At 55.5% G+C, this 139,084-nt stretch overlaps 4 protein-coding genes across 10 annotated transcripts in view; 2 read left to right on the top strand and 2 right to left on the bottom strand.

The window, feature by feature from the left end:
• Positions 1-28,461: 28,461 nt before the first annotated feature.
• FADS2 (fatty acid desaturase 2) lies at positions 28,462-60,385 on the top strand. Its single transcript, XM_004599325.4, has 12 exons — positions 28,462-28,805; positions 40,570-40,680; positions 42,092-42,289; positions 42,376-42,477; positions 48,938-49,063; positions 56,198-56,258; positions 56,573-56,649; positions 57,787-57,884; positions 58,083-58,179; positions 58,478-58,557; positions 59,007-59,132; positions 59,384-60,385. Exons 1-12 carry the CDS (start codon positions 28,599-28,601, stop codon positions 59,433-59,435), a joined length of 1,335 nt encoding a protein of 444 aa, XP_004599382.2. The 5' UTR covers positions 28,462-28,598; the 3' UTR covers positions 59,436-60,385.
• A 4,204-nt stretch (positions 60,386-64,589) lies between these two features.
• On the bottom strand, positions 64,590-80,994 carry FADS3 (fatty acid desaturase 3). Of its 2 annotated transcripts, none has more exons than XM_058662936.1 (12): positions 80,527-80,994; positions 70,979-71,089; positions 70,022-70,219; positions 68,604-68,705; positions 68,401-68,523; positions 68,103-68,163; positions 67,606-67,682; positions 66,899-66,996; positions 66,371-66,467; positions 66,153-66,232; positions 65,918-66,067; positions 64,590-64,932 (listed from the first exon to the last, which is right to left on the bottom strand). In XM_058662936.1, exons 1-12 carry the CDS (start codon positions 80,749-80,751, stop codon positions 64,881-64,883), a joined length of 1,374 nt encoding a protein of 457 aa, XP_058518919.1. In that variant the 5' UTR covers positions 80,752-80,994; the 3' UTR covers positions 64,590-64,880. The 2 variants fall into 2 exon arrangements, with proteins under 2 accessions (XP_058518919.1, XP_004599383.2); XM_004599326.2 differs by having other exon boundaries at positions 64,591-64,932; positions 65,918-66,043; positions 80,527-80,981.
• Positions 80,995-86,527: 5,533 nt separating this feature from the next.
• Positions 86,528-125,389, bottom strand: RAB3IL1 (RAB3A interacting protein like 1). Of its 6 annotated transcripts, none has more exons than XM_058662940.1 (11): positions 124,870-125,389; positions 124,211-124,354; positions 95,138-95,390; positions 94,134-94,229; positions 93,971-94,048; positions 93,142-93,360; positions 91,772-91,900; positions 91,556-91,668; positions 90,034-90,133; positions 88,276-88,342; positions 87,126-87,537 (listed from the first exon to the last, which is right to left on the bottom strand). In XM_058662940.1, the coding sequence occupies exons 2-11, from the start codon at positions 124,345-124,347 to the stop codon at positions 87,455-87,457; spliced, it is 1,275 nt and encodes a 424-aa protein (XP_058518923.1). In that variant the 5' UTR covers positions 124,348-124,354; positions 124,870-125,389; the 3' UTR covers positions 87,126-87,454. The 6 variants fall into 6 exon arrangements, with proteins under 6 accessions (XP_058518922.1, XP_058518923.1, XP_036349872.2 ...); XM_036493979.2 differs by lacking the exons at positions 124,211-124,354; positions 124,870-125,389 and adding exons at positions 92,279-92,425; positions 103,572-103,712; XM_058662939.1 differs by lacking the exons at positions 87,126-87,537; positions 124,211-124,354; positions 124,870-125,389 and adding exons at positions 86,528-87,117; positions 105,945-106,159.
• A 3,829-nt stretch (positions 125,390-129,218) lies between these two features.
• The window catches only part of BEST1 (bestrophin 1), a 12,460-nt gene continuing 2,594 nt past the window's right edge, over positions 129,219-139,084 (top strand). Inside the window, exons 1-8 of the mRNA XM_004599341.2 lie at positions 129,219-129,404; positions 131,259-131,353; positions 131,775-132,008; positions 132,252-132,406; positions 132,790-132,867; positions 133,166-133,318; positions 134,712-134,792; positions 138,486-138,637. Coding sequence (XP_004599398.2) covers positions 129,253-129,404; positions 131,259-131,353; positions 131,775-132,008; positions 132,252-132,406; positions 132,790-132,867; positions 133,166-133,318; positions 134,712-134,792; positions 138,486-138,637 — 1,100 coding nt within the window. The 5' untranslated portion in view covers positions 129,219-129,252. The remainder of the gene's footprint in view (positions 129,405-131,258; positions 131,354-131,774; positions 132,009-132,251; positions 132,407-132,789; positions 132,868-133,165; positions 133,319-134,711; positions 134,793-138,485; positions 138,638-139,084) is intronic.

The raw sequence follows: 139,084 nt of genomic DNA, 5'->3' as shown, positions 1-139,084 counted from the left end.
AGACGCGGCTGCCGCACAGAGGTCAATGTGGGTGCACTGCTGTGGAGCTGCCAGGTCTAAAGGCCCTTGCCACCCCCAGCACTCCTGTACAGCCCTCTGAAGTCAGTCGGAAGCTCCTGGAGGCGGGGGGTGGGGGGGGCAGTGTTCTTAACAGCCCAGGCTGAGGTGTTCAGGTCCCAACCTGCCCAGTGACGGGGTGGGTGATTGTGTCAGTCCGTGCACTCTGAACCAAAGCGTGACTGCTAGCACGATGAGGCCAGCCCTCACTGGCCTCAGAGGCCTGCGGTCACCTGGGAAAATATTACATCAGGGCCTCAGCTGTTTGTGGTCACAAGGAGGTAAGGATTATCCGAGTGGCCAGGTGACTCTGAGGCCTCATTGCCACCTGCCCCAAGTAGGGGCAAATGGCTGTTGCACAGCTGAAGCAAGCTAGGGTGGCTGTGGGTAAGGGTGGGGGCGGGGGGCCTGGCACGCTCATGGAGTGGGGTGTTGGTGCTGGAAAGCAGGCCCCCTCCAGAGACAGTGAGTCCTCAACTTCATGATTAACCTTAACTTCAACTACAGTGGAAAACACAAGTTGTGTGGAGGCCAGCACATAACCTGCACCTTACTGCAGGCCGTGGCACTGCAGCTCAGCCCCTGCTCTGCTCTTGCAGCGCCACCTCCCTCCTCCACCTCTCCATCGGCCCTGAGGGAGGCTGACTCCTGGCAGGAGACCTGCCAGGCTTTGGGAGTGAGGTGAGATCCCTGGGCCACTGTCCTCTGCAGGCTGGGCCAGCTAACTTCCTGTTCCAGCCCCGGGTCACACTGCAGTCAACCGCTAACCTGGACCTGTTTTCCAAGCCAGTCTGCCTTCTCAGCCTTCCAGGTCCTTCTCAAGTGCTGCCACCTCCAACAAGTCTCCCCCAATCACCTCCCTTTTCAATGTGTTACTGAGATTTTGCTTTATTTTGCTTGCTAAACAAAGACATGGGGGCCAGCACTGTGGCGTAGCACATGAAGCCGTCACCAACATCTTACATGTTGCTGAATCCCAGCTGCTCCGCTTCCCATCCAGCCGGCTGCTTGTGGCCTGGGAAAACAGTGAAAATGATTTCCCTTAAACCTTAAAATAAAACCTAAGTCAACCTTGAAAAAAAAATGAAAGACATGGTTGGAGGTTTACTTACCTCTTTAATGAGGGAATCAGCAGGGAGAAGTTGAAGAACAGAGTTGTAATAGGGTGTGTCAGTGTTCTGTTACTATGAGGAAATGCCCGAGGCAGGCTAAGTTGATCATGAAGGGAGGTTCATTTTGGAGGTGCAAGGTCTAGGGGCCTCCTCCGGCAGTGGCCTTCTTGGCTGAGGACTGACAGCCCAGGCCATGACACGGCAGGAAACAGAGAGCATGTATGTCCAGCTGCTCTTTCTCCCTGTCCTTGCACAGACATTGGAAGAGTGGGAGGTGGACATTGTGGCAAGCGTTGAGTTCAGGGGACCTCATTAGGTGCAAGTTTGAATGAGACTGGAAGGTTGAGTGGCAGCTGTCATCCTTGCGATGCCCTCTTTCATGGGTGCTTAATCCTCTGCGCTATGCCTGGGGGAGGACGAGAGGCTGGCGTGGAGTGGCAACAGACGCGGGAGACTCCATTAGGCATCACTGGAAAGTCAGACACAGACTCCAGAGTTGAAGATCGGGGCTTGGCAAACCGCAGCCCCCAAGGCAGAGTTGGCCCTCCATTGTTTTCTGTCTATGAGGTCTCGTTGGCCTGCAGCCGGGCTTGTTTGTGTATGGTCTATGGGTGCTTTCAAGAGGCCAAGTGGAATAGCTGTGTGCTTGAGACAGAGGCTGCAAAGTTGAAAATACTTAAGCATTGCGGGGAAAAGCTTGCTGACCCCTGTCCTCCCGCAGGTGTTTTTCTTTGTCCTTCTTCCTCTCTCCATCCCTTCTCCCTTCTTCCCTCCTTTCCTCACTCCTTCCCTCTGTTTCTCCCTTCTACCCATCCTCGCTCTCCTCCTTCCTCCCCTCTTTTCTTTCAGATAAGGACAATTTCCTTATCTCAGGTTTTGTACCTGCTACTCACTCTACCTCTTCCCAACATTCTGCCCACTGGATACCTGTGAACCCAACTGCAGACAAGGTCAGACCCTCAGCTGCAGACACTCCTCTCCGCCTTCCCTGCAATGCTCGGGCCACTGAAGTCCCAAAGCTCACACCATACAGGAGGCGCAGAAGATCCCAAGGAGTAGGAACGAGCTGGAACTGGGGGTGACTGGGAGCACTTTGGAGGCCCCTGACAGCAACTGGTGCAGTCACTTGGCTAGAGGCAGGGAGGACTGATATTTGAGGAGTAGGTTTGCAGGGAGGATGAGGAGTCCTTGAACAGAGATTCTCTCTGGGTAGTAATGGCTTGAGCCAAGCCGGGGATGCACTGGGAAGTTCTTAAAGTCAGCATTTGTGTGCAGGGCCACGGACGGAAGCCTGGAAGGGTGGCCTGAAGCCTGACTGGCGTGGGCAATTGGAAGGGCCAGTGATGGGGTGGGTAGTAGTTGGAGCCCACAGTTCAAGCCCTTTGCCCCTCCTGATCCCCAGCAGTCCCTGCCCACTGCTGAGTCATTTCATCTGATTTCCACAACCTCAAAACCAGCAGTATCTTTGTGTGCCTCATTTTCCCCAGTCTGGTGGTCACAGCAGACTCCCTCTGCGTTCTGTATCACCCTCCCCTGCACACCATGTGTCCCAGAGCTGTCTCAAAAACACAGCTCTTCGGCTCGTGTTGTGGCACAGCGCGCTAAGCCACTCCCTGTGACACCCATGCAGGAGACTGGGGAGAAGTACTGGTGTGTCTGGGAAAGTAGCAGAAGATGGTCCAAATCCTTGGGTCCCTGCCACCCACATAGGAAACCTGGATGGAGCTCCTGGCTCCTGGATTCACCCTGGCCCAGCCCCAGCTGCTGTAGACATCTGGCGAGTGAAGCAGCAGATGGAAGATCTCTCTGCCTCTCTGCAAAGAGAGAGAGAGGAAAGGAAGCAAGCAAGCAAGCATGGCTCTGACCCCACAATGCCTCCTCAAGGCAGGTCAGTGCAAAGATCAGCCCACTCCGGGGTCCTAGCCACGGCTCCAGCCGACCCTCTCTGTGTCAAGTCCTCTGGACATGCCCATGTTCTGGGCCCGCATGCACTGTGGCCTTTCTGGACCAGCATCTGGCTGTCTCTTCCCATGCTGCAAGTCTTCCTTCTCTCCCTTTTGTCACGGCAACCCCAAGCTTGACATGGGAAGAAGGAGCAGGCATAGTAATGAGAAAATCTTTGTTTGATCTGATCTGTCCTCCCAGACTGCTTTTTGTCTTAGACAAATAACTCCACCTCTCAGAGGGACACAGAGAGAGAGAGGAGAGAGAGCAGAGAGATCTACCATTTGCTCGTTCATTCCCCCAAATGGCCATAATGGCCCGGGCTGGACCAGGCTGAAGCCAGGAGCCAGCAACCCCATCCAGATAGCCCATGTGGGTGACAGAGGCCCATCCACTCGGGCCAACGTCTGCTGCCTTCCCAGCCACATAACCAGGGAGCTAAACCTGATATGAGACTTGAATCTGCACTTTGCTAAGAGAGGTTGGCATTGCAAGCAGCAGCTTAACGCACTGCACCACACTGCCAGCCCTGCATTGGGGCTCCATTGTCCCCAGGTTGAGAAAGAAGAAATTGGGCCAGGTCTTCTGGAAGTTTCCATCTCTAGATAAAATTCCATGATCCTCAGATACTTGTTTTCCCCTCATTTTCCCTGCCAGACTGGATGTCTCTCAGCTGGAGACAGACTTACCCTTGGCTCAGCGCCTGCTCTGCCCCCACTGCCGGCAATGACATAGAGCTGCTGTGATTCCTGAGGGGCAAAATAATTGCCTGTGTTTTCCCTCTGTCAGGCTGTTGTCCAAGGGCAGATCTGGGGTCTCACAGCCTTTCTGTATCCTGCACATGGCATCCCCTGCGTCTAACACTGCTGGGGTTTGACTCTGTCCCCTGCGCTGTTGGAAGCTTTAATCCCCAATCTGTGTAGGTGCCTAATGGTGAGGTCTAGGGGAGCTAGCTCAGGTTGGATGAGGGCGGCACGTGGGAATGCCGACTTCCTGAGAAGAGGAAGTGAGGATCTGAGCTGACATTGAGCTGACCCTGGCTGGACTCTGGGACTTCCCATCCTGCTGTGCTGCAAACCAAATACACTGATATGCTTCCTAATCCACCTGGTCTCAGGTGTCCTGTTAGGACCCTGGAAGCCAAGCCAAGCCAAACACGGTCCCTTCCCTACCTTTTTAAGATTTGTTTATTTGAAAGGTAGAGTTACACAGAGATGGAGAAAGACAAAGAGAGGTTTTCTATCCACGAATTCACTCCCCAATTGGCCAAAATGGTTGGAGCAGGGCCTGTCTGAAACGAAGAGTCAGAAACTTCTTCCGAGTCTCCCACATGGACCCAAGTACTTAGGCCATCTTCTGCTGCTTTCTCATGCCGTTTACAAAGAGCTGGGAAGGAAGTGGAACAACTAGGACTAATGCCCACATGGGATTCCAACATGGAAGGCAGCTGCTTTACTTGCTATGCCACAGCCCTGAACCCCTTTCTTCTGCACCTGCCTTGCTGACAAATGTCTGCTTTTACTCCAGGAGCCAGGCTGACTATTATCCCTGTGACATGCCTGCTCGTGAGCTCTGGCACACACTGCGGGCATCCACGGCATTCATCTTCCCCCTTGGACTGTGTGCCCCATAGGGGCACCATCATCCCTTCCTTGTCACCCAGAGGTTCCAGAGTGCTCTCCAAGGCAGCATTGTGCCCGATGGACATGTGGACCTAACGTGACATTCACCCCTCGCTTCCCATTTCCTCTCTTCCATCCCCTGGACACATCTGGGAGGGGGGCAACCATGACTCCTGGTTGATGCCATGGCTTCCAGGAGCCCCTTCACAGCCCTGGGGAGTGTGGTGCCTGCTCTTGCTGGCTTTGTGCCCTCACAGGGACAGGCGCCAGGCCAGGGAGATGACTGAGAGCTGGCCTGGCCACAGAGTTCTGCAGGGTGAGCTGGAACCAAAGTGGAATCTGATTTCCTCTTCCCCTACAAAGGTCCTCTCTGTCCCAGCATGGCCTTCCCTCCCCATTCTGGGCACTGGGAGTGCCATGAGAATGCCCACACTGCACAGCCAGGCTTACTGGCCACATAGCACACACCTATCCCAGATAGCCCCCGGGTATCAGGCATGGGTGGAGCCGAGAGGGTCAGGGCAGTAGGGCATGCACCACAGGCAGCTGTGCAAATTGGGGCAGTGCTGTGGGAGGGAAGTAGGTGTGTGGCAAATGGCAGCAGTGCCCAAGACCTTGTGGGCATCATGGATACCCAGAAACCTTTGTTCCAGGTTATGTGTGGGGTGTCTGTTCTTGTTGGTGACTAGCTCAAGCTTCTCTGCTTTTGGAGCCATTAGTTAAGTGGAGATGGAGCAAGCTGCCAGCCAACAGCAAGAAGCCTCAATGATGTCCAGGAGGGGCAGGTTCATCAGGGTACCCAAGGCCCAGGAGAGCTCAAAGTATGCATCTGTGCTCAGCACCCAGGGGCAGCAACTGCAGAACACGGTTCAGGGAAGAGGACCCTCACCTCCAGGTGCATGGTTTCACCTGGTGAGGAAAGACAAGGGCTTTGCACTGGGACCCAGCATGTACATGGAAACTCTGTTGTTCATGGCCAAGGCTGAGAGACAAGGGAAGTCCTAGGAACCAGGTTCCGAGTTATCGCCCCAAGGCAGCAGAGGAGAGATGTCTTTGCTTGGGATCTACTGCAGCCAGGCATGCCCGTGAACCAGTGTCACAGGAAACAACTGATGCCAGTGTATCCGGCATAGAACCAAGTACAGGTGTTGGTGGCCAGGGGCATAGACGGGCAGCACTCATGTGGCCTTGGTTCTGTCACGTCCTGAGGGAAACCTGGGCTGCTTCTTCATCTGACCAGGATAGAGATAATGCCTCTCCCAAGACCATGCAGTTGCAGGCTACCATGCATTGTAGATAAGCCCCTGGCCCTGTGGGGACCAGCATTGTGGCACTGTGTGCTAAGCTGCCACCTGCCATGCCAGTATTCCATATCAGCATGCCGGCTTGAGTCCTGCTATTGCTCCTAGGAAGGCAAGGGAGGATTGTCTCAAGGACGTGGGTCCCTGCCACACACATAGAAGATCCAGGTGGAGATCTAGGTTCCTGGCTTCAGCGTGGGCTAATCTCGGCCATCACAGCCATTAGGGACATGGACCAACAGATTTCTTGCTGTGCCACTCTACCTTTCAAATAGATCAGTAAACAAATCTCAGTAAACACAGCACCTGGTCTGTGGGTGCAGCAGCTGTTGACCCCACTGCGTATGCTGATCATTAAGCCTCCAGACCAGGCAGGTGTGTGTCTGTGACTTGTGAGTGGGAACACTGAGAGAGGGTTGGGGGTGGTGGAATAGGTGGTCCAAGCCTAAGCCGAGTGTGGGCACACTCAGATGAAGATGACCAAGCCCACCTGGGGTACCCTCTGCCCTGTCCAGATCCCAGGGAATGTGGCTCATTCTCTACTACAAGAAGAAAAGCAGGAGTGTGACCACCCAAGTGGTGAATTTCAGGGGCAGAGGGCCTTGGGGACCTCGCTGCTCTGGGGAAGGGACAGCAACTAAGGAGGGAAGGGGCACCCTCATGGTCTCAATCCATGCCTGCTGGAGAGCCTTCACCTCCCCTCCAGACTTGAGGCCACTGCAGGGAGAGCACCAAGTCAGGGAGGATGGCCACTCTGCCACACAGCAGTGGACAGGTGGGCATTGCGACTGGGGAATTAGACTTGTGACCTCTCCCCTCTGACCCCTACAATGCAATGAGATCAATTTGCAGGCTGACCAGACAGGTCAACAGTGACACTTCCAGGTTGGCACTTTTGGTGCCAGCAAAGGGCTAGGGGCAAAGGCCCAGTTGTAGGGCCCACCTCAGGGGATCCAAAGTTAGCTAGCAGGGCTACTTCAGGTCAAGGACAGTATCTGGTCCCACTCTGCTGCTGCTGCGCTTGGCTTTGACCTTCCAGACCCCATCGATGTTGAGAGGGTCCTTGTGTTCTGGGCTCCACCTGTAGCTTAGCAGCCACAGTGACGGTTTGGTTCTCTACAGTCAACCTGGGGCCTCTCTTTTTTTCCCAAGGCCGAGGATGGCCTTGCTCACATGGGATACTCCCATGACCCTGCCACCACCTCTTTCTGTGGCATTCATGGGAAATGTTCTTAGAGAGCAATCAGTTTTTTGGTTTTCCTGAAGGAGACGGGGGCCTCCCCAGGAGACGTGAAGAATAGGCAACAGCTCTGAACTTTGTGTGTGTGTGTGTGTGTGTGTGTGTGTGGTGTGAGGGGCAGTGACCTTGAAGGAAGTCTGTCTCTGGGGCTCATCGTGTGCTAGGAGGAGGGGCGGGCCCAGCTGACCCATGGGTGCTTGTGCAAATCTAATGAGAACTCAGTGCAAACACTTTTGCAAGCACACAACACCATGCAGGTGGCAGGGAACCCCACAGCCCTGAAACCAGCCTGTGGCCCATCACTGTCCATCTCTGTCCTTGTCTTCTCCCAAGACCAGCAGGCAAAACTATGCATTCCCAGGAAGGTTCTGCTGCCTGAGTGTTGCCCAAACCTGGTGTGTCAGAGCTGAACTTGCCCTTCGCTCTCCAACTCCTGGGCTTCTCCAGCTCTGTCCTTCCCAGCTCCATGTAGTTTCTGCACAGTTAGGTCCCTGGCCATCCAGTCTGGCAGTGTCAGAGCCCAGGGCTTACACGGAGGGAGTGAGTGGGGGGCTGCTGAGCTTGCAGGGCCCTCAGCTGCGACTTCAGGGCTCTGGTGCTCACAGAGCAAGAGTACAAGGGCATCCAAAGGCCACGGAGTCAGGGAAAGGGAGAGGCCTGTCTATGGGAAGAGGGGAGTTAAGGAAGCAGGAGGAACGCACTCTGAGGTTCAGGCAGGAATGAACAAAGGAACCAGGTTGGGGGAAGGGGGAGTATGCTCCCTTCCCAGCTGCCCATGCACGCTCCCTCTGCCGCCACTGTGCACTGGGGAACAGTGACCTGCGCACTCCTGTGTTTCATGTGAGAGGGGGGCGGACCGATAGGTGGAGAGAAACAGACCAGGCGCCCTCCCCAGTGGGCACAGGACCACAAGAGACAAGTCAGAGAGGGGAAGAGCCAAGTCTGAGGTACCCTGTTCCACACTGGTGGGATTGGCCCGCAGGGCTGGAGATGAATGGATTCAGGCACCATGGTGGGTGGTCTCCAGCTCCACCCCAGCCTGCCTCTGCCCACCCCCTCGCTTGTCCAGAGCATGTGGCAGGGCAAGGAGTGTGTGTGTGTGTCTCTGTGTGTGTACTTTCCTACTCTTTGCCCCTCCAGCCCTGGCATCTGCTAGCTCTGCCTAGCCCTGGAGCACGCAGATCCCCACACCTGACATGATAAGATCCTTCCTTGGCAGCAGGTCTCAGCTTTCCTAGCTCTTCTAAGCACCCCAAGGTACCAGACCCATGTTCTCCATATTTCTTTACCAAAGCCTCCTGATTGTCCTTTATAACATGCTCACAATGTGCGTTACTTTACACTTACTTATTTACTGTTGTAGAGCAATAAACATGCTACAATAAACATTACAATAAACATTCCTACAACATGCAGGTACCCATTCCAAGTGCACCATTTAGGGTCAGTTGGTAGGCAATTTTGTGCAACCATCACCTCTCTGGCTCCAGACTGGCTTCACCACAACCCAGGGAACCCCATACTTGTCACTCACCATCCCCCAGGGAACCTCACAACTGTCATTTACCATTCCATATGGAACCTCACACCTGTTACCATCCCACAGGGAACCTCACACCCCCTATCACTCACCATCCCACAGTGAACCCCACACCCCATCACACCCTTCTCCCTTGAACCCTCCAACCTGTTGACCCCCAGGCCACTTCCTGTCTCTGTGGGTTTGTCTCTACAGAGCACATGGTACTGCAGCTCCTGTTTGTGGTGGCATGGACCAGCAACCATCATGTGTTGTGTCACACTCCCTGGCCTATTCACTGACACTTTGCTTGTTTCTGCCTTTTCTGCTGTGAATATTTGTGTGCAAGTTTTTGTCTGAAAACTTGTTTTCGCTTTGGGGAGCTAGACCCAGAAAAGAATCGTTAAACCATAGAGTAATTTGTGTTTACATTTATTAAATTGAAGATTCATTAATTTCACAGAAAGATAATAGAGAGGGGCAGCAAGTGAGACAGAGAGATCTTGCATCCACTGGTTTAGTCCACCAAATGGACACAACAGCCTGGGCTGGACCAGGCTAAAGTCAAGAGCCGGGAACTTCATGCAGGTCTTCCTGCACGGTGCAAGCACCCAAGCATAAGGGCCATCCTCTGCTGCTTTTCAAAGAGCTTTAGCAAGGATCTGGTTTGGAAGCAGAGCTGCCAGGATGTGAACTCTGTCCAATGTGAGATGACAGTACTGTAGATAGTGGCTTAACTAGCTGTGTCCTGTGCCATGATGCTGGAGTCTGTGTTTAAGCTTTTTCACAGTTGAGATACATTCTGAGAAATGTGTGATCAGTGTGTTGTGTTGCTGTGTGAACAAGCAGCATTCTTACACAAATCAAGATTGATTAGCCTACTACATACAGTCTATTATTTCTCAGCCACAAACCTGTACAAATGTCACTGTACTGATACTGCAGGCAAGTGTTGTACAATAGGATGTGTATATCTACGCATATTTAAATATAGCCACAGTATATAAAAATGCCAGGTAATGGGAATTTTCCAGGACTGTCACAACCCTATGTGACCCCTTCACCTGTGAGGCCCATTGTTGCCCGGTCTTTGATCTGTGGCACGGGGTTGTATTTGATGTCTCCCCAACCCACTAGCTGTTTAAGCCTGGGGCATGAAATGTCATCATCGTCAACGCATGTGCGTTTCTAGATCTCAGATAGTTGTAACGGAATAAAATGGGCCAATGATGCAGACCTTCATCAGCTCAGTTACAGTGCTCAGCAGCCATTTGTGATTGGTGGCTGTCCTATTTCCATCTCACTCCTTGTGCTGCCTAACAGCATTGGTCTTCCCCATGGGTTGTAATACCACCCAATGCCCAGCACAATGCCTGGTGCATCGAATGGATGTGTTAGGAAAGGAGAAGGAGGGAGGGAGGCAGGATTACATCCATAGTCACTCCTTCCATTGATCTTCTCAATCAATCTGTAGGGGACGCAGGGTAAGAACGACTTCCCTATCGTGGGGAGGTAGCCACCAGTGGTCTGTAGCTTTGAGCAGACACAGAGCAAGGATCTAGACACCACTCTACTGCCCACCTCTCAGACCTTTGATGACTCCCAAGATGTCCTGGGCACAATAGAGAAGAGGAAGCCTTGTGACTGGGAAACAAGAACCAGCTGGAAAATGCAGGCTGGCTGCGGTGGCCTTGGGGAATTTTTCCACCTAAAGGGACTTTGGACAGGAAATTATTCACTTTCCATTTTTTTTTCAATAGAGCAAGGACAGAGTTATCAGAAATCATGTGTCCAAGAGCTTATTTAAGAGGCAAAGGGGCTGGGCTGGGACCAGAACTGGGAAGGGTGTAGAGATCAGGGTCATGGCATACAGGAGTCACTGAGGGTTTAGAACAGAGGCAACAGGTCTATGTCTCTCAGACCACTCTGGCAGCCTCCTCAAGCTGAGCCAGCACTGAGGCTGAGTGAAAGGCAGCAGGAAAGGCATTACCATGTGAACCAGGCTGATGACAGCAGGAAAAAGAGGCAGGGATCCAGGGAGCCAGTAAAGTTGGAACAACAGGAAAGAATGCTGAGTTGAGTGTGTTGCATGCACGTGTGTGTGTGTGAGCAAGATGGAGCAGGTTTGTGTCTTGGAGCCACGGAGCATGCTAATGTTGGTCAGAGAAGAATTTTAGGTGTCGGTATTGTGGCATAACAGGTAAAGCTGCCACCTGTGGTGCCAGCGTCCCATGAGGGTGCCAGTTAGAGTCCCAGCTGTTCCACTTCCTATCCAGATCCCTGCTTATAGCCTGGGAAAGCAGCAGGGGATGGCTGGGAAAGTAGCAGAAGATGGTCCAAGTTCTTGGACCCCCACACCCACACAGGAGACCTGGAAGAAGCTTCTGACTTCTGTCTTCGGGTCAGACCAGTTCTGGCCACTGTGACCATTTGGGGAGTGAGCCAGTAGATGGAAGATTTTTGTCTCTCTTTGTCTCTGTAACTCTGCCTTTCAAATAAAAACAAAATAAATACTCAAAAAATATGAAGTGATGCATGATCTACTCAGAACATTTGAGCTAGAAAGGATTTTATGAGTGTTATGTAGTTCAATCTCTTGTATCAATGAAAAAACTGGATGCCATTGAAATCCCTCATAATCTGATATTACCCCTGACCAAGACCTCCCCACATTCGCTGGTTGGCTGAGAAACAGATGTTGACTTTATTCGCATTAAATCCCATCTGATGAAAACTATCTTAATCATGGGTTACGTAATGGATGTCCAAATTTAATTCAACTACACATCTTTCATCACAGTTCCATATGGTCTAAAAACATGAGCTGTTCCACTGGAGAACTCTTAATGGATTTTCAGTTAACACCCCCATGGGTTTGGATAAATTATTTGTCATTTGAGTTCATGCAACATGTTATGAAAAGTGGAAAGAACCAAACCTACTCCATAGGTCATGAGTCATCCAGAGAGGATGTATATAGAAACACTTGCGCAGTTGGAAGAAATACCAGATATCTGGCACTCTTTCTATTTCTTATTCAGGGCATAGCGTGGGTGATAAGGTGGCTGGGTGAGGAAGATGGAGGAAGTGGAAATTCCTTGAAAATAAAAATCCACGAGCAGCAAATCCACATCGTGGGTGCTTTACTTCTGACAGCCCTCTGCTTAGGACCCGGGAAAGCTGCAGAGGATGGCCCAGGGCTTTGGGACCTTGCACCCGAATGGGAGACCTGGAAGAAGCTCCTGGCTTCAGCCTTTGGACCAGCCAAGCCCTGGCCATAGAGGCTATTTGGGAAATGAACCAGTAGATTAAAGGACCAATCTCTCCGTAATTTTGACTTCAAGTAAAATTTTTAAAATTCTTTTAAAGAAAGAGAGAACGAAAGAAAGAAAAGAAAGAAAGAAGGAAAGCAACAAAAGAAAAACCCTCTGGTGTTACTAACAGCACCCTGAGATAGTGAGGCTGGGTCTTGGCAGGGATGTATGCTTTTCATGGAGATCATGTAGAAGCCAACCCAGTGCTTTTCAAGTAACTAGCTTGGAAAGGCCTTGGTGTTGCCGCCTTTGCCACTGTGGGAGCCTTGGGCCTCCTCGGCCCTCCTGGCCAGCCTCAGGAACACATCCCTGGAGCAGCAGAGCTGAGCTGCCCCTCTCCACCAGCTCCCAGAGCAGCTCCACCTGCAGATATCAGCAGTGCCAAGTCCCCTAGAGCCACTTGCAGCCCATTCCCCACAGACTATTGGGCCATACCCTCTCTAATTTCATCTGTTTCCTGTCACCTGCCTGTGTGGATCATGAATAACAGTCCCAGGGCAGGAGGCCTGGGATGGTGGTGGTGGGGCGACCATCTTCTGGTTCTTTGACCTGGATATTATTCGGAAGACACAGAGAAGGGGAGACAGACAGAAGAAATTTTCTGTCTGGCTATCTGGTGGTTCACTCTCCAATTGGCTGCAGTGGCCAGGGCTGGGCCAGGCTGAAGCCAGGAGCTTAGAACTCCATATGGTTCATGCCAGTGAGTGGCAGGAGCCCAAACTCTTGGGCCATCTTCCACTACCTTCCCAGGCATATTAGGGAGCCGGATCAGAAGTGGAGCAACCGGGACTTGAACCAGAGTTGATAGGGTAATGCCGGCCTGCCAACTGCCTATTACTTCTCACAGCACAGTATTCTCTCAGGCACACAATCCCTTGTTCAAAACGTAACTACTGAATGTCTGTGGCACATATCGCAGTGGTTGGCAAGCTGGCCCTGATTCTAACCCTCAGGAAATGAGCAATCCAGAGGAGGAAAGACACTATGCAGCAAAAAAGCCATTACCAAGGGTGGCAGCTATGTGCCACGAGCTCGGGAGCAGTTAGGGAAGACTGTGGAGCCAGGTACAGGGCTGAGGGGGAGAAGGATCATTACCGGCGGTGTTTGGGCAAAGACCGGGAAACAAGATCTGACTTGACCTTTCCAGACTGGCACACACAGCTGCCTCTCCCTCTCTCCTTTCAAAAGGCACCACCTCCCGGCTCTCTCTCAGGAGGTACTTTCCCCTTCCCTTTTTCTCTGCTCACCTGGTCATTTTGCTAAGAAAACTTCTCTGGAAACAAAGACTGGCACCCAGTCCACTCTGTGTTTGCAGACGGCTCAGCCTAAAAGGAGGAGGGCAAGAGTAAGAGTGGGGAGTCAGCCAGGATGAAGCGTGCAGGCTCAGGCCGGGCGGACCCCTCGGGGGAAGTGTGCAGGTTGTGTGTGATGCAGCAGCTGCCTGAGGCACTGCTCTGGAAGCTGGCAGAAGAGCAGGGCTGTGCACCTTGGGCCTCACCACAGTCTGTACCAGCTTTCCTGGGCTGTCTCCCGTGCCCCCTGGGGTGAGCCGGAGCATCCCCAGAGCTGACACATGAGGATAGATCAGGGTCCTGGAGGAGCCCAGCCTGCTTCGGGTGAGGGGCGGGCCTGGGTAAAGGGCTGCAGATTCCAGGATATCCCTGCAGGGTGGGGAGTGCGAGGGGCTTGGGATTCGTTGCTCCGAGTCCCCCGTTCTTATCATCTTGGGGTGCAGGTGAGCTTATGGTGGCTCCTGTGATCCTGGGTAGCTCACCCAGCCACAGGGCAGGGCTTGAGCCCTCCTGGCTGGTGGTTCATCTGTCCGCTTCTTCGTGGTTGTGTTCCTAAGGAGCACTTTCAGATGTTTCTCTTCCTAATGATAAGCCCCTCCCCCCAGGCCTACCATATACAGTAGCTCCAATCCCTGTGCACTGCTGCTTTTCCAAAGATTTATCTGTTTGAAAACCAGAGTGACAGAGAGGGAGGGTGGGAGAGAGAGAGAGAGATCGTCTACCTACTGGCTTCATTCCTTAAATGGCCACAGTGGCTAGGGGTAGGCCAGGCTGAAGCCAGGAGCCCAGCACTCCGTTTGGGTCTCTCAGGTGGGTGACAGGAACTCAAGCACTTGGGCCATCTTTCACTGCTTCTATTGCTACTTAGGAGTCGGACAGGGTGTGAAACAGCTGGGACTTGAAGCAGCGCCGATAGGGGATGCTAGCATCACAGGCAGTGCCCTTAGCCTGTGGCACAGTATCAGCCCCTGTAGACTGTGTTTTGAAATCTATGCATACAAATACTCTTCCAAAAGTTCAAGAAAAACGAAATTTTTCATAGCATGAGAAAAATTAAGCATGGATTTCAACAAAATGTTTTGTACTAAAATAAATTTATCTTTTCCTTGCATGTTTCAGAACAAAGTTTCTGAAGTACCTCTGGCAGGACACAGTCCCTACAGGTAAGCGCAAGAAGCACAACAGGAAAAGGCCAGAACAGGCAATGGAAATTATCCCACTGGCATACACATGGCATGGATTGGGGGCAGACCAGGCTGAATCAGTTCACATCACCCCCTGGCGAATCCGAGCACCAGAACAGAGTGTGGGTCGAGCCAGGTTCGGTTGCAACACATACCAGTACACATTAAGGAATGCCAAGGTGAGATGAGCCATACCAGATGTGGTTGCAGTGCCCTAACAGCACATGTGATAATCAGGGGGAGGAGGCAGAGCCAACAGGGGAATGTGGGCTCCCCTGCTGGACAACTACTTCCATTGGAAAGCGTGAGTCAGGATAGGGGTAGATCAGACTAGGCAGGGCTATAACACCTGTGGGCCTCATGTGAGCTAGGTAAGGGAAGGGCCACGGTGGGCTGGCTATTCTGACTGGTGCAAGCAAAAATTAGAGTGGGTGAGGGTTGGTTGGGCTTAGCATCAGCATTAGCTGGCAGAGGCTGGCACTGGGAGCTAATTCTGTCAAGTCAAATGCCAGAACCACCTGGAGAGTGCATAATCTGGGAGTGGGTGTGGCCTAGAAGGGTAATGATGGGCACCTCCCTCTTGGGTTACCACGCTTATTGGACAGCACAAAAACCAGGACAGGGGCAGGGGTGGCTAGACAGAAAGGCACCTGCCAGTAGGTGTATGGGCTAGATAGTAAGTTGGTTGGGTTGAACTAGGCTTCAATGCCCATTGACATGTGCGAGAGCTAAATGGGATGTGGGACAGACTGGACAAGCCTGCAGTACATACTGGCATGCATGGGAACCAGGGTAGGGGGCAGAACTGGTGGGGGTTATGGGGAGTCGCCCCAACTAGGCTGCAGCTCCAACTGGTTTGCCAGAGGACCGAGTATGAAATGGGCAGGATCAAGCTGGACTACAACACCCGTTGGTTCACGAGGAAGACAGGGCTGGAAGCAGAATGAACCCAGCAATTCCAATGACCAGCATGTGCATAAACTGATTGGTGTGACGGTGTTGGACTCTGTACTAGCAAACTCGCGCCAGAATCAGGCCTGGGATCATCTCAGATGAAGTTTCTTTGGAGATCCCTCCAACTGAACTCCTGATCTTAGAATCCCAACCATGAAGAGACTGTCAGCCAATGCACTCTGAATAGGTTTCATTGCGATTGGAACGGCAAGATTGGCGGCAATCCAGAACTGATGAACTATCAAAACTGTTTGAGCAGGACCCTCGGAGCGCGCCTCCCGTTGGGCATCTGGGATGGGTGGGAGGTTGGGTGGGGCTTTTCCCTTTGTTACTCTCCTAACCCCAGATACAGGGAAAAATGATAATATTAGTGTGGAAACAATGGTATTACCCACTTTCACCCTGTAGCCCTTGACCCTTTGTACCCTAATCAACTAAATAAGATGCTTAAAAATTAATTTAAAAAATAAAATAAAAATTAAAAAAAACAAAGTTTCCGAAGTACCCTTGAATATGCTCTATGCAAAGTACAGTAAGAGGGGCCCGGCAGCGTGGCCTAGTGGCTAAAGTCCTCGCCTTGAAAGCCCCGGGAACCCATATGGTCACCAGTTCTAATCCCGACAGCTCCACTTCCCATCCAGCTCCCTGCTTGTGGCCTGGGAAAGCAGTTGAGGACGGCCCAAGGCTTTGGGACCCTGCACCCACGTGGGAGACCCGGAAGAGGTTCCTGGTTCCCGGCTTCGGATCGGCGCGCACCGGCCCGTTGCGGCTTACTTGGGGAGTGAATCATCGGACGCAAGATCTTCCTCTCTGTCTCTCCTCCTCTGTGTATATCTGGCTGTAATAAAATGAATAAATCTTTTTTTAAAAAAGTACAGTAAGAGATGAACAACGATATCGTAATAAAACATAATTATAACTATAATAACTTGTATACTGTAATAGCATCATTAAATTTTTATGAGCTGTTTATATCTGGAATTTTTTTGTTCATAGTAGACTTCAAATAACAGAGACCTCAGAAAGAAAAATCTCAGATAAGGTGGATGGCACCAGCGTTGTGGCACAACAGGTGAAAGTGCCATCCCACATGGATGTCAGGTCAAGTCCTGGCTGCTCCACTTTAAATTCAGCTCTCCACTAATGCACCTGGGAAAGCAACAGAAAGTGGTGCTTGGGTCCTGGCCCTTCATGGGGAAGGCCAGGATAAAGTTCTTGGCTCCTGGTGTTGACTTAGCCATCCTCATCCATAGCAGCCATTTGGGGAGGGAACCAACAAATGGAAGATCTTTCTCTGTCCCTCTCTCTGTATACTCCGCCTTTCCAATAAATCTTAAGAGAGAGAAGGGAGGCTACTCTGTTTGCATACCTTATGTATGTCTATGTTTTACATGTGAAGAGTTTGTGTTTTGGGGGTGTCCCACTGAGAAACCTCACTGTCTTCTGAAGTCTCCTCAGCTATCACAGAGCCCACAGAGTGTCTCATCGGAGCTCCACAGTTGAGAAATTTTGTATTTGTAGCCGGCTTTGCATTGTAGCAGGTTAAGCCACTACAATGACAGCATCCCACAGGGTTGATAGTTCACATCTCAGCTGCTCCACTTCTGAACCACCTTCCTGTTAATGCCCTGGAAAAACGGAGGAACATGACCCAAGGGCCTGGGTCCCTGTTGCCCACATAGGAATCCCAGAAGAAGCACTTTCTGGTTCTGCCAGTGCTCCATTGTACAGATGAGAAGACTGAGGTCTGAGGCAGTCTGGACTCTGAACCAGGTCACAGGGTGAGGGCTGCTTGGCCCAGTTGCTTTGACAGATACCTGAAGAGAAGGGAAAAGAGAAAGGATGCCACTCAGCGGTGCCTCCCCATGGAGCGAGGGTGAGACTCCTCTGGTCTGTCTGTTCTGAGTAGGTCCATGGGGAATGTGGCCCACACACCAGCACCTGCCCACGAATTGCTGGTTAACAATCTGTGATGAGGTAGGTGCAGGAACCTAGAATAAGCACTTAGGAATGTTTCTTGCAATTTGATGGAGCAATTTGAAGCCCATAAAATCTAATGAAAACATCTCAGCTGGGAGTGTGTCTTTGTGTATGTGACATTTTGCTTTTCTAATGATTCACTTTTACTGTATTTTGTGAAAGTGTCAATCTGTGGCAGACGGGAAAATTACAAAAATAAGCTGTCCCTCTGGTGCTGACAGTTTACAAAGCATGGTATCATGCCCCCCAGCGCATGCCTCCCACGCGCTATTGCAGACCAGGGAAAGTCTTTGACCTGGGGATTGACAAGGAGAAAAAACCCTGCGATGTTTGGCTACTCTGCCTGGTGGTCAGTGCCCAGGCAGGCAGCCATGAGGTCATGGAGGCCCAGCTCATGTCCCACCATGGGCCGCATCTTGCTCACTGTACTGGCCAGGGGGCCAGACAAGGGGCCAGTCCCAAGACCCAGCAGGGCTTCACTGGGCAGACAGAACGCTGGAGAGAGTGCCATGATCTGGAGTAGAGGGAAGGGGGCAGAATTAGTACAGCGCCCAGACCTCTCTTGCTGGTGGGAGCTGCTGAGTGATCTAGAAGTAGATGATGTGGTTCTCTGTAGTCAGAGGGTGGGAAAGGGAGGAAGGATGGACAGGGGGCAGGGAAGACTCAGGAAAGATCTGGAACACTGTGCTCATTTCTCGCTGCCTGTGATCTTGGTGATGTGGGCGGTCCCAGGGCCACCTGGAAATCTCACAGCTCTGGCTCAGGAGCTGGAGGATCTGGTGGTTCAGGGGCTGCCCCAGGCCAACCAGGTTGAGCCAGTCACACAGTGGCACATATGTGAGGTGACCTCCCCAGTGCCCTGCACAACCGACAGAGCGTGACAGAACGACCTGACCTCACCCTGCCTTCCACACTTTGCACACATTTCTCTGGCGGCCAGCTTTCATCAGGACCCTCTTGGAAGTGGCATTCTGGAGAATGTAGCTTGGGTTAGCTAAGGCAGTCACAAAGGCTCTCCATAGACACAAATCACTCCATAGGCTCTCTCTTTTTTTCAAGATTTATTTATTTATTTTTTAATTGCAAAGTCAGATACACAGAGAGAAGGAGAGAGAGGAAGATCTTCTGTCCAACGATTCACTCCCCAAGTGACCACAATGGCCAGTGCTGTGTTGATCTGAAGCCAGGAGCCAAGATCTTCCTCCGGGTCTCCCACATGGGTGCAGAATCCCAAGGCTTTGGGCCGTCCTCGACTGCCTTCCCAGGCCACAAGCAGGGAGCTGGACAGGAAGCAGGGCTGCCAGGATTAGAATTGGTGCCCATATGGGATCCTGTCATGTCCAAAGCAAGGACTTTAGCCACTAGGCCACCACGCCAGGCCCACTCCATAGTCTCTTAACCACTAAAGGGATGGGTGAATGAATGAACAGGGCATGCCACAGACAGCTGAGAGGCAAAGCTGAGGCGTGGACTGTGGTCTTCCAACATCAGGGCATGGCTTTCTAGAACACCACACATTCCGAGAGAGCCTGGGGTTGTTCAGCTCAGCCCCAGAGTCACTAGGCAGGACCCCCTCAGGCCCTGGTGGGAGTCTGTGGCTCACATGGTTCTCCCAGAGGGCCCTGTGGACTCCACAAACGTTTGACAAGTGTGCACCCCATGCTGAGGATGGAACCCTAAGTCAGACTGAGCCTTATTCCACAGGGAACTCACAGGTTGGGTGGTGGCAATGGACAGAGAAAACATTTTGATGTTACACACTGTAGGACTGCTTTGAGAGCCCAGGGTAAGGAACATCTCCTACCCAAGGACTAAGCAGGCTTAACCCTGCTCAATTCCTGGGATCACGTGAGACCAGGGGAGCACTCAGCCTTGGCTGTGAATGGGACGAGAAGGGAACTCACAACTGTTACAAAGTGGTGGCAACTCAGCAGGTAAATCCCAAGATGGAGTAGGAGCTGCTGGTATGCAAGGTAAGGACCAGCACTCAGCCCAGGAGAATGAGCTGGAATGCCAAGAGACCTGGGAGGTCAAGCTCATGCTGCAACTTGCACAACATGAGCCATTCCACATGGCTGGAGGGTAGGGCAACTGGAGGAGAGAACAGAGTCTGGAAGTGAAGTGGGCACCAAACCAGGAAAGCATGCAGGGGGCTGGAAGATGCAGAAGGCAGGCCTGCAGCAGCAGCACCTGGGGCACAGGGAGGGGCTCTTGGAGGGTGTGGAAGGGTGTGGTTTTGAATCGGGAGCTCAGCATAATGACAAAGGGGGTGAGGGAATCTCTCCTCCCAGCCATGCCAGGTGTCTGGGTCTGGGACGGAGAGGCAAGGCTAGAAGCCTCTTTTCCTGGGAGGAAGACTTTCCTACAGGCGGGAAGGCTGTCCATTTGCCAGTCTGCCAGTACTGGTCCAGACAAGATGCCCAGATGACTCAGACAACTGGCAGGCAATTCCTCCCAGCAACTAGCATTAGTGATGGGCTCATTCTTGGGTACACTCACTACCTCCCCTCGGGGAAGTGGTACCTTGAACCTGAAGCACTCTGCCACCTTTGGCCCCAGCAGAATCATGAGTGAGAAGGGTATTTCAATTATCTGTCCAAAACCAAAGAAAGGTAAGAGCCCAGAAGGGCAAGGTGAAGGCATTGAACCTGGGCCTGCCCGTGGGATGACCTTCGCACTCCCCTGCCCTAATTGTCTGTTGTCCCTTGCCTCACTTGGCCTCTGGCTGTGCATAACTGAGGGCATGGAAAGGTGATGTCAGGAAAGTGTTGTCTTACTTGTGAGTAAACATGACGGGAAAGTGAGAGGGTGGCTCAGTCAGGATAGAAATAGGTCATTCACCATCTTCGTAAGTCTTGCATGGCTGAGGCAGCTGGATTCTGCCCCTTTTATTTTTTTTTTTTAGAGATTTATTTTATTTTTATTGCAAAATCAGATATATGTTACGGGGTGTGAGCGAGATCAACCAGACATGTTTAAGGTTTATAAAGGAGTCTTTATTGACCAAGCTTGGCGATAATAGAGCACACTAGAAATAACAAATTATAAGTACCAATCACAATCCAACCAAACATAACCCCAAGAGGAACAAATGGTCATTACCCTTAACTCCATCCGTTAAGCTGAAGACCTATGTCCCTATTGTCCCCAACATGTAAGTTATCCTAAGAGACATGGAACGAATGACCTGGACACACTTACAAAGCTGCAGACATTCACCTTTCCCTGGCTTCTCTGCCCACATTCCATCACTGCTAGGCCTCACCTCTCCTGGAACTCCTGATAGTACATAAACCAGAAACAACTTGCTATAACCATTGTTCCATTTAAGCAGTACTCAGGGACCATGCTCAGCGATTACGTGTCCTGAGTCAGCTGAGAGTCGAGGTGCCAGAGCAATGGAAGCACCTCACCAGAAAAAGCGAGCCCCTGCTTCATAGGCCTCTCAAAGGGGCTTGTGAGGGGAGTGGTTACACAATGCAATACCATCCCCCTCTCAGTTGATAGGTGAGTCACAGGTGGGCAGGAGCAAATACCTAAGTGATGTTGAGGGGGGGTTGAGGATGGAATTAACATGCCATCGCAGTTAGGACCCACCTTCAGGACAGAGGGTGAGGGACACTGCCACATTTTACTTGCCCACTGTCAATGGATCTATCACTGGCTCCACCCCATAGCAATATACAGAGAGGAGGAGAGACATCAAGAGGAAGATCTTCTATCCACTGATTGACTCTCCAAGTGGCTGCAACAGCCAGAGCTCAGCTGATCTGAAGCCAGGAGCTTCTTCTATGTCTCCCACATGGGTTCAAGGTCCAAAGGCCATCCTCAACTGCCTTCCCAGGACACAAGCAGGGAACTGGAGGGGAAGTGGGACTGCCAGGATCAGAACCAGCACCCATACGGGATCCCAGTGTGTTCAAGGCGAGAACTTTAGCCACTAGGCCACTGCACTGGGCCCGGATTCTGCCTCCTTTGACAGCTCCTTTCACTGTGTTCAGGAGTTCTGTGTGTTTTCAGTGAGCGGTGACATCTGGAGGCCTAGACCAGGGTATTCTTAGAACCTGGAAAGTTCTCAGATTTCAGAACTCCTGGATCTCAAGTTGGCCTGCCCAAAATGTAATATCAAACACCAGGCTGCCTTCCACCCCAATTTGTTGCCCGCTCGCCACCATGCCATGGCTAGGCCTGTGGCTTGGGACATGTTCTCTGTGGACTTCAGTCCCTCTGTCTGTGGCCACACTGCATTCCTGCTTCAGTTCTGCTCCTGGGGTGACCCAAGGCTACTTTTCCTGGGTGGGACTTCCTTGGATCATTTGGGCCTTCTAAAAGTTGGTCAGGCATCACCTGGCCTCAGAGGACATCTGTACCACTCTCTGGCGTTGGTGGGTGGGGAGCCACGGAAGCGTAGCAGTATTATTTCTGCCCAACTCTGCAGACTGTGGAAGGTCCCTTGGGAAAAAGAGCCCTGGAATAGAGCCCAGAAGACCTAGCCCCTAGTCCTGCCTCTGAGACCAGTTTTGTGTTTGGTCACATCAGGAGATTAGATCAGAGGTGACTCTGATTCCAGCCCCAACATGCAAACCAGGTGGAAAGATTGTATCTAGATCTCTCTGGGTGAGGGTTCTTTAACCAGCTTCTGAAACTATTTCCAAAGCCTGTTTTTTTCTTGCGCTATATTGAATGGTTTGCATGGTGGCTGTTCGAGGCAAAGTGGCCCAAGTAGGGCTCTCTTGTTTACAAATGAGAAAAGAGCATCCACAGGGCTCTGATTTCCTGGAGTCATGCTGCTTTGGAAAGAAATTTTGTGCCTGTGAGTCAAGTGTGAACACTGAATCCTAATTATGACCATCCCTTCATTTCACCAAGATTAGATCTCCCCAGCTGTGGACTGGGGATTACATGGGATGTCTCCTCATTGAGGTCACATCTTGTTCTGGTCCCAGCAGTAAGAGTTGGCTGTGCGGAGAACTGAGAGCCGAGTGTGGAGGCTGCAGTGTCCCCCTGCAAAGGCCCACACCGAGAGCCAAACAGAGCTTTCTATCCCGAGGTGTCTCTGCAGGCGTGCACGGAGGAGAGAACAAGAGGAAGCCGGCAGGGTCTCAGGGTCCCAGAACCACCAAGATCCGGAGACCAGGCATCCCTTCCAACACGTGTGTTTGTGGTGTTGGAGCAGGTCTTGCCATCTGTGTATGTCTTGGCTGTTGTCAATAAAAACTGACCTTTGATTCAGAAGATTTGTGAATCAGAGACTTGCTCAGCCACTCCCTTGCTATGTGGCTGTGGTCAAGTCCCCCATCCTCTCTGGGCCTTTGTTATCTTTTGGTTCTATAAAAACACAGCATTACAAAATGCACAAATGCATTTGAATGTAATAAACTTGCCTACAGAAGCCAAGGTCTCCAGCATAGCTTAGCATTCTGGTTTACTCCCTGTTTATAGTGTGTCTGGCATTAGTGGGTACTTAATAAATATTTGTTACATACATGAGTGAGTGGGTTTAGGTTTAACCATGTACTCTATAGACACAGCTGTCATTGAGTGGAAAGGGAGTGAGATACAGCTTGGACCAATTCTATCTTTGCTTAAAAGTCGTGGGACCCTAGGAAAGGTACTTAGCCTCTCTAAGGTATAGTGTCATTGTTGGTATGGTAGGAATAGTGAATTCTGCTTGAGAATTGTTATAAGGATGGGTTGAAAGCATTTGGCACAGTGCTTGGTGTCAGGGGCAGGTGTTCAAGTGGTTAAGCCACAACTTGGGGTGTATGTATCCCATATAGGAATACATGATTTGAGTCCTCGCTATTCTGTTCTTGATCCAGCTTCCGGCCAAGGCACATCCTGAGAGGCAGCAAATGGTAACTCAGTACTTGGATCCCTGCCACCCTGTGGGGAGACCTGGATTGAGTTCTGGGCTGCTGGCTTTGACTTGGCACATCCCCAACTGTTGGTGGCATTTGAGGAGTGAAACAGCAGATGGAATATCTTTTTCTCCATCTCTCTATTTCTGCCTGTCAAATAAAAGTATGTAAGTAATAATAATAAAGGAATTATGATGGAAGCAAGTCATACCTTTATTAAGAAGATACCATGATAGCCAAATAAAAACAAAGACTAAACTTGGTAGCAGTGCCCGGGCCCTGCCACTACAGGTAGAGTAACAGTCATGGCAAAGATGATTGAGTAGTTAGATTCCGTGGGGCCATTCAGGTACTTTTAGCTGTCATTGTGCTGGTCTGATTTCTAAGGTGAGGAAGGCATCATTTCCATTTTATGGATGAGTAAACTGAGGCTAGCCTGGTCAATAGAAAGTCAAACCAGCAGGAGCCAGCGCTTAGTTTTCCTGAAATCACTGGTGTCTAGGGTCGGGAACTATAGACTCTCGTGTCAGGGTCTGTCCCTCATAGGGTCACAAAGGGACATGTTGGAGAACTGCATGATGGGATCAGTGCAGTGGCTCAACTGGATAATACTCCATCTGCAAATGCCAGCATCCCATATGGAGGCTTGTTTGTGTCCTGGCCACTCCACTTCCCATCCAGCTCCCTGCTTGTGGCCTGGGAAAGCAGTGGAGCATGGCCCAATTCCTTGGGACCTGGAACCCATGTGGGAGACACAGAAGAAGCTCCTGGCTCCTGGTTTCAGATCAGTCCAACTCTAGCTACTGCAATCAACTGGGGAGTGAACCAGTGAGTAAAAGATCTGTCTCTCCTTTTCTCTCCAAGAAAAATAAATAAATCTTAAAAATAAGTGTGTGATGGTTCTGACATGAGCTTCCAAGGCTGGACACAGGTTGCCTGGCCTGGCTTCCCCAGTGTGCTGGTGTGGTTGTCCTGGCTGCTATGCTTGGTGTTCTTCCCCAGATGAGACAAGGCTTTTAGATGCTGGTGTGCTTGTTCGTTGCTAATCTCCAGGGTTCAAGGAAGCTGTTGGGATCGGAGTCTTGTAGGAAGAACCATTCTTTATTATTATTCCCTTTAACCTTCAGATTACCCAGAAGCACCCTTTTGCAATGAGACACTCCTGTTCTTAGCCACCAGCTGGTTCTGCTTGATCAGGCCTATCTGGGCTGCTGCAACCACAAGTTTGCATAAGCAGCCACTGTCCAGAATCTTCTCTGTGGACATACTTGTGAGTAGCTGTTGTTATTATTGTTGTTGTTATTATTATTGTTGTTGTTGTTACTTCACTGTTTGGGCTAGTAGTGCGGGCAAACCCAATGTCTTTGAGGAACATTCTTAATAGTCGTATGTTTCCCTTCCTCATCCCGTCCCCCCATCCCCGCTTAATTGATTAAGCAATGAAGAACCATTGACCATCTGGGGGCTGGGGAAGTGACAGTGAGCGATGGGCTTGGTGTGTTGCATGGTTGGTTGTTGGGGGGACCTCATTCAGGGCAGTAGCAGAGACAATGGGATAAGAGGCCAGGGTGGAAACTATTGGATCTATTGAACACGACAGAAGCCAAGGACGTTCTGGAATTCTGGGACTGAGTGTCATTAGCATTTGAGGAAGCTGGAGGGATGGGCAGTGACAATGACAGATTCAGATGTGCAGGGGAAATGGTAGTGATCAACATGGCTGGGCCCACAGAACACGCACGGTATCTCCCTGCGTGCGTCAGGGAGGGCATGCTGAGCCTGAGTCACTAGCCTGCCCTTTACGTGCATGTGCTGACCTGCGTGGAAACGTGTTGAGGCCCTGGGGCAGAGAGGCTCTGGGTGCAGATGCATCCCATGGGCAAGTCCTGAGCCAACGCCTTGAGGAGGAGGCGGAGGAGACCAGAACTGCAGTGTTCCCCAGGAAAACTGGGGTGTGGATGATCAGAACATCCAGGTGTCAAGGCATTTGGGTGCGCTGGCCTGCCAGACAGCTCTCACAAGTCTGAAAAGAGATGCTGGACTTGCTGGTGACTTTTCAGAGATTGTCCCAAGGTGCTGGATAGCTGTTGCCATAAGAGTTGCCTTCCAGCCCTCCTTATCTGGGACTTTATCTGCTGAGGTGGAGTAGTAACAGCTCCCCTAACCCTGCTTCAGTAAACATAAGAACTTCCGTCTACCGATGGCTCACCCTGGGTCCAATGTTGCACAGGTGCTTGGGCCCATGCAAGATGAAGGGAAGTATTGCTAGTATCGCTGGTATTGCGGTGAGGATTGGAGAGGGATGTGGGGAGCTGAGGAGTGAAGGGGCCAGGAAGTGGAACAGGAAGTGGAGCATCTTTGCTCTCACACCTGCCGGTCCCCCAGCAAATATGTGGCTCCCAGCGGGGAGAACACTGGGAAGCCTGCCTCCTCCCTTCATGGACAGGTGGCAGGGCTGCCTCCCTGCAGGCCTCAACTTTTGCAGCCCCTCCCCACTCGCTCGGCCTTTCACCCACTTGGCTGGCTGGGAATCTGGGCTGCAAGCCACCCAGGCTCGTCTCTTTTTGTCCCTGATAAAGTACACTGGTGACAACCACCTCCTGGCAGGCGTGTTGCTTGGGGATGGAAGAAGGGATCTGCCCGGCCGGGCCGAGGAAAAAGTCATGGGAACCTCGTCCCTCTCTGAGCCTGGGTGGCTCTGTCGTTGCCTGGATACTGCAGGTTCTTTTTCAGCGCACAGCTGCTTCTTGCCATCTGAGTGAGTGGAGGGACAGGAAAAGAATGGAGTGGCCAGAGTGGAGCTGGCTTCCTAAAATCCTCCCTCCGTTCAGGTTGCCTCTACTCTTCTCACCCTTTGCCCGTAGCCCACCCTACCCCCAGCCTAGACCATACATCTGCTTGGAGCACAGGGGTGGTTTTCCAAGTCTCCCCACCTCGCCTCTGGGCTAAACTGCGCCATCCTGGTTCTTCCTAAGGCTTTTCCCATTTGAACAACGCCAAGCATGCCTCACCGTTGACTCTTTCGTTCATGTCTTTTGTCAGGGCCTATCCCATTAGTGCTGTGTTGGCACCTGCTCAAAGCCCCAGGCCCCATCCCACCTTCACGGGCTGCCCCGCCATGCCCTCCTTGGGTCTCCCTTTCAGAAGCTACTCACTCCTGAGTGCTTACAGTCCTGTAAAAGGTTGCATGGAAGCTTTCTGTGCCGTGTGTTCGTCCACATTTTGAAAAAAAAAAAACATGGTTAAAAAAAAAAAACCAAGAAAAATTAATGTGGTTAGAACTATGGTGCACCGGGTTAAGCCTCTGCCGTGCTGCTGGCTTCTCTTGTTGGGTGTTTCAGTCCCAGCTACTTCACTTCTGATCCAGCTCCCTACTGGTGATCCAGGAAAGCAGCAGAGGATGCCTTATGATCTTGGGACCCTGCATGCACGTGGGAGACCCAGAAGGAGCTCCAGGCTCCTGGCTATGCACTGGTCCAGCTCTGGCCTTTGCAGCTATTTGGAGAGTGAACTGACGGATGAAGATCTCTCCTCTCTCTGTCAATTTGCCTTTTCAAATAAAAATGTATATATCTTTTTCAAAGGTGGCATACTTAGTGTCATTGCAACAGGCAGACTCTCCTGGGGTACCTTCCTCATCTCCCCTTATCTTCTCCTGCTTCTCCTTCTCATAGCCAGAGGCACTGCCCTTCCAAAGCTTGGGGTTTCTACAGGGGTGGTAAGGTAGTAAATGAAGCAGGTTCTGGCCTGAAGCCAGCAGGCATAATCAGGCAGAAAGGCCTACAGGTCAGGGACAGTGGCCATTTGACCCTGGGGCCACATTGAACTTTCATTCTCCCTTGCATCAAATTGGATCCTTGCCAGTGGCTACCCACAGTCATCAGCAGCCTCCCAGCCTGCAGCTCAGAAGGGCCCACCTGCTGACCAGGCGTCTTTGCCTCCCTCTTGCCCCAAGACTCCAGGGAAAGCAGTGAGAGTGTCAGTGAGGGGAGTGCTGGCTAACCCCCTGAGGCCATCTTTGCTTCCCCACTGGCTGTCTGCTCCCCCGGAGTCTTCCAGATCAAACTCACTTCTCCAGCACTCTGGGCCAGCCATCTTTCCTAGGCTCCAGCCTTTATCTTCTCCAGTACAAACTGCACTTCCCAGCCGATCCGAAATTGTTCCCACATTTCTCAACGAGCCTGTGGGCGTCCCAAGGACAGTTGGGCTCATGCTGGCAACCCTTGTCTCCCAACCCCAGGTGTTCATTACGCTCCCCCCCCACCCGATTCCCACGCCCCCTAACCAGGCGCTCAGCTTTAGCTCAGCAGAGGTTCCACAAACCAATTCCTCCCCAACACTGTCTAATGAGAGGTTTCTAAGGCCTGCAAGAGCTTGTGGCCAAAAGAGCTACGGGAGGGCGCCAGACAATGTGAGACACCCAAGTCTTCACCACGGCGGCCGGCCTAGGAAGGGCGCAACCTCGATCAACCACCCCGGAGGGCGTCTCCTGCCCGCACGGAGGCCCGTGCGCGGCTCATCCCTCTGAGCAGGCATCAGGTGCAACCCCCGGCAGGGCGCGCGCGAGCCCAGGAGCACTCAGAGCCCAGTCGCGGCCCCTTCGGAATCTCAGCGGGCGCCCGGGCCCGCAGCGAGGGAGGGGGGAGGTCGGACACGTAGCGGGGCCTCGCAGGAGCGGGGCCTCCACGCCGCGGGGCGGGGGAGACGGGGACCCGCTGCTCCAGCCCGCTGGCCTTCGAAAGATCCTCCTGGGCCAATGGCAGGCGGGGCGACGCGCCCTGATTGGTGCAGGCGCTCTGCTGATCACTGTGGAAACCCGGGCGGCGGGGAACGCGGGAGGATGCGGAGCCCCGGGCAAGGGGGAGGGGTGGGGTGGGGAGAGGGGGCTGGAGGGGCGGGCGGAGGAGGCGTCGTCGGGGCCCTGAGCTATCCGGGAGTTTTTGCCGGAGGCAAAAGTCTGTAGCGGGCGGGGCGGAGGAAGGGGACCGCTGGGGGGCACTGGGTAGCCAGGGTTACGCGCCGAGGGAAGGCAGGGATACTTCCCGAGCGCTGGCGAGGAGGAGCGAGAGCGAGGGGAGGGGGCGCGGTGGGAGGAGGAGTAGAAGACAAAAGCCGAACGCGAGAACGCACCGCGACCGGGAGGGAGCCGTCTGTCTGGCCAGCGAGCAGCGGGCGCGAGGAGGCCGCGCTGCACGGGGCACCCGAGTGGACAGGCAGCATGGGGAAGGGGGGCAACCAGGGCGAGGGGGCCCCCGAGCGGGAGGCGACCATGCCCACCTTCAGCTGGGAGGAGATTCAGAAGCACAACTTGCGCACCGACAAGTGGCTTGTCATCGACCGCAAGGTCTACAACGTCACGAAGTGGTCCCAGCGGCACCCGGGGGGCCACCGGGTCATCGGGCACTACGCGGGAGAAGATGCTACGGTAGGTACTGGAGGCTGTCGGGTCACCTTTGGGTTGCTACAGGCAGAGTCAGGAACTGGGGGCGCTGGGCGCCAAACAGCTCCTCGGGCGCTGGATGGCGCGTGGGACGTCCAGGAGGCAGGCAAAGTGTGTCGACACCCGCGCTTCTCCCGGGAGTCCTGCTTTGGGTCAGCTGGGTCTCCTCGGGACCCGCGTCGGACTTGGCACGGCCGGAAAGGCGACCCCTCAGGGAGGTCTCAGAGCTAGGAAGCCGTGCACTATCTGTCCCGCGCTGGAACCCACGCTTCCCGCGGCTTTCGCCGGGAGCCAGGGACTCCCCCAAAGAGGGCGCTCTGACCCTAGGGCTTGCTCTCCCTCAGCGCGGAAGATGGCCGGCCACCCTTGGGCGCGGGACGAGGAGGCGGAGGGAGGACGCGGGAGCAGCCCCGTGTGGGACTCCGCGCGCGCGTCCCGCGTTTTCCAGCCAGCCCCGGCGGGCGGAGAGGGAAAGCGGCTCCCTGACCCGCGCCGTTAGGAATCAGCTCCAAGGAGGTCCGCAATGGCTGCTCCGAGAGACCGCCCGGGAGCTCGGGTTCCCACGCTCCCACCTCAACGGCCGGCCTGCTGGGAGCCGGGGTGGTGGGGGGACCTGGAGTCTGACGAGCTCTGGTCGGGACCAAAGGCTTCAGCCGCACCAGGCTGGTTGGGCAACAGGTCGTCGGCACCCGGGGTTACTCGCGGACATTCAACTCAATGGCCCTCTGTTTTTAAAGGCACCCGGGACCGCCTGTCTCTCCTGCACTCCGTGGGCCGTGGGGCCTCTCCCGAGGGGCCCTCCCTGGCACCCGGTACATGGCTGAGCAGTTTCACAGCCTTCCCCACCAAGTTTGAGGGGGCGCGGAGGGGAGGACATTCAGCAGCTGGACTCAGACCAGGAGGAGATGGGGAGGGAAGAAAGGGGCTTCTCCTGGTGGTCGTGAGTGGTGGTGAGTTGAGAAATACGTCTGGTGGTTCTGGACCTTTGGGAACAGGGATAGAGGAGAGGCAGGTGGGTTCCTGACCTTTCACTGGCCAAGCCCTGCACAGCCCAGATCCTGAGTCCCTCACCTCTTTCCAGCTCAGTGAGACAGGCCTAGGAAGCCAGACCAGGCAGCCGTGCTCTGAGCTGCTGAAGGGGGCTGGATTGAGGCGTGTCCCAGGTTGGACTGCACTGGTGGCCTGCCGCTCCTGGCTGTTTCATGTGCCTGTGGGCGCTGGGGCTGCTCACCAGGACTTAGAGCCATCAATCATTCAGGCACCTTCAAGTCATCGTCTCTGGTGCCAGACCCAGTGAGGAGCTTCAGGAAAAACGATTTCCAAATAAGATACCTGCTGGCGCCTGGTTAGGATCTGGCCGTTACTCTGTGGTGCTGGGCTTGCCAGGTCCCCATCTCCTAGGGATAAACAGCTTCCTAGAAGGAAAAGTTGACTGTGGTAATGGCTTTGGTCTGAGTTTTTCATGTTGTCAAGTAGACAAGATTGGCGAGCACCTTGAACTTCTAAGCAGAAGACCTGAGGTTTACTGCAGCATTGTTCTGGAGTCCCCAGTGCTTCCCTGAACGGAGCAGGGAGTTTCCTCAGAAATCAGTCCCCGGATGCATCTCCTGCCCCGTTCTGTCTCAGAACAGGGTCCGAGTCACCATGTTTCTGGCCCTGCACTGGTGTGCTTTCGTGCACTGTAAATCTGGCACGTTGTATGTCAGTTCCCCGTTACAAGAAAGTTTGGGTGTGAGCCAGAGTGAGCCACAAACAGCCCTGGAATTCCCCCATAAAAAAAGGCATGATGGCTGGGTTCATCTGCTCTATGCCGTGGTGTGGCTGAGAGCCCTGCCCCACGCCCACAAAGTACACCTGTCTGCCATTTCCATATGTTCCGTTCTCAGCAGTGTGGGCTGTCACATGCTAGCACCTGAGGAACGCCACAGGGCACCGTCAGACTGACGACAGGGGAGCCGGAATGCAAAGTATGTGAAGAAAAGCTACACATCTAGGCTGGTTTTACTTAACAGAGGATGGTACAGCAGTAGTTCCTCTTCCAGGAGCTTCTGCCTTGCAAAATAAGACCTGTGGGGCCTGAGATGCTGGGACCTGGGAGTCCATGAATGGCAACTTGACCTCTTGGGATGCCTTTCTTTTTTCTTTTTTTTTTTATGACTGTAAAGGATCATGGTGGAAAAAGGCCTTGGGCAGTTGGGGCTGGTATGAGCAAGAGCCCTAAAAAGGGGGGAGGGAACAGGTTGCAGGAGCTGAGGGGCTGTGGAGCAAGTGGCTTTGTTCCTCCTTCTTCAGAGCCTGGAGGCAGTGAATGTTCAAAGCGAAGGCACGGCCAGGGCAGGTCAGGACAGAGAGACGCCACGGCCAGGTCCCGCAGCCCACAGCAGCCACAGAGGCCCTTCGTTGGTGATGCTGTGGTTGTGCTCAAAGCAACCCTGTGGATTGCTCACTGCTCCGAGGGTTCAGGGGCTTGCTCAAGAGGTGTCACCTCCCTGGGCTCAAGATGCAGAGCCCGCCTTGCCCTGCTCCCTAGTTGCACTTCTCGCCTCTGTTCCGCTGGGTCTCCTGTCCTTTTCTTGGCTGGGAGCCCGAAGAACGCCTCCCACCCCCATGCCTGTGTCCGCTCCGTTTCAGGGCGTTCCTCCTGGGGACTCTGTGTCTTCTGCAACAATTAATCAAACATTCATTGGGTGTCTCCTGGCCTCTGAGTCGAGCCCAGGCGTAAGGATGAATAATTCACGGATGGTGGCCCGAATCCAGCGCTTCCCTCCTCTCTATCTCAGGCCGAGTGGTGCTCTGGGCACTTGGTCCCCAGATGCCAGTCCCCCCCGCCCCCCAGCCTGCTGGCCTCAGCAGTTGCCCTGCTCTGTGTTGGGGCCCTTGGGAATCAAGGGAAGGTGAGAAGCATCAGAGATTAACATTCCGTCTTGCTGTTTTCCTGGCAAGGGAACGGGAGGAAAATGGAGCATGGTTCCTCCTTTAAGACAGGACCTTGGACTTTGATATTTATTTACTTATTTAAGATTGATTGATTGCTTTAAAGGGTAGAGCATTGGGAGGGCTGCGGGAGAGGACGTCTAGCTCGGATCCCGAACCCAGTCCGCCATGTGCCCATGGCTCATGGCGGGCTGGGCCCGGACATGCCCGGGTGCGGGGCCTGCTTCCTTCTGGGGTGAGTACACCGAGGGGGGAGGCCTCCGTGACTGGGCATGTCCGGGGCCCACCCGCCACCCTCATTGGGTGGTGAACGGGATTGGGGAGGGGCGCAACCTCGGGCCCGCGGGATTACACCTCCGGCTGCCAGAGGCGAGCTGAGGGCTGCGGGAGAGGACGTCTAGCTCGGATCCCGAACCCAGTCCGCCATGTGCCCATGGCTCATGGCGGGCTGGGCCCGGACATGCCCGGGTGCGGGGCCTGCTTCCTTCTGGGGTGAGTACACCGAGGGGGGAGGCCTCCGTGACTGGGCATGTCCGGGGCCCACCCGCCACCCTCATTGGGTGGTGAACGGGATTGGGGAGGGGCGCAACCTCGGGCCTGCGGGATTACACCTCCGGCTGCCAGAGGCGAGCCGAGGGCTGCGGGAGAGGACGTCTAGCTCGGATCCCGAACCCAGTCCGCCATGTGCCCATGGCTCATGGCGGGCTGGGCCCGGACATGCCCGGGTGCGGGGCCTGCTTCCTTCTGGGGTGAGTACACCGAGGGGGGAGGCCTCCGTGACTGGGCATGTCCGGGGCCCACCCGCCACCCTCATTGGGTGGTGAACGGGATTGGGGAGGGGCGCAACCTCGGGCCTGCGGGATTACACCTCCGGCTGCCAGAGGCGAGCCGAGGGCTGCGGGAGAGGACGTCTAGCTCGGATCCCGAACCCAGTCCGCCATGTGCCCATGGCTCATGGCGGGCTGGGCCCGGACATGCCCGGGTGCGGGGCCTGCTTCCTTCTGGGGTGAGTACACCGAGGGGGGAGGCCTCCGTGACTGGGCATGTCCGGGGCCCACCCGCCACCCTCATTGGGTGGTGAACGGGATTGGGGAGGGGCGCAACCTCGGGCCTGCGGGATTACACCTCCGGCTGCCAGAGGCGAGCCGAGGGCTGCGGGAGAGGACGTCTAGCTCGGATCCCGAACCCAGTCCGCCATGTGCCCATGGCTCATGGCGGGCTGGGCCCGGACATGCCCGGGTGCGGGGCCTGCTTCCTTCTGGGGTGAGTACACCGAGGGGGGAGGCCTCCGTGACTGGGCATGTCCGGGGCCCACCCGCCACCCTCATTGGGTGGTGAACGGGATTGGGGAGGGGCGCAACCTCGGGCCTGCGGGATTACACCTCCGGCTGCCAGAGGCGAGCCGAGGGCTGCGGGAGAGGACGTCTAGCTCGGATCCCGAACCCAGTCCGCCATGTGCCCATGGCTCATGGCGGGCTGGGCCCGGACATGCCCGGGTGCGGGGCCTGCTTCCTTCTGGGGTGAGTACACCGAGGGGGGAGGCCTCCGTGACTGGGCATGTCCGGGGCCCACCCGCCACCCTCATTGGGTGGTGAACGGGATTGGGGAGGGGCGCAACCTCGGGCCTGCGGGATTACACCTCCGGCTGCCAGAGGCGAGCCGAGGGCTGCGGGAGAGGACGTCTAGCTCGGATCCCGAACCCAGTCCGCCATGTGCCCATGGCTCATGGCGGGCTGGGCCCGGACATGCCCGGGTGCGGGGCCTGCTTCCTTCTGGGGTGAGTACACCGAGGGGGGAGGCCTCCGTGACTGGGCATGTCCGGGGCCCACCCGCCACCCTCATTGGGTGGTGAACGGGATTGGGGAGGGGCGCAACCTCGGGCCTGCGGGATTACACCTCCGGCTGCCAGAGGCGAGCCGAGGGCTGCGGGAGAGGACGTCTAGCTCGGATCCCGAACCCAGTCCGCCATGTGCCCATGGCTCATGGCGGGCTGGGCCCGGGCGGCCAGTGCGCCATTTGGCGCCAGGCTGAGCCTGCTGGCCGCCCGGCCGGGGAGCTCTGGGGTATGGGACGTCTGAATCGCTGCTGAGATAGCTCTAGAGTGACCCCACTGTTTCTGGGATCTGAGTCAATCCTAAAGATTCCCAATACCAGCAACTCTTCCTTTGAAGAACTTCCAATCCCTTAATAATGCTGAGCTTTGAACACCTATCAAGTAAAAGATAAGCTCCGGCTTGTCTAGCAGGCTGGCACCTAATGGTCCTTGGAGCAACCACGTGCAGGTGCGTGATTTATGGCTAGGAACGGTCCCAATCTGGGATGCCACAGCTGGGATGAGGTTCCCACCAAGGGGTGTATGTGCTGGAATGGGGGCTGCGTTCTATCTAGAAAACAGTTGCAGTCACCCGAGGCACTAGTGTGGGCTGGGATTGGATGCACCAGGCCGGTTTAGATCCCAGCACCATCTGGTGTTATGGAGAAACAGGGTAGATGTGGGACTGACTAGGCTGGGTCTCAATCCCCTTCTGAGCCATGTGTGAGCTGTATGTGGGTATGGACGAGCCATGGCTGGGCTGAAACATCCAACAACAAGAGTCAGAATGGGGTGAAAGCCAGCCAGGAAAAGCCACTGTTCCTGCTAGGACAGGAGGTGAACTGAGTAGGGTTGGCTCAAGAACCCCCTGGCAAGCGCAAAATCTGGCATTGGGAGGGGTTCTGATGGAGGAGCCTGGGCAACTCCTCTGGCAGGACACAGTCCCTGCAGGTAAGCGCGAGAAGCATGATTGGAAACAGCCCAGAATAGGCCATGGAAAGTTTCCCACTGGCATGCATTCGGCATGGGTCAGGAGCAGACCAGGCTGAATCAGTTCATGTCATCCTCTGGCAAATCCGATCACCAGAACTGAGTGTGGAATGGGCCGGGTTCGGTTGCGACAAAACCAGTACACATTATGGAACGCCAGGGCGTGGCTGCCTGTACTGGATATGAATGCAGCACCCATCCAGCACACGTGAGATCCAGGATGGGAGGGGCAAAGCTGGCGGGGGGTTAAGGGGCTGGCCCCCTCGCTGGACAGCCACTCCCACTGGAGAGCGTGGGATGAGATAGAGACAGACACGACTAAGCAAGGCTATAACACCTGTGCGCTGCATGTGGACTAGATCAGGGCCACAGCTTCAGCTGGCAGAAGCTGGCACTGGGGACTAATTCTGTCGAGTCAAATCACAGGACCACCTAAAGAGTGCATAAACCGGGACAGAGAGACCTGGGAGGGAAAAAGTGGGTTCCCCCTTCTTGGGTCACTATTCCCGTGGGAGGGCATGAAAACTAGGACGGGGGCTGGGATGGCTAGATAGAGAGGTACTCAACAATATCTGTGAGGGCTGGATGGTTGAGTTGGTTAGATAAAACTAAGCTTTAATACCCATTGACAAGTACCAGAGCCAAATGGGATGGGGGACAGATTGGTCTTCTGCTACACATACTGGCAAACCAGGATAGGGGGCGGTCTGGTGGGGGTTATTGTGGGTCGCCCCAACTAGGCTGCAGCTCCCACTGGTTGATGTAAGGGCCGAACCAGACTGGACTGCAACACCCATTGGTTCCAGTGCAACTCGGGACTGAAAACAGAACCAACCCAGCAATTGCAACCACCAGCTGATCAGGGTGATGGACTGTGCCGGGCCCTGTGCTTGCTAGAACACACAAGAAACTAATCTGGGAATACCTCAAAGTATCTTTGGAGATCTCCCCACTTGAACTGCTGGACTCAGAATTCTAACCAAGAAAAGACAGAAGACAGAATAGGACAATCATTCAACCCAGCTACATGTTGGCAGCGAAATATGGGACAAATGGAGACTTCATGATGGACCATATCAATCAGTGGACCACCTCATCGAGCGAAACTGGCAGTGACTCATAACTGGAGAACTATTAACTCCACTTGAGCACATATCTCAGAGCATGCCCCACATCCGGGACTCGGGGTACCAGGTGGGGCTTCTCCCTCAATATCCCCCTTTACCTCAGATACATGATGGAAACAATATGGACAAAATAGCATTGCCCACCTCCCTATCCCCCTGAACCTTTTTTTTTCTTTTTCTTGTTTTTCCTTCAACTATAGTTAACTATGTAAAGATTGTCAACAACAATACAATAAAATGGATAAAAAAAAAAAAAAAAAAAAAAGGGTAGAGCATTGGAGGAAAGAGAAAGCTTCCATCTGTTGGCTTACACCCTAACTGGCCACAATGGCACGGCTGGGCCAAGAGTCAGGAACTCCATCTGGCTCTCCCACATGAGTGGTAGGGGTCCGGATACTTGAGAGCTGTCATCTGCTGCCTTCCCAGGCGTGTTGGCAGGGAGCTGGATTAGAAGCAGAGCATCTGGTACTAAGGCAAGAAAGGCCAGCGCTGCAAGTGGTGGCTTAACGGACTGTGCCACAATGCTAGCCTCCGCCATGGTGTTTGGGAACAGAGGGTCTGGATTATGAATTCCTAGCTACGATCTGGGTGGGAACAGATGAATGTCTGACAGCTACAGCACAGCAGCCTAACCAGAGGGGCAGTCCAGGCAAGCCCTGGGAATGCTTCCAAAAAGAGAATAGCCAAGGCATTCATTCTTTAGGCAGGAGCCTCTTCTGGTACAGCCCTCTGTCCTCAGGGAATTTAGCGTCCTACCCCCTCCAATGCTCTTGCCACTGGGCACACTGCCCCCACCAGCCTCCCTGGAGACGTGGCACAGGGCTTCCCACCCTGCCAGCATCTGCCCACTGTGGGAAGGGAGTCAGTATCTCTTTTGATCACTAGCTCTCTGGTAATCCCACTATGGGCACAGGGTTTGGCTCATCCTGTGCTGACCGAGTCCTTGGCCAAGTGGCTGGATCTGCAGAGCTGGATTAGAGACCAGCCTTCGTCTGGGGGGGGGGGGCGTGGGCACAGCCAGGGACGAGACCTGGCACCAGGCGCTTGTTGTGCTGGGTGGGGGTGGTGAATGTCAGCTCCTGCTGGAGTTGGGCAAGGGCGAAGGCATTTGGAGCTTGTGGAGAGCAAAGCAGGCATCAGCAAAGGCCCAAAGGCAGCCTGGGCAAGCTAGGTGTGCTGACCCTGCCTCTCCCTGCTGACCGCTCTGTGCCCAACACGCAGCTGCCCTGGGGACTGATTCAGTTCTGCCCTCCGCACCTGCTTGCCCTCCTTGCTCTTCTTTCATACACTGGAGCTTCTTCCTGGAAGGATTTTGGCACCTTGTCCCTGTCTGCCGAGGATGGAGTCTTGTTTCTGTTCTCTTTCCAAAATCAATGTTTGGCTTGGCCCCAGCCTGCCCTGCCACACAACCTGTCTTGTACTAAACAGATACTCCTGCCATGAAACAGCTATTGGGAGCTTTGGGCCAGTATTCCCTGCCATGAAACAGCTGTTGGGAGCTTTGGGCCAGTATTCCCTGCCATGAAACAGTTGTTGGGAGCCTTGGGCCAGTGTTGGGCCCATCTGTATGCTTGGAAAAAGCCGACCCCAGAGCTGTGGACTCTCAGGCAGGAGGAAGCTCGTTCTGATTGGTGGAAGACTAGAGTTGGGCAGGTGACATGGTTTGCATATTGATAAAAGAGTCTCTCTCTCTCTCTCTCTCTCTCTCTCACACACACACACACACACACACACACACACACGCATCTTCTGTCTTCTGGTTCATCCCCCAAATGCCCGTAACAGCTGGGCTGGGCCAGGCTGAAGCCAGGAACTGAACTTCAGCCAGGTCCCTGGTGTAGGTGGCAAGAACCGAAGGACTTGGGCTGTCGTCAGAAGTATGGGGCAGCCAGGACTCAAACCAGGCACCACCAAATGGGACATAGGCCTCCCTGGTGCCTTGACTCTTAAGTTGGCAGTACCAAGAGGGTGAAAGTGAAGCCAACTAGGGCATCTGGAAGTCTTTGGGATTGGGTTGGGTCGGGTCATGAATGTGGAGCTCCACGGTTGCATCTTGGTCATTTCACAAGAGACCACAGAGGCAGACACCTGAATTCCCTCGTGCTGAATGGTGCCGCCTCGGGACTCTGGCAACAAGAACACCTTCACTCAGTGCCCAGCGAACGGGATCACCTAGTGCTGGGCTGGGAGCTGGAGCAAGCCCTGCCTCTCCCGGAGCTGCCTATCTTAGGTATTTCTCTGTAGTGACCAAAGCCAGTTGAATACAGCATGGCTGATACAACTGCAGAATTCCTTCATTGTGGCCAGGGGGCAGGTGTCTTTGCCAAGCTCTGTTCACATCTCTGCAGCAGCACCTGCTTTGCAGGGCTTGGTAGCCGTTCGTGGTTGATGCACACAGACCACTAGGGAGCTCTGAGGCCAGCCTACGTGACCTCAGTAGGCGGTGTGTCTGCCATCTGCCCACGTGTGGCTGCTCCTGTTCCAGAAGGGCCCACAGGCTATAGCGTGTGTGAGCCTGCCATTGAGGTCACCATGTTGACCATTGTGAAGATAAAGCAGGGTAGTGTTCCATGACTGCGGGAGGGGTGTTTCAGGTGGGTGGCTGGGGACAATGGCTCTGAAGGGACCATCCCTAGTGTATTCAAGGGCAGGCCACACCAGGCCTTCTGCGTAGGCTGCCAGCTCAGCCGCGACATTAGCCGGTCCATTGGAGCACTCGGTGTTCTGAGATTGCAGGAAGTGCTTGGGAGAGAGCTGCCTTCGGAGGCAGGTGGACTTGGCCCGGGGCCCAGCACTGCCACCTGGAGCAAGGACTTCATTTCTTGTACGTCAGTGTCTGCAAACAGAGCTTGGAGGCTTAAAGGAGGAGCCATAAAGGTGCCGCTTGGCACCCTGCCTGGCACGTGGCTGGCGCAGGGAGGTGAGGCTGTGAGGGCTTGTGGACCAGGGAGGGGTTGAAGGGAGCAGCTGATCAGGGCTGTGGGCTGTCATCTGCTCCTGGCTGGGCCTTGGGGCAGGGTCCTTCCCCCTGTGCCCTGGTATTGGGCAGGTGGCACGGGCTGAGATGGACATGCTTTGCCTGCTGCTGAATTCTACATCCCTGTGAGCTGTGGTAAGGATTCGTGTGGCCCTCGGGCCCTCTGTGGCTCTGCAGGAAGCTGCCTTGCCCGGGACTTCCTGTCTGTGTCTCCAGAGCCCTGGTCTGGTGTGTGAAGAGCCCGGAAAGGGGCTTTCTCGGCCTCCAGCGTGGCGCTGCCTTCAGCAGCGCAGCTGTGTCTTTCCCAGGGCCTTCCTCACATTGCAGAGGTGACAGAGCCCGGGTGGTGGGAGAGAAAGGGCAGCTGGTCTGGCGCTGGCCCTGAGGCCCCTTGCTGTGTGCCCGGGGTCCCTGCAGGGTCTCTGTGTTTCTGAAATGTCTTCAGGCTAAGCTGTCCCTTTTGGAAGCCCTTGGGCTGGTTTTGCCTGCATGACGTGTCACTTAGTAAGCCTGTTCTAGATGCACGTGGAACAGAGATCCAAAGAAGACCCGTGTAAGGGATGCAGTGAGCAGGCAGAAGGTCTGCTCTTGGTCTGAGGGCGATTACCCCTTGGGGTTGGGGAGGACATTTTACTTTGTCAGCTTTTCCCCACCTGCCCTTTTGTTCCTTTTTCCCCCCTTAAAGATTGCTTTTCCTTTATGGGAAAGGCACACTCCTCGAATGGCAGCATCAGGGGCTGGGCCTGGGCCAGGTGGGAGCCAGGAGCCTTAACCTGTCTTCTGCTGCTTTTGCAGGCACGTTAGCAGGGTGTTGGACCCGAACGAGCTTCTGGCACCATGGGTCATGCTGACACATACAGCTCATTGTTTTTAAAGGTTTATTTTATTTGTTTACTTATTTTATTTGAAAGACGCAGTCAAACAGAGAGGAGAACCAAAGAAAGAAAAAGATCTTCAATCCACTGGTTCACTCTCCAAATGACTGCAATGGCCAGAGCTGAGCTGACCTAAAACTGGGAGCCAGGAGCTTCTTCCAGGTCTCCCATCTGGATGCAAACGCTTGGGCCATCCTCTGCAGCTCTCCCAGGTGCATTTGCAAAGAAGCTGAGCCGGAAGTGGAGCAGCTGGGACATGAACCAGTGCTCATATGGGATGTTGGTGTCACAGGCAGAGGCTTAACATACAGTGGCTCTGGTCCTACAAAGCTCATTAAAAAAAAAAAATCTTCAAGTTCCTCAAACATGCAGACACATTGGAAGAGTAAGTGAACAGTGTTGTGCCTTCACCCAGATTCACTCATTGTTCTCTGCTGTGCTGGAGGAGCAGGGAGAGGCTGGTGGAATCAGAGCCAGCACCCATACAGGATGCTGCTGAGGCAGCAGGCGGAGGCTTAAGCAGCTACACCACAGTACCAGCCCCTCATCACACTGTTTTTAATGTGTATGGAAATAGTTTATCTCCCTCCAGGTTTCTTTCAGGAAGTCTTTTCACACAGTTCCGTGTTTACTTCTTGTTTAACATGACCTCCTCGGTGCATTTTCAGCCTTGCTTCTCACTGGCAGCTAGGAACACTGGGCCAGGAGCTACTGTGGGGTGGTGCCATTCACACACCACACAAAGCGTAAATTCAGCCCCAGGTCAGCGGTCAGGGCCTCCCTCAGCTCTGATCCCCCACCCAACTCCTTGGTGCACCTGCCCAGAGGAGCATCTTCTTCTGGCTTGTTGAGGCCACCCACAAGTCCCTGATGGGCTCGCGTGCCCAGCCAGCACAAAGTCCCAGGACAGGTGTTGCTGCTGTAGGCCAGAGAGGGTTCTGGGGCCAGATGATCATGGGAAACCCGGGGGGCTGCTGCCGCTGTGTGCTCACTTTCCTCCCTTCCTCACCCCTGCCCCGCCTCTGTTACCCAGGATGCTTTCCGGGCCTTCCACCCCAACCTGGATGTTGTGGGCAAGTTCCTGAAGCCCCTGTTGATTGGCGAGCTGGCCCCAGAGGAACCCAGTCTTGACCGTGACAAGAATGTGAGTAGGGCTTGCCTGCTTGGGCGGGGGCTTGAGGAGGTGGGCTTGGAGAAGGTCCCTGCATCCTGGGGACCAGGGGGACTTGAGATCCGTCCTGGCTTGGTGGCAGCCCCTGCTATCCCCTCTCTCCTGCCACTCTAACCATGCCCTGTCCTGCCTGAGTAATCCCTTCCCAGTTCTGTCCCCATCTTTCAGCTGCACTCAGAGTGCTGGCCCATGTCCTCCAGAGTCTGCTGGACTTGGCCTCATCCCAGGCAGCGCGCGTACATCTGCATGAGGCCTTCCCAGGACCTCAGGGCTGGGGTAGTGCCGAGGAAATCCTGCATTCCTGTCTGTGCCAGGCAGGGCTCTGCAGGCTGTGGGAGGCGCTGATGCTTGCAGGTGGCTGGGCTGACTTACTCTCACAGGTCTCAGGGCCATCACAGTCCTGCTTGGCATATGGGGCTGGCTGCTTCTGAGCCTTCTCTCACTCCCTATGGAAGCTGACTCCTGGCCCAGGGAGCCCTTCCTCTTGCCCTCTGGGGTTTGTGCCAGCCACTCAACCTTGGCATGGAGCCCGGCAGGACACAAGGTCTTTCCTGGTATGGGCTGCTGGCCTTCCTGAGGAGACACTCCATCTGGGCCTCCAGGGCTCACGAGATTTCCTCCCCATGCTGCTGCTGATGCCGGCTTGCCCCTCGTTATCTCCTTCACACGTGGCTCCCTCTCCCACCTCCACCACCCTCTGTAGCCCTCCATGGCCGGCAGCTTCTTCTCTGTACCCGGCAGCTCCACTGCCTGGCCTAGCTTCTCCAACTGCACATGCTTCTCCCTTTTCTGCTATGGATTCTGCCTCTTCTCTAGGGCCTTCCCACCTCTGGCTCCTTCCACCCACCATCTCCAAGACCCCCCCCTAAGGTGTACCTGCTTGTGTCCAGGCACACCCCTGGCCTCCTGCTGCCCAAGAACTTCTTCTGGGTCTCCCACATGGGTACAGGTGCCCAAGAACTTGAGCCATCCTCTGCTGCTTTCCCAGGCCGTAAGCAGAGAGCTGGATGGAAGTGGAGCAACCAAGATATGAGTTGGTGCCCATAGGGGCTGTTGGCACTATAGGCAGACACTTAGTGTACTGTACCGTGGTGCTGGGCTCTGTTTATTATTTTGTCCACTCATTTACTTGTCAAGGACACTCAGGTTGTTTCTGCCTTTTGCCTGTTGTGTGTGGTAATGCTGTGAACAGTGGTGTACAAAAGACAAGGTTTTGAGTCGAATCCTTGCTCTGCCACTTAATCACCTCTGGACAAGTAGTGGTCCCCAGGGCTGTGCTAGGCACATGGCAGGGGTGTGTGGTCGGCAGTCACTGTGGTGTGTACATCTCCGGGATGTACGGTGCCCAGCTTCCTCCCTCCTCTCCCGTGTTCCTGGTTGACAGTCTCAGATCACGGAGGACTTCCGTACCCTGAAGAAGACGGCTGAAGACATGAACCTGTTCCAGGCCAACCACCTGTTCTTCCTGCTCCTGCTGGCCCACATCATCGTCATGGAGAGCATCGCCTGGTTCATTGTCTTCTACTTTGGCAATGGCTGGATCCCCACGGTCATCACAGCCTTTGTGCTGGCTACCTCTCAGGTGAGCCATGGTACCCTCCCCTGCCCCTCAGAGGCCTGATGCCCGCTGGCTGATGCCCTAAAAGCACCTATGGCCCTCTGTCCTAGGCCCAGGCTGGATGGCTCCAACATGACTACGGCCACCTTTCTGTCTACAAGAAGTCCACCTGGAACCACATTGTCCACAAGTTCATCATTGGCCACTTGAAGGTAAGCGCCAGCAGCCCTGGACGTCTGTCTTTTTGGTTAGCAGGTGGCTCGGGGTCATCTCGCTTCACGCGGTAACCAGGACCCCTTCTGTGGTCAGTGTCCTGAGGCTGCAGGGTGATTGGTAGGTCTCCCAGTGAGCAGGGCCTTCTCTTGGGATGGCCATGATACAGGACATCGCCCTGATTTCCCGAGATCCTGCGTTGTGTTAATGATAAAAACAGATGTGTATTTCTGGAGTCTCTTGGCTCTGTGATGTTGTTGCTGTGCCATGGGCTTAAGTAATAAATTCCTTGTAATTGGAGGCCAGTGAAGAAACGGCATGCGCGATGAGCTGGTCCCCCCTCCCTGGGAATCTGAGCTATTTAGTACATTGTGTTCCTCCCCCTCTTCCCTCCAGCGCCAGGAAGTGCACAGCAACACGTAAAACGGCCCTTACCCTCCGTCTGTGTTGCCCTGCACTTTTCCTGCCGTTTCTCCTAGGGTGTTGACGCTTTTGTCTTTATCTGTGGCTCTAGGGGAGTCCAGGTCTGGAGAGTACATACAGGGATTTCAATTTTTAAATTTTTTTCCCAAGATTTATTTTTATTGCAAAGTCAGATATACAGAGAGGAGAGACAGAGAGGAAGATCTTCCAACCGATGATTCATTCCCCAAGTGAGCACAATGGCTGGAGCTAAGCCGATCCGAAGACTGGAGCCAGGAGCTTCCTCCGGGTCTCCCATGCAGAGCAGTTTTCCAAGGTCTTGGGTTGTCCTCGACTGCTTTCCCAGGCCATAAGCAGGCAGCTGGATGGGAAACAGGGCTGCCGGGATTAGAATTAGTGCCCGTAAGGGATCCTGGCACGTTCAAAGCGAGGACTTTAGGCACTAGACTATGGCACCGGGCCCCCCAAATGAACCTACTTTCCAATTCCATCTTTCCATGAATTTTGGGGGGTATCCAGGTGTTAAGCCCTTAGAGAAGTACCATGAGCCATGTCATGATGGACTAAGCTGAGAGTCAGGCCCTGTTTAGAATGAGGGGTGAGGGAGACCTGCATCAGGACGACAGCTCAGCTCTTTGTTGCCCGCTAGCCCCTTGCCAGTGACGTTGCACTGAGGTGAGAGGTGTGACCACCCTGGTGTGTGAGATACATCCTGCCTGGCCTTGCCAGCAGTGTCTAACAGTGTCTGGAAAAAGCTGGGCCCTCTGTCCTGCCCACCATGGCGAGGGAGGAGTCCCACGTTCAGGTTAAAGCTCTCCAGACCACGCCAGCAGGCCCTTGGTTCTCCGTGTACCGGTTGGGGTTGAGGGGTGACCGGGGCCGAGCTCCTTCCTCTTGTTCCGCTGCAGGGAGCTTGCCTGGCTCAGGGCCTGAAAAGGTCTGAGAATCCACTGTTTGTCCAACTCAGGGACGCGGGGAGGGGGTGCCCACAGCACATTGCTCCGTTTCATCTTGCGTCTTTCTCTGCCCGATAAAACCCTCCCTGGTGGCAGAAAGTTCCTTCCCTGACCCGGGTTGGCCTCCAAGTGAGCCGTGTCCTAGTTTCAGACTGTGGGCCGGGGCCAAGGGCAGTCTTCCTGCCTGATAGCCCCACGGAGCACAGTTCTTGCATCAGATGCAAGATGAGGCCTGGACTCCATGCAGAGTGTTTGCCAATGACACTGGGATTCTGGGAGAATAGAAAGCCAGGGCCTTGAGCTGTGGGACGTGGGATCTGCCTCTGCTGGTTGTGTCCTTGCTGCTGTGTTGCATAATCAGGCCAGCCGGAGAGCTTATGCAGGCGTGCCCCAGGGCAAGGAGCTCACAGCTGGCCTGGAGTCCAGCCCTGGTACTTCTGGGCACATCATCCTGGCAGGCAAGTCCTGCAGGTTCCTCTGTGCCTCTGGTCGTTTTAGTGGATAAAGAGGGTCTGGCTACAGACAGGTCCTTGAGGGCCCTGCCAGCTTGGATGCTCCAGCACAAGTCAGTGAGGCCTGCGGCCAGGTGCTGGAGGGCCTCCCGGGGCTGAGACCTGCTTCTCACTGTGCCATTGTGGGATGTCAGGACTTCTCAGCAACCCTTTCTCCTCCTACAGTGCCACGTCTGGTGGATATTGCCCCCAGAGATGTGGAATTCCAGGAAATGGTCTTTTACAATGACAGTAAGAGGCCATCACCTCCCTGCTTCAAATCCTGACCTTGTCTGACCTTGCACTTGGGATAAAATGCTGACCTCATCTGCGATGGATACCTGCTGGTCTTCTGCAGATGGACACGTCTCTGGCCAGAAAGACTGGGATTGGGGTGGGCCAGGGGAGGCCCTTGGCTATGGTGCAAAATTTCAGGGGAAACAAAGCAAATTGTAGATAAATAACCTTATAATGCACTTTTAAAAAAATCAAAATTAATACAAAAAGGACCCTCCAAATATAACAAAATATCAACATTAAGGCAAAAAGGAAAACGTGTGCCCTGATTATGTGTTGATGCCATTAAAAAATCTTTATTTGAAAGATTGAAATTTTTTTGAAAAAAATTATTTAATTTTGTTGGAAAGACAGAGTCAGAGAGAGAGAGAGAGAGAGAGAAAGAGAGAGAGAGATCTTCCATCTGCTGGTGGAAGTTCCCAAATGGTTCAACAAGCTGGGGTTGGGTCAGGCTGGAGTCAGCAGCCTGGAACTCCATCTGGGTCTCCCCTGTGCTTGTCATCAACCCATGTACTTGGACCATGGTCCGCTGATTTCCAAGCTGCGTTAGCAGAGAGCTGGATTGGGAGCAAAGCATCTGGGACTGAACTGGCACACCAAAGTGGGTTGCAGGTGTCGCTTAGCCCACCAAGACACATGCTAGCCCTGAAAGCATGGTTTTCAAGGCTGATTTCTTTCCTCCTAGAGCATTAAATCTGCTGTGAGATGTTTAAAGTTTGAGCACCCAGTGTATGGAAAGCCACATGATTTTAATTTCAACTGTTGTGTTTATACCAAGTCAAACTCCAATTACACTTTTATTTCAGCTGATAGCAATTAAAAAGCATTTAAACAGATGTCATCAGCCTAGAGTTTATTTCTTATTTGAAAGAGTTAGAGTCTCCATCAATTGGTTTACTCACAGCAGTTGTAGCTGGACTGGTCTAAAGCCAGAAGTCAAGAGCTTCCTCCCACATGGGTTGCAGGGACCCAAGCACTTGGGCCACCTTGTGCTGCTTTTGCAGGCACACTAACAGGGAGCTGGATTGGGGTGGGGCAGCCAGAGCTTGAACTACCACCTGCAGGGGAGCTGATGCCACAGCTACAGCACGGCATCAGCCCCCAAAAAGCAAATTCTAAGGGGGCTGTGGGTGGATTTGGTTCTTTTAAAGCCAGGAGTACTAGTTTTCCTTGTGCTTCCGGCTTTGCCAAACCCCTGCCTAGGGGCTTTCCTTCTGCTTCTGGAACATTCCCAGGGCAGTCTGTTAGGAAAACCCCTTGCTGTGGTTGACCACTAGCAGGAGGCTGGTGGCAGTGGATGGCTCCCTGAGGGTGGGGATTTGGCAGCCCTGGCTGTTCCATCTCCCATCCAGCGCCCTGCTAATGCATCAGAAGCAGCGGAAGGTGGTTCAAGTACTTAGACCCCTGTTGCCCACGTGCGAGACTCTGACGTGGTCCATGACTCTGCTTTACCCTGGCTCAGTCTTAGCCATTGTGGCCATTTAAGGGAGTGAACCAATGGATGGAAGATCTCTCTCCTTCCTTCTCTGTATCATTCTGCCTTCCAAATAAATACTTATGATAGGCAGAAATAGACAGAGCGAGCTCTGGGCCCATAGGCCGAAAACCAGCTGGGGAAGGGCAGCCAGGCCAAGGCCCAGAGCTGAGCAGCAGGAGACTTATCTGGGCCACCCTCGTGGGTGGCAGGCATCCAGTCACTCAAGCCATTGCCTCCCAGGGTCTGCCTTGGTGGGCACCGGGAAGTGCAGGCATCTTGACCGGTATGCTGAGACTCCAGCCTGCCACACTGCAGGCTGGCCCAGCTGTTCCTGCGTGGGGGCATCTCAGCTTCCAGGCCTCGCACCTCCGTGTGTCTCTGTGTGTCTTCCATTCAGCTCTCCCAGGAATTCTCTGGGCTCACACTCGCTGACATCTCTCTGTTCAGCTGGGTTGGAGTCCTGCCTGCCTCCAAGGGCCACATCTGTTCTGGCCCTCCGCTCCCACGCTGTTGGTGTCCTGAGACAAGGCACGTGCCAAAAGCATCTTTCCAAGTCAATGTTTGTTTTTAGCAAATAGGCCTCTTCACAGATGGCCAGATCCTTCACCAAAGCATCGATTGGGTCACAGCTCCCAAGTCGAGTGCTGACACGGGGGAATCAGTGGAGTGTCCCTGGCTGACTTTACTGGGGGGAACCACCACTATATAATGTTTTACAAGATTGAGTCAGAGACGGCCATCTGTGGTCTGCAAATAAGTACCCTTGTCTCATGGGATCACCAGTTTATGGAATTGTCAGAACCGGTGTCACCTTCTGAGTGGGATAGGAGTCAGGGCACTTGCCACTCAGCACAGTGGCTTCTTGTGCAATTTATTTTCTTCTTTTCGTTTTTAATAATTTAATCTTTGTTAAGATCTATTTATTTTTATTACAAAGTCAGATATATAGAGAGGAGGAGAGACAGACAGGAAGATCTTCCTTCCAATGATTCATTCCCCAAGTGGCTGCAATGGCTGGAGCTGAGCCAATCCCAAGCCAGGATCCAAGAGCTGCTTCTGGGTCTCCCATGTGGGTGCAGGATCTGAAGGCTTTGTGCCATCCTCGACTGCTTTCCCAGGCCACAAACAAGGAGCTGGATGGAAAGTGGGGCAGCTGGGATTAGAACCGTCACCCATATGGGATCCTGGTGTATGCAATGTGAAGACTTGAGCCGCTAGGCCACCGTGCTGGACCCACAATTCTTTTTTAATTAATTAATTTTTTGTAAAGCCTTACTGGGGCAGACGTTTACCCAGCAGTTAAGGCATTGCTTGGGAGGTTGGCTCTGCTTATGCCTCCGTCAGCTTCCTGCTGAAGTGCACCCACGGAGGGAGCAGACGATGGCTCAAGTAGTTGGGCCTCTGATACCCACGTGGGAGACCCTGATGGAGTTCCTGGCTTCTGGCTTTGGCCTGGGCCCACCCTGGCACAGTTGAGAACAGTTGGAGAGGAACCAGCAGATGGTTCTCTGGCTTTAAAAAAAGGAAAAAAATTAAAAATACTTTATGAACATGTAATTCATAGTCCACACAGTTCATCTACTCTTTTAAAAAAAAATTTGTTGTTGTTCTTGTTGGACAGTCAGATACACAGAGAGAAGGAGAGACAGAGAGGAAGATCTTCCGTCTGCTGAGTCACTCCCCAAGCGGCTGCAACGGCAGGTACTGAACCAAAACGAAGCCATGGGCCTCTACTGGGTCCCCCACGCGGGTGTAAGGTCCCAAGGCTTTGTGCCATTCTCCACTGCTTTCCCAGGCCATAAGCAGGGAGCTGGATGGGAAGTGGGACCATTGGAATTAGAACTGGCGCCCACATGGGATCCTGGCATATGCAAGGCAAGGACTTCAGTCGCTAGTCTACTGCGCCGGACCCAGTTAATCTACTCTTGAAGGCATCCATGTTTATGACTTTGAATATAACCCCGGATTTCTGCCATCATCATCATCATCATCAAATGAGAGCATCTTCATCACCTGAAAGTGAACAGCCTCCCCTCTCAGCCCACACACCCATCCCCCATAGGGCCTCCAGCCCAAGTCCAGGCAGCTGCCTCTCTCTCAGTGTCTGCCAGGCTCCCTTTCTTGGCGTATCTCAGCAGTGTAACATGGCATCCTTTAGCAACTCGCCCCTTTCGCCTGCCCTAGCCTCTCCTGGGTTCTAACGTGGCCCAGAGAACATCCCACGCTCCCTTTCCCCAAGCTCCTGTTTGTGGGCACTTCTGGTTTCACCATGCAGTTCTTTCGAAGGAGGCTACTATAGACAAGCGAGTGCAGTGTTTTTGCTTGTTGGTTTGTTTCTCTTTTTAATCCTTGTGTACTGCTTTGTGTGTGACAAGCTTCCATCCCTCTTGGGCATCCACAGGAGAGAAATTGCTGGATTTCCTAGTAGGGAACACATTCGTCGTCCTTGAAACCCCTCCCCTGGCGTGACACTGGCCGCCAGAAGTGGGTGCAGGAGGCATACCTGCTGTAGTGCTCACCCTGGGGTCCCTCAGAAGCGCTTCTCACCCACCATCACCATCTTAGGATAGGGCACATGGTACTGGAGCAGCGAAGTGACAAGGCTGGGGCCAGCAGGTGCTCCTGCTCCGTGGGGCCGGGGTCGTCTTCCAGTTTTCAGGTTCTGCAGTGCTGTCCCGAGTGTCATGGAGTCAGCCCCGAGTGCTGGAGGTGCCAGGAGCTGACTGTGGGTTTTAAGGATGGTACCAACGCAGACATGCTCAGGTGCCCAGTGGACTGCGTTGCTCACCTCACGCTTCTCCCCCCTCACACGCAGGGTGCCTCGGCCAACTGGTGGAACCATCGCCACTTCCAGCATCACGCCAAGCCCAACGTCTTCCACAAGGACCCGGATGTGAAGATGCTGCATGTGTTTGTCCTGGGCGAGTGGCAGCCTGTCGAGGTACAACCTCAGGAGGGCAGGAAGCAGGGAGGGGTCGGCTCCGTCAGGTACACCCATTTGAGCCATTTGGAAATCATACCTGGGTGCCCCTGGTGATCGCTGCGGGGGAATGTACGTGGAAGGGCATCTGAGGTGAACAGGGGACGCAGCTCCTTAGAGGAGGAGAGGATGTAGGGAAATGGCACTCCAAGGAGGCCTGCTGCTAGGGCCCCCAGCCTGGTTAACCAATAGCCAGCCCGTGTCAGGAAGCCTTGCTTGGAGAAACCGTATCCTCTGCATTGGGTCACTGTGTCTTCAGCATGGCCGCACCTGGCCCACTCTACCACATGGAAAACCATGGGCTGGGGGTTTGGTGCAGTGTTGGGAGGCACCACTTGGGACACCTCAGAGGGCCTGGGTTCGAGGCCTGAATCTTCCCCCTAGGCAGTGATGGCTCAGGTCTCTGCTGCCCACATGGGGAATCTGGACTGGATTCTGAGCTCCTGGCTGTGGCCTGGCCCAGCCTTAACTGTCCTCTCTGTGTACCCCTGTGACGTTCTGTCTTTCAAATAAATAAAAAAGGAAGTAGCATTTATCATGAGGTACAAGAAAGTAAGGTCCAGTGAGGGGATGAGATGGAGCCAGGCTCACACACAACCCACAGTGGTCGATCCACGAGGGACTGCTCTACTACCCCGTCTGATTGTTATAGTAGCTAATTTCTATAGGTGTAGAACATATGGGGTGTAAGTATTTATATAGGTTAGAAATACACACAATCAAGGAGCGAGTCCCTCCCCTACAACCCCTGTGAGCATGCCTATGTCTGCTTCATTAGAAACACAAAGAGTTTTCTGATACAGATAAATAAATCACTTTAAAAAATAAAAAGGAAAGAAATACAAAGCATGGCGCCTCCTCTTCTCCTTCAGACTTGCTGTTTCCACCAGCATGAACCCCACCCTGGGAGCTCCAGGGGCCTGGAGGAATGAAGGCGTGCCTATTCAGTTATGTCTGCACTCTGGCATACCCACAGTTTGATGATATGGTGTTGATAATCTCATTTGAAAGAGGAAATCTTCATTTCCTCTTAATAAAAACACTCCATGCATGTATTTAGTGAATTGAAGAGCCACCTCGACGTTAGGGAGAGAGAAGATAACACACACTTGGCTCTTGGGCAATGCGTTGAGGACCTAGAGCAGAACGGAGGGGAGCCTGGAAGCCGACAGGGCTGGGCACAGGAGGGAGGACCGCCCCCGTTCTGTCGTGTGAAACCAAGGCCCCCTTGCCCTGGGGTAGGGCGCCTTGCTTAAGTGCTCCTCCTAGCAGCTGGTGCTCCTGGGTGCCGAGGCCCAGAACAAGGCCAGGACAGAGCCCCAGTTCTACACGTGGGTCCCTTGGTCTCATGTGTTTCTTGTGGAGAGAAACAGTCTGAGCTGGGACATGAGGCTAAGGTGACAATGCCGCTTACAAGGAAAGAGGTCCCAACTCAGGCCCTGCGGCAGCACCCAGCCACTGCCACCTGGCAGGTGTTTCGTTCTCCACCCAAGTACAAGCTTTTGTTTTCCTTCTAGGAAACAGTATGCTCACTTTGATAGTAGACTGATGAACCCGGGGCCTTTGCTCTCTGAGGACAAAGGCTTGCCTGAGCTGCCAGGCCCTGGCAGGAGTGCCCTTGGCTACCGTTGTAGATGCCCTCGAGCTCCCGACATGTCGAGGCCGGCAGCTTTGCCCTTGGCACCTCCTCAGCCCACACCCTTCTCCAGCTGGCTTTGGAGCATGGCCCAGGAAGAAGGCTATGGGGCATGATCTTACACTCGCCTCTACCAGGGTACTTGAGAAAGTGCATGGAAAAATGCATAATATTTAAAAATATTCCAACATTTTCTTAACTACTCATCTCACGTTTTCTCAAGTTATTAATTTTTAAAATTTATTTGAAAGACACACAGAGAAAGAGTTCTTCCATCTGCTGGTTCACACTCCAAATGATTTCCAAGACTGGGACTAGGCCAGGCTGAAGCCAGGAGCCTGGAACTCCATCTGATTCTCCCCTGTGAGTGGCAGGGACCCATGCACTTGGGCCATAAGGTGCATTAACAGGGAACTGGATCCGAAGTGGAGTAGTTGGTCTCCAGCCAGGGCTCCAGTAGGGGATAGAGGCATTGCAGACAGTGGCTTCACCAACCACAACAAAGTGCTAACGTCTCAACATTTCTGTTGAAGATTTATTTTATTTATTTGAAAGGCAGAATTGCAGAGAATGAGGCACATATACGTGGACACAGAGAAATGTTTCCATCTGTTGGTTTACTTTCCAAGTGGCTACAGTGGAGGGGTTGAGCCATACTGACCAGGAACCTGGACCTCTCTCTCTAGCTCCCTCCTGTGGATGGCAGAGGCCCAAGCTCCTGCCCCACTGCCCTGGAGGAGACTCACTGAAGTGAGTGATGGTTGTGGATGCAAGCCCCATATCACCATGGCGTCCCCGCCTGGTCTCGGGATGGCCCAGTCTGGCAGCCAGGACACCTGCCAGAGTTTTTCTCCCTGGCATGGAGGAGTAAAGCAGCCAGCAGGGTCCGCCAAGCCTGCCTGGTGAGCATCTGTGTGCACAGCCCTTCTGCCAGCCACACCCCTTCCCAGTTTGTGCTCAGCCGCTGGGTTAGGCCAGTGGCTTCCGATAGGATGTTTTGACTTATTTTTGTTTTTGTTAACAAAATATTCTCCCCATCAAGCTTCCTTTTGTTGCTGTTAGGCTTAGAAGCTCTTGGCAGGGAAGATTTTCAGTTCCCTGTGCTGACAGTGACGCCTGCCCATGGGCAGGGGATGTGGGTACGATGAAGTTCCGCCTCCACTGGTCTCCCGAGGCAGCCAGTCCCTGACCCCTACAGGTCCTGTGCCCCCTCCTGTCACCCCAGTGTCTGGGTGCCTTGGGGTGGTGCTCATTGTCGGCTTGTCGTGGAGCCTTCTTCCGCTTCTGGAACACACTTCACTTCATTGGCTTTGCATCTTTATCTGCCTGGATGTGGCTGTATTTGTTTATTTGAAGTTTGTCTGAAAGCCAGCCAGAGATCCTCCACCTGCAGGTCTGCTCATTAAATGCCCACAGTAGCTGCGGCTGGGCCAGGCTGCAGCTGGGAGCCTAGCACTCAGCCAGGGTCTCCCATGGGGGTGGCAGGGGCCCAGGCACATGAGCAGGAAGCTGCAAAGCCAGGATTCAAACCCAGGCACTCTGATATGGAATGCCAGTGTTCCAAGCAGCATCTTTGCCACCGTGCCAGACACCCGCACTAGGACGTGGATGTCTCATGGGAGTTCTTATTAAAATTAATTCATATCTGTTCTATCTTTTTGTTGTTACACTTGGGGCTGAGAAAGTAATCAGCAAAGTGGTTGATATTTACCTAAGTGGTCTTACATCTGGCTCCTGTCTGTGTGAGTCTGGGTTACTTTTGGGTCACTCTTGAGTTTCCTAAATAGAATAATCACATCCTTGGAGATAATGAAAGTTTCATCTCTTTCTTTCTAATTGCTTCATCCTATTTTTCTAAGTTATTATTATTTAGCAGTTATTTGAAAAGGAGAGAGACACAGAGCAATATTATCCATCTGTTGGTTCGTTCCCCAAAAGCCTTGCAATAGTCAAGGCTGGACCTGGCAGAAGCCAGAAACCAGCACTCAGAGTCTCCCATGTGGGTGCTAGGAACCCAAATACCTGCACTGTCATTACCTTCTGCTCCCCAAGGGGCATGCTAGCAGGAAGCTGGAGTTGGGACTTGAATCAGGCACTTCTATAGGATGTAGTGTTCCAAGTTCCATGACAAAGGCCCTCCTCCACTCTCTTCTTCTTCTTCTTCTTCTTTTTTGTTCAAATATTTATTTTGGAGCTAATGTTGTAGTATAATGAATAGGCTCTCTCTACCTGCAGTGCATCCCACATAGGTGCCAGTGCAAGTCCCAGTGGCCTCACTTCTGATCCAGCTCACTGCTCATGTACCTGGGAGAGCAGTGGAGAATGACCCAAGTGTTTGGGTTCCTGTATGCACAAGGGAGACCCAAAGAAGCTCCTGGCTTCGGACTGGCACCTCTTGAGCTATTGCAGTCATTTGGGGAGTGAGCCAGTGCATGGAAGATCTGAATTCCAGAGAGAGATCATCTCCTGGTTCACTCCTCAGATATTTGTAATAGTCTGCGCCAGGTTGAAGCCAGGAGCCAGGAACTCCATCTGGGTCTTCTGTACCCGTGGCTGGGGCCCAACCACTTGGATCATCTTTGGTTGCTTTCCCAGGAGCATCAGCAGAGCGACAGATCAAAAGTGCGGCAGCAAGCACTGGAACGAGTGTTCCAATATGGGATGTCAGTTCATTTCCGCGGTGGCTGCACCTTCCCCCACCCCCTGCCCAGGTTCTTTGTGCCTTGGGCTTAACTGGCTTGATGAACACTTTCAGAGTGCCATTCCAACAGCGGTGAGAGCTCCAGGGCAGCCTCGCTTTGCTCGTTTCATATTCATTTCTTGCATGGGGTTGAGGGGAGCCATGAGACAGGTGTCTGTGCTGTGCTGACAGTGGACACTCAGAAGCTGGGGGTTGCACCTTCGCACCCACCCCTCCTGCAGCCCAGCCGCACCCCTGTCCCTCTGCCTGCCTGCCACTGCCCCTCCGATGCTTCCTACAGAGCCTCAGGAAGTGGCCAGACCTCTGCCTGCTGGCCCCGACACGGCCTTGGTGCTGCCTTGAGGGACATGCTCTGGCTGCCACACTCGCTGCTCGTTTGTGTGAATTCTCTGCCTCCCCAAAGCTGTGGCTGAGCTTGGCAGCTTACCCCCCCATACACACATACACACCCACACCCCGGTCCTGCCTGCACAAGGAAGGCCCTTGTCACTCCTCTGACATTTTGTTCCAAGGATGAAATGTACCCCACACATGGCCCTGGCACCTTCTCCAGCCCTCAGCCAAGCCCGGCCTCACGGTCCTTGGGCAGGCTGGGAATAGGAGGCTGGTGCCAGAGCTGGCTCTGCCCCTGGCCCGCATCCCCAGTTGTCAGCCTCAGACTTGGAACATGCTGTCCCTGCTCAAGGCCAGCTGCTGTGTGTGCCACTGTCTCCTCCTTGGGTCTGGCCGCAACGAACCACCCACACTCTTGCCTGCAGCCTCTGCTGGGCTCTCGCTGTGTGTGACAAGGACCCCTGTGTGGGATGGGAGCTGTGAGGGCCCCTCCACAGGAGAGGGGCTGAAGGCCAGACAGAGCCTGGCAGAGCACTGCCCCATTGGAGGCCACCACGATGGGCACAGACGTGCGGCTGCATGGGCCTGTGTCGAGCACCGTCCCTGGGGCTTTCGAATGCACTTTGTCCGCTGCACATCTCCACTGTGCATGTGGCAGCAACCCGGAGCCAGGTGGGGTACCACAGCTCAGTGAACTGTGTACCACCCCGGGGCCAGTACCCTGGGCTCCTGCAGGTCAGCCAGGGGCACAGAAGAGCCAGGAACAGTGAGGGGGACAGCTCCTTAATCTCTGGCATCCACAGGGTCACCAGAAGCCATGAAAATGCTGGGCTTATGCGGGCATTTGGTACAGTGGTTAAGATGCAAGCTGCGGTGCCCACATGCCACGTGGAAGGGCCTGGGCTGGAGGCTTGAGTTTGCTTCTGACTCACAGCAGGGCACAACTCAGGCACCTGGGTCCCTGTCACATTCATGTGGGAGATCCCGATGACATGCTGGGCTCCTGCCTTCACCTGGCCCAGCCCAGGCTGTTGTGGTGTCTGGGGAGTGACCCAGAGTACGGTAGAGCTCTCTGCCTTTCAAGCAAATGAAAATAAATGAATAGAGCAGTACACTTGCTATGTCAACACAGAAGTGCCTGCCACCCTGGCATTCTGGGCAGCCCTAAGTCCCTCCCCTCTCTGTCCAGGCCTTCCCATGGGGCTCTGTCCCTAGGATGGATATGGTCAACTGTGGACTCAGATGTGGTGGGGAAGACAGCGGGCAGGGCTAGGGTAAGCCACAGTGGAGGGTAAGCCTGGAGACCTGTTTCCTGCCCCTGGTAGATTAAAGCAGAAGCCAGGGGCAGCCTGGACCCCTGCAAGTCCAGGGCTGGCGTGCTCCCCTGAGGCTGGCCACCTTGGCAGCATCCTCTGCTGTGCCTTTCTCCCTGTCTCCCGGATCCTCACCCCTCCCTGCTCTGGGAGCTGGTCGGTCAGTGGCTCACTCTGAGTCCTCTGGCTCGGCCTCCACCCTGACTTTAATGAGAACCTTCATGAAGAGGGACATACTTTCTGGGAAGGAGTAAGAGCTTTCCCAGGGCCTGAGAGACACAGCGACCCTTTCTGGTGATGCTTCAGCTGGGTGCCGGTCCAGGCGACAGGTGGGGTGTTGATCCTCCCCGTGTCCAGAGTCCATAGGCTCTGTCACAACCCCAAAGGCACCTCCCTTTGTTTTTACCTGCAGAATGGGGGCAGTTCTGCCGTCTGCAACTCACATTCTTCTCCCTGTTGCACTAAGTTAGGAGGGGACACCATGTGGGGGGGTGGCTCTGGCTGTTGACCCACAGGGGGGTCAGTTGTCGGCATTTAGGTCCCGTTTTCATTGGCTGCACCTGGCAGTTGGTGACATGGGTGCCAGCAGGGCTCCTGGAGGCTGTGAGGCATTTGTGCTGGGATGGACTCAGGGCAGCGTCTACTCATGTTCAAGTCTGCTGGCTCTAAGACCTGGCTCCCCGCGTGGTCCCTGGCACTGCAGGCAAGAGGAGCAGGTGCGCCCTGATGCCCAGCCCAGGACACAAGGGGCAGGGTGGGCTAGGTGCTGGGGAGCCAGGTGTGGCTGCCAGAGCCTTTGTCTGCATTCCTCAGGGCTGGCCTTGGGGAGGCAAGGGAGAGGGACGGGTGGTGTCTGCTGACCTCTGTGTCCAGTCCTGGCTTTTCTCAGCCACTCTTGTGGGTGCCCTGCCCAGGGTGAGGTGTGTATTACCCAGAAGGCCATTTGCCCTTCTTATATTGCTTCTGGTGGGGATTGGCCCATGAACCTGAGCTTCAGGAGCCCAATATTCACGCCGGGAAGGGAAAGGGACAGAAGCCTGTCCGCTAGCAGGGAAGGTGGGGAGGGTGGACAGTGAGAGGCCCAGTGCTCAGGCCCTGCCTTCTCCCCTCAGTATGGCAAGAAGAAGCTCAAGTATCTTCCCTACAACCACCAGCATGAATACTTCTTCCTGAGTGAGTGTGGGCACACCCCGCCCCGCCCGGGAGGCCTCTGGCCTCCTCCCATTGGCATCCTTCGCAGAACCAGAGCGGGACCCCAGGCCTGTCAGACACACTCAGGGGCCCTCTGCACCAGCTCCCAGTCCTCCAGGGCCACGAGACTCCCTGCTGGGCTGCAGATCCTGTCTCCCAGCTCAGCATCCCAGCAGCTCCCCATCTCCCAGTGCTGGTGGTGTGGGGTGGGACCTGGGCAGGGGCAGGGCCAGGGGTGTGGCTCGAGTGGAGCCTGAAAGGAAACATCTGGAGTACCTCTGCCCTCTCTCGCACAGTTGGGCCGCCGCTGCTCATCCCCATGTACTTCCAGTATCAAATCATCATGACCATGATCGTCCACAAACACTGGGTGGTAAGTCTCCTGGGGGGCCTGCCCTCCTCACTGGGTGCTTGAGAGGGCAGGGTGGGGGTGGGTCGCTGCTTTCTTTTCCGAAGGGACTTCCTGTGTGGCCAGCAGGAATCAGGGAGGTTGTGGTCAGGGTCCTCCCAGACATAGCCACAGGGCCCTCTGCTGGGGCAGCCACTGTCCGGGCAGACCCCCCAGAAGAGCTGGAGGGGAGACCCTCTTTTCCAGCCCCTCCTCCTTTGCTGTCTCATGACGGCTGAGCCATGTATTATAACCAGGCTATCACCAAACACGGCCCTGGTGGCCCGCAAGGAAGCCGTCATCTCAGCTGTGCCATGGCCCCGGGACCAGCCTGTTGTCACCTCTTCCTCTGTCCAGTTAGTGGGGGACACCAGTATGATCATTCTCCCTCATCGTTGTCCCCAAGAGATGGCCTGCAGTCTCAGCGTCGCCTCACCCCATGCACGTTACTGCGCAGGAGCCTGGGGGTGGTTGCCTGAGCATCCCGGGCTCAGTCTGTGAAAGCCCTGAAGTGTGGATGCCCTGGACTGGGGTGACTTCTGAGAGGCATTAGCAGGGCAGGGATCTGCAGGAAGAAAGGTCACTGTGGTTGCTGTGGCTGCCTGAGGGCCAGCTGGTAGTCAAGGAGAGGCCACTGCTGAGGTCTGGTGAGACAAGGGGGGCTTGGGTGGGAGAGGAAGCGTGTCTGCAGGTGCACCTGTGGAGGGGAGCACAGCTCCTGCAGAGGTGCCGGCCAGGAAGTGAAGAAGACACCCCAGCAAGGGTGTGGGAGGGCCATGTCCGCTGCCCTTTGCCCCCCCTCCCTGACTCACTGAAGCCAGCAGAGCTGAGGAAGCAGATGGAGAGGCCAGGGAGCTGAGGACAGCCGGTGGCTGCTTGTCTAGGGCTGTACTCACCGTCCAAGTCCCCCTTGGTCCTTCCGCATGGCTGCCCCTGGGTTGGCATCCCTTGTGACCCATCCCTGCCTAGCTCCCAAAGCACGGAGCAGTCACCTTCTTGCCGCAGAAGCAAGAAAACAGGCTGTTAGCAAGCCCCATGCATGCAGGCGGCCGTAGCAGGTGCTGCCTGTCTGTCTCTTTGACACTGTTGCCTCCTGGCCACTGATGGCATTCTTTCCTGCAGGACCTGGCCTGGGCCATCAGCTACTACATCCGGTTCTTCTTCACCTACATCCCTTTCTACGGCGTCCTAGGAGCCATCCTTTTCCTCAACTTCATCAGGTGCCTGAGCTTTGCCGGTTAACCCGCCCTGGGCCCCGGAGCACCAGCACTGATGGGGGCTTGGGCAGAAGCCCTGGAGGAAGGGCCCATGCTGCACCCACCTGCTTTGGGCAGGGTGGAGCGTAGGTCTGCTGGCACGTGACCGGGCCCCACGGGGAACCCCTGAGAGTCCTCACACTGAGTTGTGCTCTCTTTCAGGTTCCTGGAGAGCCATTGGTTTGTGTGGGTCACTCAGATGAACCACATCGTCATGGAGATTGAGCTTGAATCGTACCGTGACTGGTTCAGCAGCCAGGTGAGGGGAAGCCAAGAGCCATTGTCCATGGCCTGCTCCAGAACTGGCTAGATTGGTGGATTTGGGGCTGTGCAGTGCCACCTGTGCCCTGCTGGTGGCCTCAGGGCCAAGGAGAAAATGTGGCAGGAATCCTCTGCAGGGATATGAGGGGAGATCTGGGCAGACCAAGGCCACCGGCCGGGCACTGTGACACAGAGCATTGGCTCTGAGACCTCAGGCAGGGCTGGGCCTCATGGGACTGAAGCCAGGTGTCCGACCTTCCTTCTGTCCCTGGCTACTCATCCCGTCTCTTCCGCAGCTGGCAGCCACCTGCAACGTGGAACAATCCTTCTTCAACGACTGGTTCACTGGGCACCTCAACTTTCAGATTGAGCACCAGTGAGTGTGACCCAAGGGCTGGGGATGGCAGGAGGACAGTGGGAGGGAGAGGTGTGTAGAGGGCGGCTTGGAGCTGTGGTTCTCCTGGCTCCGCAGCCAGCTCATGGCGGTCAGGAGAGGTGCTCTCCAAGTGTGGTGGGAGACGAGGGACTTTCTTTGCAGCTTGTTCTTGGCTGCCGTTCGTTTTCCTCTTGTTCCTTACCGTCCATGACATTTTTGTCTCTGCCCACACAGTGTCTTGTAGCTCCCTAGAGCACACACCCACCCCCACCGGCCAGTGGCCCCGGCTTCCCCACCACATGACCTGGGAAGCCCCTCAGGCTTGCAGGAGGAGCTGTGCACATGCAGTCTGGTCCCCTTAGGACCGGGGCCTCCCCAGAGTCACAGCAGCTGCTGGGGAGCAGCCTGGTTCCGAGGTGTCCTCACACTCCTCTCCCATGACTCCCCAGCCTCTTTCCTACCATGCCCCGGCATAATTTGCACAAGATCGCCCCGTTGGTGAAGTCCCTGTGTGCCAAGCATGGCATCGAGTACCAGGAGAAGCCCCTGCCCAGGGCCTTGTTGGACATCATCAGGTTAGGCAGGGAGTCGGGAGGGGGCAGGGTGGGGAGTGGTGAGTGCACCTGTCCCGGGCGGTGGTGGGGAGAACCCACCCTTTGTCCTTTGCATGGGAGTCTCCGTGCTGAGCCCAGAGCCTAGCCCCGAACTCATGGCTACTGCCTGTGCCAGTTAGCAACCCTGGCTGAGTTGAGACCACGCCCCTCTCCAGAGTGCCCTTCCCTTCCAGGCCCCTGAGCCCTGTTCCCTTGTCCCTCTCTCTCTGCAGGTCCCTGAAGAAATCCGGGCAGCTGTGGCTGGACGCCTACCTCCACAAATGAGGCCGCAGCCCTCGGGGCACCCACGGGGACGGGGACAGGGCCCAGGTGGGGGGTGACGGCTACATGGAGGGGTGGGCTTCTGTTCTTAGGGTGCCTATGAGGCTGGGTCACATGCCACCCCATGTATCCTGGGCTTGGTGTTTTCTCCCTTTTTCTTCTTTGCCTTCTCTGCTCCCCCATCCCTGCCCTCCGTCCGCTGCCTCCCAGTCCCTTCTCAGGAGTGCAGGGAGAGGTGGTCGCAGGAGGTGGCTCTGTCCCTCCCTCTCTCCCTCCAGCCTCTGCCTCTGGAGACCTATAGGGGCCCAGGAAGGGTCACCCCTCTCATAACCAGCCACCAGGGTCACACTCCCCACTTTTGCCCCGCAGACCCCCAGGTCCGTGGGGTAGGGTGCTAGCCGGGCAAGGCTCCCTGGCCACTGTCTTCTTCTCTGACCCCGCCAGTGGTGTGCCCATCATAAGCTGTGCCTTGTGTCCTGGGACTCCCTCCTGGGGTCTCCCCTGAGCCTGCAGTGCAGCTCACCCAGCCCTAGAGGCCCCGGGACAACATCCGCTGCAGTGCCCACAGGGTAGCCTGGCCTCGGGGCTTGTGCAGGCACTGTGGCTCTGCCCTCCCCACCCCAGGGCCTTTGGCCTCAGGACCCCAGGGCCTAATGCCCACCTCCAGCCCACCTGCCATGGGCACAGCAGAGGCCTTCCATGCCCAGCAGGGACCTCTGTCATCATGGGGTGGCCTAAGATTCCAGAGCCCTCAGACCTCCAAAATGCTCCGTCAGCCTCTGGGCAGTGCCAGCCACCTGCCAGAGGCCATCACGGCCTCGAGGTCTTGCCACAGGTTGATTGTGCTGTCTGTCCCGTCACTGCCGTGACTACATCTTGACCTTATGCTGGGGCAGTGTGCTGTAAGGAGGGTGGCAGCGGGGCTGGGCTTGGGAAACATCTCACAGGGCATCCTGGCATCCCAGGGTGTGGAGATAGGGACACTCGCTGGACCATGGGGACTGTGAGGGGAGGGGGGGGGATCTGAGGAAGTGACCCTGAGGTGACAAGGGAATGTAGGGTCCAATGAGGACCTCACAGGAGCCAAGAAGAGGGAAGGAGGCCAGGGCAGCTGAGAGGAAGGAAGGGCCCAAGCTGCTGCTTTTTGCGATCTAACCCACTAACCGATGACTCTTAGATTTAGGGGAGGGGCAGGGCCGGAACAGCCACATGTGGGGACCTCTGGAGCAGGCCTGTGGAGGTGGCAGTGTGTTTCTGTCAGAGGGGGAGAAAGGGTGGACAAGCTTCCAGCTTGCCGTGACAACAGTGGCCCCACCTGGGCCCAGCCAACATCTGCCTGCTGCCCCTAGAGGTGGAACAACTCCGCAGGGAACTGGTCTTAATGTCTACAATGTTGCTTCTACACCTTTATGATTTTTTGGAAATAAAAGAAATAATTTTATTCTCATTTTCTAGTAGCTCATTGGGCTCCGTGGATGGCTTTGTGTGCTAGGAGTGGGCGTGGTATTGGGGAGGGGCTTTGTGGTGGGGCCTGGGCATGTTGTCCTCTGTACCGTCCTCTCCCCACTACCCTGCTGGCCTCCCAACCTCCATGTCCCTACTGTGCAAAGGTTTGGGGGAAACAACCCCAAAACAGGGGTGTGCCTTTTTCCCCCTGGGGCCCCTTCTCAGCAGCTGGCTTCCATCAGGTTTTAAGCCCTTAGACTGTCCAATGGCTGGAAGACCATGGGGAGGGTTGACTGGGAGGGGCCGTCCCCCACTTGCCACCTGAGCCTGCCCCCTGACAGCCCTGTCTCCCAGGATGTTGCAGGCCAGTACTGCTGACCAGCTGTGCCCCAGCAACTGCAGGTCCAGGGCCTCATCACCTCTGATGGCTAGGAACTAGGGGAAGGCTGGGGAGGACACTGTGGCCATGAGGGTACCAGGTAAAACACGTCTTACATCCTCCAGCTATTACAGCGTGGTGTCTAATTGCCCCAGCAGCTCCCTTGCCCTTGAGCCCAGCCCTGGGCACACTTGCCTGCTCACTGCTGAGCTGTTCTTCCTGTGCCTGCCAAAGCGGAGGATCAAATCCTGATGCCTCCTTTGACCAGAGGGAGAAAGGATAGGCCAGGATGGCACACAGAGCAGTCTGCTAGGTCCGCTGACCCCAATTCGCCACGCAGAAGAGGCTGTCACGTTAAATAACTCCACATGGGTCAGGCTGACCACAAGTGGAGGAGGGCAGTTTGGGTGGCTCCTGAGATGAAAGGGTCAGCTTGGTGGGTGGGTAGTGGGCATCCAGCTGGACATTCAGGAGCCCTCCAGGCCCATGGTGAGGAGCGATGAGGTGTGTGATGGAAGTGGCAGCTGGTAGCTGCCAGTGGGACTGAGCTGCCACCTGCAGAAACAGGTCCCCCTGGGCAAGGCCCACCCCAGGTCCCACACGCCAAACCACATCACACATGAAAGCATAGGGCCATCCGGCATGCTCGAGCCTGCCTGGCAGTCCAGGCCAAACTGTCCAATGTGATTTGTGGACTTGGTTCTGCAAACTCATTTGTATTTTTAAAAGATTTATTTATTTTTATTAGAAAGGCAAATCAGATTTGCAAAGAGAAGGAGAGACAAAGATCTACCACCCGGTGGCTCACTCCCCAAATGGCTGCAATGGCCAGAGTTGAGCCCATCTGAAGCCAGGAGCCAGGAACTTCTTCCGGGTCTCCCACATGGGTACAGGCTCCCAAGACTTTGGGCCGTCCTCTACTGCTTTCCCAGGCCACAAGCAGAGGGCTGGAGGAACGTGGAGAGGCTGGGGCATGAGCAAGCACCCATACTGGACGCTGGTGCTTGCAAGGTGAGGATTTAGCCATTGAGCCATCGTGCCGGCCCGGGTTCTGTGAATTCTGAAAGGATGTGGGCTTCTCTGCCGGATCACCTGTTTCTAGAGCCAGTTTCCAAGAGAAACAGGAACCAGGAACATGGAGAGGGCCGAGCCTGGAGCTGGCAGTATGGGAGGACCAGTACCTACTGCATCTGCCCAGCCCCGCCCCAGGCATATCCCATCTCCCTCTTTCCTGTGAGGGACTTTCTGGGACTGGAAAGGAAACCCACAGGGAAGGAGGGGAAGCTGAGCTCAGGAGTGGGGCAAGGGCAAAGATGGCCTCCAGTTCTAGCCTCCTGCAGGAAAAAAGGAGAGGTTGGGGACAAAGCAGGACGCCCGTTTTGACAAGGGTGCCTTAAACAGGGGTGCACTCCTCGCAGCCACCACCAGGGGCAGCACGGAGCACAGCTCTTCTGCAAGGCTGCGCTCTAGCCCTGGTAACCCCTAGGTGGCGCTGCAGACCCAGCGGTCCCTTATTGCAAAGTCCTTGGTGTTATCACTGGTCTAATGGGCTTATCAGAGCCTCTGCAGGAACTCCCGCCTGCCAGGGCCCGGACTGAGCGAGCAGAACAGGAAAGGGGAGTTTCCAGCTGTGGGAACAGCCTGATCAGAGACTTTGGGCAAAGGGGCCATGCTCTGGGCATAAGCCAGTGCCATCCACAGGATGGAACTGAGGCTGAGAAGGCAGAAGCCTGAAGACTGAGTACTGACCCCAGGCACTGGACAGTACGTGTAAAGTTTGTAAACAAACTGAAGAGCACTGTTGCCGTTCCATCATTGTAGAAGTTGGTTTCACAGCTCAGAGAGGTCCACTAACTTCCCCCAAGGTCACACAGCATGGGGCCCTGGCAAAGGACAAGGATTTGGCCCTCCACTCCTTATGCCCCATCCCCTCCTGAGTCCACTTGACTCCATCAGGGTGGGCCCTGGAGGAGGGCAAGCCCCTTGCTGTGACCAAGCCACCTTCTGCTTCCCTGGCTCCGCCCAGGGCTGGGAGGCTAGGGGGAGAGTGTGAGCTGGGGAGAGCGCTCCCTCCCTGGTTTTCTGACCCAGGGAAAGGAAGGCGGGGTGGCCAGCACCGGCTCCCTGTTGTCCCCTGGAGGAACACAATCTATGTCCAGCGACAGTGAGTTGATAATCCAAGGGCCATCACACGGGAACCCCTGTCTCCGGCTGGGTAGGGGAGGGACTCTGAGCAAGAGGGGAAGTGGCAGCACAGCCAGGGCCCCAGGTCCTTCTCCGAGGATGGGGGGAGGTTCTGCGAGGAGCTGTTCCTTTTTGCTCTACTGAGGGGAAGCTGGTGCAGAGCTGTGGGAGCCTTGATGAAGAACAAGGCTGCTCGCCAGGGGGCCTCGGGGCGCCCCCAGCAAGGCCCTCCCTCAGTCTCCTGGGGGCGCTGTTGCTGTCTCAGCTACCTACCAGGATGTCTTCCTGCAGAACCTGCAGCCCGGCATGGAGTCACTGAGCCGTGGATGCTGCTGGGGCAGGGGGCCGGGCAGCCGGCCTTCCCCTCTTCCACCCAGCAAGTAACGGGAAGCCCTCCCCAACCCCCCAAACCTCAGAGATTCCATCTAACTGCACTGTGAGCCAGATGAGGCGCCTGAGGTCTGGTCAAGGTTAGTATATACCCTGGTAAAGGTTCAAGGTCAGCTGGGGCAGGTCCCCAGACTCTAGGCACTGAGCAATGGATCAGCCACACTTTGGGGGATGTCCATTCACACAGATGCACAAGTGTTTGGCCTGCCTCTGTGGGTCGCCCGTGTCATGCTGAGCGTGGCGTTGAGATGGGCAGGTATCCTGGGAGGCCCTTTGGCAGAGGGCCGTGGAGGGAGGTTCCTGCGGAGTAGGGGCCAGACCCAGAACCCAGCCTCCTTCCCACAGGCCAGGCCATGGTTGTCCCTGCTCAGAGCTTGTCCCCAGAATGCCAGCAGGGCTATCCTGCGTCTTGCCTCAAGGCCTCCCACAGAGCCCTGCCCCCATCAGGCACCCTGTGGCTACCTGCCCCAGCTGGGCAGGGCCTGCGGAGGTGACCCTCAGCCCTGTCCATCATCTGCTGGGCTCGTCCCTGGGGAGGCCCAGCGTGACAAGCCCTGCCCAGCTGGCCAGGCCATCAGGAAGACCGAGTCCGGACAGCTGCTGGCTGCTCACCCACAGCCCTGCCCCTGGCCCCCCCATGTGGGGTGGGGGAGGTCCTTAGCTGCACCCCTCCCCCCACAGCAGCCCTGTGTCCCTAGTGTCTCTGCGGAGTCCCAGGCAGGCCCCAGTTCCAAAATGCACTCAGTCAATCCACATTTCCATCACATTGCTGGCTTTTTTTTTTATAGAAAAATAACAGTTTTCCCCCAATTCTTGCTCTAGGAAAACATGCCATGCTCACCCTCCCTCTCCCCCTGGTCCTGCTGGGCCTGGCACCCCGGCCTGGCCTGGCCTGGGGCCTGGGAAAGCCAAGCAGACAGTTGGGGAACTTGGGGGTGTTGAGGGGAAGCAGACAGGAGTGCAGGCGGGGTGCCCCCAGGCTGGGGTGGGGGTGGGGCTGTGGGACCTGGTGGCTGCTGGGCCCTTCTCTGCCCGCCTGGCTGCTGCCTTCACTGGTGGAGGTAGGCATCCAGCCAGATGTCGCCGGACTTCTTCAGGGACCTGGGAGGCAGGTGAGGGTTAGGAACTTACTCCACTGCAGGAGCCCAGCCCTCCTCCTGCACCCCCTCAGTGGGCATGCAGGGGCACCCCCTCATTCCCCTAATGGTCCCCAACCTAGGGGCAGGCAGCTGGGAGGGACTGGGGGGTATGCTGGGGCCAAGGAGGCCAAGCGCTCACTGGCCCCAGGGGAGAGCAGGACCAGGGTGGCAGTGAAGGAAGGCAGTGGGAGGGGCAGCTGAGGCCATGCGAGGACAGGAGCCTGGGTAAGACGCCCCTCCCTTCACACGTTCTCCCCAGTGCCTCCTCCAGCTGAGCCCTGAGACCCTGAGAACGCAACGACCTGCCCACCAGGAGCCAGTTCAGGCAGAGGAGCCCCGGGCAGGGATGTGGTGCCAAGTGCTCTGCCAGGCACTGGGCCTGTGCTCAGGGCCCAGGAGTTGCAGCATAAATATGGAAGGTAAGGCAGCTGACGAAGGGGCCAGACCTGAACCCGGCCTGCTTCCCACGGGTCAGTTCGTTCCTGCTCAGAACACATTCCCAGAATGCCAGCAGGGCTGTCCTGCATCTTGCCATCCTGCCTCCCGCACAGCTCTGCCCCCATCAGGCACCCTGTGACCAGACCCCGCTCTGGCTCCCCATCCCTGCTCTCAGGTCTGTTTCTGGATCCTTCCTGCCCAGCCTGCCAGCTTCTTAGCCAAGGCACCCTCACCCTTTTTGGTTAACACGGGTCTTGTAGTTTCTACAATATATATATATTTTTAAATTGTCTTCTGTTTCTTTGGCTAGAATGTCAGTGGGGACTCGGACCCATTCTGCTCACTGCCAGTGCTCCCTCCCTTCTCGCTGCATGGAGAGACGCTGGAGAGGAGGGTCTAGGGGTTGAGGACAGACTGCAGCCCACCTGGGGGGAGGGCCATGAATGCCTGCTCCTAGCTAGGAAGCCCCGTGGGGCCCCGGGAGCCACACACATTGGGCACAGCCTTACCCAACGATGTCCACCAGGGCAGTGATGAAGGGCTTCACCTCGTAGTGGAGGCCGTGCTTGGCACACAGCGCCTTGACCAGCGGGGCCACCCTGCTGTAGTTGTGCCTTGGCATAGTGGGGAAGAGGCTGGCGAGAGGGGGCGGCAGGAGCCTGAAGTGGAGCCTCCTCCACCACTCCTCCTCTCCCAGGCTCCTCGGTCCTGCCTTTCCCAGACCCTCAGTAGCACAACACTCACTGATGCTCAATCTGGAAGTTGAGGTGTCCGCTGAACCAATCGTTGAAGGCTGAGGGCTCCACGTTGCAGGTGGCGGCCAGCTGCAGGGGGTCGGTGGGGGGCAGGTCAGGGAGGTTGGCACGAATGCTGACCCTCAGCACACACCCGGGGGGGGGTACAGCTGGCTCCCTGCTGGAGCTCTGCCACCAGGACACCCTTCCCCAAGGCCCGCCACCCACCTGAGAGCTGGCCCAGTCCCGGTGCTTCTCGTGGCCAATCTCCTTGGGGATATGGTTCATCTGTGTGATCCACACGAACCAGTGGCTCTCCAGGACCCTGTGGCAGGGGCGCAGGCAGTGCCCCATGTCCAGTTCACTGCACAAGCCTGAGCCTGGAGTGCGGATGTCACTGCCCCCAGACCCGGGCCTCGGCTTTCTCATGAGTGCAGGACTGCGGAACTGCTCCGTCACCATGGCTGAAGGCAGCTGAATGGAGCAGTGTCCACAGGGAGGCCAACCCCCTCTAGAGCAGCCCTGCTCATGAGGGCAGCGCGCGCACACACACACACACACACACACATGGCCAATTGCAAGTCAGGCTGCCCGCCCCAGGCTCCTGCCACGCCCCTGGTTATAATTACCCCAACAGCCACTGCCCCCAGCATGCACTTGGTGGGAGATGGAGGCTCCAGGAGCGGACTGTGGGCAGGGAACCCACTGCAGTGTGACCACCCCCCTACTCTGACCCACCCCCCATGCTGGCCATACCTGACAGCGACAAAGAGGAGAAGGGCCCCAGGGATGCCGTAGAAGGGGGCATAGCACAACAAGAAGCGCGAGTAGAAGCTGGCAGCCCAGAGCAGGTCCTACGGAGTACAGGCAGGGCTGAATGGCTCAGGCAGCCAGGAGCTGGGGCTGGGGAGGTGGGAGGGCAGCTGGGAGCACCCACCCTGCCCTGGCTGCCTCTGCCTCAGAGCCAGGGACAGCCCCCATGCCCCTTGCCGGGCCTCAGCCTCCTCAGCTGAGTAACAGGACAGGACCCAGCTCTGCCAGCTCCTGGTATGGGCACAGAGGGAACGGGGCCTTGTAGGGTGTGTGTGTGGTGGGGGCTGGAACACAGCAGCGAGGAAAAGCTGGCACATGTCCAACAGGGAGGACAACCTAATGAAGAGATTCCTGCAGGCTCACCGACTGCACACAACACCCTGCCCTGTGCAAACCTACACGCATACCTGTCGTGCTCCACCCACTCATGGGCACACCTGCCCTGCTCCACACACCTGTGCATACCTGTCCTCCCCTATGCACACTTACAGAACAGGCTGCACATTCCGTCTTCCTGCACATGCATGTGAATAGCACCACTGAATGCATACATAGATGCGCCCCTATTTGCTCATGCATGAACTGTGCTCCCATGCCCTCCTCCTGCCATCCCCGCTGCCCGTCCAGGGTCCTGAGCAGCCCCTACTCACCGACCACTGCATGCACACCAGCATGTATGCCAGATTTTCCACTTCAAAGTTCACCAGGGTGAGCAGCGGAGGACCAACTGCAAGAAGGAGTGGCATGGAGCACAGGGGCTGGGCTGGGGCACCCGGGTTGGGTGGGCAGCTCAGGGGGTAGAGGGTTCTAGTCCTCCCCTGCCTGCTGGTGCTGGTGCTGTATGCTGCCTTCACTCAGCTGCTCCCACCTCCCATGCTGCTACTCCTGTGCTTCAGGGGCCACCATCACCCTGTCCACCCCAATGACTGCCCACAAGCTCCAAGGCTCAAAGCCACCCTGATGTGAGGGCAGGGAGGCTGCTGACATGGGAGAGCTCAGGCAGGAGGCCTGGTGTGTGACAGGCTCAGCCAGCATGGCCCTGGCCCTGGGGGTAGCCTGGGAGCTGTCTAGGACAGCGGGGAGGTCAATGTGGACTCGGGCACGGCCCCACCAAGCCCCGTCCCCGGGAGGCCCAAAGGACACTCACTCAGGAAGAAGTACAGGTGCTGGTGGTTGTAGGGCAGGTATCTGCGCTTCTTCTTGCCATACTGTGGAGACAGGTGGTGACTGGGGGAGCAGGTTGCCCTGCCTCCTTCTCCAAGGCTAGGTCAGAGGGCTGGCCAAAGGCCAGGGTCAATGGCCAAGTCTAGATTCTAGCACCTGGGTGCCCTGGTGGCCAGCTGTCTGGGATATGGGCGAGGGCAGGGCACTGCAGCGTGCAGGTTGGGGGACTTCCTTTTGGCCAGTCCTATTGGCCAAGGGTACCCATGTCCCTCTCCACCCACCTCGACAGAAGACTCTCCCAGGAGGAAGACGGGAGCCACAGTTACATCCGGGTCTTTGTGGAAGATGTTGGGCTTGGCATGGTGTTGGAAATGGCGGAAGTTCCACCAGTGGGCAGAGAAGCCCTGGAGAAGACAGAGGTATAAGCTGGGAGGGCCAGGTCAACCCTGACTCTGCTGGCCATCCACTGTGTGCCCCACCTCACCTTCAGCTGCCCCATCACGAACTGCTGTGCTACGTGGTTCCAGCGCGACTTCCTGAAGATGGAGGCATGGCCCAGGTCATGCTGCAGACACCAGCACTGAGCCTGGGGACCGAGGCAGGGTCACCTGGGGCAGAGGCCAAACTACCAGGGCCTGACTCTGAGCAGAGGAGGCCTCAGAGGTCCAGGCCCCCAGCCCTAGCATTCCCCAGGAGTGTTCAAGCTCCCCCAGTCCCCAGCCTCCAACCCACTTGCTAAAGCTCCCTTTCCAGATTAACAGGCAGTCATATTTCAGGGAGATGGAGGTGGCATTCTACAAGTACTGGGTCTAGAAAACAAAACGCAAGGTAGAGTCGGCATCACACCATGTCTTGCAATGCTGGATCCCATATGGGAGTGCCGGTTGATTCCAGTGCAGCTCCTGCTAACGCACGTGGGGAGGCAGTGGAGGATGGACCGAGTGCTTGGGCCCCTGCTACCCTCGTGGGACACCCTGCAGGAGCTCCTGGTTCTTGTCCTGGGCTTGGCACAGCCCCAACCATTGTGGCCATTTGGGGAATGATCCAGTGGAGAAACAGACAGAAAATCTCTTTCTGTCATTCTGCCTCTCAAATAAATAAGTCAGTCTTTGAAAAAAAAAAGGAACAAACACCCAAGGTGTAAGTTTTTCTAGAAGCCAGGTTTCTCCCTGACCCAATTCCCGTCATCCCCACCAAGGCAAGCCCTAGAAGCCAGCCTTTCTGTGCCCACCATGTGGGGCTTCCAACCAGAACACCTGGCGCCCCCTCTGCCAGCCACGGAGTCTCTTACAGCTCTCAGGGTCCCTTTCTATCGGACCACAAGGAGACTCTGTCCTCCCTGCCTGAGAGATCACCAGACCCCCGCTAGGGAAAGGTCCCGCTCTGAGGTCCCAGAGGGTGAATAATGGGCTGAGAGGGACAAGGGAGAGTTGCAGTGGACAGTGCCACCCGCCACCACGTGTGCCACCCTCCACGTCCACCTCACGTCCACTCGGCTGACACCACTTCAGGGAAGCCCAGCATGAGAACAGAGCCCTCACCCTGCCTGTGTCTCTAGGTCTCCTTTTCTGAAGGCTCCGTGGGAAGGGAACTATGAGCAAATGCATCAGTTATGCTCTCTGGTTAGTCTGGTTTCTGTCACATGGCTGCCAGCACCGCCAGACAGAGAAGGACCCACCCCCTTCTCTTGTCCTGCACAATTGGGCAATGGAACCATCGGACAGCAATCTCTGCTCGCTCAGGAGCTACCAAAGCTCCTTCCCAGCCCATTTCACACACCGGACATGCCTTACAGGCCCCCTGGCTGCTACTGACTCATTAATTCATTGGTTCATTCACTCAGCTAATCTGCCCCCACTGCCAATGTGTGCTGGGCTGTTTGTTGAGCATGGCCAGGATCACCTGGGAGACAGCCAGGATGAGGGCAGCAAGGATGCTGGGCACCCAGCCAGGGCCCAGGAGGTAGACGATGAGCCAGGCCAGCACCTCCATGGCCAGGATGTGGCCCAGCAGGAGTGCAAAGAAGGCGGGGTCAGCTTCAAACAGCTTCATGTCCTCAGCTGCCTGGCGCAGGGCTCGGAAGTCCTCAATCAGCTGGGCCTGCCACGGTGCAATGGCCGGTCAGTCACAAAGTTGAGATCCTCCCCGCTCCCGCGCTGTCCCAGGAGGCCTCTCACAGCTGGCCAAGCTCCAGCCACTCCTCCCAGTGCCAGGCCCAGAGGATACGACCAAGGCAAGGATGAAGGGCCAAGAGAAAGCCCCGGGGACCAGCTCACCATGATGTTTGCTGTGGATGGGGACACAAGACCCAGATCCCACAAGGGGCTCATCCGAGGACCCCGAGAAGAGCCCTGGACTCCTGGGATCTCACCCCTACAGATGCCCATGTGAGCAATCGCCCCAGGCCCCTGCCCTGCAGCCTGGTGGGCGTGGCCTAAAGCTTACCCCCCCCCTATGGAGGGAGGAACAGCTTCCAGGCCTACATGTGGAATGTGACCTCCAACAAGGCTAGAAGGTCAAGGGGAATACATGTAGAACATGACCTCTGACAGTGTCTTTGGTGGACAGGGCAGAGGGGGGTTGCCAGAAGACGCCCTCCTGTCCTCCTTTAGACATTCCTCACCAGTCTGTCTCCAGTGCTCCAAAGAATACCGTTGCCTCACCCGTGGTGGCCTCGGGGCCTGGTGACAGGCCTAACCTCGGAGAGGGCCACTCGGGCAGCAGAAAGCCCAGCCTTGGTCCCACAACCCCAGGGGGACGCAGTGCAGCTCTTGCTGGTGTTCTGGCCATGGCACCGACTTGCCCCATGCCCAGTGCCCGTCCTTCAGGGGTTGAGACTCTGTCAGGATGCCCACTCACATTCTGGGGTCCGTCCTGGCTGGGTTCCTCCGGGGCCAGCTCTCCAATCAGCAGGGGCTGCAGGAACTTGCGCACAAAGTTGAGATCCTGGTGGAAGGCGTGGAAGGCATCCTGAAGGAGAAAGGCGGGTCACGTGGATAGACAGCGCTCCGAGGTATCGAGAGGCTGCCGGCGGACAGGGCCAGGGGACTGCTGATGGACAGGCAGAACTGACCACTGTTCAGTATTCAGAGAGGGTCAAGTGGCCAGTCTTGTCTGCAGCCACCCCTGGCCTGCTCCAGGCCCCAAGAGCCCTGCTCAGTATCCCTACCCCGGACTGTTGGACCTTTTCCCCTGGGCTCAGAAATGCCACTGAGTGCATAAAACCTAGACTTACAGAAAGACCCTGACCCCTGGGACCAGTGTGGTAGCAAGGCAAGTTAAGCTGCTGCCCGCAGTGCTGGAATCCAATATGGGGGTCAGTCTGAATCGCAGCTGTTTTACTTCCTTTTTTTCTTTTATAAGATTTACTCATTTTTATTACAAAGTCAGATATACAGAGAGGAGGAGAGACAGAGAGGAAGATCTTCCATCCACTGATTCACGCCCCAAGTGGTTGCAACAACCAGAGCTCAGCTGATCCAAGTCAGAATCCCGGAGCCTCTTCCCAGTCTCCCATGAAGGTGCAGGGTCCTAAGGCTTTGAGCTGTCCTCCACTGCTTTGCCAGGCCACAAGCAGGGAGCTGGATGGGAAGTGGGGTGGCTGGAACATGAACTGACATCTATATGGGATTCTGGCACATGCAAGGTGAGGACTTTAGCCACTAGGCTACTGCACTGGACTCCTAGCTGTTTTATTTTCAAACCCACTCCCTGCTAATACGCCTGGAAAAGCAGTGGGGGATGGCCTAGGTGCTTGGGCCCTCACCACCTATGTGGAAACCTGGATGAACCCCTGGCTCCTCGCTCCCCCCGGCCCAGTCTTGGCTACTGCAGCTTTTTGGGGAGTGAACCATAGGATAAAAGACCTCTCTTTCTAACTCTACCTTTCCAATAAATAAATTTAGAAAATAATAAATTAAAAAAGACTGATTCATTTCTTGGAAGTGTTTGATTTTTCCAAAAAGCTTTTTGCAAGTCATATAGACTTGGATGTGGGTTGCAAGCGGATCTGTCCACACTGAGAAAGGGCAGGTGAGGCCCTGGACGCAGGCCTGGAAGAGTGTCAGCGTCCACACACAGCCAGTTCTGAGGGATTGAAACAGTTCTTTAAACGGCTAACTTCGCTTGGTTTCACAAGTAGGGCACAGAGAGGCCTTTAAACTTTTTTACCCTCCAAGAAATGATAAATGAACATCAGGCAATGACTTGAATATCAGGCAACAGCTATAGGAACTGCGACATCATACGGCTCTCCCAAAATATGTGTGATTTGCATGGACTGAAAAAGAGAAAAACAAATCAAATGTGAAAAGTATGTATTCGTGCACAAAAATATTCTTAGAGAACTTGAGACACTCACTTCACATAATTCATGAATTTTTCAATGAAAGTAGAAATTCTACTAAAATTTTTTAAAAAGGAAAAAACAGGAGGGGTGATATCATTTAAAAAGTAAAATCTCCCAGGTTTATGAGTTTCTGCAATAGCTGGGGTAGGGTGCAATGCAGCAAAAGGAGGCAGGAGAAAAGAAAGAAGAGGAAGGGCCTGGCGTGGCAGCCTAGAGGCTAAAGTCCTCGCCTTGCACGTGTCAGGATCCCACATGGGTCTCATATGGGCGCTGGTTCGTATCCCAGCAGCTCCACATCCCACTCCCTGCTTGTGGCCTGGGAAAGCAATCAAGGATGGTCCAAAGCCTAGGGATCCTGCACCCAGAAGAGGCTCCTGGTTCCTGCCTTTGGATCAGCTCAGATCCAACTGTCGCGGCCACCTGGGGAGTGAACCAGTGGAAGGAAGAGCTTCCTTTCTGTCTTTCCTCTTCTCTGTATATCTGACTTTCCAATAAAAATAATCTTTTTTAAAAAAAGAAGAAGAAAGAAAGAAGGGGAGAGAAAACAGATGGGAAGGAACAGGGCGAGGGAGAGAGGCCAGGCAGGAAGTGGCCCAGGCTGGGGTGCAGGGTCAGTAAACTTGAACCCTATGGCAAGTTCACTTTGCCTTCTTTACAGGGGCTATGGTTTTGGCACCCCTGTCATCTGCTCATGAGTTGTCCAAAACTCTTCAACTTGTGTGTTAGCTGCTACTGAGCCCGCACGGCAGCCCGGACTGGCGGATGAGTGCTTTGCTGCTGAGGGGCCTCACAGCTGCTAAAGGAAACGGCTGCATGGAGACCGGATGGAGAACGGGCCTCCCCTTGTCTGGCTGACGACCCTAGCCTCCTGCATGTGCCACAGTGGAGGCGCACCTGGGCGCTGTGGTCACCCTAGCATGCTGTAGGGTTCTTACTCCGATACACTGCTAATGCACTGCACAGCAGGTGCAGGTGTAGAAATGTCACAGTGTGGGGCCCGCACTGTACAGGCTAAGCTGCCACCTGTGACGCTGGCTTCTCACAGGGACACTGGTTGGAGTCCCTGTAGCTCCACTTCCAATCTAGTGCCCTGCTTATTGCACCAGGGAAAGGCAGCCGGGGATGAATCAAGTGCCTGGGCTTCCGCACCCATGTGGAAGATCTGAATGAATCTCCTGGCTCTCAGCCTGGCCTAGTCCTGGCCATGATGGCCATTTTTGGGGTGTACTAACTAGCAGATCGGTCCCTCTCTCTCTCTCTCTGAAATTCTACCTTCCAAATAAAAAAATTTTTTTTTAATCTTTAAAAAAAAATACCACAATGTACTCCCCCCACCATCAGGTATGATCGTCGTGTGTTAGTTAAAACAAAGCCCAAGGCAGAGGTGGCAGCTGGGTGCTGCAGTGGCTGCCAGGATATTCTGGCACAGTCCTGGGGAAAGGAAGCACCCGGCGCCCGACACCCTCCACGTGGAAGCCCCATCTGCAGGAGCACACCCCCCTCCCCGGGAGGTGCAGGCCCAGGAGGGAGCACCTGCTAGGATGACTGGGGCTGACTGGCCTTCCTGGACCTTAATATGGGGGAGGGGACAACAACAGTGCAGACATCCCCCCCTCTGAAGATGCACCAAACAGCAGGGGCTGCACAAGTGGGAGAGGAGGGGCTGGCATCAGCAGGGCAGACAGCTGCACCCTCCCCTGTGAGAGATGGAACAAATGCTGTCTCCTCCCCGGGGCTGGCTTCCGGTGCAAAGCAATGCCGGAACCTTCTGGGCCAGACCTGCAGGGCTCAACTTAATAAACTCTTTTTACATTGTAGTAAAATATTCATGAAACGTATCGCTTTCACCACCTTTAGGTGGACATTAAGCTTGGCATTAAGCACTCTCCTGTGGCTGGGCATCCCATCACCACCTCCTCCTGGAAGAGCAGCCTCGCGTCCCTCTGCCCCCGCTCTTAGGTCTGCCTGGAAGTGAGACTGCTCCAGGCACTGCCTACCAAAGCAGTGAGGCACCAGGCGCTATCATCTGTGCTTGTGGCCAAACTTGTTAGCCCAGTGTCCTCTGCGTCCATCCACTTGGCAGCACGCCTCACTTTCCCTCCCTCCCAAACCGAATGGGCCTCATGGGCGGCTCCTTCTGCTCCCTGTGGGCCCAGGATGAGCAGTAGCCAGGCAGGCACCTGCAGCCCACCTGGCACAGACACCATGAAGCCCACCCGGGCCTGGCCTGGCACACACACTATGCACACAGATGCACGCAGCAGAGTGGGCCTTCCCTGTCCCACATCTGTTCTGCAGCAGCCTCCTTGAGCTAACGTGGGAGGGACAAGGGGGAACAGCTGGGGCTCAGGCAGCTGGAAGCCAGTGCAGCAGGGAGAGGAAGTGAGGGTCTCCCAGCCAGGGGGGTGTGTGTGAGCAGCAGGGAGAGGGGCAAGAATGCCCAGCACTGTACCAAGAGACCCCAGGATTCCAGAGGTAGGAAGGCAAGGGCTGTGCAGGCCCTTGGTAAAAGGGGACAGAGGCTAGGGGCAGGCCTGGAACCTTTGCTTTTCATCCTGTAGAGCAAGCATCAACACTTGGACTGACCTATTAGTGAGCAACCTTCTAGAATGCTGGCTGGGGTCACATGACCTGGTCATTTCTGGGCCTCTGTTCAAGGACTCAAGAGCCAGGCAGAGATTCTGAGAGGTTAAGCCACTTAGGCAAGGCTGGGAGTGGGACCCAGGTCTGATTGTAAAACTATGCTTGGGCAGCTGGCCCAGGGTAGCCACTCCTGGGCCAAGGCAGGGGGGGCAACGGGCGATTCTCAAGGCCGGTCATGATCCCAAGCAGCCCAGGACCCAGCAGCTGGAAGTCAGGGGTGTTGGAAGCAAGAGAGAGACTCCCGGGCCACATTGACCAAAGTTCAGGGCACCTGGGGAGGCCCTGGTACTGACAGAGCACCCGGCCAGGGCTCTGTGTGCCCCTCCACTCGAATGAGCCAAAAGTGGCACCAATACAGTACACCTCCTCCCCCGCCACATAAGCTCCTGGTGGCACTGAGACAGTGTCCCCAGAGGCTGGCACAGAGTAGGCCAAAGCAGGCGACCAGAGACAGCTCTGGAGATAGGTGGATGAACCAGTTTATCACCAGTGAGGTGGAGGATCAGAGTAGGAGGAAACTGGCTCAGATCATAGCATTCAGAGCGGCCAAGCTGGGATTCGAATCCTACGATGCTGAGGCCTCCTCAGGACACAGCCAAGGCCCAGCTCTGCCTCTGTCCTTGGAAACCCCAGAGTGGCAAGGCCAGAGCCCTGCCATGTACCTGCTCCACCATGAGCTCCGTGAGGGCACTGTGGAGCCAGCCCCTGAGCTGTACCCCAGGAGCCAGGGCACCCCCGCAGGACTGCGCTCTCCACTCTGCAGTTTGCCGTCAACAAAAGGCAACCAGCGTGGCCCATGTCATGGGGCTGCTGGAGCTCAGGGAAAGGGCCCCAGGCTGCTGCAGCAAGCACGCTAACACCAGTGCTCCGTTCCCGGGAAGGAGACCTCTGCGGGCTCCTGCTGGCGGAGGGCAGGCTGGCAGGCATGCGGCACGAGTGTGCAGATGTGGCTCTGCCTCTTGTACCCCAGGGACCAGACAAGGGAGGAGGGTCTGTGTTTGCTCTCCTTCACATGAGGGTGGAGGAGGGCATGTGCCTCTGAGGACGCTCCCAGAGCCCTGCCACTCAGATGCACCTCCCAGGAGGCCAGAGCAGAAGCAGAAGTACAGATAAGAGCCCTACTGTTCAGAGGAGGAAAGGAAGACACAGAGAAACTCAAGGTCACACAGCTCTGAACGTGGCACCTCCAACTCCAGACGGTACAGCAGGGCCCACCTCCAGGGCCGTGGCCCCGGGCCCCCTAGAGTCCCTGTGAACAGGGGGGTGGGGTGGGGCACACAGGCTGCATTTTCCTGCAGCCAGCTGCTGTGACTGGCTGTGGCATCGGAACCAGCTCAGCATGCTCAGGTCACCAGCATCACCACCTCTGCACACTGCACTTCTGCTTTTTACAGGAAGCTGCACAGCAGCCCACTGCAGGAGACGCCCTGGGAGGGCGGGGTAGGGTGGGCTGGCTGACATGATGGCTCAACGGGCTGATCCTTGCTCAGGCATCGGCATTCAGGTAGATGCTGCCTCATGTCCCGGCTGCTCCCCTTCCCATCCAGCCCTCTGCTCGTGGTCTGGGACAGCAGCAGAGGACAGCCTGAGGCCTTGTGATCCTGCACCCATGCGGGAAATCCAGAATCCAGAAGAAGCTCCAGGTACCTGGCTTCAGATTGGCTCAGCTCCAGCCATCTGGCTATTTGGGGAGTGAACCAGTGGATGGAAGATCCTTCTCTCCGTTACTCCTTCTCTCTGTAAAAATCTGCCTTTCCAATAAAAATAAATATTTTTAAAAAGAGAGAAAGAAAGAGAGTAAAAGGAAAGGAAAAAGCCAAAGTGCCTATGGGAGCTAGGGTGGTCACACTCGTGGAGATGTTCAAGGTCAGCTACCGGGGTATGTGGGCCCTGAAGCCACTGGCTGCATTCGTCCCACCACACACCACCTTGAATTGCCCCCTCCCCAGTTCCCCTCAGACATGAGCCCGAGGATGGAGACTTCCCATCACGGGTTCCAAGAGGGTCCCACGACACCCATCTCCACCTTGGGCTCCCCATCTATACAATGGGTCAGCAACAGGATTGTGCTCATACGGACATGAGCAGAACTAAGTCAGTTTCCACACTGAAAAAACCCCCAGAATGGAGCCAGCTCACCAACTCCTGGACTGCCATTCCCAGCATTGGCCACTTTTACTTCCAGCTTAGGTCAGGCCCACAGGGGCATCTAGAGGCAGGAGTCCAGAGTCGGGTGCTCCCAGACCCACCCACAGCTCAGGGTAGGGATACTAGGCGGGTGTGGGTGGGCAGTAGGCTGGCTACCCTCAGAGTTAGTGGGCTCCGGCGGCCACAGCACCAAGCATCTGAGGTGCAGTGTGCCTGGATGATAGCATGCCTGTCCCTGTGACAGCGATGGGGATAATTCCAAGGCCACAGAGTGAGGCCAGGCCAGCTCTAGACACTTGGAGCTCATGCCCAGTGGCTGCCATGAGCGAGCCAGGTACACGCACACTTCAGGACTGGGTCAACAGCCATGGTTTCTTGGCTCCACTGAGAGGCTGTACCTTCACTCCCTCCCTTAAGGGTCCCCTCTGAATGCATGAGGTCCCTGCTACGCCCGCTGCAGCTTCCTGCATCCCCTCGCTTTAGAATAAAACCCTAGTGCTCCCCAGGATACCAGCACCCACCAGTAGCTGACCCTGGCCACCTCTCCAGCCCATGCTGCCCTGCTCGCTACTGCCCTCTACTGCTGACTCGCTGTGTCCCTGGGATGCAGGGAGCTGGAACCCACCCCTGAGGTTCCGCTCTCCATTGCAGCGTCCTGCTGGGCAGCGTCCTGCTGGTGCACACCCTGCGTCGGTGGTCAGTCATGGCTCAAGAGGACTGGATCCCATGGGAGACCCAGATTGCCGTCTGGGTTCCTGGCATTGCCCTGGCCCAGTCCCGGCTGGCACAGGCATTTGGAGAGTGAATCGGGGAATGGGAACTTGCTTTATCTGTCGGTCATTCTTTCTCCATCACTTTGCCTTTCCAATGTATAAATTAAAAAAAAAAATGAATGAATGAATGAATAAACAGTCAAGCGGCAGCAGAGCGCATGGCTAACCAGCGTGCCTGTGCATTTGGGTTCCAGAACTATCATATAATTTCAGGTCATTTCACTGCTCTGAATCTTGTCTTTTTGATCTGCAAAGATAGAACAATAAAAACAATACCCACCTCAATGAATTAAAAGAGAGAGCGCCTATAAGCCAAGTGCCAAGTTCAGGGCCTGGCACACAGTAGGTGTCCAGGGCATGGACTGGCGCCGGCGACAGGGCCTTGCCCTACCAGGGCTGGCTCTGCTTATCTTGGGACGCCCATGACTCTTAGGAAAATCCTGGCTCAAAGCCCGGAGCACTCTCCCCAGGGCACCGGGCTTTGTATCCCAGGATGGCCACTGGCTGACTTCATGCCACAGGAACTCTGGGAATTTCCTGGCTTCCACTGCCTGGACATGAGAACAGCTGATGGGCTGCTGGATTGCTGGGAGGTGGCCGCCCTGCCCCCACCTGAGCTCCAGGGTCTCAGCTGGGGCATCTGGCCTGTGGGCCCTACCAAAGGGCACTGGGCTAGCCCAACCCTTGGCTGCCCCCAGGGAAGCTCTGCTGGACCAAGACTGGGTCCTCCATCCCAGCCACGTGCAGCCCCTTGGGCCCCAAACAGACAGAGCTATTTCTGGCATCTGCAGCCTGGGGAGGGAGCTGAAAGTTAGTCCCAAGCAACCCCTTGCTATGAGACGGGCCTGAGCCAGAGTTACCCGAGGTGGGGGGGGCGTTCTGCCAGCGTGCTGTGCTCTCATGTACAAGGGCCTGCCCAACGGCAGTGACGTGTGCAGAACAAAACAATCTTCTGCATGAACTGCCCAGGGCCTGGGGGCTGGGAGGGCACAGCTCAGCCCTGAGCTAGCCCTGAGATCCTCAGGCTCAGAGGAGTGACAGACCCAGTTCAAGGTCACACGGAGCTGCCAATGGCAGGACCAGGACCAACCCCAGGGAACAGAGATTTTTTTTTTTTTTTTAAATAGGCCTTATGAGCTGTGAATCAGCTATGAGAATGAGGTCTAAATAAAAGTCAGGAATTGCACACAGCGGTCCCCCCGGCCCAAGCCAGACGGACAAGCAGAAAAGGCCGTCGGGAAATGCTCTCTGTCACCTGCCCCCACCCTGTCCTCCAGACTGAGAAAAGCCAAAGAAGGCAGCATCGCCAGGACCCCAGCCCTGGGAGGGGCTGCAGCAGACACACACATACAGAGGCAACCATACCTGCACCTGCGTGCAAAAGCAGGCCTGCACAGAAAAGTCCATTCCCTTGCTGGCCCACAGACTGAACCCACCGCCAGGCTGTCCCCTGGGGCCACCACCCAGCCTCTGGACACCCAAGGGCCCCAAGCCCTTCCTTTCAGAGTTTCAGATTTTCCACTCTAATCCTTTAACTTCCTGGCATGGCCAGATTCTTCTCCTGAGTCCAGGGAAGACATGCCCAGCCGAGGGAGGTGGTAGCAGGCAGCAGGGACGCTGCCCGGCCAGGGCCAGCACAGCCTCCCCCCTGTGGCCTGAAGCTCACCCTTAGGGACTCATCCTCCCGTCTCTTGAGGGACACTGCTGTTTCCCAGTGGGGCCAGCGAGCCTGGCATTCTGGAGGGTCAAGGACAGAGAACAGTGACCCCCAACCCCCACTCCACAGGTGGGGGACTCAGGGCAGGGGGAGATAAGTCCGGCACTGGGCTCCAGCCAGACGCTCCCATGGGGCCAGGCCAGGACCCTCCTTGTCTATAGACACAGGCTGGAGAAAGGAAAGGAAGTGGGGGTCCCTGGGGCCCACCTCTTCCTGGGGTGACTGTGCTTCCCCTAGGAGGACCCCCCCACGGTGGCTGGCCGAGTCCTCCCACGTGTAGCTGCCAGCCCAGGAGAGGTGAGTCACCGCCCCTCGCAGCAGTTTACAGAAGCCGCAGAGCCCTGCCCAGGCGCTGCTGCCCAGCTCCCAATCTGAGACACATTTCTTGCCAGCCACAGGGACCCTGCCCAGCCTGAGGGCCTGGCAAGCACCCAGAGCCAGCAGCGTGGCCTGGGGGAAGCCAGAACAGAGACCAGGAGCCTTAGAGCGAGCAGACCCTGGCACACTGGCACACCCACCTCTAAGGGCCCCTGCCTCCCCAGACCAACCCTCTCCACTGACGGCGTGGGAGACCTCCAAGCGGCGCCTCAGCTCACATCGGGCCCTGGCTGGCTCAACCCAATCTAATTCTGGGTCCTGGGCATGGAGGTCAAAGGTCAGCGGGGGAAGGATGCTACCAGCTCCCCCTCCCCCGCAGGTGGAGCCCTGGCCACGCTGCCCCTACGACCCAGGCCCCTGCCGGTGCCTGGCTCCACCCCGCGTCACCGGGCTTTCTTACCGTGGCGTCCTCGGCGCCGTGGTGGCCGATGAGGCGGCTGCCGCCCGGGTGCCGCTGTGCCCAGCGGCTGATGTCATAGACACGGCGCTCGATGACCAGCCACTTGTCGCCTGGTAGATCGTGCGCCCGGATCTGTTCCCAGCGGAAGGTGGGCAACGGCGCCCCTGGCTGCGCGGGCCCAGTTCGCGGCCCCGGTCCCCCGCCGGGCTCCCCGACGCCGCCCATGGTTGTGCGCCCAAGTCCTGGGGACCCCGGGCCGATGCCGAGATCCGAGCGAGACCCCGAGGGAAGCGAGGTGGCGTTCCCGGGGGCTTCCTGCGCCGCCGCTTGCGCCTCGCGGCCCCGCCCTGCCGCTGCGGCCGCCGTACGAGCGTGCGCCTGCCCGGCTCTCGGCGCAGGGAACTTTTCCCTCCCTTATAACCACGCTGACAGCGCCCGCCTCGCCCTCCCCTGGCCCCGGCCCCCCGGCCGGCCGGCCGGCCGCCCCGCGCCCGCTCCAATCCCGGCGAGGCGCCTCAGCCTCCATTGGCCGGCCGGGGAGGGCGGTGTCGAGGCGGGCTCGCCCCACCCGGGAGGGCCGCGGCCACCACGCCCAGCCCTGCCCCGGGGGCACCGTCTTGCCCTCGGCTCCCCGGGCGCCCGGGGCTCGGCCCGAGGCGAGATGCGGGGGATGGGGACCTAGCGCAAACCCGCTGCCCACCCCGCCGCGCCCTCCGGGTCTGTGCACAAGGAGCGGGGACTGATTGTCCCGGAGTGTAGGGACCCACCCAAGCCGAGCATCCTGGAACCTTGAAGCTCGAGCGCCCAGGGCAAGGACGCTACCATCCTCGTTATCTCAGGGTGACTACAAACAGCCCTGAGTCCTACCCCCGCCCCCCTCCGACGCCGCGGCTCACCAAGAGCCCCTGGGGTCTCCTCGCCGTCGGGCTGCGGGCGCCCTGAATTTGGAGGTACACGCTGCCTTTCCCAGGCTGCTGGCTTCCAACTCCCTCTCCCCAGCTCCTCCCCAGGTGTCGTCACGGTTTTCATTTATGTATGCAAGTCCTGACAGCAGAGATGACTCTTCAGATGGCTCTGTGTGTTTGAACATAACCAGTTCCTATAGTTAACAACTCATCCCTAACAAGAAACAAGATGAGGCTGAGGTTGGGCGTCCGGAGCTTGAAGCCCCCACTAGAGCAGTGTCTTACACTCACATTGCGGCTGGGTGGGGTGGGCAGAGGCGTGTGTGTCCATCAACAGGGTCCCCCTTCAAGTTCCCAATGTGCATGCCCTAGGAGTAAATGTGTCTCTCTAATATGCTCACATTTTGTTGTTGTCTAGTTGGGAATCACCACAGTTACAACTGTCCCTTAGGGTGCTTGGGGGTTGGGTCCAGGAACCTTCCCTCTTAAGTACCAAAATGGTCCCTTATATAAAATGCCGCAGTATTTTCATATAACCTATGCAATCCTTCCAACTGGTTTAAATCATGTCTAGAATATGCATAGCCCCTAAGATAGCATACAGGCTATGCAAATAGTTGTTCTGCTGGATTATTGAAGGCATAATGATGAGAAAAAAAGCCTGTGCCTGTTTAGTGCAGACCCAAGCGTCGCAGGCCTGACACACGGTACACGGTGAGGGGGGCAGGACAGGAGCTCCAACAACAAGTGCTGGAGAGAAACACAAGCCTGGAAGATCAGAGGCTGCTCCTGCTTGTGCCTCTGTGTCTCTGCTTCCACGCTTTGGCATAGGGCCCAAGGGGCAGCCAACTCAAGCTTTGCACTTTGAAAGTTTCTGAAATTTTTGTTGTGTGTGGGGAGGATAATTTCTCCCTGAGGTGAGTCAGAAACCCCACTGATTGTATTATGCCACACATGTTGCACAAGGGCAAAGAAGGCCTCTTGGTTTTCCCTCCTGGGCACCAGGGGCCCCTTCCACAGGTTGCCATGGTAACCAGCAAGGCCCATGATGTCACTCACTATGGACCAGGACTACCTGAGTCCTCTTCACAGACGCTCTCACCCAAACCGGAGTTCCACCTGGAGCATGTGGTGGCTGGGGCCGGTGTGACAGTGAGCCCTGATGCCAGCAGGTCACCTGCATGAGCTCATGGGTCCTTGGGGGAAAGGTGCCCCCCCCAGACAAGAATGCAGTGGTCGCAGTTGGCCAGCCAGCCTTGGGGCCGTTAAGGGACTCCTTTCCTGGGTGCAAAACAGTTGGAAAGACAAGTGTTGGATTCTCTGCCTGTCCCACCATGCTAGGAGACAGGATCGCCCTGGACCGGACAGGGCTGCCCTGGAGGTACAAGCAAAGACAGGGCATGGGCCAGGCCAGGCCAGCCTCTCCAGCCTATGAGAAGGTGGCTGGGCCCCCCTGCCACCTGCAGCTGCACATTCCCAGCCGGTCTGAACTTTGAGTGTCTCCTAGAAGGCCTGATTAGCTTGCCCATGACCTCTGTGCATGCCCAGGGCCTCCCGGAGGCTGCGCTGCCTCTGTGGGCTACAACCCAGTGGACCTTGCAACTTGCAGGGGCTGAGGGAGCTTGGGCCTGCGCCGTCTCCCCACCCCCATGGCCTCTCAGACTGCTCACTCGACATTCCTGAACTGCCGTCAAGCCACTGGCAGAGTTAGCAGGTGTGTGAGTGTGTGTGTGTGTGAGTGTGTGTGTGTGAGTGTGTGCGCTCACTGCTCCACCCTGGCCTCTTGCTGGACACATGCCTTCCCCACTGCCCTCTAGAGCCACTGGCTGCTGTCCTGGGACCAAGGGGCTTGCAGAGTGCCAGTGAGGCTGGGACAAGCAGGAAGGGTTTGGTAGCTGCCTGCTGGGGCACCCACAGAGAGGCCCAGGCCTGCCAGGGAGAGCGGCCATGAAGGCCAGGCGCTGACTCTGCAGTGGATGCACGGGGCAGATGCGGTCAGAGCTTCAGGCCTTGGAGTCGAGGCAAACCGCACTGGAAATTGGTGATGAGGGTAGGGCTGGGAAGCGGGAGCCAGGGGAAGACACTAGAGCTCCATGGGGCCGTGGAAGGCCTGGACCACAGCCCTAGTGGGCTCCTGGAAGAGCTCATGCTGTTGGCAGGACTGAGCTGCTTGGAATGCCTCTTAGCAGAATGGAGCTGCCGAGATGGTCACTACCGCCTGTCAGCAGACAGTGACATGTGACCTTGGACCTGCTGGAGTGGCTTGGAGGAAATGCCTGTTGGCCAAGGCTATGAAGAAGCTGGACCCCTCTGCCCTGCTGGTTCAGCTGCTGTGAAGAACACTTTGGGGGCTTCTCAGAAAGCTCAGGATAGGGCCCAGCGGCGTGGCCTAGTGGCTAAAGTCCTCGCCTTGAACATGCCGGGATCCCATATAGGTGCTGGTCCTAATCCCAGTGGTCCCACTTCTCATCCAGCTCCCTGCTTGTGGTCTGGGAAAGCAGTCGAAGACGGCCTAAAGCCTTGGGACTCTGCACCTTCATGGGAGACATGAAGGAAGCTCCTGGCTCCTAGCTTCAGATTGGCGCAGCACTGGCTGTTGCAACCACTTGGGGAGTGAATCATCAGATGGAAGATCTTTCTCTCTGCCTCTCCTCCTCTCTGTATATCTGACTTTGCAATAAAAAGAAATAAATCTTAACAAAAAAATGCTCAGGATAGCAGCTGGCATGTGGCATAGCACACTAATCCTCTATCTGCAGTGTTGACATCCCATATAAGCACTGGTTCGAGTCCCAGTCACTCTACTTCCAATCCAGTTCCTTGCTAATGGCCTAGAAAAGCAGCAGAAGATGGCCTAAAGCTTTGGGCCACTGCACCTATGTGGGCGATCCCAGAGGAAGCTCCTGGCTCTTGACCAGCACAGCTCTGGCCATTGAATTAGAGATATCACTTCTGGGTATAAAAGAAGGGTTCTGGGGGAGGTGTGTACAGTCACATCTAAAGCAACCAGGAGGGCACAGAACCTGAGTGTCCCCCTTCCCAGGGGAGGGAGAGAGGGGAGGTGTTCCGTTACAGGAATGGGGAGTGTCGGTCCCCTCGGACACCAGGACTGAATACAGAGGACACTCCACTACCTGCCAGTCAGAGGAGCTCCCTGGCATGGAATGATGCCTGCCAGGCACTGGAAGGGAGAAGTGAGAGTTAACATGGCTGTGTGTCAGCTTTGCAGAGACAAGTTTTTGGTTCTTTGAGAGGGTTGGGGAAAGGACCAGTAAGCAGGCAAGTGAGGCACCAGCTCCTATCAGCTGTTTCATGCCCCAGTTGCTTGTAATGGCAAGTCGGAAACTGGGAGCCAGGAACTCAGTCCAGGCCTCCCAGGTGTCTGGCTTGAGACATCGCTGGAGCTCCCTAGAGTCTGCAGTAGCCAGCAGCTGGGGACCCAACTCAGAGACAATGATGGGGAGGGCGTCTTTAACCACTGTCTTCACCACTGGGCCAAACACCAGCCCCAGCACTGCAGTCTTTGAGTTCTGGGAAATCTATTTCAGAACAACACAAAGTTCTTAACATGACTGAACTGTACACTCAGACATGGTCAATTTTATGTTTTCAAAATTAAAAAAAAAAAATAGTGGAGGAAGCTGTGAGGGCTGCATTGCCCAATGTTCCCAACTCACACTGAGAACACTGAGGCCCCAGTAGGGACTGGCTTCCCCTAAGGACACAGCCTTGGCACATGGTCCGGGTGAACACAGTAGGAGCCGCAATGTGCATGACCAAGTGTGGTGTCTCCAGCTGTCCTCAGAGACCAGCACTGCTGCTAGCCAGCCAAGGAGACCAAAAATGACTCGGATGCACCAGGGAACTGACAGAGGCTCAACAGAACGTCCAGAAAGGTCACCAAAGAGGAATAGCTTTGTGTGGCTAAAGTCAACTAACACTACCTGTGGTCTGGGAGCCAGGTTCGAATATCTTGGGACTGTTGGCCAGGCCCTGGCATGTCGCCTGGCCCCAGCTTGGTCCTGGGTGTGGCTGGACCAGGCACACAACAGCTAGGGGCATGGGTGGACACCTCGAGGGCCCAGCCCTGCATCCTCTCACGCACCAGATGACCCAGGTCTGATCGTGGGGTCCTCTGACTTAGTACCCTCCCCTGCCTCCTCCTCCTCTCCCACCTGGGGTATAGGACTGGTTCACCCCCCACCCTGCTTTTTTTTTTTTTAAGAAATTGCCATCCTGCCCCTTTGACATTCTCTGCTCTGGCACAGAATCCCGACACAGGATGTGCCTGAGCATTTGTTGAGCAATGAACAGAGGACTGTGAGAGGAGGCCGGGTTCTGGGAATCACAGATGAAACAGAGAGGCAGGTGGGCCAACACCAGGGCACAAGGCCCCTGGCTAGAGAAGCTGGTGGGCTGGGTGGCTCATTGTTTCAGACATTCCAGTGGGAAGGTCCCCAACTGACATCTCAGCAAAGGTACCTGCGGTCGTCAGCTGGCAGCCCTTACAGGTGGGGAGAGGGATGGCCACCACAGGACCTGCTCCAGGTCCTGGCCACCGCTACCTGTGACTGCTGCCCCTGGCCAAGAAGCCACCCAAGACCCGATGCCCGAGTCCCTGGCATCGCTAGCTGTGCTGCTGCTGCTGCTGCCACAGGCAGGCATCACCAATCATTCCTGTCACACAGTCTTGCTAAGTCCCAGGCGGCCTTGCTGCTCCAGTTCTGAGCTCCAGGTTCCTGCGAGACGGGAGCTGCAGAGCCAGGAAACCCAGAGGAGGGAAGCACCCAAAATGCCACAGGAAGGCAGCCTGGATCCCAGGCCTCCAACAGGGAAAGGGAAGCTGGCCTTGTTTCCCAGGGGCAGCCCGCAGCCCCAGAGCACGCCAAGCGGCTCGGAGGCCAGCAATATCCTCCCCACGGAAAGAGCTGCTGCCGCTGGGGGCGACCTCAGGATTTGAGCTTAATCCCTAGCACGAGGGCGGGTAAGGAAAGGATTTGGTTTCATTCCTTCAGATGCCCAAAGCCTGGCAGAAGGCCCCGGGGTGCAGGAGCGGAGCTGCGCGTGGCCCCCCAGCTGCACCAACAAAGCCTTCCTTTATGAAATAGAGATCATGTTACATTCCGTTCAGAGGAAATCCGGGTGTGGTGAGGGATGCGTCCAGGTGGCAGCCCCAGCCCTGCGGGCCGGGGATGGGTGAGGGTGGGTCCAGGTCCTGCTCACCTCGCCCAGCCCCGTGAGCGAGGCTGCTGTTGTCGGAATGCCACGCACAGTAGCAGACAGGCAGGAGGGTCCAGAGGCCCTGCCCTTGTCTTAGACCCCAATCCTCCAAGTGGCTTTGGAAACACAGCCTCCTGCCCGGAGCTCGGGGCTGAGCTGAGGGAGGAAGGTTATAGGGGAAGCAGGGGCCCTGACTTCTCTTCAGAATGCTCTGGGGTTATTGCCAGCTGGAACAGCTCTTCTGTCCAGCTCTGCTGCCCCGTGGGGGTTTGGGGAAGCAGGGGCTGTTGTGGGATAGTTCAAGGGAGGCCACTTGGGAAGAGGGTGAGCGATGGCTACTAGGGGCGCTGGCGACACGAGGCTTGGGAACTGAGGAGGGGCATGACCTGGAGATGTGGTCACCCAGGACAGTCCCCTTTGGAAGACACGGCAGCAACAAGGCACCTACAGGCGGCAGCTCCTGAGGCTGGGGGAGGGGCTTCCGGCTGCAGCGGAGGTCTCCGAGCCCCCAGAGCATGGCTCCAAGCTCCTTCCTTGGTCTTTGGTGCTATTCTGGAATTCTCTGGTGGCTGCAGAACCCAGTGGGGAAGGAGATGAGGCATGCCGTGCAGTCCAAGCCTGTGGTCCCAGGACAGTCAGCTGGTGCTGGCTCAGGGCGGCTCCCCTCTCCCCCTGCCCCTGCCAGCCTGGTTGTCTGTACATCCCTTCGGCTTCTAGCTCAGAGTTGGCTCCAGGACTTGCCGCCCGTCTGTCCTGGAACAGGTGTTGCAGGTCTGAGCCTGGCTCCAGGCCTGGGCAGGGGCCTAGGCCTCCTGAGGGAAGAAGCCAAGCTTGGCCAGCGACATCTCCTTCCGCAGTCTTGTGATCTCCCAGAACATTGGTTCTGCTGCAGGCACACAGGGATGGCTCAGCGTCACCCCGGGTGTGTGGTCTGGCCCTCTCCCCTGGCACTGGGGTCCCCAGGCCCTCAGGATGATGGCCTTGGTGAGTGGCTGAGGCCTTATGGGGCTGAAGCCTGGATGCTACTGAGGGCTGAGCTAGCTGCAGGGATCAGCTACCATGTGCCAACAGCCACTGCACAGCCTGACGCGGACACACATGCAGGAGCTGAGTTCTGGCGGTCCCAGGCCCGGGGATCACACGCCATAGGTGTCAGACGGTTCCCTGCCCTGACCCCAAGCAGCGAGTGGCATCACAGTGTCTGGGTTCTGGCCTGGCAGGTATCAAGGCTCAGTGTGCCTCAACTTCACACCCCCATCATGGGGGGCGCCTAGCCCTCCAAGTTGGGAAGGTCCTCCCACCTCTACGCTCCAGGGTGGAGGGTGAGGAGCAGAGAGCACTGCTGTGGCCGGGACCATGGCTGGACGGGGCGAGAGCACCACAGGGGAAGCCCCGTTACACGGGGCCTCGAGTGCCAGCCCCAGCAGCACGTGTCTCCACATGACTCAGCACCCAGGGTGACCGGGGGCCCTTTTCTAGCCTGCAGTGGCCCCTCGCTAGTATCCTGGATGAGGAGCTGTGTTGTCCAGCCTTAGCTGTAAGACATGTGGATCCCACCAACCCTCCCCACAGTTCGACTGTCCCCTGGATGCCATCCCCTCACCAGCCAGCAGGGGGCACTCACCATCCTGTCGCACCAGGCCCTGCTGGATGTAGCGGATGTAGGTGAAGAAGTTACATACGGCTGTGATCTGAGGGCAGAAGCAGGTGGCCTGTAACCTGCCAGCCCTCACACACGGGGTCCCCTGACAAGCCACTGTGGGCCTGAAACCAGAGTAGGAAGTCCCAGCTGGCATGCTACTTATAACACCAGGAGAGGTGACACCAGAAGCCCCCCACTGACTTGAAGCCTGTTTTGTATCAAACCCCGGGGACCCTGCCAAGAACTCATACTAGGTGGAGAACTCCCACTTGGTGACGCTCTGCATCCTGCACCCCTTCCGACCCACGTGGCATCCTGCTGTCCTGGGAGCTGCACCAAGCCCCGTCTCAGGCGTGCTTCTAGGCCACCCAACGTGGACAGTGTGGAAGGCAGTGACCACTGGACATCCAGCACTTTGGGGAAGGGCCACCTGTCTGCATGCTGGGGAGCGGGGATGCTGCATGGAAGGGCAGTGCCCCTGCCAGGCTCTCCCCAGCAGGATATGGGGCAGGGGCAGGCACCTGGCAAGGACAAGGAGGTGAGAGAGAGGACAGCGAGTTCAGGGGGCTGACCACAGGGCTGCGAGGTGGGCAGGGCAGGAGCCAGGCCGTGGTGTTGGGCTCATGAACAGGGAGTGGCAGGGGTAGAATGGCCTCCCCAAGGGCTGTGCTGTGTAGAGAGACCACCCCTCCCTGCCAACTCCACCCTATTTCAGTTCCTTCTTGCCTCATCTCCCCGCTCCCTCCCGACACCCAGATAAAGAAAGTTCCAGAAGAAATCTTGCTGGGCATGGTCATGGCTGGGAGGTGCTCAGGAACGTGGCCTTTCATTGAACCCTGGTCGGTTTGAGAAAGGAGCACCACTGACCTGGGGGCTCTGGGCACAGCTTCATGGGGGCCAGGGGCTGCAGTGACAAGCAGACAAGGATGGAGGCTGGAGAGACCTGGGGTCCCTGCATTGTGGCTCGGACCCCACCCCTTCTCACAGCTGAGATATCTGCACGTGTGCACTCGTGTGCACCCATGCCCTGTGCACGCTGCCAGGGCCCCCAACTGCTGCCTGACACACGGAGCCATTCAACCCCTTCTGGGCCTGCTCCTCCCAGGAGGCCACAGAAAGCTCCGAGGAGCAGCTAGCTCCTTACTCACTGTCTGCTTGGCACAACTTTCTAAACAGACTTTTTCTGGATCCTTCCAGGCCCTTCACACAGTCCCTGCGCACAGTACCAGCTGGCTGGCCTGGTCCCCACAGAAGTGCAGATGCAAGTTGGGGTTTCCCCCTGCTTGACCACAGGGCTGTGGTCCAGGCCCCTCTGAACAGCCCCAATGGCCCTAGCATTAGCCTCTGGCTGATGTCAACTGACAGTGGTGATGGACACCTGCTGAGAGGCTGTGGCTAGGCCCTGGGAGCCGCTGGCAGCCTCTGGGACCCAAGTGTCCCCAGGCAACAGGGGCCTTGGTCACAAGGAACTGAATTCCATCACCAGCCCTGAAAGGGCGCCTGGAAGACAACCCTGGACACAGAAAGGAATGACACCTGGTGGCTGGGACTGGGGCCCGAGGAACAGTTGGTGCCCAGGCTCCCGACCCAGGGGTGTGCCATGCTAAGTGCGCGTGGTTGGAAGCTGCTGCCTCGACGTGATTGGTGCCCCAGCCTGAGCGTTCACACACGTGGCTGGGCCGGGTGGCCCTTGTACTCTGTACCTGTTGAGTCAGCACCTGCCTATGAGGTCTGACTTACCCGGGCCCGGGAGGAGGGTGAGATGTAATAGTGACTCTCGGAGTCCCCGAGTCGGATGCGGTGGTGGCAGGTGCGGGCCAGCCCGCTTAGGGCACAGGTGCTGGGAGGAAAGCAGAGGGGGCTGTGAGGGTGCTGGATGGGATGTGGCTGCTACTGGTGTGCCCAGGGAGGGGCAGCGAGCAGACATGGGGGCAGGAGTGACAGTGAGCTGGGTTCCCGGAGGCACAACAAGCCCCGTGAAGATGCTTTAGGCTGGCTGGATCCTGCTCCAAGACCCTTTGCCTCGCCCTTCCTGTGTAGGAGAGCTTGGAGGAGCCTGGTCAGGAACACCAAAGCACATCCAATCTAAAAGTGCCAGCTACCCCCTCCCCATTATCGGTTACCATAGCTCTCAAACCCAGGAGTTAACACCACCAAGGTGGGCACTTGCTGCCCATCCACCCCCTCCCATCCCCATCAGTTGCCCCATGGGTCCAAGGTGCTGCTAGCCAGGCCTGTCCCAGGCTACCACTCCTCCCACTCGTCCCGGTTGGCAGGCCTCCCCCTGCATGTCCAGCCACGCGCACACTGGGGTCCCATTTCCAAACTCTGCTTGGACAGAGAACTCTGGGTGACCCATTTGTCTCTCCCCTTCTTGCTGTTCCCACAGGATCACTAACCCCAAACCAGGCCAAGCCTTCTCCCTGGACATTCCCTCCCGGCCCCTCCCCAAGCCCACCTCCTCTGCCCCTCGTCCTTGCTGGTGGGGAATTTCCTATTACCCAGGGAACTGTTAGGGAGAATCCCAGGTTCAAAGAGCTTTCACTCCTTGGCTGCAGCACTTCGCCGCCGCGTGGCAGAAACAGACCAGAAGTGGCTGGTGGTTGATGCCAAATGCCAGCCAAACCTCTTTCTACTCTAACCCCAGGAGGGCTCATCCCTAACTCCCTGCCTACCCACTGCCTGGGGCGTTTCTGTTAAAGTCCCAACTTCTCTCTGTCTCTCTCTGTCTCTCTCTCTCTCACACACACACACACACACACACACACACAAACTTCTCTTCCCTTTGCCTGAAGGCAAGCTTCTTTTCATCCTGTCAAAACCCAGCTCATGTGGTCCCCTTCCACTCCCATCTTGACATCACGCCCTGGGCTGCCAGAGGGGAATCCTCCCCAGTCTCTGGTCAAAGGGCAGCAAAAGCTGCTGCCCCTGCTTAGTGCTGCCCATGTAGCATGGAGGACAAGATCTTTGGGCTACCTATGTGCAGAGGCCTTGTCGGCAGTCGGGGGTCACTTCTGTGTCAGCTGAGGGCCAGAGAGGGAGAGGAGCCTGGGACAGCCCAGGCAGGGGAGGCAGAGTCCGGTTCCTGTACCCCCTGTAGGGCCTGGGCCCCCCCAAAAGGCCCTCCCTGTTCTGTATGGGATAACTGTCCCTCTCCTGCCGTGTCCACCATCGGGGAAGGCTGAGACTCTGTCCTCCCCAGCCACCTGCTGGGTGTGGCCCAAGGCGGGGTGAGGCTCTCCCTCATGGGCAGGAAGCTTACTTAGTGCTGCCGCACTCCACCGGGGCCACCGACATGGCAGGCAGGGTGCGCAAAGCCACAGGTTCAATGGTGAGTGTGTTGTCCTCCACAGCGGTCCGCACCAGTGCCGAGAGCTGCAAAGACCAGGGTGCAGGGCGAAAGGGTTGCTGGTGAGGGTTGGGGTCCTCCCTGGGTGGTGGGGGCTGAGCCCCAGGCTGGCCACTGTCTCCGCCTCACCTCCTGCATGGTGAAGTCCAGGCAGGGACCCACATCCTCCCGGTACACCCTCTCCAGAAAGGGGTTGCTCTTGTCCAGGGTGGGCGACTCCCGCCAGGCCTGGAACTCCGCGAACAGGGTGGTGTCCACCTGCCGGGGAGGGGCAGTCAGGGTGCTGGGGGCCAGCAGGGCAGAAGAAGCAGATCCCGACGGGGAAGGACGTGCCAGGGAGAGAAGGTTGAGTAGGGAGTGAAGTTCCCTCTGCCTCTTGCCCCCGGGGAACCACGAGCTGCCAGCTCTATCTCCAGGTGGGCTTTTTGCTTCTCGGAGCTACAGAATGAACAACCCTCCTCGAGGAGAAAAAGTAGACAGCTGGACCCTTGGGCCTGGATTGGCCCCGACGCACACACAGGCACATGCACACAGGAGTGGGAGGAGGGAGATGTGGGAAGGACCACACGGGCCTGCTCTGGGCTGCATGCACAGTGCATGAGACTGGCAGAAGGTCCCCTCTCTGGAGCCATTTACCTGGCGGGACAAGGAGAGAGAGGTGACGGAGGTGGGGGCCTCAGGCGGCTCCGTGGGCGGGAGCTGCCAGGCCGGCTCGTAGGTGAGATGGACAGCCCTGCTGGGGATCACACACAGCAGCAGAGACAGGAGGGGAGGTGGCCCCGGCTGGGCAGGCGGGGCAGGCGGACAGACAGGTGCACAGGACAGACAGTAGGGAGGAGACATCAGTGACCCATTAGAAGCATAGAGCTTGGAAGGGGATGCAGGGGCCTTGCCCGCGCCTCCTTCCCGATAGCGGCAGGGACAGAGACCTGGCAGGGCTCAGCAGTGAGGGCCCATGCAGCTGAGCTGACCACCCCTCTCCTTCTCATCTCTCTCCCAGGTGTGCCCGGGGTGCAGCTCTTGACATCTGCATCTCGCCAGTCCTGTTGGCCAGGGTAGCGTGAGGAGACCAGGACCCTACCCGGTGGCCTTGCTTGCTCGGGAGTGGCAGCCCAGCCTGGACCAGGACCCCAGGCGCACAGCCCAGGTGGGAGGGAGACACTCTCCAAACGCCACACTTGTCTCAGCGGAGGGCGCCGTGGATCCTGGAGTACAGGGGCGCCTGTAGGTGGGCTGGAGCACCTGGGCCATGGTCACTTAGGGCTCAGCCCCTTGGCCCTGCAAGTCCGCGAGGTGGGGAGACTGTACCCGCGGAGGCCAAGGCCCCGGTGTCCCGTATCACAGGTGTGTGTCCCACCCTAGCAGCCCAGCACCCAGGCTGAGAAAGGGGCAGCACAGACTCCAGGCCACACAGCAGGGCCACAGGGTCACTCTGGTCCTCACCGGACCCCTATCTGGCTGAATTGTCCCCATGCTCACGGCCTGCCCACCGCCCTCACCTCTTTGCCCTCCTTGTCGGTGGTGAGGCTGTGCCCCATGGCGGGGCACACAGCCGGGCACAGGGAGCTGCCGGTGCTCTTGTGACGCGAGTGGCCCTTTCGGGGCCCGGCCTTGGTGGGGCTCAGCAGCTGCGGGTGCAGCTCGCGGTTGGGAGAGGCCGGTGTGGACGTGATGACGAGTGTCTTCAAGGCGGTCACCTCCGCCTGTAGCATGTCGATCTGGCCGAGGGGCAGGGGTGGGATTCAACGGCTGGTGGATGCCCCCCTGGCTGACCCAGGGTGGCTAACCCTGGGTAGCAACCAGTACCTAACTCCACTCAATACCACGGGAACTTGAGGCAGGGACCCAGACACCCATGTAACAGATGGACAAACTGAGGCTCACAGAGGAGACAGGGTCCACTCTGGATTCCACTGTGAGCAAGACTGTGCTGGGAGCATTTGGGAGTCCCAGGGCCCTTGGAAGACAGAAGGGCCCCAGCCACGTGTTTCACAGAGAGGCAAGCTGCTCTGAGGTGTGGGAGGCTCCCTGGAGTTTGTGCTTTGTAAAACAGCTGGGAACACAGAGAATGTCAAGGTCTACAGCCCCACCCAATCCCAAGAGGCCCTGGACGTCTTGGCAGAAACACTGGGGGGTTCAGGGCCCCTGTCCTGGGTCTGCCTGTCCTTACTCCCCAGAGCTACACAAGGGTCCATTTGGGCAGTGCAGGCCAGTGCTGGCAGTGCTGGGCGGGTGCCCCAGCAGAGCCGGGCAGGTCACCCACCAGGTGACCCAATGAGGCAGGGCAGGTGATCTGGCAGGGCCAGGGCTAGAAGGGATGGGCCTCACCTTGCCCCAAGCTTCCTTTAGCTGCTTCTCTGATGCCGCCTGCTTCATGTTGGCTTCTCGAACCATCTTGTGGGCTTCCTGGGAAGGGGGCAGCCTCCTGTGAGCTGGTGGAGAGGTGCCATTAGCCCCACCCCCCAGCTTTCCAGGCTGTCCTGCCACATACCTCGAACAGACTGGCCGTCAGCTCTTCCAGCTCTCTCTCCAGCTGCTCCCGCACCTTGGACAGCCTCTCACACTCCTCGTCCTTCAGCCTGAGCTCCTGCGGGGTGCAGGGCAGGGGCTGGGAGCGCTGAGGCGCCTGCTCAGGCTCCCTCCCCCAGCTACGGAATGCCAAGTTCTGAGCCTGAACTCAATTCCTCTGGTGTGAGTTGGTGATGCATCTGTAGCCCATAGCGTGAGGCCGCAGCCCTGCCAGTTCATCCATCCATTGCAGCTTAGACCAGCCTTCGAGTAGGCAAGATTTGCGAATGTCAGTTAACTAAGACATGGGGTGGGCTGGTGCTGTGGCAAAGCAAGTTAAGCCTCTGCCCAAAGATCTGGAATCTCACATGGGAGTCATTATCAGTCCAGGCTGCTCCACTTCTGACCCAGCTCTTTGCTAACGGCATGGGAGAGCAATGGTGGATGGCCCAAACCCTTGGGCCCTGGCACCCATGTGGGAGACCTGGAAGAAGCTCCTGGCTTCTGGCTTCAAAGCAGCCTAGCACTGACCATTGTGGCCATTTGGGGAGTAAATCAGTAGACAAAAGATTGTCTCTCCTTCTTTCTGTGTAACTCTGCCTGTCAGGAAAAAAAAAAGACACGGGGGAGTCTGACCTACAGGTTAAGATACCCCCATCCCATGGAACAGGGCTTGTCCCACTCTGTCTTCAGCTTTCTCATGGTGCGCTCATGTGACTGGATTCCTCCCACGAGGGAGGCTGGGGATGAGCTCCCGCCCCCTGGCCTGGACCCCAGCCCGAGGGATGAGGCTGGGCCACTGTGGACACTGGGGGAGCTAGCCAGCAGATAGGAGCTCTGTCAATTTTTTTTTTAAGTAGACATGACAAGAATGGGTCCCTCCTTTGTGCCCAGCGTGGGGTCACTCTCCCTTGGCAAGAGCCACGGCCACGTGCTTCCAGGCTGGTCCTTGTCCGCAGGGTCCCTCCGTGCAGCCTCAGCCCTCACCTTCTGGGCCTTACGCAGTTCTTCCTTTAGGAACTCCGAGCCTTTCTCGCGGATCTCCATGGAGGAGCTGCGCAGGCGTGACATGTCCAGCTTGGCAGCCGCAGGGCCCTCCTCAGTCGGGGCCTCCTCCCTGGTGCAGGCGTCCACCAGGTCTCCCGGGGCCTCCCTGCAGCCTTTGCAGGGGCCTGCACTCTTCCAGGGGATAGAGTTGGCTGCGAGGGGTGGTGGCAGGCCCTCATCTGGCTGGGGTGGGCTGCAAGGCAAACAGAGACATCAGCAGGTGCAGGAATCTTAGGGTCTGGGTTATCTGGAGGGCTGAGCCCAGGGACCGGGCATGACGCCTCAGTTGGCTAATCTTCCACCTGCATGCAGCAGCATCCCATATGGGTGCCAGTTCATGTCCCAGCTATTCCACTTCCCATCCAGCTCCCTGCTTATGGCCTGGGAAAGCAGCAGAGCATGGCCCAAACCCTTAGGCCCCTCTAGCCACATGGGGGACCCACAAAAGCTCCTGACTCCGAGCTCCAGATCGGCTCAACTGCAACCATGTGGCCACTTGGGGTGTGAACCACTGGATGGAAGATCTTTTTCTTTGCCTCTCTTTCTCTTTGTAGATTTGCCTTTCCAAGAGAAATTATCTTTTTTTTTTTTTTTGCTGATTTACTCCCCAAGTGTCTGCAGTGGCTGGAACTGAGCTGATCCAAAGTCAGGAGCCAGGAGCTTCTTCAGGGGTCTCCCACACGGGTACAGGGTCCCAAGGCTTTGGACTGTTTTGACTGCTTTCCCAGGCTACAAGCAGGGAGCTGGATGGGAAGTGGAGCAGCCAGTGATCATATGGGATTCTGGCACATGCAAGGCAATGACTTTAGCCATTAGGCTATCGCACCAGGCCCAGAAATAAAAAAATCTTTAAATAAAGAAAATGGGGCCAGCTACAACTGGGGTTATCACAGAGACAGGATGCCCAAGTATGAAGTCTCTGACGGGGCTCTTGCATCTCTGGCCCCTGCAGCACAGTAGGGGGTCAATATACAGTTGGCCCTCAATTCATGTTTGCTCAATAGGCGAGTACAAGGTTTGAGAAATTCAGGAGCTGGCATTGTGGCACATCTGAGTGTGCCAGTTCAAGTCCTGGCTGGTGTTCTTCCTCTCCAGCCCCCTGCTAATGTGCCCAGGGAAAGCAGCAGCAGATGGTTCAAGTCCTTGGGCGCCCCTGTGCCCGAAAGGGGAGACCCAGCTGGAGTCCCAGGTTCCTGCCTTCTGCCTGGACCAGCCATCTGGGAGTGAATCAGCAGCTGGAATATCTGTGTCTCTCCTTCTCTGCCACTCTGCCTCTTACATAATTAACAAATTACTTAAAACAAAAAGCTTTACGGCTTTTGACCGTAATGTATGTATAATATGTTATCTCAAACACCAAAGAAAAGAAGGCGTGAGAGAAAGGAAATACTGTATTCTCAGAATTGTATCTACAAACTATACTGAAGCTGCTAAGTCAAACATTTATGTATAACAGAAGTCTGAGAACTGCTGTCCATGCTTCCCCAAAGCGGGTCTATCCTAATGATTCAGGTCCCCAGGGGAAGGGGAGAGGAGGTGGGGAGGTCCTGGCCCCAGGACTCACGACAGTGCCTCAATACACATCACATATGGCTCATGGGAAGCGGTTCCTGCAGATGTTGTGGGAAATGGTTCTGGTAAGTTCTGCCCCTTGCAGGGTAGGTCAGCACCCACAGGCCCGGGGCAGGAAGGGCCTGCAGAGCTGGAACAGGGCAGCCCCACTTCCTGTCCTTGCTGTCCCTTCAGGGAGGGGCCCTGGCTCCCCTCCCGCCTGTCTGGTGAGCTCAGACAAACACCCCCCTTTCATGGGCCTGGTCCCCTGCAGCTGAAGGCTCTATCCTCACCCTGCCCCCCCAGCACACCCCTGCTTTTGCAGAGCCTGGAGGGGGAAGGGAAGGACAGGAGGGCTTGGCCAGCCGTGGTTTGTGCCAAGACAGCACCTCTGGACTTGCTCGCTCAGCAGAAAGTCACAGCTCCTGAGCCAGCAGCTGCTGACCGCAGGGGCTGGGCGAGGGGCGGGGGACTGGGCCAGGATGCTGGTAGCCACGGGGAAGCTGGGGGAGAGGGCTCCCAGCAGGAGAGGCCTGGGCAAGGTGAGACTGAGGAGGGAGGGGCTGAGAGGATGGGTGAGAGGCAAGCCTGGGGCCAGTGTCTGCTCCTGTCCTTGCCACCATGCCTCAGTTTCCCTCCTGATAGGACACAATGGCTCCGAGAACGGCCAGTAGCTGTGGCAGTGAGTCTGCTCCCAGCCCCTCTCAGGTCCCGTCCAGCTGTCTGGCTCAGCCCACTCTGGGCGCTGAAACCCACCCACTGTGTGGCTTCCAGTCTCCTGGGGCTTCTTCTGCCCAGCAGGGATGAGGGCCTTGAGGGTAAATTTGGGGACACCTCCGTATCAGTCCTGAAGCAACAGGGTCTGTCGGGGAGACCCTTCCCTGGGGGAGGATGGGGTCTGATTGGCCAGGGCTCCCTGAACCTTGCAGGGCATGTGGCAACTCCTCTCTGCCCCCAAAGGTGCCTTGGCACCCATGTTTGGGGGGGTCCGCATCCTGTTCTGTGCCCTAGGCATGCTGCCCTGACCACGCCGTCCTGTTGAACATTCTTACACCAGCACTGCTCTGGTTCTACAGATGGGGCTCAAAGAGGTGCAGGGACTTGCCTAGGATCACACAGCACAGGCATGAGGCTAGGGCCCCAGCCCAGGTCTGAGACTCCAGCCACGGCGGCACGGCAGTTAGGGTGAGGAACACGAGGGTTGGCATCTATTTAGAAGCAAAGGCTGTTGGGTCTGGGTGGAGGATTGGGGGTTGGTGTGAGCCTTCTGGGCTGTGGAGGGAATTCTGGTTCCATTACGGCTCAGTCTGACTTCTCACGCTCAGCTCTGTCCCTGGGAACCACCCTCCCAGCAGGAAGGGCCTGACTGGGGAGAGTAGCAGGACATAGCCCAGGGTCCATGCGCGCTCTGGAAAGGTTACCCAGCTTGCTCTGCAGTCGGAGCCTGCAGGAGGTGCTTTGGGAAGCAAACGAGAAGCTGTTTGACTGGGCGCTGGGTAAACGGTGCTCCCAGCACCTGGACAGGCTCCGGGGCTGGCAGGTGCCACTGCAGGTCCCTGCCCTGGCGGGGGTGGGGAAAGGTTGACGGTGGTTTCCATCCAGGAAGCTGCTGCCTGGAGTGGAAGAAGCAAGGACAGCAGGCTGAGGGGCGGGGCGGGGCGACGCACAGGGACAGCCCAGGACACGGGGCAGGAGTCCAGCTCTTGCATACCAGCCCTGGGACCACCTCTGCTGTCACTCACACCTTTTTGTTACATGAGCAAGGCCTCCAGTTCTTCCCACGTGTTGAGCTTCAGTCACCCGCATCACCTGGACCTCTGGCCCTCCATGAAGGAGTCTAACGCCCCACCCCTGGCTTTCAGTTGGGACAGGGGGCACTGGGCCCTGTTCTAACAGCCAAACATGTTAACCCATCATGTGCTGGTCTCCACAAGGTTCTGCTTTACTCCGAGAGGCTGTATGGGTACCTCTCCCTTGCTGGGTTGGGGGGGGGGGGCCTGAGCTTCCAAAACAATAAGACACTCCTTGCCTGGAGAGAAGCCCAAAGCCTAAATCCAAGGGGCAGGAATTGTGAGACCAGTAGGACCACCTGCAGTCACCCCGGCTTTCCCAAGGCCTAGGAGCAGGAGTGGGGCAAGGAAGGCCCGGTGCTCAACAGGAAGCTGTAATTGTAGCCCCTCCCTCACCTCTAGTCTCCTAGGGCAGTCCCTGTCACTCAGAAAGCCCAGAAGGAGGAGGGGCCCTGGGCCCTGGCCCCCACACATTGCAAGGAAGCCCTGGTACGAACACCTGGCAGGGAGCAGGGTGTAGGGGGTGGGGAGAACTCAGCCCTATAGCTCCATCCCTGCCCTCCCACCCCAGCCCAACACCCAGTATCTGGACTGGGCTGCAGAAACCACGCAACAGGTGTCGTTCAGGGAGAGGTGGCAGGTCAGCAGTAGCTGTGGGGCAGCCAGTAGCCCCATCCGCTGGGCTCCTTCAGGAAAGGCCTCACCGGTCACTTCCCCAGGAAGCACACACCAGGGAGACGCCATGGCCGCATGCCTTGTCCCCCCACCCCAGCAGGCAATGGTGGCAGGATAACACAGCCACCTGCAGAGTCACCCTCGGTCACTCAGTAACCTGACTCAGTAACCAGGAGGGTCTGGCCAGCAGCCAGGGAGGGTCCTGCGAGGGCTCCAGCCTAGCCAGCTGTCTGGCCAGCCTGCCGTCAGGTCTCCATGTCCTTGGCTGTAGCCTGGAATGACTGACTCCAGGGTTACCGCCAGGAACCATAGACCCATGCTAAGAAGCACAGCAGCTTCAGCTGGGCCAGTTCTTACCCCGGCAGGGATAGGGCTGGGAGGGCATGCTGGGGCCAGTCCCTCCTTCCGTCGTGGGCCAACAGCCCCACGTGCCAATGAGGCCGTGGAAATACTGATTCCTGCCTGGCTCCAAGGGACAGTGTCACGGCCAGGGGCTCTGTGCGCTGTGGCCAGGGGTCCCATGCAGACACACATACACACTCCGATTGTCTTGTCTGGGGCTGCGAAGGCTGAGGCTGAAAGCTGGGTGACGTGTCTCTGGGAACCCAAAGGATCCCAGCAAAGGGACCCTGGCCAGCCTGCAGCCCAGCAAGGCTTGGCTGCAGTCTTCAGCCCCATCCCGGCCTGTAAGCTCTTAGCCCACCCTGGGTAGGCACAGGTGTCACCACGTGGGTGTTGGAAATGCACTCCCAGCCTGGTGTTAACCGTGAGCCACTCAGAGTGTCAGAGAGGGACGGCGACCTTGCCAGAACACACAGCAAAAACCAGCAGCCTGGACGGTGAACCGGGAGTGTGGGCACACGTGACCTGTCACCCTGCCTCCAGGGAGAGCGGATGAATGGTGGTTTTGGGGAAGTGGGGCAGGATGCAGACAGTGCTGGAGGAAGTCAGAGCCATTCCCCAAAGGGGAGGGGTGGGAGCGGTGACATGGCTGCTGAGGCAGTTTGCTGGCAGGGGTCACAGAGGAGAAGCTGTGGGGGGGGGTCCAAAAAATAAGATTAAAAAAAAAAAAAAGGAAAAGGTGAGAACTGTGACAGGGACAGGGGAGGGGATGACAGGAGCCTTGGGGAAGAAGTGGCAGGACAGTGAGCAATGACAGAGGGGACAGGGCCAGCCAGGACAACTGCAGGATTCTGCATGCCTGTGCCGCAGATGCCAGGCGGGCAAGTGGAACAAGACCCAGGAGTGGGTGAGGCAGCCTGAGTGTCCCCACGGGGTGATAAACGCAAAGTAGGGTGGGACCAGGGTGGGCCTGGAGGAAGCGGGGGGTGGTGGTGGTGCAGGGGCAGCAGGAGCAGGTCCCGACCAAGGGAGGGAGGAAGGGGGAGGGTCTGGGGCAGCCTAGGAGGTCGCTCAGAGGTCAGGATCCCTGGAGCAGGTGGCTAGCCCAGCCCTGTCCTGCCCTGTCCTGCCCTGCTCTGCCCTCCCCGGCAGGGGAGAGGTTCTCCACGCAGTCAGCACCAGGCCTGGTGGTGTGTGGGGTTCATCTCCCTCCTCTGCCGGTACAGGGTGGGGCACACAGTGTACGCCTCACATCTGTTTACGGTGTCCTGTGGTTTCGTCCAAGTGGAATAGGCAGCCCCAGAGCCCACACCTCCAGTGTGGACAGTGAGCCTGTGCCAAGCTCACAGTCCTGTGCCAAGCCTCGTCTCTCGCCACGACGCTTCCAACCTGCACAACACAGAATCTGGCAGCATTCCCCAGCCCCCTCTCCCCATACTCTATTTCTTTGGCATCCCTGCTCCTTGCTTGCCAAGGTCTGCTGAGAACCGATGTCGGGAAAGCCTAGGAAAGAGACCTCCACCTGTGGAGGGGATTGGGGAGCTAGATCACGCAGGGCTTCCAGGAGGCAGCACCTGTGAAGGTTATGCAATGCCTTCCCCATGGGCATGTCCACCTGCCGGAGGGTGGGCCCCTCAGGCCACACGTCAGCTGCCATCTCAGGGTCGGCAGCTCCTTGTCCTTAGCCTCACAGGTGGCAAATCACAGACCCTAAGACCAGACCAGCTGAGTGGCTTGCTCAGGATCACACAGCTAGTATGGGACACCTGTAGTCATGGAGCTCTCCAGTGTCCAGCCAGGGCAAAGATAGCCTTCCCCACTTCCCAGGCAGACACTCCATTAGGGCACAGCTCTCCCTAGAGACAGGTGTGATGAGCCCCATCTGTCAGGTGGGAAACTGGGAAGGATGGGGCCCCAACTATGTTATAGGGCCACTCGGCAAGCTGAAATCCAGCCTAAAACTCAAGCTCTGGCCTCTGCTGACCATATCTCATGTGCCCAGCCCTGTGTAAGATGCAGAGTACTAAAGGTGGGGCTGGCACAGTGGCATAGTATATTAAGCCTCCACCATAGCATCAGCATCCCGTATGGGCATCAGTTCATATCCCTGCTGCTCCACTTCCCATCCAGCTCCCTGCTAATGTGCCTGGGAAAGCAGCAGAGGATGGTCCAAGTGCTTGGGCCCTGCACCCATGTGCGAACCCTGGAAGAAGTTCCACACTCCTGGTTTTGGAATGGTCCAGCTCCAGCTGTTGCAATCATTTGGGGAGTGAATCAGTGGATGAAAGATCTCTGTCTCTGCTTCTCTTTCAGAAACTGCTTTTCCAATGAAAAGAAAATTTTCTTATATGTTTAAATAAAAGGACTCATGATGCTACCCTCATTCCTCCTCCCCAGAGCAGGACTCCAAGGCAAACTGTGGGGAAGGGGAAGGGCTTGGACTGGCGCTGACTCTGGGCTCATTGTGCAGGCCCACGCTTGGGAGTCCCACGGGAGAGAGCCATGAAGGGGCTGGGACTCAACCACTGTCGAAGCTCAGCCACCCAGCAACACCTCAACTGCTTTTGCCAAGGAGGAAACGGAATCCCAGAAATAGCACGGCGAGGGTCACTGACTTGCCAGCCACCCGTACCTACTTCCCAGAGTCGGTGGGAGCCACTGGCGGTCCCAAGCACAAGCTGCTCTGTCAGAATGAGGGTGCTGAGGCAGTGCCCCTGGGGAGTGGCGCGTGTCCCAAGCTGCACCCATCGCCCACTCACAGCCCTGGACCTCTCACTCTGGATGTGGAGGCAGCAATTTCAGCATCAAGGTCCTGGCTACTCCACTTTTGCCCTAGCTTCCCTACTCATTCACTTGTGAAAGCAGCGACCCTTGACTCGAGGAGGGTCCTGGCAATACGGCAGGGAGGTTGCACCCAGAGCCTTGTCAGGGACACTGAGTTTCCTCCATCTGCTGAACTTTCTCGGAGGTCCCCGCCTGGAAGCCTTCAGGGAAGGGCATTCTCTGACCAGCATCGCTCTAGCCGCGCAATCCACTGACTTCACCTTGGGGCCCAGAGAGGGAGGCCTCACCCTTGAGGTCACACAGCTGTTCTCCCTGGGTCCAGCCAACCCAAGAGGTCACAAGCTCCCTCCAGGTCAGCTGCACTCCCTCCGGGGTGCACAGAACACTGGCAGGACTACCCAACCAAGCACCTTCTCCCTAGGCCCACCCTCCCTCCCCCACCAGCTCTTCTTCCTCTGACAGTCCCAGCGTCCCCTACTCCCCCACCCCCAGCTCTAGGGGAACCCATGCTGCCAGCATCCCCGTGCTGGGGACCATGCCCCACTGCACCTGGCATCTCAGCCTGCCCCTGGCCACCCCCACTCTAGTTACATTTCCTCCAAGACTGCTCTTTGCAGGCCACTGGGAAGAGGAAGTGTTTGCCACGTTCCAGGAGAGTCCACAACCTTCTGCACACACCGGGCAGGGATGCCCCATCACAAGAGCCAGGACCTGGGACCAGCAGGGAAAACCAATGTTCCCCCTAACAGATCCATTGGCTGCTGCCCTCAGCCCAAGGCCTACGGTCAATGCTGCCAGGCTCGGGGAGCCCAGAAGGAGGTTCTGCCATCAACTTGCCTGCGACCTTGACTAAGACCCAGCCCCCTTGCCCCGGCCACGCCGCTTTTCCAGAGTTCATCCCTCATCCAGGTGCGGGACCAGATGGACTTTGGCGTACACACAGTGCCCCTGCCCACCCCTCAGCGCTCGCGAGGAGCCAGGAGGAGTTGGCGTTGTCACGCCGGGACAGTCCGCCGCCCGCCTTGCTGACCATCGGGAGACCCCCATCCCTCCCCCCAGAGCATCCTCGCTCCCTCTCTCCCGGCTCGCTGCTGTCCTCGCCAGGCACTGCTCCTTCCGCAGGCCCGGCTGGGACGCAGACCCAGCGGGGGACACTGGTCCCCAACCCCCCATCCTCCCGCCCGGGGACGCAGTCGCGGCCCAAGCCCTGGCCAGCGTACACGAGGACCTACCCGCTCCACATCCCGGCACCTCGGGGCGCCGTTCCCCGCGCCCGGCCGCCGCGTCCTGGCTGCGCCGCCGCCACGCGCCGCGTCCCCGGGCCGCCGCCGACTCCGCCCCGGGCCCCGCGGGCCGCCAGCCCGCCGCCTGTCAGTCCCTCCCGCCGCCGCTGGGGCAGTCGGCCCTCCCGCCAGGCCAGCGCTCCCCTCCCTGCCCTGCTGCTGCCCCAGCCCGGTCACGTGGCCGGTGGGGACGGCCCGAGGACACGTGCCCGGCCCCGCCCCCCGGCCGGCTGGCTGCGGGGGCCGCGGGGGACAGTGAGCGGCGAGTAGGGGGTCTTGGATCCCCGGGATGCTGCAGCCGGCGCGGGATGCTCCAGGAAGCAGCCCAGCACAGCCCAGCACTGGCCCTGGGCTACCCCTGCCCATGAAGCTCCCATGGCTCCCAGCCTCCTGACTATCGTGGATGACTACCAAGGCCAGCAGCCCCTCACGCCCTCAGTTGACCTGCCAGCCATACCTTGCATGTGGGAAGGGGTGAGGGTGGCCCCTGCTGTGTTCCTCCGGACTACAGCTCACCTTTGGCTCAGGTCCCCTGTCCCTGTGGGACACCTGTCTGCCGGCGCCCACCGCCCCTGGCATTCCCTACCTCCACTCCATCCCCGCTTTCAGCCTCCACAGAACCTGTCTCCAGCCTGGGTCTGGATCCCTACCCGCTTCGGGCTCCGCCCTGCCTGTCTGCAGGAGGCCGGGGCTGTCAGGGCAGGGATTCCCCCGGTAGGGGGCACTACGATGCTGGCTACACCACTTCCAGGCTCAGAGACCCTGAGTTTAGCAGGTCTTCATTTGGGGCTGCCTTTCATTCATTTGTCTACTCCTTCATTGGTTCAGCTACTCTTGTAAGCCCAAACCATGGGCCCAAGCAAGGGCTGGGGCCTCTGTCCTCCTGGGACCCCAGGGAGCACACTCCTAGGACCTCCACTTGCCCAGGGCACTCCTTGCCAAGGAAAGGGCACCTCTGCTCGCAATAGAAAACAGAATGTCTTTCCCAGCTGGAAGCAGCGCACACTTGGAGCGCCAGGACTTGGTGAGTGGAGAAGCTGCCTTCTGCAGTAAACAATCCAAGCATCCCTTCACAGCACGCCTTGCAAAAACGTTCCAGACTCATTCACAACAGGCCTCTCGTCCGCGCTTCCACTCCCGACAAGGCCAGTGTGTCCATGACTGTCACTTGCAGAAGGCAGGGGCCAGCTGCATCTTGGAGCGGTGTCCTCCACCCAGCCCAGTCTGGCTCAGGGCTGGCCCCAAGCAGATGTCAGCGTCTGTTTGCTGACTTCTATCCTTCGCCAAGTCAGAATTGAGCAACTCTTCTCTTCCTGGCTCTGGGTAGGGGAAGGAGGAGACGACGCAGAGGAGCCGGGCTTAGGGCCTGGAGCCCTTGCTTTCTCAGCTGGGGCAACAGATAAAAAATGGCAGTGGAGAGCCTGGGTGATAAGGGTGGAGGAGGTGTCGCCCAGAGCTGTGGCCAGGGGAGGCATGCAGGGAGGAGGCTGAGCAGGCTGTGGAGCAAGGTCTAGAAGGGTGAGTGTGTGCCGGCCACTCCTGCCAGGGAGAGGGTCACTAACCAGAACCATCTATGCATTCAGCTCCCATGGGCGCTGTGCCTCCTCCCGACAGCACAGCAACCCCCTACTCCTGAGCTGCAAAGGAGAGGCTCAGAGAGGCCAAGAGACCCGCCTGATGTCACACAGCCAGGGAGAAGCAAGGAGCCAGCGTTCTTGGACTTGTTTTTTTCTTCCCTAAAAAAGACAACCCAGACACCAAAAGGCTCCCTCGGAGTTGCAGGTGCCCAAGCCAGCAGGCAGGGAGGGAGGCAGATGTGTCCTTTGCCCATGTCCACTGCCCTCCACAGCCTCCTTTCTTCTCTCCCCCCTCTTCGGACCATCATCCCCTCCCTTTCTCTGCCAGCCCATGGCTGAAGTCAGATGAGGAGCAAGAGCCCCGTCAGCCTGGCTGACCCAGGCCCCAACTCTGCCCTTAGGTCTGCCCTCAGCTCACTGGGTAGCCCAGGACCAGTGGCGTGCCCTCTCTAAGCTTCAGCTCCCATCAGTTTGGAGAGGACAATCAGGACCACCCCTTCCCTGTCCTCACTCTCGGTCAGGGAGGACCATCCCTCCCTACTGTCCTCACACCCCCCTGGTCAGGGAGGACCACCCTCCCCGTCCTCACCCCCTCGGTCAGGGACGACCACCCCTCCCCCCTGTCCTCACCCTCTGTCTAGCTGACCTCTTCTAGGTCCCAATCCTGGAATGTGGGCGCCTCTTGCCTGCCATGCCCCCATAGGGTGGTGCCATGTCCCTCCCCCGACCCAGGCCTCGCACTCACCTGTCCGTGTTCCAGGGCTTCTCTCCTAAGCTCCCCTCCAGGGCCGGGCCCAGGCCTGATGGGACGTATGGGACAGCCCTTGAGCTCATGGCCAGGAACACTGGGCACGACCCTCTGGCAGGGCACCTTCTGGGCTCCTCAGTGTCATTGTCCATCCTTGAGGAGCCAGCCTTGTGGGTCTCTCTGGGCTGGAGGGAGGAGAGGTGGCTGGACCTTTTCTACTCTCCAGGCTGGTGAGCCTCACGCTAACCTTTGCTATCTCTGAGGAGCAGCAGTGCGTGAGGGAGGCGTCTCCCAGGCAGGCCTGTGCCTCCTTCACACCTAATTATTAACTCCCACAGCTCAGCAGGCGGCACAGTCCCTGGGGCCTCCTGCCTGGGCTCCGGGCTGGGGACGGTGAGACGCTTGCTGGCAGCTTGAGGCCCCAGGTCTGCCGGGCCCCCTGGCTGGGGTGCTTGTCCCCACTTCACCTAGCATGCTGCTTCCGGAAGGTCGGCGCAGCCCTGGTCTCGTCCCTGGCTGGCTGTATGGCCTGGCACAGGCCCTTGTCCCCCAACTCCTGCCCCCACCTCCCATGGCCTCAGGATCCCCTTAGAACTTCTAACTAAGGGATAAATCAGTATTGCAGTTGGGACCGCAGACCTGGAGTCCAGGTTAGATTCAGTTCCCCTTCCAGTTTCTGAAACTTCAGGGAGGTTAGCCTCTCTGTGCCTCAGTTTCCCCCACAAGGAAGTGGGTGCTCATTCTCTGAGGTTGCCTAGGCTGGTTGCCATTGTCCTGCCATACCCTATTTGCAGCCTCTACCCCATTGATTTTTTTTTTCTTGCTCATGCCTCTTCCTCCAGGAAGGCTTCCCATGTAGAGTGCCTCTTCTTCTGCAGGCACTGGACTGGAGCCCAAGGTTAACTTGGTCAGGAAACTGCCGGACACCCGCGCCAGAACGGAGTGACCCTCAGCGAGAGGCTGGCCAGCCCTCACTCATCACCATTCGCTGCCCAGTGCCCCTTGGGGCTGACGCTGCTAGAGTTACTCTGAGATTGGGTGGTGCTGACGCTGGCCAGCTGGAATGTGCCACCTCGTTTCCCTCAAGTCTGATTTTGGACCCAAGTTCGTGCTGTTCCCTGCTGTGTGATCATAGGCAGCTCAATGTACCACTCTGGGACTTGCTTCTCCTCTGCGTCAGGGTGTCTGCCAAGTGTCTGCTCAAGCACAGGCTGCAAGGAGTATGCCCTTTCTCCCAGTCTCCAGATTGCCTTCTGCTTTCTCCGTACCCTGTGCCTGTGGGGGAGCAGCCCCGGCTCCCCACCAGCGCTGCCACACCCTGCCTGCCGGACAACAACATCCCCCTCAGGCTTTGGGCTTTAGGCTTCGCAACCTCACAGCCTAATGCAAACCAGATGGCGGCCTCCCCTTCCCGGCAGTGAATTTTCCATGGCTGCTTCCCACCCCCTTCCTGTTTTTGCTCCATGCTGATCCCCCTGCTAAATTCCCTGGTGCTAGCACCTTCCTCCACCAGCCTCAGGCTCACCTAAAACAACAAATGGAAAACAGGATGTGAGGGGGCAGGGAGATGGGGTCTCCCCATCACCCCCAAGGTGGCAGGAGGAGACAGAGCTCAGGCTGGCTGGTGGCAAAGTGGGTGGGAGTCAGTCCCTGTGTGCCAAGCCCCAGCCAGCACCTCAGGGTGTGTGTATGTATGAGGGAGGGGACCATGACAGTGTTGCTGGGAGCTCTGTAGAAAAACACACATTTCTGGTCATTTCCACATAGCTGGGCCCAGCTGTGACCTTGGCTGTGACTTCTTAGAGACCTTGGGGTCACTGGTCAACTGGGAGCCTGAAGTCCCCTCCCCAGCTCGTATGATCTCAATGCTACTGGGGTAGCCCTCCCCTGCCTCCAGGCGTTGGGCCAGTCAGGACAGTGTGGCTTCTAAGGTCACTCATCAGTTAGGCCTGAGGCCACCCTGTACACCTGGCGTACAGGGAGAAGTGGTAACTGAGTCTCCCCACCCAGGCCTGAGGCTGTGGGTGGTGATGGGTGGGGGAGGGGACTTTGCATTTGTAGCTTAGCTCTGGGATTCCGCCAGGGCAGGCAGGGCCCCAGGGCTCTGCCCCCCACCCCCCAGCCAGATGTGGACGACTGGCCAGAGACCTTCTCTGGAGTCCCAAGCTGGACTTTCAAAAGGAAAGGGATCAGGGGAGGAGACTCCAGAAGTCACAAGTGAGCTTGCCCGGCTCCAGCTTGTGCGAGCTTGGAGTCCCCGCCATGCAGGTGCTTGGGAGCAGGGCAGGCCTGGAGCTGGAAGAGGTTGAATGGAGTCAGACAATTGGGGTGGTCTGGCTCAGGGAGGGAGCTCTGAGGAGTCACTGAGCACAGTGGGAGCCCAGCACCTGCTGACCCACGCTGGCCCCTTCTGTGCACTAAGCAGGTGTGGGAGGAGAGGGCACAGGTGCTCAGGAACGGGGCCTTGCAGACCCCAGCTCTCCTGATGTTAAGTCTACTTTTCCGCTGAGGAGGTCCTGCCTCACCCTCAGCCCCAGAGACACACACACTCAGGCCAGCAAATCCTCATCCTCGCCCTCCCCGCATGACAGGGGAGAAATCATCTACTAAGAACAGTACTCCAGGTTCACAAACGCATGGACACTGAGTACCCGGCCAGATTCCCTGAGAGGGGCAGGAAGCCATCTGTGGAGAGCATGCAGAGACCCAGGGAGCCAGGGTGCCTGTAGCCCACCTCAGCTGCTCAGCCCTCCCACACCCACCAATAATTGTTTTTCTCTGGCTGCAAAAAACCCATGCGTGGAAGCTAGTTTAAAGCTTAGTTTACCCAACTTAGAACGGAGAGGATGCTATTGACTCTGCTGGACTTCACCTAAGATAGGAAAGTGCTGACAGCAAGAGCATTGGGGGCTGGTGGGCTTTCCCTTTGCAGACAAACAGCTCTGAATGACATCAGAGCTCAAATGAGGGAAGAAGGAAGGAAGGAAGAAAGGAAGGAAGGAAGGAAGGAAGGAGGAGATTGGGTCTGGATGGGTGTGGGAGTCCCGCCAAGGGGCCAGGGCCTGGAAGGGCTCCCAGCAGTGAGACCAGCTTGGCCTGTCCCCTGCGCCTGTCTAGTGGGAAAGCTCAGCCACTTCATGGAATTCCAGGGAAGACACGGCTGCGGGAGGAAGCTCTGCTCTGACCGTGCACAACTAGTGATTCCCAAAGAGGCAGATGGAGGGTGGGGCAGGGAGTGGGCCAGATTGAAGCCAGGATGTAGAAACTCCATGTGATCTCCCATGTAAGCATCAGAGACCCAAGGCTGCTTCCCAGCAGCCTCAGCAGGAAGCTGGACTGGAAGCACCGAATAGCTGGGATTCACACTGGTGCTCTCATATGGGATGTGGGTGTCCCAAACAGTAGCTTAACCTGCTGTCGCACAATGCCTGCCCTGAGGTGTGAAACAGGGATTTGAGCTCCACTATGTGTGATTCCAGAGCTTGCTTTCTTATCCCCTTCATTGTTCACCCTGCAAGGCAAAAGGGAAAGGTGAGCTATTTGGAGAAAATAAGACGTGTGGTAAATACCTGTAGAGTAGCAGGTGTTATGGCCCAGTGAGCTAAGCCACTGCTTGGGACACCTGCATTCCATATCAGAGTCGACTGTTCAAGTCCTGGTTCCTTCTTTTTAGATCATGTTTCCTGCTAATGCGTCCTGGGAGGAAGCAGATGATGCCCCAAACATTTGGGCCTCTGCCACCATGTTGGAGACCCAGATGGAGTTCCTGGTCCCTGGCTTGAGTCTGGCCCAGCCCTGGCTGTTCCAGACATTTGGGTAGCAAACCAACAGATGGAAGATATCTCTCTCTCTCTTTCTGTCTTTTACTTACTTATTTTCTTTTTGTTTTTTAAAGACTTGTTTATGTTTATTGCAAAGTTAGACATACAGAGAGGAGGAGAGACAGAGAAGATCTCCTATCCGATGATTCATTCCTCAAGTGACTGCAATGACTGGTGCTGCGCCAATCCAAAGCCAGGAGCTAGGAACTTCTTCCACGTCTCCCACACGGTTGCAGGGTCCCAAGGTTTTGGGCTGTCCTTGACTGCTTTCCCAGGCCACAAGCAGGGAGCTGGATGGGAAGTGGAGCTGCCGGGATGAGAACCGGCACCCATATGGGATCCCGGGGCATTCAAGGCGAGGACTTTAGCTGCTAGAGCATCGTGCCGGGGCCCTGTCTTTTACTTTCTGTTGCTCTGCCTTTTCACGTAAATGAAAATAAATAGCATGAACATTAATCCGAAAAGTGATATAAAATGGACCATGGCATTCTATGGGAGCAACAGAAGCGATGGCTGCGAGGTGGGAAGGAGCAGAGAACACAGAGAAGGAAGCACACGCTCACATTGTTTGAGCTCAGACTGAATGGGGCACAAGAAAGGAAGGGCCCTGGGGTGAGCATTCGGCCTAGTGGTTACGATGCCCATGTTCCACACGGGAGCGCCTGAGTTGCTTCCTGGGCCCCCACCTCCAGCTTCCTGCTAACACAGGCCCTGGGAAGCAGGCAGTAGCTCCTGCCACCAGGCAAGCCTGAATCCAACTAGACCCAGCCCGAGCTGTGGCAGTCATCGGAGTCAGCATATGGGAGATCTCTCTCCCTCCTTTGCGCTCTCAAAGAAGGGAAGAGAGAAAGGAAAGGGATGAATGAAAAAGAGGAGAAAAAAGAAAGGAAAAATCTACAAAGGCAGACTCAGATGGGATCCCAACGAGCTGTGAAGGCCAAGTTTAAAAACTTGGATTTTTTCAAGGCCACAGGAGACAAGCATTTTGGGGCGCAAAGTGAAGTAATGAAAGCTCAGACTTGGCAGAGTTAAACTGACATCAGTGTGCATAGAAATAAAAAAAAAAAAATGAACACTTATCAAATATCCAGTGAGGGAAGGACTTTCTAAACTTGGAAGCATGCAAAGAGAGCCCAGTGGGGGTGGGGAGGAGAGAGAAATCAATAGCTCTGTTTCCATTAAATCTGAAAACCTCTTTCCTCCCCCTCCTCCGCATGAAAGAAAAAAAAAAAATTAAATAGAAGGCAATTAACCCTGGAAAAATGTGCCCAGCCAATGGCAAAGTGTTAACATCTTTGACATACGGAGGATTCACAAACAAAAACAAAATGCTGGGCACATAGTATCAGTATTCATTCATTCGTGTAATAGCTAATGAACACTTGAACACTTGTTCCCGGTGTCGATAAAACGCTTAGTGAGCAAGATAAACTTGTTGATTTCATGAGCTATGTACCTGGAGAGGCCGTGATGAGCAGAGGGGATTCAGATGCCTCACCTGTGAGACAGGTGCAAGAATGAGGAAGCAAAGCATGCTGGAGGGCTGGGGAGGTGGACTGCTGGAAGATGTGAGGCCAGCCAGAAAATCAGATCTAGCGGGGCTCTGTGTACTGCAGGGAGATGCCAAGCTTTAGACCTAAGGACACAGGGAGCCATTGACAAGTTCAAGGACGAAAAGTGTGGTGTGCCATGAAGATGCCTTGTGTGGGTGTGGGTGGCATGGATTGGAGAGTTTGTGCTTCTGGTGCTGGGGGTGGACTTGGAAAGGGAGGCTGATCCTTCGAGGCCTTGTCTATTGTGATCTCCAAAGCCACTTCCTCCCCCCACAAAAGAAAGTGAGAACTGAGCTAGGAGTTGAATCTGGGGACACTACATCCAACCAGGACACGAGAGAGGGGCCAGAACGTTCCATGTTGACGCTTGCCCCCTGGCTCTTGGCAGAAGCAGGTGTGACTCCTCTTGGGAGGAAAGTGTCCGAACGTCTCCTTGGAGAATTCCCCTGGGTTAGTGTCAGGATGTGAGCTCACAGTCCTGAAGCATCGGCCCATGAAGATGCTAGCCACACCAGTACTAGCAGAAACAGCACACAACACGTCAAAGTGCCACATTCCATTGCTACATTGAGATATCTGTGAACAGCTAACTGTAAACAGAAAACGTTTATTTAGTTCATCATCCTGGAACCTCAAGTTCAAGACTGGAGAGTTCCTTTGACTGAGTATATGCAGAGCCAGAAAGCTGTGAGCGGCTGGGGCTACCTTGACTTTTATAACCAGCCCTTTTGCGGTCATTGCCTCTGATGGCCTTGCACAAAGTCTGTTCCCCCCCAGCACCATCATCTGATTAAGCTTCCTCTTCTGACCCTGGGATTTGAACATCTACACGTGTTTCGAAGACAAACGTTATCCAAACCATAGAAGATATTATAGGACTCCAGATATGTAATTCCTATGGGAAACACAGAAACACCATGTTTGAATTCAAAATAAATAAGCAACCAGTGACGAACAAAGAGAACCGAGCAGATTCTCAAAGTGGCCCACGAGGGGGTCAGTTTTGTGGCGTAAGGAGCAATGCCACCGCTTGTGACACTGGTACCCCATACGGGCACTCATTCTTGTCCCAGCTGCTCCACTTCTGACCCAGTTCCTTGCTGATGGCCTGGGAAGGCAGCAAATGATGGCTCCCTCCTTAGGCCCTGCCACTCAGGTGGGAGACCCAGAGAGTGTTCTAGGCTCCTGCTTCTGGCCTGGTCCGGCCCTAGCTCTTGAGGACATTTAGGTGGTGATGAACCTCTTTCTCTCTCACACACCCTTTCTCTTTCTCTGTAGTGCTGTTTTTCGAATGAACACAACAGAAACCTGAAAGAAAAGCTTCTGGAGATGGTTGGTGACTACACTTAATGCCACTAAACTGTACACTTAAGCATGGCTAAAAGATTGAGAGGGAGAGAAGAGAGAGAGAGAGGTAACACAGCTAAGTAAAAGGAGTTGGTAAGGCTGAGATTTAAAATTATACCAGTTGTATGATGGCTCAACTAGTTAATCCTCTGCCTGCAAGCACTGGCATCTCATATGGGTGTCAGTTCATGTCCCAGATGCTCCATTTTGATCCTGCTCCCTGCTTATGACCTGGGAAAACAGAGGAGGATGGCTCAAGTCCTTGGTACCCTGCACCCACATGGGAGACCCGAAGAAGCTCCTGGCTCCTGGCTTAGCTCAGTTTCAACCATTGTAGCCATTTGAGCAGTGAACCAGCAGATGGAAGACTTTCTATCTCTCCTTCTCTCTGTAAATTTGCCTTTCTAATAAAAATACACCATTTTTTATGTTATACCAGGAAAATATAAAACAAAAATAGCGGTATAGGAGCAGGCACTGTGTGGCCCAGCAGGCTAGGCTACCACTTAAATTGTCACATCCATATCCCATATCAGAGTGCTGGTTCAAGTCCTGGCTGCTCTGCTTCAAATCCAGCTCCCTGCTAATGAGTGTGGAAAGCAGAACACAAGGCTGAAGTAGCTGAGTTTCGACACCCACGTGCGAGACCCAGCCCCAGCCGTCTGGACTTTCTGGGGTGTGAGCTAGCAAATGGGAGATCCGCCACTATCTCACTGTTTCCTCATGTCCAACATTGTACTTTTCAAAAAACAAACAAATAAATATACATACATATGCAAGTCTTTTTGAAAGGTGCTATATCTATATTATTAACCACATTCAAGTAAAAGACACTGCTAGGGGAAGAGTTATTCATTAGGCAATAACAATAAAATGATGACAGTGTTGTAAAATGTTAAATTCTCCAGAAAATTACGGCAAATTCTAAACTAACAAAACATCCTGAAAATACTTAGAGTGAAAGTTGCAAGTGCTACAGGGAGAGAGTAGGTGAAGCTATTGTTACAGTTGGAGACATGAACAAACCTCCACTCTCCATTACAGAGGAAGCAGGAAGTAAAATGGCAGTTACAAGCCTCGGTTGACAAGGAGGAGCGTGGGGCCCTAGATCAAAGCTAACTGAGAAGCAGCTCCCGCCCTTGCTTCGTGCCACTGGGAACAGCTTCCTGTCTGCTTCTGCCTTAAGACTAGACATTTGCTCTTGGGAGAGGATAGACCAGAATTGTGGGTCCTCGGGCCAGCAGTGCTCTGCAGGGATTAAGTGGCTGCATACAAGCTGCAAACCAAGACGCCCAGTTCCTCGCTGTGCCCCGGCAGACAGGATGATGACAGCTAGACTTTCATTCTTCAGACAGTGCCTCTTTGGGATGCTGGCCAGGCAAGACAGAGCTAAGATATGTTCCAGGCAGAATGCCTGATTGTGAGGCAATCTGCCAATCATGCTCCTTTTTTTAAAAAAAAGGATTATTGATGATTTTATTTGAAGAGACAGAGATAAAGAGAGACAGAGATCTAGCCACTATTTCACTCCCTAAATAGCTTTATTGGCCAGGGCTGGGGCAGGCTGAAGCCAGGAGCCAGGAGCCAGGAGCCAGGAGCCAGGAGCTAGGAGCTTCCTCCAGCTCTGTGTGAATGGCAGGGGCCCAAAGACTTGAACCATCTTCAGCTGCCTTCCCAGGCACATTAGGAGGGGGTTGGATTGGAAGTGGAACAGCCAGGACTTGAACTGGAGTTCATATGGGATATTGGTGTCGCAGACGGCAGTTTAACATACTATACCACAATGCTAACTTCTAAACTTCTAAATTTTTTTTTGCTTTAGATTTATTTATTTTTATTCAAAAGGCAAGTTTTACAGAGAAAGAGAGATGGAAAGATCTTTCATCCACTGGTTCACACCCCAAATGATCACAATGGCCAGAGCTGAGCTGATCTGAAGCCAGGAGCTTCTTCCAGGAATCCCATGTGAACGCAGGGTCCCAAAACTTTGGTACACGAACCGGTACACATATGGGATCCTGGCACTTAGAGATGGAGGATTAGCCAATTGAGCCATTGTGTCAGGTCCTAAAATTCCATTCTTAATATTAATCAGGGACTATTAGGCAACTAAGGAGAACCTCTGATGGGAAAAAACCAAACCCATTGAGCAGAAGGAAATTAACCCATGTCGAAACTCAGTTGCCAGTGCAATATTGTCAAGCTGGGAGTGGCAGGGTCAGTGGCCAGAGGGTTAAGCCAGCAGGTGAAGTCACCATCTATGATGCTAACATCTCCTTTGGGTGCTGGTTCAAATCCCGGCTGTTCCGCTTGTGATCCAGCCCCCTGCTAATGTGCCTGGGAAAGCATTGAGGACATGATTCAAGTGCTTGGTCCCTGCTATCCACGTGGGAGTATTGGGTGGAATTTCAGGCTCTTGGCCCAGCCCTGGCTATTGCAGCCATTTGGGGAATGTGCCCGCAGATGGAAGATCTCTCTCTCTATCTCTCTCTCAGTCTCTGTATTCTGCCTTTCAAATAATTAAATAAATATGTAAATAAAAAGAGAGCTTTAAAAGAGGTGGGGCCCTTAGGGGTGACTAAGCCATAAGGTCAGAGTTCTCATGATGAGGATTTGTAAGACCGACCTTCCCCCATCTCCTGCGAACACAAGGTGCCTCCCTTCCTCTGCACAACTCCCATTCCGGAAGCTTCCGCCAGACTCTCTGCTGACATCTTGAGCTTGGATTTGCCAGACTCCAGAACTACAATACAGGACCTGGTTCAAGGCACATTGTCACAACAGCAGGAACAGACTAAGACCACGGCAAACCAGTGGAGAAGGCAGAAAAGCCACCCCAGGACCCAGGGATGATAGGGAGGGCAGACCTGGAGATCCTGTGTGGGCCGAAGGGGCTGTCATTCCAAGCCAGAGAATGGAGATCAGAGGTGGTGAGGGGCAGGCATGTGGCACAGCGGACAGGACCCCTGCAGTCCCTAGCAGAGCGCCCAGGTTCAAGGCCTGGCTCTATTCCAGATCCCACTTCCTGCTCTCATGCACCCTGGGACACATCAAGTGATGGCTCAGAGAGTTGGCTCAGGGACACCCAGGTGACAGACCTGCGTGGAACTCCAGCCTCCGGGCTTGAGCTCAGCCCATCCTTGCCTATCATGGGCGTTTGGGACATGAAACAGCAGATGTCTCAGTTTCTCTCTCAGTCTTCCTCTGTCCTCTCTTTTTCTCTCTTTCAAACAATGTATAAATAAATCAGTACCAAATAAAGGATGGGTCTTGTGGGCTAAGTTATGTCTTGAGATGCCTTCCTACATCCCGTATCAGAGTGCTGGGGACCAAGTACCACCTCTGTTTCGATAGAGGAAGCAGATGGTGACCCAAGCCGCCTACATGAGGCCTCTAGCTGAGGTTTCTGACCCCCGGCTTCAGCTTAGCCCAGCCTCCAGCTGTTTCAGGCATTTGGGGGTGAACCAGTGAATGGACGCTCTCTCTCGCTTCCTTGTTGTGCCTATCAAATAAATACATTTTAAATTAAAAAGCAGGTGTGCTGCACCCGCCAGCGAGAGCTGGGACTGGTGGTGGATCATTTCATACTGGGTCATGCAAGACCTGGGGCTGGGAGTGGACCTGGGAGGGGAACTCTGGGGACTCCCCCTTGCCGGGCTGATGCTTCCACTGGTGAACTTGAGAGCTGGGCCAAGCTGGGCTAGGCTGCTATACCTGGTGATGCATATGAGAGCCGAAACAGATGTGGGCCAGCTGGGATAGGCTGCAGCACCAGCTTGCCTGTGCCAAGACTGGGTGCGAGTCATGTCAGGTTGGATTATGGTATCCCCTGGCAGGCACAACCTCCCTTGGCTGGGTACATGCCTGGCAGGGAAACTGTGGGCACTTCCCTGTTAGGCTGTATTTATTACTCGTGAGCATCAGGTTTGGGGGCAGACCAGGCTGGACAAGGTAGTGGCATACATGCAAACCAGGTCTAAGGGCAAGTTGGGCTGAGCTAAGCAGCAGTAACTGTGGATGTGCATGAGAGCTGTTGGGATGTGGGCTGTGGGATGCTGGGCTAGGCTACAGCAGAGGCTCACATGTGTAAACACTGGGGCTGAATGCACACCTAGTGGGAATTTTGGGAGGTTGCCCTAAGACATCCACTGGCATGCAGGAGGACTGATCTGTGGCAGGCTGGCTGGACTGGGCAGCAGCACCCATTGATTCATGTGAGAGTTGGGTCTGCGGTAGCTGCATCCACCAGTATGTGCACTGGCTGGTGCAGGTGGCTGACCACACCTGACCTTGCACTGGTTGGTGCACCCCAGAGTCAAGTCTGAGGTCACTCCAGATAACATTTTGTGGAGGATTTCCTGATTGGAACACAGGACTCAGACCTTGGCCGCAGGGAAAATCACAGGATGTGTGGTTACCTCGGGGACTCGGCCTCCTCACTTGCTGATGTCTGTGGACAGCATGGGGGATATGACAGCCAGCTCATCTAGGCCAGTGTCTCATCAGGAGATGGAAAGCAGAACAGGTTGGACAATTCTGGCCAAGTTTTGCAGCATATTCCTGGGTCTGTGGATGCACTAAGGTGGACTTTGTCAACCAGTAGACCTTGGAGAGATTTTTCTCAATCCTGGATCAATGAAACCAATAACATCTCAGGGCTATTAAAACCACTGAAGTGTCACCCTTGGAGTACTCTTCTCTAACTGGGGTCTCTAGGGTGTCATCAAAGGACCGTCCTCTGTCCCCGAGTGCTGATGTAGTTTGACAGCAAGAAATGGCCCTCTTCCCACCTTCCCTGTGGACACAGGAGGAAGAAAAAAAAAAAAGGAGTATGTGTCACACCCACCTTCTTCCATGCTTAACTCTCCCCACCCTATTGATAGGCCCACTGGGCATGCATTCCTCTCAACCATGTAAACAATGTTAAAAATAAAACTCTGCATGATGGCTCAATGGCTTCATCTTCACCTTGCAAGCACGAGGATCCTATGTGGGTACCCGTTCGTGCCCCAGCTCCTCCACTTCCCATCCAGCTCCCTGCTTGTGGCCTGGGAAAGCAATAGAGGATGGCCTAAAGCCTTGGGACCCTGCATCCACACGGGGCACCCAGAAGAAGCTCTTGGCTCCTGTCTGCAGATCGACTCAGCGCTGGCCATTGTGGCTATTTGGAGAGTGAACCAGCAGGTGAAAGACCTTTCTGTCTCTCCTTCTGTCCATAAATCTGCTCTGCCTTTCCAATAAAAATTTTAAAAATATTTTAAAAATATATTTAAAGTAAAATTTTTAAAAACGTTAAAAAAATAAACATGAAGGTGTGTTGAGGGCAATTGTTACTCTGCCCGACATGAGTAGCATTATAAGCTACTAATGTAGGAGCGTACATTATAAGAAAGGAATACACCAGTCCAGCGTGATGGCTCAATTAGCTAATTCTCCCTTTGCAAGTGCTGGTATCCCATATGGGTGCCAGTTCATGTCCTGACTCCTCCACTTCCCTTCCAGCTCCCTGCTTATGGCCTGGGAAAGCAGTGGAGAATGCCCTAAGTCCTTAGGATCCTGCACCTACGTGGGAGACCCGGAAGACACTCCTGGCTTGGGATCAGCTCAGCTTGTGTAGATTGTAAGGAGCAGCTGGGTAGAAAGGAAAAAATTGGTGGGTGCCAAGAATGAATGGCTCCAATGAAAACTACTGGGGCTTAGAGATTAATGCGTGCAACTGAAAACACTGGAAGATGGGGGAAGCATTAGTGAAAGGCATACACAAAAAAACCTCGACAAATATTTTTATATAAAGCTATTTTCTAAGGAAATATAATCATAATTGAGAACTACTCAGCTATGACTGATGGAAGTCAAAAATTTAAAATTCTAAATAGTCTCTTTTTTCCTTGTTTTAAACTCATTGTTTTTAAAAATTTTTATTTTTGATGATGTTTACTTAGTTGATTGGAGTGGAAGGGTCAAAGGTTAGGGGAAAGTGGGTGAGATCATTGTTTGCAAATTTCCTTTTTCTTCTTCCTGTATCCTGGGGAAGTAGGGGAGATAAGGGGAGAAGCTGCACCCAGGCTCCCAACTGCCTCAGTACCTGGGGATGAGAAACAGCCACCTGATGTGGAGCATGCGCCAAGGGTTCTGCTCCAGTGGCTTCGATAGTTCTGAAATGCTGTTAATCTTGCCAATCAAGGATGAGGGATTCTTTCAAAGGTCCATTGGCTTAGAGTCTCCATTCACCCAGGTATTTTCTGTCAATGCTTGGCTGGGATAACCCAAGGTTTTCTGCTTCTTTCTTTGCTGTGGTACCAGGTGTCCTCTGCAGGCTCCAATGGCCTGCCATACCTCCATGTGCATCTGGGTGTGCTGTCCACTGCTCTAAGCCCCTGAGGAGGCCCAGTTCTGACACATGCACCGCACTGTCAGAACACAGACCTAACGACTCTCCCCGTAATTGGAGTTCTGAGTCCAGCGGTTCAGTCTGGGGGATGCCTGAAGAAACCTCATTGGAACTGATCCCAGACCTGGCTCTTGTGCGTGCCTGCCAGTATGGGGTCCAGCTCAGTCTGTCACCTACATCAGCACACACTGGTAGTTACAATTGTTGGGTCAGTTCTGTCTCTAGTCCTGTCTCTTATGTAAACCAATGGTGCTGCAGTACAGCCCAACCCTGCCCACCACACACTTGACCCTCATGTACATCAGCAGGATCTACAGCCTAGTCAGAGTGACCCCCAATAACCCCCACCAGGTCCACCCCAAGCCCTGGTTCATGTGCTTGCCAGTATGTGCGGCAGGCTGTCCCACATCACCTTCAGCTCTTGTCCATGTAAATGGACACTGGAATCTAGGTCATTCCAACCAACCCCACTATCCAGCCCACACTCAGGCTGGCAGTGCCACCACCTGTCAAGTTCACCTGCAGCCCTGGTGTTCATGCTCACCAGCGGGAGACCCATCAGAGAGATGCCCATAGTTTCCCTACCAGGCCCACCCCCAGTCCCGGATCTTGTACTTTGCAGGTGGTTCTGCAGTCTAGCTTGTCAGGATTTGTCCCCAGTCCTAACACTTGCCAGCTGATGCTGTGGCAAAGCCCAACCAGCCTGCACTTACTGTGGCTTATGCATGCGCCAGTGGGTACAGTTGGTTAGACCAACCTGGCTGTCCCCCTAACCCAGTTCACATGCAGGCCTGGTCTGCCCTGATCCCAGTTTTCATGCTTTCTAGTGGGAGGGATCTTTATAAATATCTACAGGTATTACCTGGAACTCAAGAACTTAGGAACTGGGGCCCGGCACAGTAGCCTAGTGTCCAAAGTCCTTGCCTTGCATGAGCCTGGTTCCCATATGGGTGCCGGCCCTGCTTCCCATCCAGCTCCCTGCTTATGGCCTTGGAAAGCAGTCGAGTATGACCCAAAGCCTTGGGGCCCTGCACCCATGTGGGAGACCCAAAAAAAAGCTCCTGGTTCCTGGCTTCAGATCAGGGCTGCATTGGCCATTGTGGTCACTTGGGGAGTGAATCAGCAGACGGAAGATCTTCCTCTTTGTCTCTCCTCTCTGTACATCTGACTTTACAGTAAAAATAAATAAATCTTTAAAAAAATATTTATTTTTATTTGAAAGGCAGAGGTACAGAGCGAGAAGGTGAGACAGACAGAGATCTACCCACTGGTTCACCCCCCGCAAATGGCTGCAGTGCCAGGAGCTGAGCCGATCTGAAGCCAGGAGCCAGGAGCCTCTTTTGTGGTCTCCCACGTGGGTGCAGGGACCCAAGGCCTTGGATCATTCTCCGCTGCTTTCCCAGGTGTAGTAACAGGGAGCTGGGTCAGAAGTGAAGCAGCCAGGATTTGAACCTGGGCCCGTATGGACACTGCAGGTAGCGGATTAATCCATATGCCACAGTGCCCGCTCCACAGTATTTTTCATAATAAGCATTTGCAATGAATGTTTAGAGGACCTTTCACAGATGCAAATATCTTTAACAAAACACTACACATCAAATCCAGCAACATGTTAAAAAGATTATAAATCAAGGCCAAGTGGAATTCATCTTAGAAGTGCAAGCAATGGTCCATGGGTGAGAACCAGTGTGACACAGCGTTCCAGTAGAATGAAGGAAATCAACCACATGACTGTCTCAACTGATGCAGAAAAACGACCTGACAAAACCAGCATCCTTTTCATGACAGACACATTCACCGGAAGGTTATTTAATGCTGTGGCTAGTGTGTCTGCATTGGTGTAAGCTCTGTTTCCAATTCCAGCTTCCTGGCAATGCACACCCGAGGAGGCAACTGAGGTGGCCCAGGGCTTGAGTCCCTGCTACCCTTATACAAGACCTGGACTGAGTTCCAGGTTCCTGGCTTCAGCCTGGCCCGTTCTGGCTGCAGCCCTTTGGGAGCAGTGAACCAGTGAATGGAATCTTTCTCGTTCAGTTTCTCCTTCTCTCTCTGCCTTTTCAAATAAAAATTAAATCTTAAAAAAAATGTTTTGCTCCTGAGATGAGAGACGAGGACAGCTTGCTTTTGTTACATTGTCTCAGCATTCTTTTGGAAGTTTTAACAAGGGCATGCTTGGGAAAGAAATAAGGGGTCTTCAAAATGGAAAAAAAGAAATGAAATTATGCTTACAGATGACATGATCTGATACATACAAAATTCTAATGAATCCGCAGTCAAGGACGGCCCAAGGCCTTGGGACCCTGCACCTGCGTGGGAGACCCAGAAAGAAGTTCCTGGCTCCTGGCTTTGGATTGACGCAGCACTGGCCGTTGTGGCCATGTGGGGAGTGAATCATCGGACGTAAGATCTTCCTCTCCGTCTCTCCTCCTCTCTGCACATCTGCCTTTCCAATAAAATAAATAAATCTTAAAAAAAAAAAAAAAGCAATATTCTAATGAATCCAAACAAAAACTTCTACAGTTCAGCCTACTCACAGAACACAAGATCAACACACTCGTTGAGCTGTAGGGGGCGGTGTTGTAGTGCATCAGATGCACCTGCCACTTGTCACGCCAGCATCCCATATCCGAGTACCAGTTCAAGCCTGGCTACTCTGCTCAGACTCAGCTTCCTGGAAACGTGGCAGAAGATGGTCCTGCCACCGACCCAGCACTGGCGGTTTTGATCATTTGGGGAGTGAACCAGCAGATCTCCCTGTCTCCCCCGTCGCAATCACTCTACATTTAACATACGCAAATCCTGAAAAGTTTTAAATTCATTAAGATTGAGTGCATCAAGGAATTTTCTCCAGAAAGCAAAAAAAGAATGGGAGAAGACATTTATAGGTCTTGTATCTGATAAGGGTCTGGTACGCAAAACATGCATGAATTTTTTTTGCAACTGAACAAGATCAAAGATCAGCTAACAATTGGACAGCAGACATGGCTAGAAACTGGAGCTGTTGTTGTGGTGAAGTGGAATAAGCTGCTGCTTGGGACACGTTCATCCCATATCAGAGTGTTGGTTTGAGTCCCAGCTACTACAGTCACAATCTAGCTTTCTGATAATGCACCTTAGGGAGGCAGCCACTGAGGGTCTAAGTACCTGGACCCTTGCCACCCATGTGGGAGAACAATACAGAGTTGCAGGCTGCTGGCTTTGTCTTAGCCCACACCTGGCCGTTGTGGCCCTTTGGGGAGTGAACCAGTGGATGGAAAATATCTCTGTCTCTCCTTCTCCATAAGCCTGCCTTTAGAAAATAAATCTTTGGAAAGTCAGATTTACAGAGACCAGGGACAAAGAGAAAGATCTTCTATCTGCTGGTTTACTCCCCAAGTGGCTGCAATGGCTGTAGCTGAGCCAATCCGAAGCCAGGAGCCAGGAGCTACTTGTGGGTCTCCCAGCAGGTACAGGGTCCAAGGCTTTTCCTCCACTGCCCTCCAGGCCACCAGGGAGCTAGAAGGGAAGTAGAGCAGATGGGACATGAACCTGCACTCATGTGGGATCCCGGCGCTTGCAAGGCGAGGACTTTTAGTCACAAGGTAACCATGCCGGGCCCATAAAAAACAAAACAAAAACAAAAACAAAAACAAAAACACCAAGAAAACCTTTTTCATTTTTTAAAAAAGGGCTCAGACATTTATTGTGTGAAGAAACACAAATGGCCAGTAAGCACCTGAGAACTGGATCAACACGGTTTGTTGCCTGGGGAAGTACAAGTCGTGACCACACCGGTACACAACTGCCCACACCTCCCAGGATGGCTTTTGACAGAAATAGACATGTCATTTTTGACATGACATTTTTGACATAAATAGGACATGGAAAAGCTGAATGCTTATGGTATAGGAATACCTCTTTTAAAAAATCTTTTTAAAAAGAAAGATATCAACGTGACAGCATTCGGTGATTTTCTGTTTGGCTTTCATCCCCAAGATATCTGATTAGGTACAGGCGAACAGTCCCACATCTCAAACAACACAGAACTCTCTGACCCAAGCATTTGGATCAAACTTAGTTAACCCGGTAGACTACCCGAAAAACAGCCAGGTTCAGCAAAATCATGCTTCAATGCTATGAACTGCTAAATGCTAAAATTAAAATAGATATGAGACAGGGTCCGGCAGCGTGGCCTAGCGGCTAAAGTCCTCGCCTTGAACGCACCAGGATCCCATATGGGCGCCGGTTCTAATCCTGGCAGCTCCACTTCCCATCCAGCTCCCTGCTTGTGGCCTGGGAAGGCAGGAGAGGACGGCCCAAAGCTTTGGGACCCTGCACCCGCGTGGGAGACCCAGAAGAGGTTCCAGGTTCCCGGCTTTGGATCGGCACAGCACTGGCCGTTGCAGCTCACTTGGGGAGTGAATCATCGGATGGAAGATCTTCCTCTCTGTCTCTCCTCCTCTCTGTATATCTGACTTTGTAATAAAATAAAAAAATCTTTAAAAAAAATAGATATGAGACAGCTGAATAGTAATCTATAGCCGTTTTAAGGTGTATAGAACCCGGTTGTACATAAACTAATAATTGAAATGTCAATGTGGAAGTCACAGGATGTGGTTCAGAACTTGCATTCTTTTTTTTTCTCTTTTAACATATTGGTTACTCAATACCATGTTAACTAATTCCATAACGTTATAAATTGCTACTGATGTAATGTAGGGGCTTTTAATTGATCGGGATGATACTCTGCCGGCTCTACCTTCAGACCAGAGATGGTCTCCCCAAGAAACCGTTGAACTTATCTGGACAATAAGATGCTGGACTTTATGCTTGGTAGATGCTTGCAATGAAAGAATCTCAACTGAATTTGAACTGTGGTAATGCAACAAGGTGGAGGAATCCACCATGGGGGGCATTGGGGAAGGGGTGGGGGAGTATCCCAGTGCCTATAAAACTGTGTCACATAATACAATGTAATCAATAATAAAAAAAATCAATACTACATGTTAAGGTGACAGAGGAGGAAATGAACAAAAATGTTTGAAAAATCAAAAAAAACAAAACAAAACAAACAAACAAAAAAAACAAATGTACTTAATCCGGGCCACATTTTAAAGTAAATATGATATTGCCCTCCCAAATCTTATCCGAAAGTTAGCCTCTCAAACTCACAGGGTGCTGGTATCTTGTTGAAGTGCTGCTCCCGGGGGGCGGGGGTTCTGCTGGGACACTTCCGTGACTCCGAGGCCAATAGGAAAGAGACCGAGCCTTCTGGATCCTCTCCCCCAGGGTCCCACGGTGCTGGACATAGTCACCCTGGAAATCAGCCATCATTCAGCTGGTGTCCAGCCAATGGCCTTTAGTCTCCCTCCAGGTCTAATAGCCTTCACCTTGGAGCTGCAGGTGCTCAGCCGACCTACATGTGAGGGTTCTAAAAAGCACTTAGCACATTGCCTAGCACCCAGGAAGTGCGCCAAAGCTGGGAGGAATTTCTGCCCTTGTCTATGCCGTGTGGTGCCTAGCACAGTGGTTTAGCACCACGGGGGACACTGGGAAGCAGCCAGGAGGCTTTGCATGCTCGGTGGATGACCTCCAAGGCCAGAACCAACTCTTAATTTCTTATGACTTAAATCATTTGCCTTGGCCCCACCTCCACTGCTCTGTTTGCCAAAGGAGCCACTGCCTTGGGAAACCAGTCACAGCGTGTCCACTGTAAACCCATTTGAGAAGGCACACCTGGGGCAATCCTCCTCCCTTCCTGCCCATGAGCCTCAGCTGTGACTGCTGGGTGGCTGGGACGGCTGTGGGTGTGGACAGAGGCAGGGCCTCACCTGGAAGAGTCCGTGGGGGTCCCAGCACTCTCCTAATGGCACCTGGGGTCTGTAGGTGTGCCCGCTCTGGCCTAGCTCATGCTATTTTGTTGTCACGGGCAGGATGGGGCTTGGTGAAGCTAGGCCCAGCTGTGTCCCAGCCTCTCCCTGTCTCCCTGGCTCCTTGGTGTCCTTATGCTGTGGCCGGAACTTAAACGTTCATCCCTTTGAATGGTGCCTGGGCGCCAGGCTGCCTGACCTCAGGGCAGAGGTGCTGTGGTCTGTTTTGTTTCCCGGCTCCCTGCCCTCTATCCAGCTGTCCCCTCCTTTCCTGGCCTGGCTTCTGCCCTGTTTGTTCTGAGATTGTGGGCTGGCACATGCCTTCCACAGAGCCTGGAGGCAGCCACCAGGCCTGGCTGGCCCCTCCCACCCCAGGGGCCCCTGCCCACTTCCCCCCAGCCAAGTAGGGGTACCCTTGTCCTTGCCCAGCTGAGGCAGGGCCTGGAAACATGCCCAGGGGTTAGGCCCTCTGTGATGCTCCTGTTGCCATGGCGATCCTCAGCGAGAAGGCCAGGGCATTCTGTGTGGGGAACCCTCGGCACTTACCAGCTCTGTCTGCCCTCAGACTGGCTTCCCGCTGCCAGGAGGCTCCTGAGAGCGCGGACGCTGCATCAGACACTCTTCTGTTGACCTTCTCCTCCAACCCCCAGCCACCCCAGGGACCCCTTCACACACCACTGCTGGAGCAGGTAAGAGCTCATCCTCAGAGGCTGCTTCCATGCCCAAGTCACGGACAGCTGTGACCCTGGACCAGGCTGGCCTGGGGCCTCCCGCCCTCCTGGAATAGTCGCTAGAAGGAAGACCCATCTGAACCTAGAATTGCCGTGGGCGGCTCCCTGACTCCCATGCTCTTCGAGCCGTCCTGGCTTGGGACTCCTGCTTCATGTCGCACACTCTGTGCTCTGCTTTCCCTGATTGCTATGCATTTGGCACGGATCTTGGGCCTTGGCTGTTCTGTGTTCGAGCTGCTGAGCGGCTGCTCTGCTGTTGACCTGGACTATGAGTTCCTGCAGCCAGTGGGTGTGTGTGTGTGCGCACGCCTATGTCAGATCAGGCACAGTTCCACCACCAGAGGTGGGTTGTGGACGCACCATGGCATAGAAGGCAGAAAAGGGCATCCCTGGCTGAACTGGGACCTACCCTTGAGTGGTCAGTCCTGGAGCCCTTTGTCCCTGCCTGGCCTTAGTCAACCAGTGCCTGTTGTGGCTGTATTGTGTGCCCTGGCTGTGTCTGGCTAGCTGGGGACATTTTCCTGGCTGAGACCTGGGTGTCCCTTTGGTGGAGTGTGGTCAGGAATAGCTGATCGTGAGATGTTGTGGGGGATAACCTGGAGAAAGGGGATGGAGGCTGGACTTGCACGCTGTTGGGAGGTGGGCCTTGCAGGGTAGTGTTGAAGAGCCTCATCCCCTCCCAGGAGGGACTCAGGGTAAAGGGAGGAAAACCTCCCTCTCAGAGCTTCCCGGTTGCCAGTCAGGCTCAGAAATGAAGGAACCCTCCAGCACCAACTCCACCTGCTTTGACCCTGATCAGTGGTCCCCGTTGCAGAGCTGGAGCCAGCTAGTCAAGGGTGCCCTCTGGTGGCCATCATGGGGAGGAAGGCCTGTCGCCACAAAGGCAAGATTTTCGTTTATGATTCCTCCAGCTAATACACAGTGAGTATCCTTGTACCAGGCACGATGCCAGGCACATCTTCAGTTTAATTAAAAATATGCCTATCAATCATGTATTAAGTGGAAAGCTGTCTCTTGCGATCTGGCATGTGCTGAAAGGACAGAGAAAACACAGACAGGACAGGGTGAGCACAGGCTGTGGATACTTCAATCACTCAGGGAACCTGGGAAGGGATAACAACGCCCCCATTTGGACCTACTGAGCCCAAATGCACAGGCGTGGGGCACAGGAATTAGTGATTTATCAGTGTCCCCACTCCCGCCCTGAAAGAGCTCCCGGGCCACAAGGGCTGAGAACCCGACTTGGACAGTTGGGTACCATGTCTGCTGGCCACAGAGGCAGGCCCTGACATATACAGTTTTGCAGATGGAAAGATTGAGGCCCAGGTGAATGTTGCATTCCCTGTTTCAGTTCAGAACGTCCATGGGGCAGAACTATCTGTAAGACGGGGAAGATACAGCCTCTCTCCTAAGCACAGCTTGATTTTTTTTGAAAGTAGTCAAGGTCACAAATGGCAGTTTTTTTGTTGATCATGAGGAAATTATAAGGTGAGTACAGAGGTCTGTAATCTTAGCATTGTTGCCTATTAGGGAGTATGGTATGGTGGGATGGAGGACAGAAGGCATAGGGGAAGGAGGGAGAAAATGGATTTATTTTGTAGCTCATGGTCAGTCAGGGCCACTCCCACCATGACCCCCACTCTCCCCCCCAGTCCATGATACAAATGCAACATCCCCAAGGTCAGACTCTGGGGAAAGATCAGAGAAGTTGCCAACTGAGTCAACATGCTGGGAAATTCTCAGAGTCTAAAGACAGGGGACCGTGACTGCTGGGAGCTCTGTGTCCCCAGGACACACTGAGCACGCCGGGTGGCACACCAGGGGAGTCGTACATGGGGAGTGATCCCCAAGTGCCCAGATGCAGCGAGTCAGTCACTGAGGTATTAACCCCCTGCCTGAGAAGATGTGGGCACACACTACTGGTCTGCACCCCCTGGCTGAGCGCCACCAGTATAAACCCCATGGCTGCTGTGTTGTCTCCCACCAGGCTGCCCCACACCCTGCTCCCTGCCAGCTTTTCCATTGCTTGGAAGCAGCCTACACAGAGGTCCTGCCAACCAATCACAACCAGAACAACCTATGATGTCATTAGTAGCCAATCAGAGCTCCTCACGAGTGTATGCCGAATTCTGTCCTTAGCTGAGGCCATGACATTCCAAAGCAACTTCCTCCTCTTGTAGACACAGGGAGACTGAGGCCCCGAGATGAAATGAGGCTCACGAGGGTCGCCGTGGCGCCAGGGCAGAGGCCAGCACTTCTGACCTTAGCCCAGTGCTTTTGCCATAGCCCCTGAGGATGCTACCAAAGCTGAGCTGCCCTGGGCCACAACAGAACACACGAGGCAGAGCCTTCAACCTCCACATTTTAGGTCTCAGCACAATGCCTCCCTCTACCTCCCTGGGGAAGGACTCCCAGGGGCCCTGGCCAGGCTGTGCTGGCAGGCTCTTATGAGTAGATCACAAGGAGGGACTGAGCCGAGGAAGGCGTTGGTGGAGGGAGCCGGGTAACTGCTCATACACCTGTCCCTGGGCAGTGCCAGCCTCTCAGGGTGGGCGGGCCCCAGACAGTTCTACCAGCCCAATAGCCACACCTTTTGGGACATGGCCCGACCCACCAGAGTCCCACCTGCGAACATCAGGTAAACTTCGGTGGACAGACTGGGTCTTTGAGGGCCTCGGGAGTGGATGACTGCCCTTGCATATTAGAGGGTGCTGTGTATGCGTGGGGGGGACATATAGAGCTTCCTGCATGTGCAAAGGCCCTGAGTGGCAATGAGCTAGGCCTGTACCAAGTGGTAGCAGGAACAATAGCATAAGAATGAGAGGTGAAGGGAGGCCATGATGAAGCCATGGCTTCCGTGGCCTTTTTATGGAGGATTTCGTGTGAGAACACACTGAATCTTCTCTTCTGAGGAGGCAACAGGCAGCCAACTGCAGACAGCCCACACAACACAGCTTCAAGTAATGAGCACTGTGTGAAAAAAACCCAAGCAAAACCAGGCAACCCTGCTGATGGCAGTGGGGTTGGGGACATCCTTTCTGAGGAGGTGACCTGACACATGAGTGACCCTGGCTGTTAGCTCTGACCACTGCCTGAGTTAGCCCATGGCAAGGTCCTGGGACCACCATTCTGCCAGCCTGGCCACTGTCCTGGGGAGGGGGAGCCAGCGGTAGACAAGGTGCCTTTCCTGAGCAAGCCTGGGCACTGAGGGAGCTCAGAGGACCCGAGCTCAATGCATGGGCACTGTGGTTGTTGCTGAGTTTGTTATTCTGCAGAACTAAAGGCACGTCCATGTTGCAGGTCAAGGCTCTGGGCAACCTCGGAAGGCCCTCTCGACCTCACCTTGTGGCAGCCTCAGAGGACCCCCTCCTGGCCTCACCTCCCCGGGCAGCCTTTCAGGGCCCTCTCCTGGCCTCACCCACGGCAGCCAGAGCTGGGCGGGTCTTGGGGACCACCTCTCAGTGTCCAGACAGGACAGCAGAGAGCCCTGAGTGGGTAGATTCTGAGACAGGGCTCTGACCGAGGCCTCAGGTGCCTCCCACCTTGCCCCGTCCTCAATGTCCTTGTCTGTCCACTAGAACCCAAGCCACCTGCTGCCGCCAATTGCCTGGCCATGACCGTCACGTACACGAACAAGGTGGCTAATGCCCGCCTCGGCTCCTTCACCCGTCTGCTGCTGTGCTGGCGGGGCAGCATCTACAAGCTGCTGTACGGCGAGTTCTCCATCTTCATCATCTGCTACTACACCATTCGCTTCATCTACAGGTACCAGGGCGACAGAGAAGGTGCCCCGGGGATCCTGGAGGAAGGGGCTTGGGGCTTGGAGTTCCAGAGGGTCCTGCCAGCCAGCTAGGGGCCAACATACTAGGGAACCCTCAGAACAACCTGAGTTCCCGGCAGGCCACGGGGCAGCACAAGCCCAGCTGGAGCGTCTTGGACCCTGTTTCCTCATTGCTTCCCTGACCTGGTCCCACTGGGTAGGTCTGTTTTATGACATCCCACAGAGGTTTGTAAAAAAAAGATTTGTTTACTATTTTTACTAGAAAGAGTTACAGAGCAAAAGAGGGAGAGAGGGAGGAGGAGGAGGAGAGAGAGAACCTCCATCTTCTGGATCATTCCCAAATGGCCACAACGCCCAGAGTTGAGCCGATCTAAAGCCAGGAGTCAGGAGCTGCTGCTGGGTCCTCCACATGGGAACAGAGGTCCAAGGACCGGAGCCTTCCTCTGCTGCTTTCCCAGACAATAATCAAGGAACTGGACAGGAAGTGGAGCAATCAGGAAATGAACCAGCACCCACATAGAAGCCAATAGCCTGCTAAACCATTGCACGACAAATATCTCAATAAATTGTGGAACACATATCATCTCATAAAATGTGTCAGCATTTTAGACTGTGTAAGTGTAGCTGACTAGAGTCGATGGAAAGGTATCACAGTGGCTCCATCCATAATAACAGTAGCAAAAGAGCATACTGCTCCTCTTCAGCTGTGAGATTTTAAGGGGGTGCTGGCAGCAGAATCCAGCATGTCCCCGACCCCACACCCACATCACAGTGGTCCCCGCTTGTGACGTGCAATGAACCTGTGTTGACACATCGTTGTCACACAAAGGCCACAGCTCAGTGTGGACCATTCTCCAGTCTGGACAATCACAGACCGATCTATGATGACAGCAGCACATGCGGTGCCGTCACTAGGCGGCTCACCTCTCTCCACCGACTACGTGGGGCCAGAGCTGTGGTGTAGTGGATAATGCTGCTGCCCATGACGCTGGCATCCCACATGGGTACTGATTCCTGTCCCAGTTGCTCCACTCCCAATCCAGCTCCTTGCTAATGCATTTGGGAAATGGTGGAGGATGGCTCAAAGTGCTTGGGTGCCTGCACTCACTTGGGAGACCCAGCTGAAGTTCTACACTCCAAGTTTTGGCCTGGCCCACCCCTGGCTACTGCTGCCGTTTGTGGAATGAGCCAGTCGATGGAAGATCTCTCTCTCTGTTTTTGTCTTTCTCTCTGGGATTCAAGCCCATACACCTTGTCTCTACTTGCTTTTTTAAAAAAAAAAAAAAAAAGATTTATTTGTTTCTATTAGAAAGGCAGATCAGATTTACAGAGAGGAGAGAGAGCAAGCTCTTCCATCCTCTGGTTCACTCCCAATGGCCACAATGGCCAGAGATGAGCTGATCTGAATCAGGAGCCAGGAGCTTTTTCTGGGTCTCCTACGTGGGTGCAGGGTCCCAAGGCTTTGGGCCATCCTCTGCTGCTTTCCCAGGCCATAAGCAGGGAGCTAGATGGAAAGTGGAGCAGCCAGGACACCAACCAGCACCTCTATGGTATTCTGGTGCTTGCAAGGTGAGGATTTATCCATTGAGTCATTGCACTGGATGCTCTACCTGTTTTTAAGTAGCAGCCCCTTGCCCTGTTCAACAATCTGTGGTATGGGACCCCAAGCCTTTGTTCCCTCAGCCCAGCCGGGGTTCATGATCAACATTCTTGCTCAGTGCCTCCTCCAACCAAGTCTGTCTGGTTTTGGGCTCTGGGCCAAACCAATGAAAGGGACAGGCTGAGGGGGGCAGTATCTCCCCTGGCTGTCTCTTGCAAGTCTCCCACCTCCTCCTCAGGAGGGTCCTCAAGGAGAGCCATCAGGCAATGTTTGAGAAGCTGAGCCTGTATTGCGAAGGCTACATCCAACTCATCCCCATCTCCTTCGTACTGGGTGAGCTACCCCTTCCAACTGGCCCAGGTCCATGATGTTGTCTGAGGCTATCTATAAGACATGGGTGGTCGGGCACCAGAGATGCCAGTCAGACGTCAGGAGGGACTTACGTTTGTGAGATTCCCCCACACTTCTAGATGGGGTCATGGGAGGGAAGTACGGGTGTCGTGGCCTCCCAGGAGCTGCCCCCTTGCAGGAAAGGAGGGGGCTGGTGGGTTTGGGGGGGTGGACGAGAGGGGGTACCCCCCACCACCAACAGAGATAACCTTCGAGGCCTATTGCCCCCATGTGAGGCTGCCCGAGCGCCTTGCAGGAGAGCTGAGCCTGCTCACTCGCAGCCACCAAGATGAAGAAAGCGAGATGCCGCAGGCTCCAGCTGCAGCCGGGGCCCTCGCCCCTCGCCTCCGTGCTTCCTGCCCAGGCTTCTACGTGACTCTGGTGGTGACCCGCTGGTGGAACCAGTATGAGAACTTGCCGTGGCCAGACCGTCTCATGAGCCTGGTGTCCAGCTACGTGGAGGGCAAGGACGAGCAAGGCCGGCTGTTGCGGCGCACGCTCATCCGCTACGCCAACCTGGGAGTCTTGCTCATCCTGCGCAGCGTCAGCCATGCCGTGTACAAGCGCTTTCCCACCTCCAGACACCTGCTGGACGCAGGTGGGCGGGACTGCAGGGCGGGGCCAGGCCATCATGGGGGCAGAGCAGGAGCTAAAGATGGGTGGGTTTCCCAGTCCCTCGGACTTGGGTGCGCCTAGAGTGTGAGGTGGGACCAATACCTGGGGCCAATTTCGGAGCGGTGGAGGTCGGAGGCCGGAGAGCACAGAGGACTCATAGGGATAAGGATGACAACCCCCTTGGGCGGCTTCTCCCAGCAGCTGCCCTCTTCCTTCTATCCCGCAGGCTTTGTGACTCCCTCGGAATACAAGTATTTAGAGACACTGACCTTACCACACAACATCTTCTGGGTGCCCTGGGTGTGGTTTTCCAACCTGGCAAAGGAGATCTGGCTAGAAGGTCGAATCCGGGACCCTGTTCTGCTCCAGGGCCTGATAGACGTGAGCCTGAGACAGGAACGGGGCTGCTGTGGAGTGGGCAGGGCTGTGATCCAGGTGGAACAAGCTGTCCTACCCAAGAGGCTGGAGCCCCCCCGAGGGTCTTCCCGCAGCCTGCCAACGGGCTGTCGGATCTTTTCCAACAAGGTGGCCCTCCTCAAAGAACCCTCCTGCCCCTCTTCCAAGTGAGCCGGTGAGAGCCTGATTCCTGTTTGGTACCAGAGGAGGCTGAGGCACAGAGCAGGGGCAATGAGGTGCCTGTGACCACACAGCCAGCATTGGGCCAGGAGCACTGTACCTGGGCTCTGGAGGTGGGGGTGGGCTGAGGTTGAGCCCAGGAGCGCAAGTGGTGGTTGGAACCCCATGCCTCCCTCCTGCTCCCCCAGGAGATGAGCATCTTGCGGACTCAGTGTGGACACCTGTTTGCCTATGACTGGATCAGTGTCCCGCTGGTATATACCCAGGTGAGGACCAGGCTGGTGAGGCTGTTCCTTGGGCCAGCTGAGGTACAGCTTGTGAGGGGAAGGGCTTACCTGGAGGCTGAGCAAAAGGCTCATGATGGCAGCTGGGGCTGGACTTGGGTGGCAGTGCTAAGTTCAAAGATCCTAGGCCCAGGGATGGCCAGATGATTATCTGTCTTCCAAGGGTAAGCTGGGGGTCACTCACAGGACTTGCATGTGAAGGTCACAGCAAGACTTTGGATTCCCGCTGTGAACGCTTCCTGATCCCAGCCCTTTCCTGTCACCTCTTCCTCCCTCCCAGGTGGTGACCGTGGCAGTGTATAGCTTCTTCCTGGCTTGCCTGCTGGGCCGGCAGTTTCTGAATCCAGTCAAGGGCTATCCTGGCCACGAGCTGGACCTCTTTGTGCCTTTGTTCACATTCCTACAGTTCTTCTTCTATGTTGGCTGGCTGAAGGTAAGCTCCCGGGCACCTGGTGAGCTGGGATGAGGCTGGCTGGACCAGAAAGGAGGGCCTCTCCTGTGAAACACAGTGTGGGAGCCCTTCACAACCCCCTGATCCATGTGCTTCCTTGTGCTGGGACTTCAGGGGAAACTGAGGCCCAAGCAGGAAGGATACTGTGCTTGAGGCCTGTGTCTGATTCCTAGGCTTGACCCAAGGCTTGGAAGCCAGCAGGCATTAGAGACAAGGAGGTGCAGTTACTCTAGCCCATGGTGCTCCTCAAATGTCTGCCTAGAACGAAGGGAATTCACAAACTGAAAGAGGCAGTGGTGGGCTCATCCTCATCCGGTTGGGCTCTGACCCCACACTGGTCACCTCCGCTGAGTGAAGTTCAAGTTCAGAGGTTAACTAACCCCATCTAGTCCTGTAAAGGGCAGATTGGTACCACCAGGCTTTACTCAAGACACCTTCTGCCACCCCTCACTCTCCCTTCCTTTCTTCTTGCACATTTTGGTAGTGTTGATACAGGACAGGCACACGGGCGCACACACACACACACACACACACACACACACACACACACATGCATGCTGTTGTTCCTTGTCATCCGCCACAAGATCTCATCACTTCCATACTCTGAAGTGCCCCTGAGACTTGCCAGATATTCCCAGGCCCTTAAGGCATCTTGTCACTCTGTGGAGCTTTTAAGATTTATGTTATGTATTTACATAGTGGAGAGAGAGAGAGAGATGGAGAAAGAGATCTTCCTTCTGCTGGGTCACTCCCCAAAGGACTTCAACACCTGGGATTTGGCTAGGCCATAGCCAGGAGCCCGGGACCCTTCGTGGGTCTCCCTCTTTGGATTTTGTCACTTCTTCAGCTGCATCAACAGGAAACTGGATTGCAGGTGGGGCACTGGGACTCCAGCCTGGGGCTCTGATATGGATGTCTGTGTCTCAGGCAGTACCTTTGTCTGCTGTGCCACAACACCGGCCCCTCAGGGTCCCTTAGAGATGAGCATCCAGGACTCTGTGCCCCTGGAGCCACCCCTTCATCCAGCAGGGCCCCCACATGTAGCCGCGAGGTGTTAGAAAGCAATGAACAGACAAATGCAGAAAGACAGAATCCTGCAATGCCAGGTAAGTGAGGTGAGAAAAAGAGTGGTGACTCAGCTGAGTGACAGAGGGACAGCGCTGGCTCAGGATGCTCAGAGGAGTCCAGCATCTTGCAAACAAGGGGAGCGTGTGTGGGCGCTCCCATGTGTATGTGGCTGGAGCCTTATGTGGTGGCTTTAAAGACCATGGTCAGCAGGAAGAACATGGTGGGGGCGTGGAAATAGCAGGTGCCAGAGAATGGCAGGACATTGAATTTCCCCTGAGGCTTCCCAGAGTGGCACCTGTCCCCCCAGGTGGCAGAGCAGCTCATCAACCCTTTTGGCGAGGATGATGATGACTTTGAGGTCAACTGGATTGTTGACAGAAACTTGCAGGTAAGAGGGGTTGGGAGGCAGCTGCAGGCAACTAACTGCGTAGGTTGTATTGCATCTAGCCAAATGTTACATTGCTGGGAGAAAAGCAGCTAATGGCTGGGTGCAAACATCCTGAGCCTGGTTAATGCCAAATTTGTGTTTACTATGCCAATGTGCCAGCATAGTTGCCTACTTATTTTTAAATTCTTTTATTTATTTATTTATTTATTTATTTATTTATTTATTTATTTATTTAAGATATGTAGGGGGCATACACTGGCATACCAGCAGACAGGGTCTGGGGAGTTGCGTGCGAATGTGCGTTATCCTGGGTAGGCAGGGCCCCAGACTAGCATGACACACTGCTGGAGGACCAGGCTTGGGAATCTGTACACACATGGGTGTGGGGGATTGTGGATTGCTCAGGGAAAGGGGTCTGGGAGTGTGTGGGAGGGAGGACTGCTGAGAGAAAACAATGACTTCTGGGGGACTTCCACTAACCAAGCTACTGCACTTTCAGGTAAATGAGGGGGCTGAGACTGGGTGGTTTAGAGGAGGGAAACTGGAGTACTTTGGGGGCCAAATCAATACACCTGCCCCAATGGGAGACCTAAGCTGGGCTTGTTGGTATCAACCACCACATACCAGCACACATGAAACTCATGGTGGGGGGCCTGCCTGGCAGGGCTCGCCCACAGTACCTGCCAATGAATATTGGGTTTGGGTAAGGACCATGTTATGCTGGGCCATGACACTAACCAGCACTTGAGAGAACTGGGTCTTTGGAGCAGCTTCTGTGGGGGACTGTGGGCTCACCACTGTGAGACTGCCATACCATCTGGTTTGCTCAAGGGCTAGAAGTAGTGATGAGTTGGGCTAGACATGACCATGGAACCCATCGACACTCATGGGTGCTGGGGTTGGGAACAGGCTGAGCTGGTGCAGGCTGTAGCACCTGGAGGTACACCCAAAAATGAGATGTAGAGTGGGTGAGAGCCACAACATTCACCAGCACACATAAATGTCGATACTGGGGGCCAGATTATGCTGCGTAAGGACATAGCGCCAACTGACACATGTGAGATCTGGGTCTGGGAGTGAGTCTGGTGGGGGAACTTGGGAATTCCCCTGCTGGTCTATAACCCCCACTGGTAAGTAGATGATTCAGGGCTGGGTGTGGGGTAGGCTTAGCAGGGCTGCTTCATGTGTCAGTGAGTGTGTGGTTTGGCTTTGGAGGGGTGGACCGAGCAGGGCCAGGCTACACCATAGCACACTGGCATGCCCGGGGAGCCAGGATGGAGAGAGGGCCATGCTGGGCTGGGTTAGGTTATCACACCTACCAGTTTTCATAAAAGCCAGGGATGGGGACAGATTGGGTACAGCTAGGCTGAAGCACCCACCAATGAGAGTTGAGATGGGGGCAGGATGGGCCAGGCAAGGCTGCAGTATCTAATGGCAAAGGCCAAGATGGGGTGATGAGTTGTGCTGGGCTGGGTCAGAGCAACCACCAGCACGTCCAAGATCTATGGCTGGGAGTAAGCCTGGTCAGGGAGCTAAATGGACGCCCCAGCTGGGCTGTGGTTCTCATTGGTGAGTGCAAGAGCTGGAATGGGGGCGGTTAACTGGGTTGAACGTGGTTGCAGCATCCCTCAGCATGGCTGTGGACTGGGTCTGGAGTGTGCCGGACTGGGTCTGGAGTGTGCCAGACTGGGATGGGTTCCAGCATCCACTGGTGCTTGTAGGAGCCAAAGTAGATGTAGCACAGGCTTGGCTAGGTCTCTGCACCTGCTGAACCATGAGAGAGCTGGGTCTGGGGATGGGCCAGGTGTGGGCTGGGCTGTAGCACCCAATAGTAAAAGTTGGAATGGGTGTGGGCTGGTTGGGCAAGGCCACTGTACCTGCCAGGACAGAGGTGGGTCAAATCATTGAGGCCAAAACCCACTGGAATGCACAAGATCTTGACTGGGAGTTGACTTGATTGAAGAGCTTCGGGAACTGCTGTGTCAGGACATAGTTCCTGCAGGTGAATACAAGAACCAAGATTGGGTCATGTCTTGGGGTGAGCCAGGCTGGGGCAGTTCATAGCACTCACTGGCATATGTGAGAACCAGAATGGGGTGCAGAACAGATCAGATTGGGCCATAATTCCATCCAGTTCACATTAGGGCCAGGACTGGGGGCCTGCTGGGCTGGGCTAGGTTAGGCCACAGTACCTACCAGCATAGGTTGGAACTGGGAACAGACCAGGCTGGGAACAGACCAGGCTGGAGCAGGCTGCCACACCTGCCGATGAATGCCGAGGTGTCCCTGAGAACCAAGTGTGTGGTAGACAAGGCTAGGCTGGGCTACAGCATCCATTGGTTTGCATATGAGGTGGAGCTGGGGACAGAACTGACTGGGTGACTGCACTCCTCAGTGTGTGTGTAGGCTGATATGGGTGAAAAACTGAGCCGACTGGGACACATGGAGTCAGGCCTCTGGCGAAGTTTCTTTGGAGACTCCCCTAACTGGATCACTGGACTCAGAACTCCAACCACGGTGAAAATCACAGGATCCGTAGCCTGATCATGGAGTGTGTGTGTCAGAACTGGGTCTCCTTGGTTGCTGAGGCCTCTGTAGCAGACGGCATGCCCAGATGCTCATGGGGAAATGACAACTAGTTCATTGAGGCCTGTAGAGGACATCTAGTACCATGGAGCACAGAACAAGTTGGATGGCACCCCTGGCCAAGTTTTGAGAGTATCTGAGTGAATGGAGACTCTGAGGTGGGCTATTTCAGCCAATGGACCTTAGAAGGATTTCCTCAACCTTGAGGCAATGAAATCAACAGCATCTGAGAACTATCAAAACTACTTACGTAATACCCTCAGAACATGCTCCACATTGGGGACCCTGAGATGACCTTGGGCGGCCGTTCCCCTTGCTGGGTATGATGTGGTTGGGCTGCTGGGAGTGGCCCTCTCCCTTTCTGTCTCCGCTTTCCCGGATACAGGAAGAGAGAGATTGGAGGCAGTTGTCTCATTCAGTTTCCCCCATCCCTCGACCCTCCCCCCACCCCATCAGTGGCCCACACGGGCGTGTATCTCTCAACTACGTGAACATCATCAAAAATAAAATGAATTTATTATTTAAAAAGGGAAGGGGACAGGAGGCAAAGTTCAGCTGCCCCTCCTGGGCCCAAGGTGGGGGACCCTGTGTTTCCATGGCTGACCCTTCCCTTACAGCCCCAGGCTGTGTGCAAGCATCTGCCTCTCGGCTTCACAAACACAGAGACTGGCTGAGGGGCAGAGGGAGGGGAAAGTGCTTTTTCTTTTTAAAAGATTTATTTTTACTGCAAAGTTAGATGTTACAGAGGAGGAAAGACAGGAAGATCTTCTGTCCGATGATTCACTCCCCAAGTGAGCCGCAATGGTTGGAGCTGAGCTGATCCAGAGCCAGGAGCTTGGAGCCTCTTCCAAGTCCCCACCCGGGTGCAGGGTCCCAAGGTTTTGGGCAGTCCTGGACTTATTTCCCAGGCCATAAACAGGGAGCTGGATGGGAAGTGGGGCCGCTGGATTAGAACCGGTGCCCATACGGGATCCTGGGCGCGTTCAAGGCGCGGACTTTAGCCACTAGGCTATCTCACTGGGCCCAGGGCTTTTCTAAAGAGGCAAGTCCACCAGCCTTCCCAGGGTGACCTTCCTGGGGACGTTCCTTTTTGTCCCTGGTGACCAGGTGTCCCTGATTTCTGTGGACAACATGCACCAGAACGTGCCTATGCTGGAGCGGGACATATACTGGAATGACCCGGAACCACAACCCCCCTACACAGTGGCTTCCTTCCACTCCCGGCGATCCTCCTTTATGGGCTCCACCTTCAACATCAGGTAGGTGATGCCAGGGTGCTGGCTGAACTATCTCCTCCTCCCTCACGCCTACACCAAAGGCAGCATCCTGTACCAGAACGTAGGGTAACCCTAGTTAGCATTTATTGGGTGCCCCACAAGGGCTGGGCACTTTAGATGCTCTTTAGAATGAGATCACTACTTTTTTCTCCCAATACCCCTGATTTGTTATGCCCGGTTTTCTGCACATTGCATACAGAGACTAGCATAGCTGACAAGGGGAACATCTGAGCCAGCTGTGGTCTGGTGCGGCCCCACACTTTGAACCCTCACCTGTGCTGTTTAAGGACCCTGTAAATTGGAAGGGCTCTTCTCCCAGGCCCAGGGAGAAAAGGGACTTACCTAAGTGCTCAGCATAGGTGGGATTCATATCTCTGACCTGGACCAAGTTGCTGGTTGGGGAGTGAAAGTGGGAGGGCCGGGGAGTGA

This window comes from Ochotona princeps, chromosome 4, assembly GCF_030435755.1.
Source record: "Ochotona princeps isolate mOchPri1 chromosome 4, mOchPri1.hap1, whole genome shotgun sequence".
NCBI classification, from domain to species: domain Eukaryota; kingdom Metazoa; phylum Chordata; class Mammalia; order Lagomorpha; family Ochotonidae; genus Ochotona; species Ochotona princeps.
Note: the sequence above shows the minus strand (reverse complement) of the source record. Positions and strands in the feature narration are given on the sequence as shown.

Coding starts and splice junctions, on each gene's coding strand:
- RAB3IL1 (XM_036493979.2), bottom strand. Junction 94,049..94,133: donor TGACGGCCAGTCTGTTCGAG/GTATGTGGCAGG, acceptor CCCCCTTCCCAG/GAAGCCCACAAGATGGTTCG. Junction 88,343..90,033: donor CACCCTCCTCCCGGGCCCGG/GTAAGTCAGACC, acceptor TTCTGCCCTCAG/ATCACAGCCGTATGTAACTT.
- FADS2 (XM_004599325.4), top strand. CDS start 28,599: ATGGGGAAGGGGGGCAACCAGGGCGAGGGGGCCCCCGAGCGGGAGGCG. Junction 42,290..42,375: donor TTGTGCTGGCTACCTCTCAG/GTGAGCCATGGT, acceptor CCTCTGTCCTAG/GCCCAGGCTGGATGGCTCCA. Junction 57,885..58,082: donor CTTTTCCTCAACTTCATCAG/GTGCCTGAGCTT, acceptor GCTCTCTTTCAG/GTTCCTGGAGAGCCATTGGT.
- FADS3 (XM_058662936.1), bottom strand. CDS start 80,751: ATGGGCGGCGTCGGGGAGCCCGGCGGGGGACCGGGGCCGCGAACTGGG. Junction 68,706..70,021: donor TCATCCTGGCTGTCTCCCAG/GTGATCCTGGCC, acceptor CTCGGTCCCCAG/GCTCAGTGCTGGTGTCTGCA. Junction 66,997..67,605: donor TGGTGTGCATGCAGTGGTCG/GTGAGTAGGGGC, acceptor TGTACTCCGTAG/GACCTGCTCTGGGCTGCCAG.